Here is a 109,813-nt window from a genome sequence, read left to right on the forward strand (position 1 = left end):
GGGAAGACAGCCTAGGACTGTTGGAACAGACATAAATCAAACACCCAGGTGCCCCTCCCCTACTGTTCTGTCATTACAGTCATCCTTCCAATTCCTGCCTGTCTTCTTTGCCTCTAGGAATTTTGGCTCTGGAGTCTTGCCTGGGCCACTCATTCGCTGCCCAGAATTGGGCCTGGAACAAAGGAGGTGCTCAGTTAATGCCTTTGGTCCATGCCTCACGGAGATGTGTGAGGGCAGGGTCAATGAAATTTGTAGGTTTTCCTCAGCTGGAGGTGCTTTCTGAGCTCTGAAGCCATCTTTTCTGCTCCAATTCCAATGCTCTGTCTTAGTATAGTTAGTATAGACTCCATCCCTTTGCAGTCCCGCCACCACCCTTCTTTCCCCTCCCTCCACCTCTACCCTGGGGTTTAGAGGAATCTCAGCACTATCAAGCAAAGTCAGTGGTGCCCCTTTTCCCTGAGACCGATGGCTTTTTGGGCCCATCACTTGTGCATTCAGCCCTCGGTCTCTAAGGAGGCCCCACCGTCTCCATCTCTGAGAATTCTCACCTCTGAAGAGGATTGGTGGGAAGGAGGAGGCACTTTCCTTTGGTCACTGTTTCAGGGTCTTGGAAACCCTACTTTTTTTTTTTTTACAGATTTATTTATTTTAAGGGCGCCATGGGTGGCTCAGTCGTTAAGCGTCTGCCTTCGGCTCAGGTCATGGTCCCAGGGTCCTGGGATCGAGCCCCGCATCGGGCTCCCGGCTCCGCGGGAAGCCTGCTTCTCCCTCTCCTACTCCCCCTGCTTGTGTTCCCTCTCTCGCTGTGTCTCTGTCAAACAGATAAATAAGATCTTAAAAAAATTTATTTATTTTAGAGAGGGGTGGGCAGAAAGAGAGGGATAAGCACACTCTGCGCTAAGCGGAGAGCCCGACATGGGGCCTGATCCCACAACCCTGAGATCATGACCTGAAGTGAAATCAAGAGTCTGATGCCTAACTGGCTGAGCCACCCAGGTGTCTTCGAAACCCTACGTTTTGAGTGTCTGGAGCAGGAAGCTCTCTAGGTAGGGACTGTATCTTTTTCTTTATTTCCTCCAGCACAATGCTCAATGCATATTTAGTTAGAATATGCCATGACCATTGAATGACTCTCCCTCGTGGTGAACTTATGCCAGTTCCCTTTTAGTTTTATTTCCGGAGGGATGCGGAATGTGGGTGAGGGGTTGGGGTTGGATGGTGGTGGCAGAAGAACCTAGTAGTATATTCTGGGTGAGGTCGTTGGGGGGGTGCTTCTATCCTTGTTTAAAGGACTCCTGAGTGGGTTCTTTAGCTGGATCTGGGACTGGCCCCTAAATTACCACAGGCTGGGCTCCTCCTGGCTCTGCACACTCTCCTGCCAACTGGGACCTCCTCCATGAACAGGATCCTGGAAAGAGTGTTTACTTCTAAATTTGTATCTTGCTGCCCAGTCTCAAACAACGTCCCATTTAAGCCCTCACTCTGCCTCCTCACACAGAAAGGGACCCACTAGTCTTCCTTTGCCCATCTCCAGCTTTCCTCCTGGAATGGGGCTAAGCCACTTCCTTCCCACTTTCCCACCCTTCCCAAAGCCCCCTCAAACCCGCCTCCCCGAGGGCCCCGCCTCCCCGAGGGCCCTGCTCCACATCTTTGACACTGTTTGGCCAAGCTCCTTACCTCTCCTCGGGTTTAGCTTGCACTTTCTTCTCAGGTCTTTCTCCTTTGAGGTAGAAAAAGCGCATGGGTAAGTGATTTCTCGTGTTTCTAGAGTTGGAAATAAAACAGACAGCCAGAGAGGAAGAAGGCGGAGCTTGGGGTGCCACTGGTTGTGGAAGCCCTGTGGTGTTTGAGCAGAGGGTATTTCAGGGTGTGAGAGCTAGACTTTGTGTTGCGGGGTGCAGACCAGAGGCCTTGCGAGTTTGGGAAGGGCTGGTAGGTTTGCTGGGGTCGGAGTGATTTGGAGGCCTACACTCTGCTCTCCTCCAGACCAGAAATGTTCTCAGCTCTGCTGAGGAAAATGAGTTAGGGGAGGTTGTTCCTTGGCGCTTCTCCTACAGTGTCCTTCCCACCTCTTTGCCATGGCCTTCTTCCGGGTCTTTCCTTTCTGAACTAGTGCAGAGCTTGCTTTCTTCATCTTTGCCTTTCCCATAGGGCCTAGCACATAGTATGCTTAGACCCATTCTTTGAATTAATTAAGAAATCTTCCACCTGGCTCTGCTGCCTCCTTCATGTTTTGCCTTGTTCCTCACTGGAGATTCTGAAAGTCTCTGTATCCTGTCTTCTTAGGGAGGGCATTGGTGTGGACTTCAAAGAATAGCAGGTCCAGTTTGATGAGGCGGTCCACCATAAGGAGAGAAGATTTGTGGGTCTTCTTCCTCCAGGCTCAAGGTAGGTATCTATTTTTACAGCTGCTGAACGTATCTCCCTGCCTTTCTTATCTAATTTAAAAAAAAGCTGGGGTGGGGATTGAGTATAGGCCAGGTCAGGCTGGAGGAGGAAAGATTACCAAGTTCCCCTGGGGTGTGGCTGCCTAGTGGTCTTTAAAACACTGTACGGATGCTTGTCTGAGGTCCCAAATATATTGTGAATGAGCCAGTGCTAAATAAACCTTGAAACTTGATGGCTCTGTTCTCTCTCTCTTGGAATCTATCAATTTTATGTACACGATAGGCATATTTATTGATTGATAAAGGCTTGGAGGAGAGGCCTGAAATAGGACTGGCTTTCTAGGTCTCCAAGAGGCATTTTGCTGTTATCACAAAACATATTTGCAACTCTTTAATTTCTAAGGCCCTTGAGGTTCTTAAATTGTACTCCTCCCAGCGCCCCCCATCATGTACCCTGTAGGCAGTACCTTGACACCAGAAGCCCAGAAAACACTTACCCATGCATGACACCGGTTTTATTGATTATATGTGGCAAATGTTGATTTCTAGGTTGTCTTTCTCTTGCCCTCTAGCAGTTCTTGGGCAATTTCTCTCATTATCAATTGATAGAGATTATATGCCTCCAGAAGGCAGACTCATATTGACCTTAGTTTAAGCAAAATCATGTGGAAAGCCCAATTTCCTTCACCAAGTATATTCCAAAGTGACAAAAAATGATTTTTGGATTATGTTCTTTTGGTTTACCCTCGTCCCTTTTTTCTTTTATTATTGCAGAAATCACAAAGCAGACTGGGGGAAGGGTGGTGGAGGTTCTTCGTTGTACATCATGATGCATGAGCTGGGGTGACGCAGATGGGTCTTTTTAAAAATTTTATTTATTTATTTTTTTTAGAGAGGGAGAGAGGGGGTGTAGGGGCCGAGGGAGAGGGAGAGAGAGAGAATCTTAAGCAGGCTCCACACCCAGTGCAGAGCCTGACACGAGGCTCCATCTCACAACCCTGAGATCATGACCTGGGTTGAAATCAAGAGTTGGATGGTTAATCTACCGAGCCACCCAGGCACCCCTGTTTTTTAACATTTTATTTTATTTATTTTTTTTAAGATTTTATTTATTTATTTGAGAGAGAGAATGAGAGAGAGCATGAGAGGGAAGAGGGTCAGAGGGAGAAGCAGACTCCCTGCTGAGCAGGGAGCCCGATGTGGGACTCGATCCCGGGACTCTGGGATCATGACCTGAGCCGAAGGCTCAGTCGCTTAACCAACTGAGCCACCCAGGCGCCCCCAACATTTTAAATTATTTTTACAGATTTAAGTAATCTCTAAGGTCAATGTGGAGCTCCAACTCATGACTCTGAGATCAAGAGTCTCATGCTCTACCGACTGAGCCAGCCAGGTGCCCCCAGATGGGTCTTGATGGAGAAGTCACAGTGATCTGTATTTGGATAAGAACTCAGGACTTTGAGGCATGATACAACTTTCATATGGTTCAGAGGATCTGGTGTCTTTCCTACAGCAAAACAAAAAACAAATTAACTTTCCAAAGGAGCAGGTGGCAGTGTGGAGCAGCTACCTAAGGCTGTGGGTGCAGCCAAGCAAAGTCTGGTGAGAGAGGACAGAGAGAAAACGACAGCCAAGTACTTACATGGGAGGACAGAAGACACATTTAAAGATATGAAGGAAGATAACCAGAGACATAGTTGGCGTTTCCTAAGCTACGTTGTGTTCAGTGTATTACTGAGGGTGTATATTGGGAGGAGGTACATGGAAGAAGGAGACATGGGCTCTGACCACTCACAACTGTTAATCTAAAAGTAGAGACAGGGTATAGTGATAGATGGGACCACTGGATGGATTTCTAGATCTATGCTCACAAGGAAAGGAAGGATTTGGGGGAAAAAACAGCTGTTTAGCAAGGCTTCTTGGGACAAAATGAGTGTGGATCAGTGCTCATTGTAGACAAAGGCCATCCTACCTTACAGTTGTAGTTTGGAAAAAAGGTGGGCAGGCAGATGGATTTCCTTCTATTGTTTTTTTCCTGAGGACTTTTATTACATGTTCTGGGCTGACAGGATTTGGGATTGAGAAAAGGGGAGTAGCAAATCATAGGGGGAACGAGAGGAAATAGATTTTCACTGTTGACATCAACGTATCACATCACTTTCTAATCCCTTAATTTTACACCCTTCCTGGCTTTCCCCAGCTCTTTCTTTTTCTTTGTTTCAGATTGATTGATTGATTTGTGAGTGGGGGGAGGGGCAGACCGAGAGGGAGAGAGAGAGAATCTCAAAAAGACTCCCTGCTGAGAGTGGAGAAGTGGGGCTTGATCTCACAACTCCAAGATCATGACCTGAGTGAAACCAAGAGTCAGATGCGCAACTGACTGAACCATTCAGGTGCCCTCCCCAGCTCTCTTTCTGATTCCTGTTTGGAAAATCTAATTCTGATTTTTCCTGGTAGCCCATCTAGTTTCTGAAGATCTCTAGAAGCAGAAGCTCAGGATTTTCTGATTTGTCAAGTTGATCATCTTGTTTTGGTGTGATAGAAATGTTAAGGATTTCCAAAACTGGATTCTCACTGAAACCAAACCTGTAAGTGTGTTCAAAACATGAACGAGGAACTTTCTCAAAAGTTATCCCAGAGGGACTAAGAAAAGCCACCTTGTTCACAACCATCCCAGAATGATACTAGATCATATGGAGTCTATATGGCCTCTAGAGAAGCTCTGGCTATTGGATTGTTTACTCAAATAATGGTGCAATGAAACTAGTGTTGTGTCTGCATGTATCAGGGACTCTCCATAGATATTGAAGGAAGAAAGCACAAATATTTTGGTCTACATCTACATAGATTTTGGTCTACATTTGGGGGGTTGGACTTGGTCTATATACAGTTGGTCTGGTGTGTGTTAGTCTGCATCAGGATGGGTTTTCACTACTTGGAATTCAGCCTCTGCCAGACCGTGATGGGATTTGAGAGGTGTAGTGCTGGGGTGGTAGGGTAAGTAGGTAAGTTGGAGGAGGTGGCTGTGTTTCCTCTTGGTCTAATGACCCGACAGTTTGGGGGCTGTGATGCCTTCACGTTCAAGTCTTGGTTGCACCTAGTAGTATTTACTTGTAGAATTAGGGTTTCTAGCCTCATTGAGAGAACACGAAGCATGTTCTACCCTAAGGAGTTTCTATTTATTTAATTTAATTTTAATTTAAAAAAATTTTAAAGATTTTACTTATTTATTTGACACACAGAGAGAGAGAGCACAAGCAGGGGGAGCAGCAGAGGGAGAAGGAGAAGCAGGCTCTCCGCTGAGCGGGGAGCCCGACTTGGGGCTTGATCCTGGGATCACAACCCCAGCTGAAGGCAGATGCCCAACTGACTGAGCCACCCAGGCGCCCCTATTAATTTTTAAAAAAGATTTTATTTATCCAGTTGAGAGAGAGAGACAGAGCATGAGTGGGGGGAGGGGCAGAGGGAGAGGGAGAAGGATAAGCAGACTCTTTGCTAAGTGGGGAGCCAGATGCAGGGCTTGATTCCAGGACCCCAAGATTATGACCTGAGCCAGTCAGATGCTTAACCGACTGAGCCACTCAGGTGCCCCATTTTATTAATTTCTTAGGAGTTTTTATTTTATTTTTTAATTTTTAAAAAAGATTTTATTGTTTATTTATTTGAGAGAGAGGGGGCGAGGGGAGGGGCAGAGGGAGAGGGAGAAGCAGATTCCCCACTGATCGAGGAGCCTGGATGCAGGGCTCGAACCCAGGACCCTGAGATAATGACCTGAGTCAAACTGAGATGCTTAACTGACTGAGCCACCCAGGAGCCCCAGGAATTTTTATTTTAGAAAGGGGGACAATGGATTCGTACAAGTAACATTCAAACAGAATATAGTACAAAGTAAGATCATAGGTGGGAAAATGCTTGGTAAGTGATCAGGTCATTTGTTGTTCTCAGAAGACTCCTGGGAGATAAGTTTGGATATTTATTTTCTTTAGTATGAGCTGAATTTGGTTACTTCAGCTTTAGCATGGTGGGGGAGGGTCAGGAGAGGGAGAGAAAGAATCTCAAATAGGCTCCATGCCCAGCGTAGTGCCTGACACAGGGTTGGGGCCGATCCCAGGACCGTGAGACCACGACCCTAGCTGAAACCAAGAGTTAGAGGCCCAAGGAACTGAGCCATCCAGGCGTCCCTACTTCAGCTTTCTTTCTAGCCTTTCAGGGAAACTGTCTGAACTTTACTTATCTTTCCCCAGGGCAGAAGTAACACTGAAATGATTTCTCTCTCTTTTCCTTTTCTGCACAGACTAAGACGGAGAATTATTATTATATTTTAGTATCTAGATCTGTATTAATATCTGTAGCAAATATTTAACTGGATCTGTATAGTTGGTCAAACTGGATTTACTGGTTCAAGGTGTGGTGGAGTTTGTTTTGTGTTTTTGGTGGGGGCATGGAAGGAAGGGCAGAAAGAGGCTCTATTGGATCATGGCTCAAGCTGAAGATGTAGCTGGAACTGATGTTTTCCTGGGAAACAGTTATACAAATGCTGAGATGGGGTAAATGCCGCCTCTTCCATGCAACCTTCTCAGGCTGACCCACAGTGCACAAAAGATATTCCCTAGTCTTGCCAACACAGCCAAATGAGATCCTTACTACTCTAACTTTCCATCAACTATGAAGCCATCTGGGGTCTTGACATGTCCTCGCCTTGCTTGTTCATTTCTGATTTACAGTACAAAGTAAGATCTTAGGAATACCCTTTCTGGTTCGTAGTTTATGTATCTTTTACTTATTTTGGCAGGTGGGGAAGTATTCCTTCAGGAGAGAGAAGTATCCAGGAAATGCCCTTAATTTTAAGTTTCCAGAAGGAGTTCTCTGTTTGCCATCATTGTCTTGCACAGTATGTAAATGAGTGCCTGGTGATTTGGGGGTGACAGTGGTGGTGTTAATAATTAAGGGGGAAGAAAAATGTTGCTTTTGCTTGAATTCTTTTGCACAAAGAATCACTGTGGTGCCTGAATTTTCTGATTTGGAATTTGCCTTTGTATTCATTTACACTTAGTTGAAATCTGATCTTTAATATATTGAATCCAGTCTTTCTCACTTGGAAACTTTTTGTGGTTTCTACTTGAGGGAACCATCCGATTTCTCAGTTTAGACCCAACCCAAACTCCACAAAATCCATCTGTGTAGTGATTTACAGATAGTACAGGAAAAATGGTAGCAAATAACAGCAGATCCTTTTCTCAGGGAGCTTACAAGACGAGGGCATTTCACGGATACTTCCCTCTCCTGAAACAAGTGAAATCCTGCTCTGCACACCATTTGGTCGTTTGACTATTGTCCACTGCCCCCCTTCTGCAGGTTAGACTTACATGTAGTTATTACAGTCTGAGTTGCCTAATGCCAAAGCATTAGGTGACTTATTTTCCACATTAAGTAAAGCAGTAGAAGTAATAAACTCTGTGTTGTCTGTTCAGTTGTCGCACATCAAGGGGATGACACTGGAGCAAATCATAAATGTCACAGATAATGCAGTTGGTCTCAACCAGTTTGGGTTATTTCCATTGCACTTTCACTTTGTTGTAGTGAGAGAGATTTGGGTCTCTGTTCTGATTTTAGATCATTGACATTGCCAAACTGGGCTGTAGAGCCTGGGGTATTTCCTTGGTGGCGGCCAGTTAACTCTTTACACCTCAGGTTTCAGCTGGGGAAGAAAAGGCAAGCTGAAAGTGTCATCAGGCATGAACTCTGCTCCTTGGCTCCACCTCATCAGCTACTACTCCTGCCCTCTTCCCTAACTGGGTGTTCTCCCAGTGCAGAGTTCTAGGCCAGTGAGATATGCCCACTGGATATTCATGAGGAGAGAGCAGGGGGCAAGGAGAACAAACTGGAGAGCTCAGATATCTATCTGTAGGTGTGGCCAGAGAAGCTTCCAGAAGGAGGGTCATGTTGAACGGGTTTGGAAAGAGCGTGTTCTAGGCAGAGAGGGACAGTCTGTATGAGGGCTGATAATGCCCGCAAGATGTGCATGTGTGGGGAAAGATTTGTCTTGTTCAAGCAGGAGCCACAAAAAAGGTTAATAGTAGGAGTAAGTGGTAGAAGAACAGTGAAAAGAAAGCCTTCGAAATGCAATCTTAGAAGTTTGGATTTAATAGAAAGCAGGAAACTGCAGGTCTAGTTGGGGGAGAGAGAGAGAGGAAGAGAGAGTCTTTTTAAGACTTGAGGAAAGTGTCATTTTCCAGAAAGAGGGTAGAGGGCACTCACACTTCAGTTATCTTCTGCAATGCAGTAGTCAGGAAGAATGTGATTTAGGGCTTTATCCTGCTTCAGGGAAGGGCAGCACTGTCTGATGGCTGCTGGGTGAATCTGAGTGAGAGCTGAGAGGATCTCATTGTTTAGAGTTACCAATTTTATGGACCAGGGGCGTAGACCAGGAAGTGTGGCAGGAGGCTGTCCCTGGATATGCAGTTATTTGCAAGCTGTAGGAACCTACTAGATGGAGGTCTAGTGTGGACAAGGTGCCAAGTGTCTAAGTGACTTCATGTCAGCTGAATTGAATTGAGGGCTAGGTTGGTGATCCCCAAATATCTGAAACCAATGATTTCAGTTGGAATTCCTTAGATTTAATAAAAATTTTTATGCAATTTCCCTGAATAAAGTCAGGGTCCTTAGAAGCTGCTTTGTCAGTGCTCTTGTTTTTGGACATATTTGGGGTTTTCTTTTTTTTGAAACTAAAATAGAAAGGCAATCCGTTATCTTCTCTTCTGATCTTCTTATACTAATAGCATGTTCAGAATACCCATTATTCCTTATCTCAAGTCCATATTTCTTTTTTTTAAAGATTTTATTTATTTATTTATTTATTTGAGAGAGAGAAAGAGAGAGAGAGCATGAGAGGGGGAGGGTCAGAGGGAGAAGCAGACTCCCCGCTGAGCAGGGAGCCCGATGTGGGACTCGATCCCGGGACTCCAGGATCATGACCTGAGCCGAGGGCAGTCGCTTAACCAACTGAGCCACCCAGGCGCCCATCAAGTCCATATTTCTTAATAACCTTAAAAAATAATGAGGAGATCCAAGAATAGACAGAGAGGTCTGTATTGATGCCTCATGTCCATTGGTCTTTGTGCTTATTTCCATGGATGATTAATAAATATTAACAATGCTCTAGATGCTGTGAGTTTGGAGCTGGTCAGAGACATGGGTCACAATGGGGAACACTAATCCTCATTTTTTATATTCTACTGAGTCAGGTCTCTGGTTGTCAACAACACTCAAACCAGAATGATCAATCTGACAGAGCTCAAGTCCTTTTTCCCAGCATCATCATGAAGTTTTAGATCTGGAAGGGGATAATCATATTTTGGAGTGACTGGAGAGCTGACATTTTTCTGGTACTGGGTTTTTCTGGGTTAAGGATAAAGAGGGGATTGCCATTCTCTGGCGAACATTCCCAGTCTGCTCCTGATTGGCAGCCAAGTCTGGGGAGCAAATGGCCAAGTGAATTAGGAAACTTAAAAAGATGTTTTGTTAAACCATCCTCATTAAATTGGCACCGTCTGCCTTCCTACTCTCCTTTGTCCCAGCTGGGTCTGTCCTTTGTGACAGATGTTTCTTAACAGTGTGTGCCAGCAACATCTGGAAGCCTTGGGTGACGGCTGAGGTTTGAGAAGGCCAAAGCTGGAGGTTTTTAGGTTTTCAGGGAAATTGCAACCATCTTCCTGCTATTGCGCTACCATTTTTAGAAATATCTGCTCCCCATCCCCATTTTCCTTATGCAATGAGAACGAAGCCTTCGTTGCCTTCTCTAGCACTTCCTGACCCACTGAGGATTTTTTTTTTCTTCTTCTCAAGAATGAGGTAGTCAATAGAAAAGATTTGGGGTAGAATGATGAAAGAATAGGATGATGAAAGAATAGGATGATGAAAGAAATCTCAGGTGGGTGACATATTTGGCATCTAGAGATCTATTATCTTATATTTCTTTTTTTTTTAAATATTTTATTTATTTATTTGACATAGAGAGAGAGAGAGACAGAGTGAGCACAAGCAGGGGGAGTGGCAGGCAGAGGCGGAGGGAGAAGCAGGCTCCCCACAGAGAAGGGGGAGTCCGATGCGGGACTCGATCCCGGGACTCCGGGATCATGACCTGAGCCGAAGGCAGTGGCTTAACCAACTGAGCCACCCAGGCGCCCATATTATCTTATATTTCTACTAAAAGCCAAGCAAAAAGAGATGGGTTAAAGTTGTGGGTAGGAATTATAATTAGCTATAAAATCATATTTGGGAACTATTGGAATAGGTATGAGGATGCTTTGGAATCTTCCTTGGCATCTAAAAATATAGTCTGGAGACATTTTGGCTCTAGATTGGGTTAGGATTTTACTTTTTTTTTTTTTTAAGTAATCTCCACATTCAATGTGGGGTTTGAACTAAAGACCCTGAAGTCAAGAATCAGATGCTCTACTGAAGGAGCCAGCCAGGCACCGCCTCCCCGCCCCCCCCGCCCCCCTCCAGCCGCTTCGCAGATTGGGTTAGGATTTTACCAGGACATTGGTTAGATGGAGCTGTCAGATTTAATGATCCCTCTACTTCTAGCTCTGGCCCATCAGTATCTATTTGGGATGAAAGGGAAGACATCAGCGGAGGATGACCTGGGCTCAAAGATAAGAACTGGCTCAAATACTCCTTTAATGGCCATGCTCTAGAGTCTTGACTCTTTGTGGAGGTAGGCTGCTACGGTAGAAAGAACATGGTCTTTGAAGTAACAAAGAACCAAGTTCAAATTCCAGGTCTTATTTTTACTGGCTGTATGAGCTTAGGACAGTTGTCTTACCTTTCAGTCTGTAAAGTGGAATAATAATACTTATTTCATTGAGCTGTTAAATGAAATAACATATGCGCATTTCTTACAGCTCAACAAATTCTGGTTCTCTTCCACCCCTCCCTCCATGTGTCCCTAATTCTTGCACATGTACCTGGTCCCCCTATTTGCTAGATACCATTTTTCTCTGCCTCCAGCCTCTGCACATGTTCCCCAATGCCTCGTAGAGTTCAAGCCTAGGGCCTTGATTTATTAATTTGTGTTAGTCCCACAAAATGACAATAACAGTATGTAGTTTTTATAACTGTACTAACATGAGCCAAGGTTGTGGTTTCTTTCCAGGCATTTTTGCTTGCTGACAATTTTGGTTGTAAATCAAAGACAAAGGAGTTCTTTCTTCCCACCCACTCCTCTGATCTGAAGTTCCTGATTCGGGGCTAGATCATTCTGGGTAGGATTTTGTTCCAACCAAAAGCAATGGCACGCTGGTTTATAAAGGTCATCCAGGGAATGAGAATCCATAACCTTTACTACTGGGACATTCTTGTTTTCCTCCTAACTTTTTCATTTGAAAAATATCAAACCTATAGAAAGTTGCAGGAACAGTATAATTTACACCCATTTATCTTTCACCAGGATTGATTGTTAATATTTTGCTACATTTACATGCTCTCTCCAGTGTGTGTGTATGTGTTTATGTGTGTATGAAATATGGTCCATATTCAAAGTTTACTAATTGTCCAATTTTTTTTTTTTTTATAGTAGAATGTTTCTCCCTGATCCAGGTGCAATCCAGGGTTCTGCATTACATCTCATTGTCATATCTCTTGATTCTCCTTTCATCTGCAACAGTTCTTCAGCCTGCCATTCCTGACATTGACAGTCTTGAATGTCATAGGTCAGTTGTTTTATAGAAAGTCAACTCTCTATAGAAAATTGTTTTGTAGACTGATCATTTTTATCATTAGATTCAGGTTACACATTTTGGGCAGGAATATTATATAAGAACATTCTTTTTTTTAAAAGATTTTATTTTTTAAAGAGAGAGAGAGAGAGAGCACAAAGGGAGAGTGAGAGGGAGAAGCAGACCCCCTGCTGAGCAGAAAGCCCAACGCAGGGCTCGATCCCAGGACCCTGAGATCATGATTTGAGCAGAAGGCAGGCGCTTAACTGACTGAGCCACCCAGGCGCCCCTATATAAGAACATTCTTAAAGACAATGAATGGCATGTAGACAGGGAACAGGTCTTCCTTCCCATTGTGTTTGTAGGGTCAAGCACAAGGACTGGCATTTAGAAGATGCTTAATATTTATTGAATGAACGACTGAATGAATGACCTAAAACTTTCCCTGCTACTTAGGTGTATTATTTTTCTGCTTGAGGAGAGGAGGAAGAGCAGCCTTCTCTATCCTAGTCCCACTTTTATTATACATGTTTGAAGGCTTGAAGGTAACCTAAGACCTCTGTGATGAGCCCACAGAGCAGGGAAATGAGCAGGGGACTATGACATGAAGCAAGCTGTAGAGTCTCTACCCTGGGGGATGGGTGGTGATCATACTACTTGAGACAGGAGGATGAATTTTCTTTCCTCAGATGGAAAGAAAAACAGCACACAGAACCTAGGAGTATATGGCCTGTTTCTAGTTATTCAGGTTTCTAGCTTTTACTGTACTTCTCTCCCTTAACCCCCATTTGAATCCTAAGAATGCCATGGTGAAAATTGATTTCTGTCCCTCCTCCTTTCCCAGTGGGGACAACCCCATAATTCTCTCCTTCTCTACCCTCCATTTCCCTCCCCAACCCACACACACAAGTGTGTATTTTCTAACATTTATAAACGGTGGTTGGGCGGCCATTCTCTCCAGATTATTTATTGTTGAGAAAATCTATAACTCCTCGGACTTCTCATTTTGATGTAGAAGCTTTCATCCCTGTCGCCCGGGGGAAGTGAGGTTATGAGAGGTACTCTTTGCCTCTCAGAAATGTGTTTTCAGGCTTCCCTTTGGGGCCCTTTCTCTCTCCAGCTCTGATCATCTCAGACATTTCTGACAGTCCTTCCTGAGGCATCTGGGGCTTGGGACTGGATTCATCTATTTAATTCTGCAAGGATTCCAAGTGCCTGAGTCACATGGTTCCTGTCCCCTTTCTAAGAGTCTACCTACCCCTGTCTATGCAGACACGTATTTCACCAGGTTCCAGAAAAAGCACCCCTTATCTCCATGTCAGCTTTTCTACAGTAATGGTGGGAATAACCTAAAATAGTGAATGATACTAAAATGACTCTTGTTTGATTTTTAAGTGATTGAATCTTGCCTAGAGATAATCCATAATGTGAACAGTTTCAGTGAAAGCAATCCATCATATTATTCTCCCATGGGAGGCTGTATGGCATCTCTTCTTTGCCATCTAGGGAGAGAGGCAGATGCAAGAACACAGCTTGTTCAGCCTTCCTGTGTTGTCAGAAGCACCAGACATCTCTTGAGGTCTCTGCAAAACTTGTCTCCATGTTTTGTTTTCAAACCCTGGAGGAGGCCTGTCCTTAGTTTGAGAACCCAATGCTTAGTCCAAAGAACATGTAAATCGGTAGCCAACATGAAACTATCACTTTTCCTAGGATTTCCATCACACCCAGAGTAAAAGCCAAAATCCTCATAGTGATTCTCAGACCCTACGTGAAGGATCTGGCTTCCTCCTTTCTCTCTGACCTCATCCCCTACTGCTTCCCACTACTCACTCTGTCCTGGCCCCACAAGCTTCCTTGTTATGCCTCAAAAATAGCCAAGTACCATTTCACACCCGTTGGATTGGCTGCTATTAAAGAAACAGAAGGTAACAAGTGTTAGTGAGGATCCGAGAAATCGGGACACTTGTGCTTTGCTGGTGGGAGTGTAAAATGGTGCAGCTGTTGTGGAAAACAGCACAGTGATTTCTCAAAAAATTAAATATACAATTATCATGTGATCCAAGAATCACACTTCTGGGTATATATCCCCCAGAATTGAAAGCAGGGACTCAAAAAGATGTTTGTACGCCCATATTCACAACCCGCACAACCCGCGTGCCCATCAGTGGATGAATGGATAAACAAGATGTGGTATATACATACAATGGAATATTATTCTGCCTTAAAAAGGAAGGACATTCTGATACATGCTACAACATGGATGAACCTTGAAGACATCATGCTAAGTGAAAGAAGCTGGCACAAAAGGACAATATTTTATGATTCCACTTATGTGAGGTACCTAGAGTAGTTAAATTCATAAAGACAGAAAGTCGGATGGTGGTTGCCAGGGGTTGTGGGGAGGGAAAAATGGGGAGTTACAGTTTAATGGGTACAGAGTTTCAGTTGAGGAAGATGAATAAGTTCCAGAGCTGGATGCTGGTGACAGTTGTACAACAATGTGCATGTCAGGTTGTCTTGGACCACCCATCTTAAAATCACAACACCCACCATGAGAACATCCTAGCCTTTTCTTGCTTTACTTTTCTTTTTATTATTTTTTAAAGATTTTATTTATTTATTTGACAGAGAGAGACACAGCAAGAGAGGGAACACAAGCAGGGGGAGTGGGAGAGGGAGAAGCAGGCTTCAGGCTGAGCAGGGAGCCCGATGCAGGGCTCGATCCCAGGACCCTGGGATCATGACCTGAGCCGAAGGCAGACGCTTAACAACGGATCCACCCAGGTGCCCCTCTTGCGTTACCTTTCTCTGTAGCACTGATCACAAATCCAACACAATCTATATTCTTATTACTTGTTTACGGTCTGCTTCCTCCTGCAGGAATGTAAGCAACTTGAGTGGACGGATTTTTGTATTTTTCTTTGCCTTATAGCTGTGCTGAATAATTGGGAACCAGTATATTTGTTGAATGAATAAAGGAATGACCACAAGTACACACACTCACACACGCACGCACACATTTCTAGACAAGGCACAAACAGAAAGAGAAAATGGGAAGACTCCATTTTTCCTTTGGCTTTGTTAACAAATTCCTCCTACCCTTGGGTATGAGACTTGGCCCCAGCGTTCATGGTGGCTTTTACTCTGTTTACTTTTTTGCCCATATTCTGAACTGTTGCCACGGTGGAAGTATGGGTGTACTATGTACATCACACTTGCTATTATTTCAAGCTCTTGGCCTGAACTCAAAGCCTCTACTCTTGTTTTCCTGACTGCCCCCTTCTAGAGCTGCGGGGCTGCTTGAATGAGGACTTTGGAAACTCTTGGAGAGCTCAGCTATCCAGAAAACTTTATACTTGCTTATTTGGGAGCCACTGGTTTGATTGGCTCTGGAGTTTTCATTCTCTGGAAATTTTAAGGTGGATGAGAGAATATATATAATTTGGGATCAGGGAAGGAGCTGTGCTTGGATAGAAAGAGACTGGTATAATCTCAGGAGATGTTGCATTTGAAGTCCACGTCTCGGGGCGCCTGGGTGGCTCAGTTGGTTAAGCGACTGCCCTTCGGCTCGGGTCATGATCCCAGGGTCTTGGGATCAAGCCCCGCATCAGGCTCCCTGCTCGGCGGGAAGCCTGCTTCTCCCTCTCCCACTCCCCCTACTGTGTTCCCTCTCTTTGTCAATTAAATAAATGAGTAAAATCTTAAAAAAAAAACTAAAGTCCCCATCTCTGAAACTTTGAGCACCTGAAAATAATTATTGAATAGCCTCATTAACCTTCCTCTCCAGTCTTTACCAAACTTCTAGCAAAGCAACTGGTATCCAAACCCTCTTTGAAGCCATTCAGGCGGAGCCACAAGGCCAACTTCCTGACTGGCAGGAGGGTTAACACGCAACCACGGGAACCAATGGAACGTACTGCCTTAGAAAAATGTTGTGAAAAGGAAAGGTCCAGAGTGAGGGCAGTACCCTTCTCAGAGACAGAGGAGTGAACACAGTGACCTCTAGGATGGAGGAGAGTGGGTGGGGCTGGCTGGGAAAGCAAGACAGCCTGCAATTTAGTGGGTGGATTGTTGGATTTGACAGGAGTTCTTCCTGGCGACTTGGGATGGAACTTTTGTTCTGGAGTTTGGAATGAGCTCAGAGACCGAGAGAAACACAGGGAGGAGGAGGGAGGGAAGGAGGGGGGGAGCTGGGGGCATTATGGAATTCATACAAGCTGGCTTCATGTTCCCTGGCCTCTCTCCGCGCTTCTTTAAGTACCTCCCCTGCGCCAAGCACCTCCTTTGGGAGAGACTGTTTCCTAATTAAGCTGAGATTCACAGGCCCAGGGCCCTCATTAGGAAATGTCCTCAGGAAATGCTCTTGAAATAGATGATTGTGCATGTTCCAGTCTCCTGTTTCCACCTCTCTTTGGCCCCTTCTCTCCAAAAAAATGAAAAAATTTTAAAAAACTCCTACTTCTAGGAATCTCAAGATATAGGAGTCCATCAATGCATCTATATATTCATCTCCTCTGTCCTAAATGCCCCTTTTGGTTGCTTCGTACAATTATGAGCAGGTCCTTGTCCTGGGGATTGAGGGTTGGGGGTGTGAGTGTGGAACTCAGAAGGAGGAGGTATATGGATCCTGACCTTGCCCTCTGGAAGCTTTTAGACTGTAAAGGAATGTAAGTGCCACACCCAGGACACCACCAGACAGAGAGGGGGAATTCGTTTCAGCTGAGCACCAGGATGGGCGGGGAGGGGAGGAAGGTTGGAGATGGGGCATCAGTCAGGATGGCTTAGGAAAAGCTTCCTAGATGTGGGGGCAAGACTGTAGAATAGGGCTGAGAAGAGCTAGAGGGTCAAGACTGGACAGAAAGCAGTGAGGAGGGCATCCCTGGCAGGGCAGGGGGCTTACTCAGGCCAAAGGCTCATCCCAGGAAGGGTAAGTCAGGATGGGAGGAGCTGAGTTAGGAAGGAGGTGATGGGCCCGACGGGGCTCTGACAGCTCGGTCAGAGAGTCCGAACTGATACAAGCCACTGGAATAATTGCAGATTATTGCATGGAAAAAGGGCATTTCTGAACATGGCGTTTGAGGGTGATGTTTCTCTGTATGGTTATAAGCTGGATTGCAGGTAGAGTTTCTCAGGATTCCCAATCATGAGTTTGCTTTTTCCTCTATAAGTTTGGTTGTTCATTTGTTTGTTCTGCCTGCTTCTGTTGGAGTCATAAAATATGATTATTTAATTCCCATGTGTTTTGTTCTTTGGGTTGCTTCTCTGGTACCTTCCCACTTTGTCTGTAGGCCCGTTTTCACTCATCTCCAGTAAAAGTGGGAAGAGCCCAAGGACCACCCTGCGTAAGAGATTTGAGGGAAAAAGAAATTATCAAAAGCATCTGTGACCCTGCCATTCAGTTGGTCCTCCTCCGAGATTCTTGCTCAGGGTCCATGGATGGACTTGGGAAGAGTATATGGCATTTTTTTTTTTTTGAGGTGAGCAACCTCAGAGGAGTCTGTGATTCAACAAACGTGAAGAACCTCCGTTGTACTCTTTGTTGCGAGGTGGGTGGCTGAGGACGGTTCCCCAGAGAGAGAACTGTGGTGAAAGCATCCTCAGTGCCAACTACAGGAGCCTCCAGAGACAGTTGAGGGGGCTGAAGGAGAAAGAGGAGTTGGGAAAAGGGACATGGGTTCAGAAGGAACTAGTAGGAGGGGAGCCCCCCAATCCCTTGTTCTCCACCCTCTTTCCAGCAGGTATTTCTTCTTTGTATACTCCACATCCTGATGATTGTAGGATTCTGCATCCCCTTCAGTTTAAATCTATTGAGTGTCTGCCATTTATCAGGCTCTGTAGGAGGTCCTTTATCTCCTGTAATTCCTGTGTTGAACCTGCAGTGCTTGGAGTGGGGTCAGTCCCCTCCCTCAGTCGTGGCGTGTTTGCACCATCGCTTCCTGTCAGGTCCCTTTTCTTTTTTTAAAGATTTTATTGACTTATTTGACAGAGAGAGACAGCAAGAGAGGGAACAACAAGCAGGGGGAGTGGGAGAGGGAGAAGCAGGCTTCCCGTGGAGCAAGGAGCCCGATGCAGGGCTTGATCCCAGGACCCTGGGATCATGACCTGAGCAGAAGGCAGACGCTTAACCGACTGAGCCACCCAGGCGCCCCTGTCAGGTCCCTTTTCAATGCATTTTCTTTTTTCCTTTCATCTTTATCTCTATTCTCATTTCCCCTCCTCACGGGAGGCACTTGCTTTAGTGTATTTAACAAACGCTCCTCCAATCCATGCTTTATAGGTGTCTTTATTTATTTTTATTTATAAGAAGATTTTATTTATTTTAGAGAGAGAGCACACAGGGTGGAAGGGCAGAGGGAGAAGGAGAGAGTCTCAAGCAGACTCTGTGCTAGGTGTAGAGCCTGACGCGGGGCTCAATCCCAGAACCCCGAGATCCTGACCTGAGCCGAAACCAAGAGTCAGACGCTTAACTGACTGCGCCACCCAGGCGCCCCTATGTGTGTATTTAGATACACTCATCCATTCAACCAAATACACAGTGCCGACTGTGTCAGGCGCAGTTGCAGTTACACCCATCCATTCAACCAAATGCACAGTGCCGACTCTGTCAGGCGCAGTTGCAGTTATGGGGAATGCAACCAGGAGCAAAATAATAAAAAAGTTCTGCTTTCGTGGAGCTTACATTCTGTTGGAGTGAGACAAATCATGAACAAAGAAGTAAGTAAAACAGATAGTACCTTAAATAGTGATAACTGCTATGGAAAAAAAAAAAGCAGAGCAGGGGATTAAGGTCTGTTGTGGGTGATCAGGAGCAGACTGCAGTTTTATATGGCGTGATTAAGGAAGGCTTGCTACAAAGGTGCTGTTTCACCAAATGCAGTTAACGGAGCCACCACGTGGCTATCTGGGGTGGAAGTGGTCCATTTATAGGGGACGGCAAGGACAAAGGCCCTCAGGTAGGATCTTGCCTGGTATGTTCGGAGGCCGGAATGGTTAGAGGCCAGTGGCTAGAGAACAATGAATGGGAAGAGGGAGAAACAGAAGGCTGAGATATAGCTTGGTCAGTGCAAATACTGTAGGACTTTGTAGGCCATTGTAAATGCAGACTTTGGCTTCTACTCTGACTAAAAAAGAGACACCAGTGGAAGGTTTTAAGCAGAGGAATGACATGACATTTTTAGCAGATATATGTGTATCCTTGACAAACATACAGCATTTTGGGGCTGTTCCTAAAATGTGTATAAATGGCATTGTGCTATACCCCTCAGCCTGCTTTTGCTTTTCCTCCGTAACATTGTTTCTGAGATCTACCCATGTTGCTATCTGTAAATCTACTTTATTATTTCCGACTGCTGTTACTTCATTGTGTGCGTATAGCACATTTTACTTACAAATTCATCTAGTAACAGAATGCTGGCATAGCTTCTAACCTCTTGTGACCACAAACAGTCTCCTGATGAACGTGCTCATATGGGTCTCCTTATGGACTAAGGAGAATTTCCTTGGGGTAGGTACCTAGGAGAGGGATTGTGGGGTGGGAGGGTGTGTGTGTTCTTATTCCACTAAGACTGTGCTTCAAGATGGTGGCCTCAGTGACACTCCCACCAGCAGCATGTGATAGTTTGTGTCTTCTCATTGAATTCTCTTATCGATCCAGTAAAGGAAGTAAAGTAAAGTTCCTTAAGGACAAGGAAACTGAGGTTTAGAGAGATTGAGTAAATTACCTGAGTTTGTATAGTTAAGTGAAATAGCCAGGGCTCAAATCTGAAATTTTTGACATAATGTTCTTTGCTCTTACCACTTTGTACCCAGCACTGCCTCTTCTAGAAATAAGATGAAGCATCTGTAGACAAAGGTAGTATTATAATTATTGTATTTGAGCCTTGTATTTTTCTTTTCTTTTTTGACCTCTATTTTTTTTTTTAAGTAGGCTCCCTGCCCAAAGCGGGGCTTGAACTCACAACTCCCAGATCAAGAGTTGGAGGCTCTACCCACTGAGCCAGCCAGCACCCCAAGCCTTGCATTTTTCAATGTTTGGTCTAACACTGTCAGTCTAGCACCCCAGAGTGTTTAGCACCAGCATGTATGAGGGTGTCTAATTAGAGTCCTTAGAATTTCAAGGCAGATTGTATGGAATAAAACGGTTTTCATTTTCTCATGAGGGCTAGCTAACAGGTTTGAATTTTAGTGCATGATTTTGAGACTGGACATTTATAAAGATTAATTGCTTTTCAAAGTTTGGGGACTTTGGATCAGATGTTAACATTAAATATTAGGTAGATCATATTATGTGCATACAGTTTGCTAGGCACTGAGCTGAGTACTTCCCAAGCATCATTTCACTTACTCCTCTCAACAACCCCATGAGGTATTTACTTTTACTCCCATTTGTGGAAACTAAAGCACCAAGAGGGGAACTAATTTGTCCAGAGGTTGGTTATGATTTGAACCTGAACAGTCTGTCTGCACAGCCTTTACTCCTAACTACTAAACTGGGCTGCCTTCCTGTGAAGGAAGCTTTTAGAACCTCTTTCCTTTGAATGTAGGACAATTTCTTGTCAGTAGGGGTGGCTTACAGCAGTCACGGGAAATGAGCGGCTAGGTGGACAAGAATCTTCAGAGGGAGAGGATCTGAAGTTTGAAAATGTTTCCCAGGTGTCTTCATTAGGCCTCCTTCTGTCCCCTGAGGTGAGTGCCTCTGCCTTAGGGCATCCTGCCTAGATTATAGGTTCTGGACATGATGCCTTCGAAAAAGTAGGGATTCTCTAACTGGGTGTGGGTGGTTGGTTGCCTATAACCCAAGGCAGCCCTATATTTTTAAAACAAGTGTCCTCAAAGGCCAACAATTCTTTATCACCTATGTGTGGCTTATACCTGCCATGGATGATCTGCGGTCAAGGTTTTATCACAGTTGGTTTTCCCTCCACACTTTTCATTTTGATTGCCTTCTACAAGGAAGGTAACTACCATTTATATATTTACCTGAGCCAGGCTTATAAAGGTTGCTTGGTTACAAGGTATGTATCTCAAAGTCAAGTAGATAGGAATTCTGGATTATTTCAGGTTACTCTTCTCAGTTTGTACATTTGTTCAATGAATATTTATTGAGCACCTAATTCTCAGAAGGAGGAGACAGGAAGCTGAACTGGAATTTTTTTTTAAGATTTTATTTATTTATTTGAAAGAGAGAGCAAGCAGGGGGAGGGGGAGAGGGAAAGGGAGAGAATCTCAAGCAGATCCCTGCTGAGATCAAGGCTGAGCCGAAATCAGGAGTCGGACACTTAACCTACTGAGCCACCCAGGTGCCCCCTGGAATTTTGATCCGTTAGGATCAATGGCACATGTGGGAAGCCCAGCTGCTGTGAGAGCACATAGGAAGGGCAGCATAAGGATCAGGGGGGCCCTCCTGGGGAGGCAACTTCTGAGCTGGGACTTGAAAGATAAGGAGGGCTTAGCTAAGCGAAGGGGGCCGAGAGGGCATTAGAGACGAGGAAACAGAGTGAGTGTAGAATCTTACAGCTGGAGCAGGAACTGGGTAGGGGATGAGGCTAGAGGAATAAGCACAGGTCAGATTATGAAGGAAGGAAGCATTATAAAGGAAAGGCAGTGGGGAACCACTGACGTGTTTGAAGCCTGGGGTGAGTGGGGGACACCTCAATTACATTTATAATGTAGAAAGTTTCCATGAATTAAGAATGGACCCTCCTTATCTCTCTCGTGTGCTTGTTAGTAAATTAGAACACTGGAACTGGTGGGTAACAAATAAGGAGTCTTGATGGATTTGTAGATGGAAGGTCTGACCCAATAACCCAAGGGTTCCTTTTGATAATCTGTAGAGAAGACTTTTCAATTTTGACTTGATTTTTCTGTCTTTAAAAACCCATGACAACATTTCCTAAAATTCTCTCAAAACCAAAGCCTGAGTAGGGAGGAGAGTGGGGGTTGCATGACTTTGTTCTCTCTGTTCTCCACTACTCATTTCCGGGGCATTGCTGTGAATTGCTCATCCAAAGCCTTGCTCCCCATGAGGAGAGGACCATTTGAATAGCAGCAGGGGAGTAGGGGAAGGAGGAACCACACGCCGGGTTCGTTCATTAAGAAAATATATTTGGCATATTGAGACAATGGTTTGAGCGAGTTAAAAATAACTCCTCGTGAAAAATTAATAGGGAGTTATAAGTGAGTGTTTTAATACAAGCTCACAGAGCCGGGCAGATTCTCCAGGTGGCTGGCGGCTGACATCACAGATGGTGCAGGGTGTTTATAGAGCATGGTGTGGCCAGCGAGGAGAGTCGTCTGCAGAAGTGAGCTCACCTTTTCTCCCGGAATCCAGAGAGGGAGGAGACAGAAGGAATTGTTTTGGTTGTGAGCGACTGAGCTGGGTGACTTATTTCTTTTCTCCCTACCCATCACAGTCTCGTAACTGTGGACATAAAAATTGTAGTGAATTTTGCCTGGTTGCTTTGGGTGAAGTTTATTGAATGTCAGAAATCATGAAATGGCCTTTCTGGCTCTTCTCCCTTCTTAGTCATGGACCCTGGGTTGGCCGCTGCACCCACTTCTCCTGTGCTTCCTTACCCAACAGCCTGTTCCTCCCATTCTGGCAGGTAGTTATGAAGGACCTGCCCCTTTCTCCCTCTTCTTCTCGTCTCACAGTGCCCCTGTGGGGCTAGGTGGGTAAGGCAAAGGGTTGGACTGTACTTCCTTGGCCATCAGTACAGCTAAATGGATGATGCAGAACAAGGAGGAAGGGGGCCAAGGTGCCATCTGACTTTGGCTAGCTGATTTGGGGGCTAAGGGTGTTAAGACTGGGGGACCAATATTTGTATTTTAAACTCAGATGATATTTAAAAAATGGGTCTGTAATTGCAACGAGGCCCTCTAGGCCGTGAATTAATGTGTCATAACTCACGCCCAAGCACTGCGCAAACATCCCGCGTGTGAATTATTGCACAATAAATTCATGCCCTGTTGTGTCTTACAGCTTAATTAGTACATGAAGCTACATGAGTTAGACGAACCCAAATGGGATTATGTCATGTGGTGCGTAAAAAAGCAGAATGTTGGGAGGTATTTGGCACTTTTTCTGGGGGGAAAGCAGAGGTGATTTTTTCTGTAATGTCCTTTGGTGTCTGTTCCTGTGATATTTGGGCTGCAACAGGTGACATATGACTCCTGCGCTTTGGTTGGTTGGTTGAATATGGGCTCAGTAAATATTTATTGTTTACTGTATCTTAGGCATCACGGAGGGAGAGCACACATAAGACGAAATACGAAGCAGCAGCTTTGAAGCCTGAGCACCCGAACTCGGCAGACCCAACCCAACTCGGCTTAGCTCAGCCTCACTGAACCCAATCGGAGACTCTGTGCTCCCTGGGCTTGCTACAGCGCTCTGATCCTAGAATCCTCTTCGATTCTAGTGCCAGGCACTTTGCAGATTTGGTAAAAAGTTAGTACGTAGACATACACTGGAGCAATACGTGGCTAAGATTTCCCCTGCCAGAAGCCTGAGCACTCTGGATGTAGTGGTCCTGGGTGTGGGCAACACAGTGGGTGCAGGTGTGTATGTCCTGGCTGGCGAGGTGGCCAGTGATAAAGCAGGACCGTCCATTGTGATCTGCTTTTTGGTAGCTGCCCTGTCTTCTGTGTTGGCTGCTCTGTGCTATGCAGAGTTTAGTGCCTGGGTCCCCCAGTCTGCTTCTGTGTATCTCTACAACTATGTCACTGTAGGTGAACTCTGGGCTTTCATCACTGGCTGGAACCTCATCCTCTCCTATGTTACTGGTACGGCCAGTATGGCCCGGGCCTGGAGCTTAGCTTTTGACAACCTGATTGGGAACCAGATCTCTCGGACCTTGCATGAGAACGTCTCACTCTATGTTCCCTGTGTCCTTACAGAATATCCAGACTTCTTTGCTGTGGGCCTGGTGGTGTTGCTCACTGGATTGCTGGCTCTGAGGGCCAGTGAGTTTGTCCCAGTTACTACAGTGTTCACAGTGGTGAACCTTTTGGTTCTTGGTTTTGTCATCATCTCTGGCTTCATTAAGGGGAACCTGCACAACTGGAAGCTCACAGAAGAGGACTACGTAATGACCATGTTTAGACTCAATGACACTTCTGGCTTGGGCCCTCTGGGCTCTGGAGGATTTGTGCCTTTTGGCTTCAAGGGAATTCTCCGTGGAACAGCTACCTGTTGCTATGCATTTACTGGTTTTGACAGCATTATTGTCGCTGCTGTCGAAGCCCAGAATCTAAAGTGTTCTGTCCCCATGGGCATTGTGATTTCAGTGCTCATCTACGCTCATGATGCCTTACTACCTGCTTCGACCTGGGATCCCCCTGCCTGAGGCATTTCTCCACATTGGCTGGGACCCTGCCTGCTATGTTGTGGCTATTGGAGCCCTCTGTGCTCTTTCTACCGGCATCTTGGACTCTATGTTCCTCATTTGTTGGATGATCTATGTGCTGGCAGACGATGGCCTCCTGTTCGGTGTCCTTGCCAGGACGTACACCAGAACAGGCATCCCAGTCGTGGCCACTGTGGTCTCGGGCATTATTGCAGCTTCCGTGACATTCCTCTTTGGACTCACTGATCTTGTGGACCTCATGTTGATTGGGACCCTGCTTACTTACTCCCTGGTGGCTATTTGTGTTCTCGTTGTCAGGTATCAGCCTGAAATGAAGGATGAAGACAATGCAACAGGGGCTCACCAGGAGAGGGGACCTGTGGCGGAGAAGCTGTCCCCGTGGGGACTCTTTTGTCCGGGCAGCCCCGCCCCCACTGCACTCTCTGGCTGGGTTGTCTCTGTTTGCGCCTCACCGCTTGCTCTGCTGCTGACTCTTCTCTGCCTGGTGCTGGCCCAGTGGCCAGGTCTGCTGCTTTCTGGAGACCCAGTGTTGGTTACAGTGGTTGTGTTGCTCCTGGTGCTCATCACTGGGATCACTGGGGTCATCTGTAGACAGCCACAGAGCTCCACTCCCCTTTACTTTAAGGTCCCTGCTCTGCCTCTCCTCCCACTCCTGAGCATCTTTGTGAATGTTTACCTTATGATGCAGATGGCAGCTGGCACCTGGGCCCGATTTGGTGTCTGGATGCTGATTGGGTTGGCTATCTACTTTGGCTATGGGATCCAGCATGCGTGGAGGATTAAACCCGCTTTAGTCAGGGCACAAACTGAGGACCTTGAACTGAGTAGTGCCAGTTCGATTTGACATCATCACACCTAAATGCTGTCTAGTGTCCCTGGACTATGGTGGAGAGTTCTCTTGAGCACACAGAAAGCTAGGCCTCCCATGGAGGTTTGGTAGGGAAACACTAATAGAGCTCTGTGTTTATTGTGGAGTGAAGGGTGTGTTTTTGCTCTTTCTCATCTTTTTTTTTTTTAATTCAATTGTGTCTGCTTACTGGCTTTAAAAACTATTATTAAATGAAACTAGAAAGAATGTTTCTGTTTTCTTTGGGTAAATACCCAATAGTGGAATTACTGGATCATATGGTAATTCTATTTTTAATTTTTTGAGGAACCTCCATAGTGGCTCCATAGTGACTGCACCAACAACCACCAACATTGCATGATGGTTCCTTTTTCTCCTCATCCTCACCAATACTTGTTATTTCTTGTCTTTTTAATTTTAACCATTCTGACAGGTGTAAAGCAATAACTCACTGTAGTCTTAAATTGCATTTCCCTGATGCTGAACGATGCTGAACATCTTTTCATGTGTCTGTTTGCCATCTGTATGTCTTCTTTGGAAAAATGTCTTTTCAGGTCCTCTGCCCATTTTTAAATTGGTTTGTTTTTGGTGTTGAGTTGTGTAAATTCTTTATGTATTTTGGATATTAACCCCTTTTTGGATATATCATTTGCAAATATCTTCTCCCATTCAGTAGGTTGCCTTTTTGCTCTGTTGATGGTTTCCTTTGCCATGCAAAAGCTTTTCACTTTCACTAACTTAAAAAGATGTATGCACCCCTATGTTTATTGCAGCATTATTGACAATAGTTGGGATATGGAAGCAACCCAAGTGTCCATCGATAGATGAATGGATGAAGAAGATGTGGTATATATACATGATGGAATATTACTCAGCCATAAAAAAGAATGAAATCTTGCCGCTTGTAACAACATGGATGGACTTAGAGGATATAATGCTAAGTGATGTAAGTCAGTCAGAGAAAGGCAAATACCATATGATTTCTACTCATATGTGGAGTTTAAGAAGCAGAACAAATGAATAAACCAAAAAAAGAGACAAACAAACAAAAAAATGCCTAGACTCTTAAATACAAGGAACAAACTGGTGGTTACCAAAGGTGAGGTGGGTGGGAGGAAGGGTGAAATACATAAAGGGAATTAAGAGTACACTTATCTTGATGAGCACTGAGAAATGTATAGAATTGTTGAATCATTATATTGTACACCTGAAACAAATATAACACTGTATGTTAATTATACTTCACTAAAAAAATAAACTAGAAACAGATGAAAAAAAATAGCTGAAATATGGTCCCTGCCATTTAGGAACTTATATATATATATATTTTTAAGGAGCTTATATTCTGTTTTTTTTTTTTAAGATTTTAAGTAATCTTTACACCCAACGTGGGGCTCGAACTCACAAGATGGAATGTCACATGCTCTACCAACTGAGCCAGTCAGGCAACTCTAGGAGCTTATATTCCACTACAGTGGGTAAAGCATATAGCTGTCACACAAAGTAGAAAGTGTTGTCATAAGAAATATACAAATAAAATGTCTTGGAAATTCAGAGTGGAGGATGATCATTTGTGGCTGGCACAGTGGTGAGGGTTGAGTGGTGAAATCAGAGAAGACTTTGTTAAGGAATGACATTTGAGTTGGCTCTCTTCAGGGACAGATAGGGTTTTGCCACAAGTGGGCGGCAGGGAGAGATTGTCGGCGGAGAGAATGACACTAGGAACAGGACAGGAGAACAAAGCAGTGTTCAGAGCCCACTGCGGCTTGGCTGTATGAGGGGCAACAGGACATGCACAGGTGGATTGGAGCCAGAGCTTCCCTCTGAGCACAAAGCACTTTGGCTTTGAGCCCACCACCCTTGCTGAAAATCCCTGGGGTTGGTTCTTCTACTTGGTGATATCTGTATTCCTGGACTTTAAAGTTTCCTCTACTATTGTCGGCTTTGGTCCACCTGCTCAGAAAGTGCATAGCTGAGAGCCAGGTGTCCTGGGTTTTAGTCTTGTTTCCGCCACTAACTCGCAATGTGACCTTGAGCAAATCACTCTGCTTATTTATCTGTAATGTGAGAGGCCAGGACTGATCATTTCTCAAGTTCCGTTTCGTCAAAAAATTTAAGAATTCCCTCTGTTTTTTTGTCCTGTTATTTTCCCAACTAGGTCTCTCTACTGCACGAAATTTGAACCTGCATCCTGCCCACTTTTCACTATAACCCATTGTTGGGGCTGTAGAGGTACAATAAATAACATTGCATTTCCCCCCTCCTATGTTTGGAACCAACTGATAATCAAGACATAGATGGATGGTTAAACTGTCCGCTTTAGAGCTGCAGCCTAATTGATTTGGGAATACCGAGTCACTAAATTAGAAAGACTTATTCCTCATCACAAGTAGTGCTGAGCAGCCCCTGCCTCTTACCACAGGAAAGAGCCTGCTTTTATTAGATTTTCTCATGTATGAGCAGGTTGAATGCATGTGTCCTGTGGGCAGGTTCGTTCTGGATAAAAAAAGGAAACCAGCAAAGAACTGGAAGAGGGTGAGCTGGGCATGCTCAGTGCTGTCTCTTCAACTCACTAATCCAAGTCACGGTGGGTGGGGGGTTGGGGGGTGGGGGGGTGGAGAGAAGCCAGGACTAGTACTCTCCTCAGTGGTGCTCAAACTTCAGGCGGTGTCACCTCACCTGGAGGGCTTGTGAAAACAGCTTGCTGGTCCCCACTCCAGCATTTGGAATTCAGCTGGTCTGGGTGGGGCCCAGGAACTTCTAACAAGTTCCCAGGTGATGCTAATGCTGCTGGTCCCGGGACCACACTTTGAAAACCAAAGCTCCAGCTGAAGCCCTTCAGTGTACACTTTAAATATCTTATAATTTTATATGTCACTTATACTTCCTGACTAAAGCTGAAATAAAAAAAAATAAAATGCTACAGTTTATTTGTTTTGTTCCCTAGGTTGTAGATCATAGGTAAGGAGTGTATCTTGTTCACTTCCCCAGAGCATCCAGCTGGGGACCAGGCACAAAATTAACTTTTAATGAGTTCATGTTAAATTGAATTGAGCCTTACACAGGACTTTTGTACCAAAAGTTCTCCTTCCTTTCAGGCTAGTACTGTGCTACTCCTTTCAAGCTATCTTCTAGGAAAATCTCTTAGACCAACAGCATTTCTGTCCATCTAGAACTCTATCTGGAACTGCATCAAGATCTGTAGCTTCTAGAACTGTATCTAACAGCATCTAGAACTGTACCCAGGCACTTCTGCTTTTGCCTTTGTTTGGCTATGCCTGAGTTCTGGTGACTCTCCTAACCTGTCTGTTCCGTCACAGTGGAATCTTGCTCAGGGCAAGGGGGAGGTCCTTCTCTCCTTCCTCTAGACCCAGCAGTAAGAACAGTGTTGTTCATTCAAAGAGCAGCAGGGAAAATACAGCCCCGGGGCAGGAGAATGCCTGAAACGACCTCCCCTGGTCCGCTCCATCTATTCCCATGGGATTTGGGGGAGGGGCAGGAAGTAGCAAAATTGATAGAAGGCCCAACCCATTCTACCTGACTCCATGGAATCCCTAAGTCTAGACTGGCTCCAGCGTGGGCACAACAGGCATATTTCTTGAAGCAGAGTTCTATGCTCTGGCATAGAAGGGCCAGTGTTTTTCTATTGTATTTACGTATGGGGCCTGCCCTGGGAGGGAGGGATAGGAAGCTACTTTATTATTTGCGGAATTTCTCATATTCGCAAGAGGGAGCAGGTGACTCCGGGGGAGCCCGCTAGAGACAGGCTTACCTGAATACTTACCAGCTCCTTTAGATGCTGTTTTGAGAGACTGGTGCAAAAACCTTGGGAGAGCATCTAAGATTCTTTGGAGAGAGAGTTTACACCCCATATGGGGAGAAAAATGGACTGAAATAGGAGGAATTAGGAACTGGATAGGGAAGGAGGCATCATTCCTTTGGAAGGGAAGGTCTGAGCAGAAACTGAGAGAGAGGTGTTGGTCAAGAGACACTTTCTGGAGAAGGTTGCCTATGGAGCAATTTGGGAAATAAAAGAGGAATAGGTGAGTTGGAAAAGAAATGGGACAGTAATTCTAGGGTACACGGACCTTAAAGAGTCATGAAAGAATGAGGCTGTTGTGAGGGATGTGTTTTTTCACATTTGAAGGGAATTTATGAGCCAGGTTTGTATTGTGTATTGTGCCATGGAGTGAGATTTCTGAATCAGGAAGGGATGAGATAACGATTCTCATTGCCATCTGGAGGATAGACAGACAGAAGGATGTGGATAGACAGACTTCCTGGGAGACAGTTATAGAAACTACTACAGTCATCTAGAGCCTTGCTTCTCAAAGTATGGTCCATGGACCACCAGCATGATTGTTACCCGAGAGTTTGTTAAAAATGCAGAATCTTAGGCCCCAACCCAGACCTACTGAACCAGAATCTGCATTTTAATAAGCTCCCAGGTGATTTGTATGCTCTTTCAGGGAGGGGCCTATGCTGGGGAAATTGAATTTGGGGAAGAGGGAGAAGTGTGGGCCCTGACCCCCCCCTATTGTCTCCAGGCCTCCCACACCAGTCGCCATGCAGGGTTTGGCATGCTGCCCACTTTGGGAAAATGCCTGCCATGCCCACGCTGGAGTCTGCCTGGTCCTCAGGGGCTCCCCTGGGGCGAGCATTGCGTGGGTTGGGACTGCTGCCGATTTTGTTTCCCCTATTTCATATGATGGACTGAGAGGGACTGGGGAGGTCATATTAGTCATGCCCCGCCTCAGGGTTGTACTGTCCCTTAATCAAATGAGTGATAATTTGGTGATACTAATTGAGAAGGCTGTGGGGGTTGGAGGGATTGAAATAGGAGTTCTCAATTGTCATGGAAATTAGGATATTTTCATGATATTTTTATCTCTCAAAGATATTTTCATCTTTCAAAAGCTTTAAGGAGAGACCAGATGACTGGATAAGGGGTTATACCCTGGTAGGGACCAAACAAATACCTTTTAAGGGGTCTTTTGATGATTTTTAATGGGTTAATAACAAAATAAATGAGACCTATAATTCTAGAGACCTGGGGTAATAGGAAATGCAACAATTTTACCAGGTGGGCATTGAGAACTTTCTTAAGCTTTTGAGGATTTGTGTGCCTCACCCCCAATCAGAATGAATGATAAGGAGGGGCCAATATTGAAGGAAAACAGATTGAAATTGAACATAAGGAAGAATTTTCTGAGATTAGAGGGTGACCAGGGGAGATGGGAGGGTGCAGGCTCTCTGACCATGAACATGGCTATCTCACTTGGGTTTGGAGTGCTTCAGATGGGCTTCTGCCCCAAATCAGGGAAATACACAAAATGAACTCGCAAAATCTTTTTTATCCCAAGAATTCTCTAGTCAACTCCTTAAATGAGAGGCTGGGGTGTATGTGTGGTATATGTCAGGCGGTGAGGCATGGGGATGATGAATGACAGAAAGAAAAAACAATCTTATTACAGCAGTGAAATCTAAAAATTTTAAAACAGGGTTTGGATTTAGGAGAAAAAGTTGCATTTTAGGACTCAAATGAGAGTTTTAGGTTACCGTGTCCTTCTACTCCATGTATTTATCTTGTCTCATTGATGACATTGTAAAAACTCCTAAGGGAAAAGAACATCTCTTTCATGTATTACTTCTTTATATCTCCAATGCCTCCCCCAAATGATCAAGATAACAGTAACTCCATTTGTTGAGTCCTATGCCCTATACTTTGTTCTAAACACTTTCCATTATCACCTATTTAATACAGAAGCTCTATGAGGTGAGTATTGTTATCCTCATTTTACAAAAGTTGAATCTAAGGCTCAGAGAGGTGAAGTCATTTGTGCAAAGTGAGTAGTGAAGCTAGGATTTGTACCAAGTTTGAGCAAAACTCGTGCTGCTCACTCCTGAGCTATAGTCTGTATGGAGTAGTGGCTCAGTAAGGGATAGATGATCATTGAAACTTGGTGGCATAGAGGTAACTGAAAGACAGTGGATAATTCCAAATAGTGAATAATGAAAAAACAATTTCTATTTGTTTTATGGAATGTAGTCAGAGACACACTTAGTGACACATGCAAGCTTATACTCAGACATTCTCTCATTCACCTTCATTGTGCCCCACCCTGTAGTCAGGAGCTTGGGAAGGGGGAGAGGCTGGGTATATTATGTTCATAAAGCAACTCATTGAAAGTCATGCGTGTGTGCATACTATATAGACATAAGTGTTTGAATTCGAGTGGAAATATGCACTGAGGAGTGGGGTACGTTTATCTCGGTAGGTCTATAAACATGAACATATTTGGGTATGGTGTGTGTGTGTGTGTGTGTGTGTGTGTGTGTGTACACAAATCCTGAAGGAGTTAAACCAGCTATAAGGAACTGGCTGCCTTCCACCCCTGGCCCTGGTTGATGTGTTTGTACCAAACCCTGATATTTATTTTTCATCACCTCTCAAGGGAACCTCAATGAGTTTTCTTTCTGGGAAGTTTATGGCTAAGATGCTGGGCTGCTTTGGGGCCCCTATAAATCTGCTATAATCAGAGGAGGTTTGCAGAGAAAGAGAAACAGCAACCACAAGGCAATCCCCTCCTGTCTTTTACTTTCTAGCCTAATACACAGCCGCCCTTGTATGTACACCACCCACGTAACCACCTCCCCTCTCCTAGAACCCCCTGATGGAAGGTACTGAGAGAAGTCATTTTATTTACTTCTTTGCTTTCAAGTGGGACTCTCTATTTGAGCCATCCCAGGAAGAGGAGAATTAAAAATTATACCAATTAAGGAATCTAGAGTTGAGATTGTGAGAAACTAGTCATTTGTGAAACTAATTTCATAGAAAGCAATGAGCTTTGACAGGAGCAGGGATGGTAAGAGGAGCTGAATGTGTCTGTTTACTTCCTTAGAAAACCTGAAGCAGAGCTCCTGGAAGCAGGAGGCGGGACGACCTGCACATGGTCTGAAGGCAAACACAGCCCAGGAACTCCCCTCCTCCACTTGCCAATGCTGGTAGTTGGGAGATATTTTTAATGAGGGATTTTTATGACAAACTTTACATTTGACATTTAACAGCATCTCTTGTCCAGAAAAGGAGGAAATACAGATATTTATTGACATATGGTGTCAGAAGATCAAGAAAAATTGACTATGGAGGAAGGAGGAGGGGTTTCTTCCTTTCTCCAGGTATGCAAATTAGCTCACTTAATTTGTGTAGCATATGCTCTTCTGTGCTTTGTGCTTTTCTCAGTAATGAGATTAAGAAATCATTTTGTTGTTAATAAAGAACTCAGTGGGGGGAGAGAGGAGATGAGACATATAGATGGAGGCATCATGGGTACCCTGTCCCACTTGAACCGTATACCCCTTAAATAAGAGATGCAAGAGAAGTGGGGATAAATGGAACCTGAGCCGGGACCCAGGTCCTGGCTTCTGTCTTCCCTGGTCAAAGTCTCCAACTTCTGCAGTTTTATCTTGAATTTCACTGGTCCTTGCAGTTCACTCTCTAATGATGTACAAAGTTCAGTATCAAATAATGCCCGAAGTGAAGAAATCCTTCCCTTAGCTATGTCCTTGGAATTCCATCCCCCAATCTCTGACTACTGAAATCCTACACAGTCATCATGGTCCAGTTTAAATATTACCTCCTGCCCAAGCCTTCCTGGATAATCTGTATCAGAAGCAATTTATTTCCTTTGCCTTCCTCTACTCCTTTGTGTCAGTCTTACCATAGCTGTCTTTCTGCACACTGTTTTCAGTTGTGGCTACCTTCTGTCTTCCCTTTCTCCATCACTCAACTCTACACTTCTGGAGTGGGGAGACTGTGCCCTGTGTATTTTTATATTCTCTCCACAGGGCTTAACACAGAGCTAAAGAATTGTTAAATAACTTTCATGCCTGGTATACAGTTGTAGGGGAAGAGGCCATGGGTAGAGATATAGAAGTAGGGGCATTATGAGTATTGCTTAAGGATATTATTGTTAATAAAGGTCTGGACATGATACTTTCAGGTATAGATCATATTATTGGGAAATTTTTGTCTCACCAGTAGATTTATTCCCATATAGTTTATTTATTTATAATTCATTCTTTCCCTCATTCAAATCTAGAGCTTTTCCTAGTGGGAAATAGATATTAAGCAAGAAAACAAGTGTTCAAATAATTACGGAGTTGGATAAACACCCAAAGGAAATGAACAGGATCTTGTGATAAAGAATAACAGGGTATTTTCTTTAGATAGGGAGGTTAGGAAAGGCCTTTATGGTCACTGTAATACATTTACCCTATTATTATTATGAGTTAATTCAATTTATAACCTGAAGCGCAATAATAATAAAATCAATAACACAATGAGAATAGCAGCCTTCCCACCAGGGGGCGTTTTTGTCAACCCAACCTTAGGTTTGGTTCCTTCTTTGGTCCAACTTCCCAACCTCCCAACTGACTTGGGAAGAGGGGAAGTCAAGGCCCTCCCCTTGCCTCAGGATGGACCCTGCCCCCTCTTCTCTAGCCTAGGAGTCGGCAAGCAAAACAGGTGTTAAGAGCTTTGATCTTGTTAGAGACTTGGAGACAGATCAAGGTAGAGGCCTCTGAAATAATGCCCCAGGATGTGAGAAGCTGGGGAAGAGATGGAGACAGAAGTACACAAAGAAAGAGGCAAATTGCTGTCACAGAGACTCCCTTTTACCTCCCACCTCAGTCTCAGTGGGTTCTGGGCTCTGTCCTTCTTGGGGGAGCTGGTCAGGGCTTTTGGATTTTGGGGAGGGGCAAGATATCCCTGAGTGACTTTCGAGACCCACCCTGGTCACTCCGGGATCCGTGCTCCAAGGCTGAAGACAACCAAGGCTGTGAGGAGCATGTGGTCTACCAATCTCCCAGCAGCCTCAGCTAGTTCTTTCATTACCAGGGTCTTCCTTTTTCTACTTTCCTGCCCCCTCCTCTGGCACAAGTTGGTAGCATTAGTTTTTGGTTCTTGTAGAGGAGTGGTCACATTAAGAAACGCTTGGGAGTGGGTAAAGAGAATCTGAGACTGGTACTGGTCCTGGAACTTTTACAACCACGAATCCTTTCCTGAGCCCTGCTTCCTGTTAGAATAACACATTTTGGTTGCTAGCTCAAGAGTAATGGTTCCCCTTCTCACAGAGGCCCTGACCTCCTTGGTCATGCTGAGGGATACCTCAGACTGTTGAGAGGTCTTACTTAGGTTACCATAAGTTCCTCTGATTGAAGTTGTAGCCCTCACCTCTCTTCACCCCTTGCCCACCCCATTGGGACAAGCTTCTGTGCAAGTGGTGTCCTGCACAAGGGTAAACGCTGTACTTCTCCTTCAAGAGGAACCCCACCTCTCTGCTCCATAATCCAGAATTTTACCTAGAGGACTCACACTGCTTTGTTTTGAAGAGATGCTTGTTAGAGAAGGAAGAACTGTACTTTGTTTGAGCTGCCTAGGGCATACACAAGACACACTTCTCATCATCGGAGATGGACAGGCACTTCCGAATAGTGGTACCTACGGAGCCCTTGAAGTCAAACAGCCAAGTTCTTGTCCAGGTGGGCCACTTGCTGTGCCTGAAACGGGAGGCATATCTTCCAACATCTGCATTAGGGCTGGCACCTGAGATGAGCTCAAGTGGGTTTTAGATCTGGCCAGGGACTTCATGCTATGGGTGCAGGGAAGTGAGGTAGGATAGAATGAACACTGCTTGGAAGAGGAAATGGAAGAGCGAGGTCTGAATATACATGGAGGCAGGGGAATGGTGAAGCTGACTCCTGAACCCAGGGAGCCCAGATTTATAGCCAGGGCAGAGTTCATAATCCCCGAGCTGTGCTAATACTCTAGTTCCTAGCTGAAGGTCCTTTCTGGAGTCTCTCCCTCAGTGGGCAGCAGCATTATTGGCTCCATTCTGAGGCACACAGGATGGGGCATGTAGCTCAGGGCAGGCCAGGGCAGATTCTGGTGCCAGAGCTGACATTAATGTGGGTGAATATGGGCAGATTTTCCCAAGGAGCTTTGTTCAAAAGATGGAGGATGAGGGATGGCAGATAGAGGAAGGACGAGGGTCCAATTATCCTCTCTGGGTTCACTGGATTAGGGGATGGGAGAGAAGGAGAGACTTCAGTTAGAATCACGGTCTCTATTAACTACCTTACTTTGGTACTTATCCCTTTTTAACCATAATCCAAGTGATTGAAATAGAAAATAGATTGCTAATAACTTCCCTGATCCTCTATTCCACGTCACATGAGCTTACCTTGTCAAATCTCCCTTCAGCAGATGCTCCTGCGACCCATCACTTTCAGGGGGAGTGGCTTTAAGTCCCAAGTCCCTTCCAGAAAAGGCTCTGCAACACCAAAGCAGCATGTATATTGGGGATTTCTCCCTTAGGCCTAAACTTTCCTATAGAATAGCTGTCTGCTCCCCTCTCCATTCCTCTCCCTTCTTCCTCTTTTCCCTCCTAATCAGGCCCATTTCTTTCTATAACCACCTAGTGGAGTTGGGGATAATGTTCTATACATTTCATTTACTCTACTCTTGCTTCTTCCTTCTTTTGATTCTCACCCTGCAAACTCTCCCTCCCTCCCTACCATCCTTGTAACTCCTCTCCACCCACTGCCTGGTCGGTTCTTCCTGCCTTCTTTCTTTCTCTTTTCCACTTTTCTTTTCCTCTCAACCTTCTTCATCTGTGAAGAGATGGGAAGATATGTTTTAAGGACTGCATCTCTGAGGGGGTGGGCTTTGGGCACAGCAAGAGACATGGTGGTCAGACATCAAGAAGAACCTGATAGACACTGACTTGTGTGGCCTAAGGGGCAGTGGCCTCCTGACCCATCTTCCCGAATAGATGGGACTGAGGTGCAAGTGACAGAGACTTAAATAAAGTTGGTTAGATTAAAGGGTCAAGGCAGAGGGAACCTTTGGTCCTATAGAACACGTTCCTTTATCCATTCTTTCTTCTCAGTTTCTTAATTCAGACTTTGTTTGTTGGACTCATAATCTCCTTGAGAAGATAGAATGGGCCAAGGTTATGGCCTTGATTGCAGCTTTATCCCAGCCTCAGTGGAGGTTTCCTTCTTGGGTCCATATTGTTCCTTAGATATAGCCTCAGCCTTCTGGCTTCACTTTGTTGATAATTTGCTCACCTTTGGAAGTTGGGTGGCCACATAAACTTGGGTTTTTTTGGTGAGTGTTTCCATGTTTTGATTTGTCCATTTGCCTAATTTTGAGTAGACCAGAATCATCATAATAGTGATGATGACAATAATGACAGCAGTATTTATTGAGCACTTACGTTAAGACCCTGTACATATCATTGCACAATACATACAGATATTGAATAAATATATACAAATATTTAAACAACTCCACCTCCTGTAATTCTACAAGAATTCTGTGAAATAGGTGATATTATTTTCATTTTATAGATGAGAAATGGAAGTTTAGAGAGGTGGAGTTCTTTGCTCAAGAAATTATGCCTATGACTTGAAAGCCTTGCTTTTACCCACCCCGGTGCTATACTGTACAACTACATTTTGGAAATCTTTAGATAAAAAGACGTCTTATCCTTAATGTTACTGATTGGCCTGAAAGCAGTATCAGAAAATTTAAGATGTATTGACTCTTGGGAGTAGAAAATTGGTAGATTCTGAAGGAGACCATGGAATACATTTTTCCTCAATAATGACGGGAGGATGGCTGAGAAAAACTTTTGACCAAAGACAGGGATGCTTTTGGCCATTCTGAGAACAATATCTGGCATATGATCAGATTTGGGTGGAGTGAAGAGAATACCCTTAATCAATTTAGAAATGGAGTTACTTGTGGGGCGCCTGGGTGGCTCAGTTGGTTAAGCGGCTGCCTTCGGCTCAGGTTGTGATCCCAGAGTGCTGGGATCCAGCCCCGCATCGTGCTCCTTGCTCAGCAGGGAGCCTGCTTCTCCCTCTGCTCCTCACCTCGCTCACTCTCTCTCGCTCTCTCGCACTCTCTCAAATAAATAAATAAACTCTTTTAAAAAAATAGAGGTGGGGTTACTTGTGAGAGCCCAGGGTAATGCCAAGCTCCTCTAAACCAGCCTCAGAAAGATGGTGACTCCAAGGTTATCTGGGTTTACTGGTGGAAGAATGATTATCTGCCTTCTGGATTATTTGTGGCAGAGTTTGAATTCTAGACTGGTTTTCCAGAGTGATACTCTCCCTGCCCACTCCCTTCAGTTTTTTTCTGCTATGTACTCCCTCTACTACCCCTGAAGGGATGTGAACTTCTAATTTTTATTTGAGTTGAATGGAATTAATAAAGTAAATTTGTTATAAAATATGTAGTACTGCCTGGTGTCTCTGCCTTGACTGAGGGGGCAGTCATGGATAATCCTAATCAGCAGATCATCCCAATTTTAAATAATCAAAGTATCATTTTAGTTTGGAAATGATCTGACTTTGGAATAGGATACATCTTCTGTTCTTGGAGTTCACAAAATTTCAGATCAAATAATGGAGCTTCCCTGAGGGGTTTCAAATCCTCTTAGGGAGCTGGACACACTCTGGCTCTCCACCTGGCCTCCTTGTCCACCCTCTGAACTCAGACAGGATCTTTATTTTTGTCAATTAAATTAAAACATTTTAGTAATTTGTTTTTAACTGTGTCATCTGAAGGACAGATGGGTGCCCATGACGACCAGCCCAGGTCTGGGAATGTGAGATTCTCAGTCACTGGAATCTGCAGTCCTCTACCTGAAGAGCTGAGGAAATAGCTCTGCAGCTGGCGAAGGTGACAGAATCAAGCTGCTTTATAGACCTGAGAGAACTTAAGTGAAGGGAGGATGTGGAAAGGGGGGTAGGCTGGAATAAGCAGGCAGCTTGGGATGCTCCTTGGTACTGGCTGCTTGGCAACGGTTACTTAGCAACCCTCATTCACCTCTCTTGGCTGCCTTCTCCTTCTGGCCGCCCCCCAGCCCACCATCCTCCCACCCCCCCATCCCCCCCACCCCCCCGCCAAGCTGCTGCAAGGAGCTAGAGAGCTTGGAGTGAATGACAATTTGGAGAAACAGCCGCAACCCGAAGATCTAAGAGGCTCTAAAGAAGATGGATAAGAAAATCGATGCATAATAAAAACTGCAGGCAAAGCCACCTTGACGGAGGGCGGGTAGCTCTCTCCTCCCGCCCTCATTAGTCTCTCTGGGCTCAAGGCTTCCATTTTAGCCTAGTGTCCTCTCCTTCCTTCTTTCCATTTACCTTTTACTGGTTTAGGGAGGGTTGTTTGCCTTTGGGGTGGAAAAAGGGAGCAAGGAACCCAGAAGAGAAGAAAACAATGTATATGTGGGATGTATGTAGGGGCTGCTGGGATAAGAGAGGGAGAGGGATAAGGGAGGGATTATAAGAGAGAAACTGAATGAAAATGAGTTTAAATTGTACCATAAAGTGCTGCCCTTACTCAAAAGGAAAGCCTTAAAAATGGAAGTAGGAAGACCCCATGTGAAATGTGTGAAGTTACCCTCTCTGCAGGATATTAAAGGAAAAAATGTAAGCAATCTTTCTGGAAGGGCTGGGCTAGAATACGGCTTGCATAAATGAAATACTGTATGTATTTCATACATACAGTATTATGTATGTAACCCCACTTCTAAGCACCTACTACTGGCACATAGTAGGGATATAACAAGTGTCACCTTCGTTCTTAGAAGCGAGGGGTGGAGGACGAGACATTTTAGAGGTCCATGTTGGCCCAAGAATCTGTGGAACAATTCTGTGCCTGTGAATGATTTTGGCTCTTACTGTCTTCCCATTCTCACAGGCAGGAAGTCATTTCTGATATCAAACTTCACCCCATTCTGTTGAAATTAAAACATTCGATCAGTTAATCAACGCTTTATTCCTTGGTGTTTATTGAGCACCAGCTATATGCCAGGCACTGTGAAATGGGAACTAGGAGCACTGTGTCTGTGATACTGGGTCTGACTATTATGCACAGTGCTTTGTTCCAGCCAGCTGTGGGAGTCTGGGAGTATGGTGCTGGCCGGTGGAGGATTACGATGGGAGCAGAACACTGCCCCCCATCCTCCCCCCACTCAGGCTTATCTGCTATGATCCTCTTGTACTTCTTTGCTTTCCACTTTCTCTCAAACAGGGGTTATGCTCGTTAGCAAACCATCTCTTTCCTATCCTTCAAAACATTCCAGAAGTTCCTTCATTTCAAGGATGCCTTCCTGGATTAGAGGTGAACTGTTGACTTCCTTGGGCTCACGAGGGCTGGACTTGGACATCCGCCCCCAACCTCATCCTGTATCCCTCCCCCACTCCTTTTCTCAAACTTTGTCCTTCCCTCTCATGTTGCACACATCTTGGTCTCTAGTCTCTTATTTACACTTACTTCTGATTTCTGTGGGATATTATTATTTAATATCTCAGCCTTCTGATCTTTCCTTTTTGATTTTTTGGGTTTGTCTGTTCTTTATTTATTATAGCATTGTGACTGTATTATGAAACTTGAACGTGCAGGAGGCCGATCTATATAATTTCTTTCTGTATAACCCAGCCCAGGAGTATGTGTAGATAGATGAGGAAGAAAAGCTTGAAGATGATGCTCTTATGTCAGGTTGCCTTTTCCATCAGTTCTACATCCCACATTCCCACCTTCATGATCTTCTACCCATCACTGTTGCCTCCCCCCTCCCCAGGTTGCCCACTCGGTTTTGATAACTCCGTAACTTGGACTCTATTTATGCTCGATTCCGAACATAAAACTCTTGAAATTATTGAGGGGGAGGAGGAGCATCAGGCTATACAAGTATGAGTCTGATAGATACATACACAGGAAATTGCCAGCTGGGTACCAGATACATAGTATAAAAGAGAGCTTGGAATTGGACATTTGGCTTGCTTAGGGAAGCCTTCCCAAAGGAGGAGAATCCTGGGCAGGGCTTGAAAGAAAGGAAAGGCTAGATCTAGGTGAAAAAGAGAAAAGTATGTGCCAGGCAGAGGTCAGTGAGATGGTTTGAAGGCAGAGAGAATAGAAACAGGTTTGCTTGCTTAAAGCAGAGAGAGCATTGTGGAATCGCAGCTGGAAGCTTAGGCTCTAAAGCTTAAGCTGAGAAATGATGATTTAAAATTAGGGATGATTGTGAGCCACCCACCGGCTCCTGAGAAGAGGAAAGATCAGGATGACAGTGAAAGTTATGATCGATGAGTGTGGAATGGCTAGATGGAAGCTACAGGCTCTAAGCAAGTTTCTTCTGTTGTCCTGATTCTGACCAGAGACCTGGTCAATGACCGGGCTGGGGTGTGGGGAGAGGAGGTGGAGGTGGGGGGAAGATACAGGGAGCACATTGTTTCCCTAGAGCTTGCATCACAGACTTCTTCCCCTTGAACAAAACCCTCTGTTTCCAGCTCCCGCTGACTCATCCCTCCCTCTCCCCTTCTCCCCATGAGAGGAGCTCTCCTGGCCCCAGTGGAGGCCTGCTGTGGCTGCCTGAGGTGGCAGTGATGGGAGAGGAGGCTTCTGCCTCTGTTGGGTCAGGACTCCTGGGTTGTACCCTTTTGTTCTTCTTTATTTGTCTGGTTTTTGATCCTTACTTGAATCTAAAGAAAAATTGAGGGGCGCCTGGGTGGCTCAGTCAGTTAAGTGTCTGACTCTTGATTTCGGCTCAGGGTCCTGGGATCAAGCTTTGCGTCAGGCTCCACGCTCAGCACGGAGTCTGCTTGTCCCTCTCCCTCTGCTCCTCTCCACCGCTCACACACACACACACTCTCTCTCTCTCTCTCAAATAAATAAATAAGTAAATCTTAAAAAAAATAAAGAGAAATGGAAAGAATGTTTTAGTCACTTCCTCTCCTTCTGGGTTGGATGACCCTTGATTTATTTCAATTGAACAGTGAAGTGCTAGACTTCCCTGAGCCTTCTGTGGTCACTTCATTGTTCAGGTCACTGTCCTAAGATTTTTCACAATATCTGTGAGATGCTGGGAGAGGTGGTGGTTGAGGCTGATGAGGAGAAGGGAAGGGAAACTGAGGCCCTGTGACCTAATACCCTAGAAGGCTTAAGCATTTTCAGAGAAGATTAATAGATGATGTCGGGCCTAGGAAATGGGAGGATGGAGAAAATCAATTCTCCAGACGTGGAATTCTGGGACTAATTTTCTACCTTAGGGAATCCTGGGTAAAAATTGAGTGGGAAGCTTCCTACAGAATAGGGGTTGGGATATAACAAATGTGATGATAAAAAGTAGGCTAAGTGCTGAGGATTTTAAGAATAAAGATGGAGAGGGTGCCTGGGTGGCTCAGATGGTTAAGCGTCTGCCTTCGGCTCAGGTCATGATCCCGGAGTCCTGGGATCGAGTCCCGCATCGGGCTCCCTGCTCCTTGGGAGCGTGCTTCTCCCTCTGCCTCTCTCTCTCTCTCTCCCTCTCTCTGTCTCTCATAAATAAATAAATGAAATCTTAAAAAAAAAAAAGAATAAAGGTGGAGAGAAAACCAGCAGTGATTGAGTAGGTTAGTGCTTCTCTTGGTTCCTGAGACCTGCACACTCTGAAATTGGAAGGTCAAAGGAGACTATTCCATCCAACCTGCCTTCTTACCAGAACCAAACTGAAATAAATGAAAGAAATGAATATTTATTGAGCATTTATTTATAGGTGCTAGACACTGATCTACTCTTTCCATATGTTTTCTCACCAAGTTAAATCCTCATAAAACCCTGCACAGTAGGCTCAGAATTTAAGGTCTCTAATAACTGGTGGAGCTGGGAGGCAGACTCACTTCTTCTGACTTGAGAACCATTGCTTTATCCATGACTCTACACTGCATTTCCGTCTTGGAAGTTCACTTCTTCAGTTGGCCTGTGTGGTGTCTCCATTCATATTACATGCACAATCATGTGTGTAAGGCACTGTGTTAAATGCCTTGGGGTGACAAAAAGAAAGGCAGGGTCCCTACCTCAGGTGCTTGAAGTCATTTGGGGAGGTTACATGTGTATCTTATAAAATATATATAGGTAATGTATAATATTTATAGTGTATATTTAAGTATAGCACTGGCAAACTATACGTCAAGGCAGTAAGACAATGCCTAGTGAGTGATACAGACAATTAAGTGCTACTAGAATTCTGAAGAAGGAGGGGAAATCGTGATGGGATGGCTAGGGAAGGCTTCATGGAAGTGGTAGGATTTTAAGGAAAAAATTAAGACTAGACAGGACATTCTACATGAATCTCATGGTACAAAGTCATGAGATCAGGAAAGTAAAAGATATGTTCTGGGGATACCAAATAGAGCTTTCTCTGAGCTTCTTAAGGTCAAGGATGATATATATTCACATTTGCTTTCTCAACACACCAAAGATAAAGTAGCTAGATGTTAAAAGCGTATTTGTTGAAGGAATGAATGACCCATTTATCTAGCACAGAACATTCATGTGAGGATCTTTTAAGGGATATGAATTGAACTATGGGTTGTAGTAGAGGGGATGAAATGACACACAAAGTGGTTTAAGTGAGATTCTTCTTTTTTTCTTTTTTAAAGTAGGCTCCATGCCCAGCATGGAGCCCAGTGCAGGGCCTGAATCCATGACCCTGAGATTAAGACCTGAGCTAAGATCAAGAGTCGGATGCTTAACTGACCGAGCCACCCAGGTGCCCCTAAATGAGATTATTCTGGAGGCAGTGGGAAGATAACTTGGAGAAGAGACAGAGGCAGGGAGACCAGTTAGGATGCTAATGAAGTCTAGATGAGAGAGGCTACAAGACTAAACTAGGACAATGGCGTGGGAATAGACATGAAAGGATGGAGGTCCCAGCATTGTGAAAGCATGATGAACAGACCTGGTCACTGAGGGACTTTGATGGGCTAGTGGTGGGGAGGGTGAGTAAGATGAGAGAAGAGGGAAAAAGAAAGAGGAGTCAAAGATGAAGCTGGAGTTTCTCAGCTTTGGTGATTAGAATAGTGGTGACTCTAACAGAAAAAGAGGAAGTTAAAAGAAGAGGCTGGTTGTGGAGGGAATATGAATTATATTTTAGGTTAAATTGCTGGTAGACCCCCCTAGGAAAATTCATCATACATTGGAAGTGGAAGACCACGGAGAATGTGGTCATGTCTGGAAGGACAGATTCAGAACCCACTCACATAAAAATAATCACTAAAGCTGTGAAAATGGATGAGACAATTGAGAAAAAAAGTATCTCGGGGGAAAACTAGAAAGTTGGAGGTATCTTCAGAAGGCAAGAGTTCATTATAGGGGCCACCTCTAATGTCTTCCAGTGTTGTGGCCAGTTTTTTACTGGTCTTGTTCTTGAGAGGTGAGGTTAAATAACTCTCTAGATACATAAAAGACCCTATGCTCAGCCCTCTGTGAGCGTTTTCTTCTCCACTGAATTCTGGATCTTGACCAGGACAGTAATAGGCTGGACTTTCATGGAATTTAGCTCATCTGGCTGAAACAGGCAGAGTCTATCCTAAATAAATGTGTCTGTCTTCTCAATTTTCAACTCCCTAGAGAAGAAGTAAATACTTGGGCAGTTCTGTTCAGGCTAGCTTAAAGTGCTCATGCTTCGATGCAAACCTGTTTTGCACCCATTTGTGAAAGACTAAGAATCTCAGTCTGGGAAGTGGGTGGGTGGGGTGGACAGTGATTTGCTCCTGAGCCCCAGACGCTTCAACTGACTTTTTCACAATTCCCCACCCTTTTTATTTTTCATCCAGAGATCTCAAAGCCCTAAACAAGCCTTGATCCTCCCTGACCCCCTGAGTCATCTTCTGCTTCCGTTTTCCCAGATGGGGGGGTGGCAGTGGGATACCATGTTTGGGGATGGGTACTTGGTGGGTGGGGGACAGTGGTGGGGATCTAGGTGCCCCTTCCCAATCATAGGGTGGGGCTAAGGGCAGGCATCAAGGTGGTTCTATGCAGTTTGGTTTCAGCTTGTCCTTTTGAGGTTGTTTTATGACTGAAGAGACTCGGATAAAGAGTCCGAGCTGGAGAAATTGAAGAACAAACAAAGCCGTAAAAGACGCCGATAAAATTCCTCTCAGCTCAGAATAGTCTTTGGATCCTCTCTCAAGAATCTCAGGGTAATCTGGGAAGGCTAATTAAGTCTCACAGCCCCCAGTGGGGACTGGTTAGGAGAAGAGAGACCAAGGTTAGGAGAAGAGAGCACTGAGAGATTTCCCTTATATCCCTCTTCTCTCAAGGGACCCTGATGTTCAAGCATCCAGTTTGGAGGTTGAATTAAGACTGAGAGGGAAAAAGGGGAATGGATAATGGGAAATACTGATATTTTGTAAGAACTCTTTTTATTATAGAATGCTTGAGAATCTGGGGGCAGGATGGGTGATGAGGAGTCCGAATAGGAAGACATTAAGAATGGAGGCTCGGGGACATGAAAATAGGGGATACTATGCTTAGGGGTGGTATGAAGAATGGGTCTAGATAGGGGTGAAGGCGAATGGCCTCGGAGGATAGGATGGCAGTCTGAAGGTGAGCAGGTCTGCACTGGGGGCTTATGAAGCTAAAGTATCTGTATTTGGGGACCAGTAGAACAGGAGATCTGGATAGGGCAAGTGTGGGAATAGGGAGAAGGGATCAGAGGGGTGGTAAGTTTGGCTGGTAGGGGTTAGGGGAAGCATCTATTGAGAGCAGGAGCAGCATCTGTGATTGTAGGGAAGGAACTTCAGCTCAGGTGAGTGGTTAGAAAGCTAGAGGTCAGCCTTTTTTCCCCAAACCAGTGATTTTTCTGTTCTTTGTTTCAAATGAATTGGTGTATTGGCCACAAAGAAATCTTAAGAGCTGATATGACTTAGAGGTGGGAAGGAAGGCAGTGCTGGGGGAGCGTGTGTGAGGGGGAGCTAGAGAGACTGCCGGTTTCCATGGTGATGGCCAAAATCTTCATTTCTATTCTCCTGTTTTCTGCAGCAGGTCAGGAAAAGCCATAAGGGAGAACTGCTACCTTTTTGCCTCCTCAAAAGAATCAAGATCTGGGGTGGGCTGGGGAAGTTGGTGGGGGTAGGGGCCTTTGGTAGGAGTAGAGTAGTTCCAAGATTAACTGAATTATCTCCTTTGATATCTCATTACATTTAAGAAATCTGTGGATGGAAAGAAGCTGCAGAATCCAGAGACCCTTCTTACCAGCGGGGTGGTCTGGGGTTTTTCAGGGAGTCCTTCAAGCAGTGCCACCCTTATCTGAGTATAGCCAGCTGGGCCTCTCCTCTGAAACCAGAGACTAAGTTTGGGTCTCCACAGTCCAATGATCCTTCCTGAAATTGCCCTTGCAGCAGTAGGAACCTATTTCTGAGTCTCTCCAGCTCTTTAAGGAGCCTCAACACAGTCTGGCTGCTGTTGGGCATTGGGCATTGAATCACAGGGGAAGAGGTTGATGACGGTGGGGTGGTGGGAAAGGCCAGTGAAGAAGCTGTCGCTTCTATGGCTCAGGTGTCACATGTGCCAGGCCTGGATATTGTAAACTCCTGGCCCTACCATTCTGTTTACCCACCCTGTGAGGGCTGGGAGAACTTGAGTGACTTACCAAAAGACACCTAGCATATTGAGGATTCGAACTTACTTCCTGTCCCAGAGTACCCTGACTTTTGTTCCAGTCATGTCCCTTTGTAGTCAGCTCCCAGTTGAAGTGGGTGCCCAGGTCCCCAGCATAATGAGATCATGTCTTAGGCACAGTAGCTTCTGTGTGCTCCCCAAATTCCTTCCACCTGCCTGACTTGTCTAGTGACTTCAGAGTGAGGCAGCTGCCAACGCTGCCTTCTCCACTCTCAGAGATTTGCTACAGGATGTTTGCTGAAAAAATATGTCTCCTCCTTGTCTGTCCTGTGCTCCGTTCTTCTTTGTCATCATATCCTTAGCACCTAACTTACAGGGTCCCTGAGAAGGTGCCTCCTCCAATTGTAGGCACCAACTGAGAGGCGATGAGGGAATGGCTCTTGTGCAGAAATTTCCCCCCACCTTCTTATTTCCCTGTGACCCTGTCTGCATTCTGGTTCCACTGGTATCCTGGTGGTCCTTAGTTCTCTTACTCCTGTGCTCCCCTCCCCCACAATGTCTGTTTCTCCTCCACTGGTAGCTCCTGCACCTTTTCCTGTGTCCCTTTAGCTCTTGTCCCCTTCTCCTATTTTCCTCTCAACCTCTTCTCATTTCCCTACAACGTCCTCAGCCCTGCTTCCACTCCTTATACCTCCCTCCCCTTCCTTCATCTAACATTTATTAAGTACCTATTATGTGCTAGGTCCTCTAGTTGGTTCTGAGGGCACATAGGCTCTGAGCAATTTGAGGAAGCACAAAGTACTCCAGCAATTTTGATGTAATGTGACAAGCGAAGCCCCTTGGCCTTCTTCCAGAGTCCTCTTGCGGCTGTGACAAGTTGGATTGACTCACAACCCTTAGTAGTACATTCCAATGTTTCACAATTCCTACAGATGGTAAGTTCTTCTCAGTGCCTAGCCTTAGTTCCTCCTGCAGGGAAGATCATCCCCTGGGCTTCCATTTACTCACCTATACTTTTTAATCAAAGTGGGCATCATAATACTAATGCCTACTTTCCCCATCCCCATATGGGATATTTGTGAAGATTGGTTGAAATAATGGGTGTAAAAATCCTCTAAAAACTTAGTGAATGTTAGATAGTGATTCCCTCTTGACTTCTCAGTGGAAATAGAGGGTAGCCTTTTCTCCTACAAATAGTACAGCTCACAAGATAATTTTAAATAATTATGAGTTGCATCTACCTTTAGCCTCCTTTCTCTTTACTCGTTATTTGTAGATGGTGATTCTTTGACCTCTGTTGCCAATAAGATGCATGTCCCTTGAAAAAAACTTCCTTGAAGAAAACAAATGCTTTTCAATGTCGTAATAGGGACTGAGGGCAGACTTCAGAAAGGAGCCCTTAAACACCTACGTACGAGGGCCTAAGCAGCAGGCAAAATCCTCCCCGATCACAATGCAATTCCTTTGCGTTATCATTGGAGACAGGGGAATTGCTATGATGACTGGGGAGGAGCCCGAGGATTACATGGGAGAGTGCTATGACGCTTGATCCCAGATGATGGATTTCCAAAGAGAAATTAAGAGTCTGACTAGGCTGCCCTGAGTCAGAAAATATCATCAAGCTCTGCTCCTATTAATGACTTAAGAGCAGCTGCTGGATTCACCTCATTACCTGCAGAGGGTGGAAGCAGAGAGCAGGGGCAGAGGCTGCTCAGAGGCAGAGACCTTGCTTGGATCTCAGGGTGGGAAGCCAGCCTCTTCTCAGCTCCCTGGAGCCCTTGCTCACTGGGCTCGCCCATATTGGATAGGTTGCAGTGGGGTATCACTCTGATCCTTCCACACTGGATGGGTCAGCGGATCAGGCTTCGGGGCAACTACCTGACTTCTCCAAGATTTCCTTTCTCTGTCTGCCTCCAGACTGACCCAAAGAAATGTTTTTGGTTTTCCAAACTCTCTGCTCAGTCCCCATCCCCACTGGAATCCTGTCAGGGATTTTTTTCCAGTTGTCTGGCTTGAGGCTCATCCTTTCTTTTCAGGCCAGCTTCCTTCCTGGTGGAAGGAAGGTGCGCCTGGTGGAAACGTGGGCACGTTGCGCTGGTGTTCTGTTGTGTAGCGTGCGCCTGGTGGAAACGTGCGCCTGGTGGAAATGTGGGCACGTTGCGCTGGTGTTCTGTTGTGTAGCCTCTTCTCTAGCCCAAGTGGCCTTTTTGTTTTCTTCCACTTTCGTTGGGCTTGTGTCTTCCATGCCTCTGACTCGAGGCAGAGCAGTTTCTTTGCTTCTCTGGCTTCTTAAGGAGCCACCACTATTTTCTTCGTGGGAATGTTTCCAACTTTGATGGTTGGTAGGTTCTTTTCAGTTTGTTGTTTCATTCTCTACCAGTTCAGCTCATCCCTTTTCTCCCCAGTTTTGCAGAAAGAGCTGCGTGTTCTCCAGGACTCTGAGCCTGGGCATTTTTGGAGCTTGCCTTTCCTCATCGTTAGCCTGCTTCTTTCATCTGCTGGCTGCTGAGCAAGGAGAGCGCACATGGCAGCTTCTAGTGACTCAAGCTGAGCAGCTTTAGCTCAGAGGCACAACAGAAACCCATTTGTAATGTGGTGGTTCTTCTGTCAAATCCTTAAGAACAGAAGCAACCTATCTTATGGTAAAGTAGTAAAATGGAGGTGGGGGGTGGGGCTGAGAGGTGGTTCCAGATTTTGTTTTGACTTCAGGAGGCTCATTTTTCAGCTGTCTCCTCTGCCTAGAGTAGGCTTGGATCTTAGTTCTAGTTAGATAGTAGCACCAACTTTTTATGGCCTCTGCCTCCACTATGATTTTTTATTGTATAATATACATAACAAAATTGAGCATTTTTTAATTTTTAAAAAATTATTTATTTATTTTAGAGAGAAAGAGCAGGGGGAGGGGCAGAGCGAGAGATTGAGACAATCTTAAGCAGACTCCACGCTGAGCGTAGAGCCCGTCATGGGGCATGATCCCACAACCCTGAGATCATGATCTGAGATGAAACCAAGAACTGGGCGCTTAACTGACTGTGTCATCCAGGCACCCCAAAATTGAGCATTTTAACCATTGTTAGGTGTGCAGTTCAGTGGTACTAAGTACATTCACATTGTTGTGCAATCGTCATCACCATCCATCTCCAGAACATTTTCATCTTCCTAAATTGAAATTCCATGCCCATTAAATAGTAACTCCTCATTCCCCCATTGCCCCCAGCTCCTGGCATGCCTCCACTACGATTTTACTCAATTTCTTAAAGCACCATTCTGACCACAGAGGCTCTATTTCTTCTATTAAATCTCAGCTTCTCTGGCTGAATTTCTAGACCCTTCTCTACCGGCTCCTACAGACTCACTCCAATGAGCTCCTATCGTTTCTTGGCCCAGAATCCTGCTCTGAGAGGCAAATTTAGGCCCATAACCTTGTGTGAGTAGCCTTCTTTCCCACCCGATCCTTTGCACGTGTTGCCCCTGACTCTTCCTTTCAGTCCCATTGGCCCCTACCTTCATATTCTGTTCATAATTCTCCTGTTTTAAGACATCCTCCCTCATCTCCTAAGACGTCCCAGCCTCTATTAGATGACTCCCCTTCCTAATCTCTGTAGTATTCTGCCTGGTTGCTCTTACCCTGTTCTTGCCTTTTCATCTCTGTGTCTTGCTTCCCTTTCAGACTGGAGGCCACCTCAAGGCAGCAGGTGAAATCCACTCCGGGTTCATGTCCTCTGTTCTAGGTCCTTGACACTCACAGTGTGGTCTGGGCTCTAGCAGCGTTAGCGTCACTCAGGAGCTTGTTAGAAATGCAGAACTTCAGCCTCCACCCCAGACCTACTGAGCCAGAATCTGCATTTTAACAGGATCCCCAGATTTTTGGCATATGTACATTAGGTGAGAGAAGCACGTAGGAGGGGGGATGAATAATTTATATTGCAGGTGAGTTTGAGTAAAAGCTACCTAAGTAATACTTCTAGACTAGATTCAAACTGTGTGAATGTTTTCGAGGAGGAGGAAGGAGGATATTTTGTGTATTTTGAATTTATGAGTCCCTATCAGAATTGCCTAGAAAGCTGAGAGGGAACAGGAGTCAGTGTTCTCAAGGGGAAGGCACGGGAACCCCCCTAGGTGTCTGTCTCACAGTTAGGCACAACAGGGGCAAAGTTCCCTATGATTCACTTTGAGGTTGACCGGTGGTGTTCCTCCAGAATTAAGCACTCGTCCCCAGCAGACATTTGTCACTGAAGTCCTGAGGGGAGCAGAGTTTCAGGCCTCAAAATAATCTTCCTCGTTTCTGTCTCCATGGCTGGCTGATTCATATTTGGTAGGAGGTTTGACCATAGCCGGGAATGGCTGAGGAGCTGGTGTAATTCTCTCCTTCCTCACCCCACGGAGAGGGAGCGAGGAGAGGCACGAAGAGTGGAGACAGGGTGTGGGAGTCAAACCTGTTCTTCACATAGCAGTCGCCTCGCCTCACTCTTTGCTCTCACTCCAAGAAGTTGAGTCCACAGCTGGGAAAACGAGGAGCCAGTCTCTGAGTCTGCTTGGCTCGCATCCAGCTTCCCTCTTTTTTTGTTCCCTCTCCCTGTGGGAATTAAAGGGAACAGGTAACATCTCCCCCTGCCCCCCCACTTCCAGAGGTAGGAGAACTGCAATGCACAGAAGCATAGGCCGGAGGTGGGAGTTTGAAATGCTTTAGGCTAGTGCCTTGCTGTCCTTGGTTATCTCCAGAAGAGGATGCCAGGATCCACTCACTGGCATCCCTGCTTGCTTTTTAGGGCTTGAAGGGATTATAAAAGAACTGGAAGGCAAAGTAGCTTAGGGTAAATTGGGAAGAGGCGGTATGTGGAGTGGGCAAATAATGTAGTGAGAGGTTTTCCCCCAGAGTCATGGGCAAGATTACTGTGAATCTTTCCCACATTTTTCTGGGTCTCTGGATTGTACTGTCCTGGTGGAGAAATGTATTTCTTGGTCTTCTCCTAAAGGTGATTTCTATTTTTTTTTTTAAGATTTTATTTATTTATTTGAGAGAGAGAGAGAGAATACACAAGAGGGGGCTACGGTCAGAGGGAGAAGCAGACTCCCTGCTGAACAGGGAGCCCAATGCGGGACTCCATCCCAGGACTCCAGGATCATGACCTGAGCTGAAGGGCAGCCGCCCAGCCAACTGAGCCACCCGGGCACCCCTAGAGGTGATTTCTAGAGCAGAGGCCTTTGGATTACAGCCTGAGCAGAGAACTCCTGTGTATCTCTTGTCATCTCTCCAAAAGTATTTCCCCTCAGAAGCAGTGCCCTTTGAATTTTACCACCCCCTATAATCTAGTCCTCGAGTGTCATTGCATGGCTGAGAGTGGCAGGGTGAGGCATTGGGGCCTGGTGGTCAGGACCAGGAGAGGAGTGCAGCCCGGGTCTTTCAGAATACAGTTAGTTTCCGGCCTTTCAGTCATTCAGAGCGAATAATAATCCCACCTCACTTCTCTCTTCCCTGGGGGGCAGTGTGGGATTGGTCATTTCATCTCTCACCCGATCTGGAACCTTAGAATCACTGCTCTAGCATTCAGTGCAATATTTCAGTGTCCTAAACTTGTCCCTTTTCTCCATCAGGCTGACGGCTGCCTTGAAGGGAGTCCCACATTTCTCCTTCCAAAAGTATCTAAGGTGTCGACTTGTTTTCACACAGTTCCATTATGAGAGAGGTTATTAGACATTAAATTAAAAAAAAGCCCTCAACTTCTAGGTCAGGTCGTGTTGGCTTAATTGAGCAGAACTTCTGACGAGGCTGTAGCTTTGAGTCTGTCTTTTGTCTCCGGCTTTTTTCTGGAGCAGACTCAGTGTTTTGAGTACTCAGAGATGGGGGGGGATATGGAGAAATCATGAAGTTTTAGCCAGGAGAAGCTATCTCAGGAATCTGTAATGAGTGTGTGTGTGTGTGTGTGTATGTGTGTTGTTATTTCTTTTCCAACAGGCTGCGTAATTTTATGACCAATTATTCCATTTGTAACGACGCCGAGATAGCAGAGATCCCATCTTATGCTCCACGGCACACGCCAGGCACTCATGGGAGCTAGAAGACACCATCCCTTATGCAATCAGATGGCCACAGTGCTGGGACCAAGACTCAGTTCTAGCAGGAGAGATAGACGGGGGTGCTAAGGGAAACTTTGTGACTGGAAGGGTGTGAAGTACCGGGGCATAGAGAGGACTATAGTTTTAAAAGAAAAGAGATTTATTGGGGACAGATAAAAGACCTATGTTCTAGCCTGAGAGTTTTGTGATCCAACAAAGCTCTGATGGTGTTATTTATACAAACGAAACGGGTGGTAGAGATAATGTTCTCTCAAGCCACAAGGAACCAGCCTTTTCTCACAAAAGATTTGAGGGTTCAGTTGGAAAGGACTGGTTTTAGGAGGCTTGGAAAAGACTTGGACCAGACTGGGGTGGGGGTGGGGGGCGGAGGATGCTCCTCTTGGGGCTCGTGGTTCTCTTTTCCCTTCCACCCAACTTTCGAGTCAGGACAGGGCTGATAATCTCCTTGAAAGATCTGATAATTGGCCCATCAGGCCTTAAGGCATGCAGGTTAAGGATTGACATCTAGTTGCTCCTACCGATTGGTCTGGGACACTTACTTGCTCCCACCTCCATAGTGTTTTCCAGGATCTTTCCCATCTGCTTGCCTTCTTACAATTTTTCTGTTTTTTTCTTGCCCATTAATTGTTAAGGGTTGAATATTTGAAGCCAGCAGGCCTAGGTCTGAATCCTGGCTCTACCACTTAGTATTGTATTACTTAGACTCCTTGATCTTATTTCCCCATCTGTAAAATGGGGGTAATAAGACCTATTTCCTAGACTAGTTGTCAGGGTTAAATAAGAGAATGTTTGTTAAGTGAGGGCCTGACACTAAGTAAGTGCTCAGTAAAAGGCAGTGAGCAGTTGTCTGTAGAATTCCCTCTCTGTGCTCCTTGGCCACTTTTTGGGAGAGTAGAGATGCAGAGAAAGAGTGATGCCCATGTAGCTGGGTAGATGAGGATGACTGCAAAACAGTCGGAAGGACAACAAGAGGGACAGACACTATGGAGACAGGGACAGTTAGAGTTCGAGGAACAGAGCATACACACCAGGCAGAGGCAGAGAGAACAGGAAAGATACACAGGTGGACACAGAGGAACAGCGAGAGGTAAAAGAAAGAAGAGGAAGGATAAAGCTGGCCAGACAGAACTGTCAGAGGCCAGAGACGAACGGTTCATTTGCAGAAGCCGGCGTAAGATCCCTGGGCCAAGAACATTCCTGCTTTCTTCTTGCCCCTTGCTATTGTGGGACTCGAATTCTAAGTCCCTGGTCCCCCTGCTGTGCCTCCCCTCAATCTGGTCATCACAGATCTGGCTCTACCCCAGAGCTGGAGCAGCCCTGCCCCCCACTCGTCTGCACACCTCAGCCCCCGTGGTCATGGCTACCCAAGTCCATAGGGATTTTTCATTTTGAACACAACTGTTTGGAGTGCAAGAGCATCACGGTGTCAGGCGCTCAGTGCAATAACCAGGTGTAGTTTTACAGTCACTCCCCCCCGACTGTAACAGCACTTTCATATATCTCTGGCTGCGACAGGCAATTTTCTTTCAAAGATTGTTTTTTCTGGAGCCTGTGATTTCTATTCTCGCCTCCAACCTCTGGGATATTAAAACGGGGTCAGTGGCTCTTGGCAGGCTGACCGATTTGTGGTCATTTCCCAGCTCCTCTGTTCATCCTCCCTTGTTGCCACGTCTCCAATCTTGGCATCCCCCTGCCTCTGCACCCTAATTGGGCTAGAAGGAAGTGGCTTCTGTGGCCCTCCCTATGGAGAAGTTTGGTGGTGTGTCTAAGCTGAAGAGTGGAGGCTGAGTGGGGTACAGGTGAAGACCCAGGAGAGGATTCACCTTCTAAGCCTCACCCCTCTTCTCCGTGGTCCCCACGCCCCCCATGCTGTTCTGGGATGGAGCTGTCAGTTGCTTTCCACAAAAATATTGTAGCTTATTTTCCAGAGGGAACATTTTGAAGAAACTGGTGAATTGAACTAAGATTTAACATTAAGGAATTTTTCTCCACTAGAGACTGGGGGTGCGGTGGGAAAGCGAGTATAATCTCTTTTCCTGGAAAATTCAGAGAATAGGAGGAATTCCCATACAGATTAAGGGCTGGGTTAGGGGAGATCTGGCATATGGGGAAGGGAGAGGGCAACCTTTGGATCCCTGTTTCCCTAAAGAGAGACTCTATGACTCTGCTCTTAGAGCTGCCAAAGGCAGCCTCTTCCATTGTTTGCTTGGTATGGTAGCTGCTGGCTAGCAAAATCGCTTCCCTATTTCACCCAGGTAGGGGTTCTTTTCTTAGAAGAAAGATCTAAACCTGCTTTTGGGGTTGCCCATTTTAGGATTTCTCTGTTCCCTTCCTTGGCCCGTGGTCCGATGCAAAAATCCTTCTTGAAGTCTAACTCCTGTTCCTCTTGCTTTGCCAACAGATCAGATCCCCTTGAAAAACAACATGACACCACACACTCCCCCTCCTCACTCATACCATCCCTTGTTTTTATTAAATAAAAGTAAGTGGAGCTATAAGATGTGACTGGCCTGGATCCTGGCTTCATAAAACAAAACTAACACCCTCTTTATCAAGGGGCTGAGGCATCCAGAGAAGATTTCTTAGGCCATTTTGCTGTCACGTAAATGGGAATCAATATTCAATAAGCCCTTGATGCACTACACTAGCGGTTCACTTAATACCAGCTTCCAGTACCGTAAGTGGCTTTGATATAGGGAGGGCCTGTTTGTAAAATAACACTGCAGCCCTCACCTTCTGGATATTGGATCTGGCTTCCCTTAGGAGAGAAGATTCAAGACTCTGAGCAAGCACAAGAGTCATCTTGCCGGGCCCGCTGCCTCAGGACAGACTCTCCCATAACCTAGCTTGAAAAAGAAAACAGATTCTATGCTTTTAAAGCAAACCATTTCTAAGATCCTAGAGGTTAATAGGCCCACCTTCCTATTAGGAAAATTTTTACTGTGCCTGGTCTGATTGCCTCCCCATTTCCAATAAATTAGTCACATTGGAAACCAATTGAAGGACAGAATTGATTCCACGATTAACAGATGAGAGTAGACTCTTCAGGGCTCTCAGAGCCTGCAGGAGTTAGTAATAATAACCTCATTTCCCTCAGCCCCTGTGTTTGCTGCAGGGGAAGATTGCTGGCCGCCTGGCCCCCTGGTGGATGCATGGTGGGTCTGGGTTTCCCCGTGTCTCGTGATGGACCACTTAAATGTGGTCAATTATTTCAATTATTTAGTTTCCATTCTAGGACATCTTCGCAGGGAGTTTGTGACTTTAGACTTGTTTTCCCACCCAGCTCCAAGCAAGCATGCATTAAGGAAAAGCAATCTCATGTCTGCCTAAATAACACAGATAAATCTTTTGTACAAAAATTTTGCATCATACATTTCAGAACCAAATGGATTTTCGAAAATTTATCAAACATTTTTGGATTGTCTGTGTTCTTCATTCCCATAGAGTATGTAGGATTCACAGTCTGCGGTGGAAGTGGAAGTTTACAGAGAGATTTATCCTGTATTACGGTCTCGGTTATTTCTTATCCCACTTAGGGGGTTTGACAGTTTGGAGGGAGCTGGGGATAGAAGACTTTTCCATTTGTTATTGTTTGGAGATATACTGGCAGAGGTCGGACCTCCTCTCTGTAGTGATCCTGTAGTTGTCCTTACAGAGGGAAGTCCTGGCTTAAGTTTCCTAGAGCCCTTTTAGACCAGACCTTTAGAAATTCCCATCCTATTGCAGATAGCTTTAGTTGATCTAAAGCAAGAGGCTGGTATTTGGCCTCTGCTTGGGCACAAATAGCAGGAGTGAGCTGTCCCGCAGCATTTGCTTGTATGAAGTTGTTTTTATGGGGTAAGCACTCCAAAGATGTTGAGTAATGGGTGCATGTTTTGAAGGAGAGATGGTAATACACTCTTGCAGGTTTCTTGTCTTCCGAATTCCTCACTTGGTGTGCCTAGTATCCTTGGGAAGAGCCCAGTAAAGAGTAGCCAGGAGTGATGAGTTTAGAAGGGGCTCGGGGATTTGATAACCAGTTTCTGGGGTACCTAAATGAAGGAGAAGGTACTTCCTTTTCCAAATAAGAGGAAAAGAGATCATTTAGAGCTGGAGGTGCTGAGATTAAACTTAGCAAAAGACTTCCTGATAGAAAGCACAGCATGACCAGCTCATTAGGTTTTGAGGCCATTCTGGCCTTCCTCCCAGGCGTTCTTTTCTGCTGTCCTGCCTGGGGTGTGAGGGCCAAGTGTCATTATGGTATCTCTCACCAATCAGTTTCCAGGGTTGACTGGATGGGAGTCCCAACTTTCTTCTCCCTTTCATGTCCATCCCTGTTGCAGCTGCATACTTAAAAATTGGAGAAGTGCTTGTCTTTGGTTAGAAGTGCTTTCTTTGGTTAGACAGAAGTCTTCTCTGCTAAGCCTCCAAACAAGCTCTCTTGCTTTAGAAAGGTGGGCATGGAAGATGAGATCAGACCAAGAACATGGACCGAGGACAAAGATGCCAGAGGATGGACCTCCTAGAAGATAGCGAGCCTAAAGTTGCTTTCCTAGGGAAAGAGGTCATGGGCGAGACTTAAAGCTTTCACCACTCGCTGAGATGGTTGGGCTTCTCCCAGCAAAGGGGTATGTGGCCACATGTTACCTTGAAGAGTCCTACCATGCCATATGCTAGCCTTTTCCTTTGCAGTCTGCTTTCTGCTGGTAATGGAGCAGTTATCAGGGAGCAATATCATCTCAACATAGGCTGTTACTGATGACCAAGCCCCTCTTCCCCTCTGGTTAAACTCCTAATCATTCGGTACCTCTGGCGGTTCATTCTTGCCACAACTTGTGTTCTGGCATCAGTGCTCCCCCACGCAACAGCTGATGACATCTCTTGGCCTCCCCCATCCATTCAGCAACGCCTCTCCCCCCAACCCGCCTCCTCTGCCTGTTGTCCCAGCCTGTAACCCTGATCTCATTTCCTCCTACCTCTCACACCATTCTAAGACCTCTTGCCTCAACCTGTGCCTGTACTCCTTTCTTTGGAGCCCCTCTCATTCCTTTGGAGAGTCTGTTCCTCTCTGATCTAGAGTCTCCCCTGCATTTGTACCTTCCCCAAGACTTTCAGGAACCAGAGGACTCTCGAGAGAGGAGGGTGGCTCCTAACCCTGAGGTTGCCTCCAGTTCCTCAGTGGGGTGGATTTCATGCCTGGGTTGTGTGTTGTTTGTCTGTCTCAGACTTTGCAGCCCCCGAGGCAATGGCTCTGTCTTTGCAGGCTCAGGGAAGCTTTGGCAGCCAACAAATAATAAATAATACCCTGGTAACACCACCTGCAACTTGCTAATGAGTGTCTTTCCCCTGCCTCCCTCACCTCCTGGAGGTTGGGGGTGGGGACCCCCGATTTCTGGGCAAATGGATGCCTTCTCCTATTTACAGTCTGGGAAAATTGAGGTTGGAGGGTGGGGATGTGTTCTTTTCTGGGGCAGAAGAATAAGGAAATGACCTTGAGGAGTATACTCAATAAAAAGAGTATACTTCTAGTATTTCTTCTGATTGCAGAGTTTTGGAGAAATGGAAACCTTCAGGAGCAAGACAGCAGGTCTGGGGGTCTTTGGATTTCTTGGGGGCTTCTGGGCTTTGGTCCCAGAGGCAAGCTGGGGAGCTATCATCTGACCCCCATCTCTTCCCTCAAGGCATGTTTTCCTAAGTAATTTTTTCTTTAAGTTTGATACTCAGGGAGCCATCTTCCTCCAAGTCCATAGGCCACTAAGTGACTCTACTATCTTTGTTCAGTTTGGGACTATTAAAGTTAGCACACCAAAGGCAGTTTTCTTGAAGGCACCTATACCTGAAATTCTAGCAGTTGCCACTAGGCAAATCAGTGGTGATTTGTCTTTGGGTCATGTAAAGAGACCAAGACAGGTATGCAGTCTTGTCCATTTATGCATTTCCATATTGTCACCAAAAATGCCATTATTTTAAAGTATCTTTTCGGATGTAGGTTTGGCTCTATACAAGCCACATATGCCACCAGGCAAAAGCCCTTTCAATCTTTGTTGTGGTAGTTGTAGTAGCAAAAGGAAGTGAATAGATTACATGATTTTCTGAGATTGTCTAATGACCCAGCCAAAGGTCCATGGAATTAGTTTGTGGTCCATTTTTCTAAAGGCAGGCTTTGTGGTCTATATCAGAAAGAACCATTCAAAATAATTTTGGCTTCACTCCAGTGTAGTGATCTCTGTGGAACTGGGTAGGTAGGTTAGGATGTTTTTATTTACTTGATCCACACAGCTCTTTGGCGTGGTGTTACAGAGGCTGTAAAGTGGGGCAAGAGAGCAGGATCGCCAGTTAATAGAAATCACATTCTGATGTACATACTATGGGTTTGTGTTCAGCTTTTGTGCACAGGCCACTTCTGTAGAAAAACTGATGTTGCCTCTTTTGACATCCAGGAAAATGAAGAGCAGCCCTTCCCTGCTTGGCCATCCAGGGCCACTCCTAAGACTTGAGTTTCCCAGAACCATCCTCCTCAGACTCTCTCTTGATTCAGGCAGTGTTTCTTCAGCTATTTCCCACCTCCTTTACTCTTAAAGGAGTTTCCCTCATTGCTGTCTCTCTCTCTTCCAAAATTGCCCTTGCCCGTGCGTACTCCCCCATGCCTCCCACCAGTTCTTGGGGGAGTAAACAGTCCTGTCTGGTATTGGGGGAGACGAGCTCTGTGTTGGATTAATTCTACATGACCCTGCTTGTAGACTGCTGGGGGAGGAGCTAGCCTCCTTTTCATTCCCCTGGAGTCGGCACCCAGACCTGGGCCAAGGAGGCTCATTTTCCCACGTGTAGGAAGCTGATGGGCCCCCCTCCTCTGCAACATTTGGCTCCCTAGGTTCTCTGAGTCACCCCCTGACCCTGACCGTCTGTAGCAAGGGCTCAGACCCATCGAGCCAACCTCATCCAAGAGGGCTTAATGAGCACCTGGCAGCTAAGTGCTTTGAGATCGTTCAGATGAAAAGGGCTGTCAGTGGTTCGGGGGTTATTATTGTCAGGGTGGTGGCGGCGGCAATTACTCTAGATGATCAGGGCATCCAGCTTCCTTTGTCCCTCATGGGAGCACCAGGCTCTCTGAGGAATGGCAAATTGCCTTGCTTTATCTGCCTTGGATTCAGATGGGGTATGAGCAAAGATCCTTTAACGATCTGCCATCTTCCCTCTGGCTGGATAGGTAACACTGAGAAAGCTCAGAAAACTCTGAAATGCTCATTCTCTAGGAGGTGAAGTGGTTCTGGGTTGTGTAGAGCAACAGAAACCGGACTCCTTTCCAGCTTCTGCATCTCCAGAGGGACCAGTGGAGCATTCGGGACTTGGGGATGGAGGATGACCACTTCATTTGACTTTCTGTCTCCAGGACTGAAAGGAGAGGGGAGTGGTTGGTGCTTGGGAGCCTGAGAAAACCAATTCAATGGATAGGCATGAGAAGGAAAAAAAAAATGGGTTCTGACTAAAGCTGCTCAGGAGTTATGTTAAATTTATAGAAAAAGAGAGGAAACATGTCAAACCAGGGAAGTCGTGGAGGCCTTCCACCTTCTCTGAAGGGTTTTATTTTTATTTTTTATTATTTTTTTAAAGATTTTATTTATTTATTTGACAGAGAGACACAGCGAGAGAGGGAATACAAGCAGGGGGAGTGGGAGAGGGAGAAGCAGGCTTCCCGCTGAGCAGGGAGCCCGATGCGGGGCTTGATCCCAGGACCCTGGGATCATGACCTGAGCCGAAGGCAGAGGCTTAACGACTGAGCCACCCAGGCGCCCTCTCTGAAGGGTTTTAAATGAAGAGAATTTTTATCTCTGACTTGGATGGTTGATGTGGAGGAGCATTCCAGACACAGAAAGATACCGGGGATAACCCTAAGGAGTATGTCCTCCCAAGCAAATAAATCCACAGGCCACAACCATGCCCCGCTTTTCTGCCTGAGAGGACTGGTTGTCCCTCCTAATAGTGAAAGATGGCAGAGGATTTTTAGGGGTCACTCAAATGGGAATTTTGCTCCATTGCTCCTGCAGCCACCTGGATGGGCGGGTGGGTGGGAATGTCACTGGCCCAGGGAACCAGGGCCTCTGCTGCTTCCCATCTTACCTGCATCCTCTGCATCTTTACTCTGGGAACGAACACCTTTCCTTTACCATTTCCACAAAGCCAATCATTTTCCTTGGAAAGGAAGAAGAGGCACAGATTTTCCTTGAGAAGTTAGTTTGCCCATCTTCCCAGGAAGTTAGTTTTACCTCCTAGAGAATCTTCTTAGACATGAGTGGTGCCCTTTTCCGTTTAAAAGCCTGAAAGGAGGGGCGCCTGGGTGGCTCAGTCCTTGGGCGTCTGCCTTCGGCTCAGGTCATGATCCCAGGGTCCTGGGATCGAGCCCCACATTAGGCTCCCTGCTCAGTGAGGAGTCTGCTTCTCCCTCTCCCTCTGCCACTCCCTCTGCTTGTGCTCTCTTGCTCAAGTTAGTAAATAAAATCTTAAAAAAAAAATAAAAGCCTGAAATGAAGATGTTACACACTCTAGCATTTAAAAAAAATCTCACTTAACCACAGATTGTCCTCTTTTACCTTGCTGTTAAAGCCACAAATTACGAATAGTGCCATTTTCTTCACTCACACCCCTCCCCGTCACAGGTGCTTGGGGTTTGGCTTACATCTCTGCATTGTTTGCTGCCAAAAGTGACAATTGTTCGAATAATATGTTTTACCCACTCTGAATTAAGTGATATTCATTGCAATGATTAAGGATTCTAGAAAGGTCTTTTTAAAAAAAGTCACATGGCTTTGAAAAAAGGATATAAATAAGAACGTTGTGATCAATATGGAGAAGAGAAAGGTCGGGAACAGAGGGGGAAGATAGAGGAAGTAGGGAGGAGAGAGAATGCTGACTGGGGGATTTAAAGTGTTGAAGCTCAAGCAAAGGAGAATGCTAGCCTGTTACTGAGGCCAGAGCAGAAGCAACTGGACTTTCAGCCTGAGGTCTTAGGACAAGACTAGAGGAAGCACTGCTTTGCTGGGAAGTTGATGGGATTCCCTCTGAGAGACCATAGAATCTACTGCAGCTAGGAGCCCTGTGCAAAGGAACAGTGAAGGGGGGCAGGGAGCAGAAAGAGAGCTCACTGCAGTGATCCCTCGTTACCCTCCTCCCGAGCTGTTTGCTGCCCTCCCTTATCAGTCAGGATTGTCCAGTCCCGCTGTCTGAAACAGATTTGATGACTCAACCATGACCAATTAGGCGTTAACACATCTATCTCTGGGGCTATCTAGCTATCTTTATGGAGAACAGGATCTTAAATCTCTGCTCATTGGGACAGCCAGAGGCTTTGCCTAAATGGTGGAAAGAGCCATAGACATTTTTCATAATTATAATGACTTTTTACAGGGAAAGCCGTAACTCCTGCTCCATAACTTTAGTGTGGAGCGGAGGCCATTGCAGACTCTGTGATGCGGTGAATGGAGCCATCTGATGGCTGTCTTCTTCAGGCAGTCTGTGCTTTCCTACCGTGAACAACTTCCAGGAGCAAAATTCACAAAGGAGGATAAGGTGATTTCTATTCCAAGTACCTGTCTACTGAGAGCAGATAGACTACAGTCTCTAGAGGCTTTAGAGGTAGTTAGTGACAGAAGGTCAGGAAATGAATGAGTCCTACAAAGCTTGGCCAAGGTCCAAATAGCTGTGTGTGGGGAAGGGCATCGCGGGGGGGCGGTGTGTGTGGAATGGCCATTAGTTCTGGAAGGCTTCTTGGGGGAGGCAAACATGCAGAGGAGGAGGTCATTCTTGGAGGAAATGGCCCTTGTGCAGAGGTGGGTAAGATGGAGGTGTAGAACAACTTTAGGAGCATAGATCCCATTATGGATCATCAAGAGTCTTGTCATCTTAGTCTTCCAGTCCATTAATTACCTCATATTCAATCTCTCCCAGTAATCCTCTATGCTTTCATAAGAATTTCATGACACCCCACGAATCAGGCCTGAGATCATCCTGTCTCACCACCCCTCTCCTTGGCCCACCATCTCTAATGAATGCTTTTTGGTCTTTTTACTCTTCCCCTGTAAGACATATGTGAGAATATGAACATTCTTTCCTATTGTACTTCAGTAGTTTGATTTCCCCCAGATTACTAGACAATCTTTTCCTCATCCTTCTAACAGTCTGTGCTTTCCTCATTACACCTCAGAAGCTCTTCTGGGCCAACGGGAGGGCAGCTTGTCAAAATGTGAATAACTGGCCATCCCTCCTCATTTCCCAAGCCAAGTACCCCAGGGTCTTACCTTGTCTGATGCCTTTCTTTGGCTAATTGTATAGCATTAATGGTTTTCAGCTTCCTTCTGGTCATCCTTACTGATGTGTTTCAGTCTGGGTGTCCCTGAAGACAGAACCTGTGTTTGCACTTTTTGCTCCTTTCCACACCCCTCAGAGTACAACTGAGGCCTTGAATTCATAATAATCCAAGGTGCTAGAGGTAAGTAGTTACCTAGATAATTTGTCCTGTGTAGACTATGTTTTTCTGAAATGTGTTTGGAGAACTAGAATATCCATGTGATTGCTTCTGCAAGCCTTGCCTTTGGTCAAGTAGACATAATGTTATGGGTATATCTTTTGTCATAGGGATTGACTTTTGATATCCTCCTAAAGGATTCTTTCTTTGGTCATAACGCTAGAAAGATAAGCTAGTATGCTTCCTGGATTCAGTGAACAAATTGCCTTATTTGTGATCACTACTAATCTGGACAAGGGAGGCAAAAATGAGTAAGACAAAGTTTCTACCTTTTAGGTGTTTTGAGGTTGGTGGGAAGATAGACAAGTAAACCAGCGTTTATAATACAGCATGATCAAAGCTGTGATGGAGGTGCACATGAGGTATGGGGATGAAGGGTAGACATCTAACTCAGACGCAAGGGGTGTCATTTACTGGTCCAGGAGGCAGAAGGGGGTGAGTAGTTGTGGTAACATAAGACTAAGGCTAGACACTAGAAAGTCTTTCTCAATTAGATTACCAGTCTTAATCTATGCATTCATGCACTGAACAGTTGTATACATAAGTACTAACTAGGTGCTAGTCATGTGCTAGGTCATATTTGAAGATGAACAAGCCAGCAGGGAGCTTGCAGTCTAGGGTGGTGGACAGAAAAATAGACATTTAAAATCCAATATGATAAGGCCTGAGGTAGAAGCTGACACTTTCTCAATTAAAGCCAATGGCAGTGTTACACTGCATAGAATGCTTCTTAGAAGGGAAAAAAGAGGGCAATTTCAATGACTTACCCTCTTGCTCCCTTCTAGTCTGTGAATAGGTTGATTCAAATTCCACTGTGCAGTTTATTTATCATCTGGAATCCCAGCAGTTGAAGGATCCGGAATATATCAAACTTCCTAGGTCTCTGCCTGGACACCCTTCCTAGTTCAGGAAGCAATTAGTCTGAGAGAGACAGAAGTGAGAGTGTAGGAGCGGAATATATATCCTTTTAAAATAATTTAGTAACAACCCTAGGTAAGTGACCAATAATTTATAGAGTCTATTCTTTTTATAGAGATATTTCCTTGCTGTTCAACCAGAGAACTTGCCGGGTTTAGAGGATTAATCTTTGACGTAGTAAATATGCTCAAGTTGTAATTCAGTCTCAGGGATAAAGGGAACTTAGACTTGTCTTATATAAGGGAAAAATATTAAATGGATTTGTGGAGGAACTGCCATGGCAGTCCTTACTGTCTCTTGTACCTTAGCATCGAGTGTTTTCCAACTTCAAGGGACCGCCCTCGAGGTCCTCTGATCCAATGGCCTTATTTTACAGATGAGAAGATTAAGGCCTGGGGTACCTGAGATGGTAACAGATCTAGGACTGGAACGCATGTCTTTTGACTCACACCTCAAGACTTCCCATACTGCACCATGCTAGTACCTGTCACATTCGGACTCTGGCTTTACTTACAAGACTCCCCCTGTTGGCCTCCTTCCACTCAGTTCTTTTCTGTTCCTATTCCAGGCCTCCAGGTCCATGCTACACCTTTTCTGTCCTCTGAAATGTCCCTTGCACACATCCCCTCCTCAGGCTGGGATGCCTTCCTTCCGCCGCTTTCTTCTCCCTTCCGCCCCTTTCTTCCCCAGCCCAGCTGCATACTCCCTCTTCCAGGAAGCCTTCTGTCTTTCGGTGCTTCTTGGCTCATCCTCTTTTCAGCCCAGTTGTTAGTTTGTACTTGCTACTTTGTTGTTTAGTAAGCATTTTGGAGGAAGTTTATAGATACTCATCTTCGGTCAACAAACTCAGATTAGGAGCTTCCTAATGGCAAGGCCTAGAACACATAGCAGGGGGATTGGACAGTCTGAGAAAGTTAAATCACTTCTGTATTTGGGAAGAGGAAAGAAGATGAGACTGATCTCAAGGTGGGTGGGTATGCTAGAGACAGGAAGGTAGTTGGAATGATGTCTTAAGGTTATTTCCAGTCCTGGGATTCTGTAACCTTGTACACCAACTTGGATATGCTAGAGCCCTAGCCTGATGCTGTTACCAATTCTGTGGCCTGTGTTAGATAATAAGACATCCTGAACAACTAGTAGGTGGCAGATTGGTGTGTCCACCGCATGTTATGAAGAAAAAAAAAAAGCTGGGTGAAAGGAACGTCCATGTGGAATGCATTGTTAGGTGGAGCACCTGGCTGCCCAGTGGATGACCTCAGTTGCTGCCTAGAGGTCTCTACCTCAGGGAAGGGAGGCCCTGAGAGCCATTTTGACCCAAGTTCAAATTCTCTAGAACAAACAAGCTGATCTCTTGCTCCAAGGCCCAGTCAAAGAGGCTCCAGTGTGTTTATTGACTCTTGCAATGCCCTGCCCTGGAGAACAAACAAACAGCTCAACCTGACTCATTCCCTCCACAACTGTACTCAGTTCTATCGCTGGGCTTTGCCAGGAAAAATCCCTCAGACCCTGTGGAAATAAGAGAGCCAGTACTTATGGGTCTCTGGTCATATATTCCTACTTTTCTTTCCCATAGAAAATTAACCCCCCTGGAGGTACAGAAGACTATCAGGAACTTCAAATCCACTTGGCTTGGGCTCTCTCCATTGCTTGAGGCAAATCAGCTTGCTTCATGGATTCATTCATTAAACAAATATTTGTTGAATGCCTACTATGTATGAGGCTCTCTGTTCTCATGATGGAGGCTTGCTGGCTCTTGCTGTGGAGAACGCTGGTGCTTTTACCTCTGACTAAATGATTCAAAAGTCCCCTTTCCTAGCATTTTGTTGTAATAGTAGTGGTAGTTAGTAGTAGTGACACCTTTTCTCTTCTTTTCCACCATTGGAGGAACTTGGTTTCTGAACCCTAACCGTCTCCTTTCATTAAGCCTTTGGTGGAGTCGTTTCTACCTCTTGCGATATTCCCTCTTGCTTTTCATCAAAACTTACTTCATGTTTTCCTCCACGGAAAAGGAGACCATCTTATGTTCACATCTCTGCTCAGCTCATCGCCTCTCTTTTTTAGAAGAGATCCAACTCAGAGCCTCCCCATTGTTTCCTAAACTATGTAAGCCTCAGAATGTGCATGTCCCATGTGATGTTAATAGGGGTTTCTTAAAAATGACCACACGATCATCTCAGTTTGGGAAACATGGGACTAGACAAGCTGAAATCTTAAACTGCAGGACTTCTCAGAAACTTTAACATATTAATATTCATTTTAAATCTCCAAGAGGGCTAATGATATCATTAGACCACAGAACCCCTTTTAAAGAAAAACCTCTAATCAGTTTTGGGGACATTAGCATTTCCTGAAATTCAGTTTGGGAAATGCTTAAGTTGTGGAAGGAATATTGGACTAGGAGACAAGAACCTGGAATTGCTTCCCTCTCTGCCACTCACTTTTCTAGGTGACTCCGGGCAAGTCACTTCACTTCTCTGGACTTCCATTCCTTTACTTGGAAAATGAGGGGTCTGAATTAAATTCTCCCCCAATCTTCTTCTAGCTCTGACATTATAGAATTTTTTTCTTTTTTATCCCATTTCTTTCTTTTTTTAAAATAAAGATTTATTTATTTATTTGAGAGAGAGAGTGAGTGTGAGAGTGCGCGAGTGGGGGGAGGGGCAGAGGGAGAAGGGGGGAATCTCAACAGACTCCCCATTGAGCGCAGAGCCAGACACAGGTTCCATCCCATGACCCTGAGATCATGACCTGAGCTGTAATCAAGAGTTGGTTCCTTAACTGACTGAGCCACCCAGGCACCCCCTGTTTCTTTCTTAATGTTTGTTCCTACTGTCAGTCTGAGAACCCCTAGATGGATGTAATATCTGTTTTTCTCTGTATATCTTCCTGAAACACCCAAGTGTATCTTCCTGAAACACCCAAGACAGGGCCCGTCTAAAGACAGAGTGGAGATAGAATGAAAATACCCAACTGTGTCAGCATTGTGCAAAGGCATCCATAGGTAGGCTCAGTATTCTAAGAATCAGAAACTTAAAATCTAAGATAGATATCTTGGCATACTCATGAAAGACATACAAATAATAGAATAAAACATAGAATAAAGCCAATAAGTAACTGAAGACAGTTGGAATAAGTGCATTTTAGACATTACAGGAAAGGAAAGCTATTTGTGGAAAGAAAACATGGTTGTTCCATGTGCTGCTGAATGTCTTAAGGCAAAGATCTGAGAAGCTCCTTGGAAGAGAGAAGCACTGATATTCAAGAGAGGAAAGAGAGGATATTCTCTGCTGGTGGGGTGGGTAAGGAAAGGGGGAGTATCCCTGGGTGTATGGGGCACCCTCCTTGGCTGAAAATTCAGAGAATGGAGGAAGGCTCATCTGTGAAGTATGATGCAGCAGACCAGACCAGATACTAGATGTCAAGGAGGGGAAATAGGAGATTTATCTGGAGCACCTGGGAAAGTAGGTCAACATATTTCACTCCCAGTGATCTGTGGTGAAGTTGAAATCCCCGGATTCTTGAACAAGATACACACATACGTGGTTGGCCCTGGAGACAGATTCCCTAGTGGGTGGCCCAACCTTTTGCCTTCTCTTGCATTGGGTGTGATGGGCTAGAGCCCTAGATTAAGTTCATGCCTCCAGGCACTGTCATTTAGAGAAGATAAGAGCAATGAGCAGAGACGCTTATCTTTATAGCTGTTCTTATTTGATTTATATTCTGTTTGTTTGTGCGTGTGTGCATGTGTTGTCTGTACACATCTGTCTGTGTGTATGAATGTGTGTTTATGTGAATGTATACTTCCACATGTATGTGGAAATGTGATCATGTTTTATATGTGTATATAGGTTTGCAAAGTGCATGTATGTCTAGGACTGTGTCTATTGTAAAAGGGTGAGGCTTAATTGTACGTGTGTGTTTAAAATGGTGTGTACAAGACATGTGCATATGGATGGTGGTCTATTTTATATACATGAGGACTATGTTCACATATCTATTGTATGTGTCAATGTTTATATGTATTAACAGGTCTATATGTTGGGCTGTATCTGAGTTACTTACTTTTATATTTCTTTGCCTTTAAGGGTGAGTTTGTTCATTAATTCACTAAATATTTATGGAGAGCCTACTGTGTATGGGGTACATGTCTGTGTATGTGTATGGGGGGTGTCTACATTTTTATACATGTATGGAAAGTACACATTGGCTTACGTGTCTGTCAACACGTTTATGAAATGTGTGTGTGTATCTTGATTTTCTCATCTGTCTAATTTTGAGATGTTGCTTGGCATTTTATCGTAAGCTTTTCCAAGTGTTTTTGGAAAAAGCAGAGATAACTAGATTTAGTAGAAGCATCTAATGTGGGTGTGCCCACGTGGAATAAAATCATGCTCTGCTCTTTATCCATCTGTGATCTCCTCCTTTGTGGCATCTCACCCAAGGCACCCCTTGTGCCTATAGAGCTTGGAAAACAACCTGAAACACACCTTTACTACGATGAATAAATAGCTTGTCTCCCTTCCTGGGCCGTCCAACCAAGAAGAAGGGGTAGGAGATAGCCAACAATGGATCTCAAGCTCTAGCTGTTTGAGATGATTTTTCTTTTCTTTTGCCTCTTCCTGCCTTCATCTTTTCTATGCTGCAACCTGTTCTAATCCCTCGAAAGAGAGGCACAGGGTTTTCTTTTCCCCAGAGAAACCAGAGAGAGAGAGCAAAAGAGATTTTGCTCCGAGGGAATCTGCTCCCATTTTATGGGGTTTGTCAATAATGTTCCTTCATTAAGATAGCATCTCAGCAGAATGAAAGAGGCCTCTGCCCTTCATGAAAAGGGTTGTTTTCTCTTGGGGGGTGTGTGAGGGGGGCATTAAATAAACCTGTTTTTTAAAAAAGTACCTCTGCAGCAAGGAAATGTGTTATTATTGTAATTGTCTAATGCTAATTATACTTATTACTATAATAACCATTTTGTTGTAACAAATGATGTAATCCTCTTTATTTGTGTCGCTGCCAGAGGCGAGTGGTGTGTCTCTAGCAAGAGGGTACTGGGGTGTGTTCTTGGTGGGGAGGTACAATCAGTCCAGTGGCAGGGAGGGAGTTTGTGCTGCTGAATGGCTTTGCTGCTCTAGGGGTGGGGGACGCAAGGCAGAAGACAGGCAGGTTGTTTTACTCCCCAACAGTGCTTCTCTCTGGATCTTCTCCTTTTAGGCCCTTTCCTGTAAATATTTAACCATTCAGTCAGACCTTCATTTATTCATTCAACAAACATTTATTTAGTACCTGCTATGTTCCACATGTTAGCGTCAGCTGTAGTGATGTACAGCAAATAAGATGGGATCTTTACTGCTGAGAAGCCCACAGTCCAGTGGTGGAGACTGATATACAAACATTATTTTGAATGCACCAGGATAGATGAGACACAGAGAGGTCTATTTAATGTGCTATGAGAAGATGCATGGAAGTCATGATTTAGTCTATGTATGCAAGCCTGAAAAGCTGGGTTCTTTGGTGGAACACTAGAAATTTGCAGCACTGAGAAGGGGAGCTGGTCATGCCATGCAGAGGGAACTATCAATGGCATGAAGGCATGATAAAGCTTGTTTGTTTTGTGATATTAATACCAATCGCAGTAATAGCTAATATCACGTCATATCATATTGTTCTAGGCACTTGGATGTGTTGATTCACTTACTCTTCACATTATGAGGTTTCATTAGCAATTATTTTTCATTAGCAATCAAAGTACTGTCGTGAGGATTAAATTGAATTAGTAGATGGAGGGGCGCCTGGGTGGCTCAGTCGGTTAAGTGGCTGCCTTCGGCTCAGGTCATGATCCCAGGGTCCTGGGATAGAGTCCCGCATCGGGCTCCTTGCTCCCTTTCTCTCTACCCCTCCGCCCTGCTTGTGCTCTCTCTCTCTCCCAAATAAATAAATAAAATCTTAAAAAAATTGAATTAGTAGATGGAAAGCACTCAGAACAGTGCTAGATGTGGAGTTGTATTAGCCATTTTTTTACTGTTTCATTAACAGATGCAAAATCTGAGGCTCAGGTTGAATAACTTGTCCCATTTCACATATACAGTGAGCAAGAAGGCTTGGATTTGAAGCCCGGTTCTGAACAGACCCCCAGTTTTTTATCCACTCTTATAATTAAGGTGTAGGGTGCATACTAGGGTTGGGTAATAATTTGTAATGAGACTGCCAAATAGTTTGGGGCTGAAGTGTGAATGGCCTTGTGTACCATTAGAGGTTCCTAAACAGAGATCAGGTCTGTGTTTTAGAAAGATCATTCCAGAAACTGGGACTCTGTGGACAAGTGACATCTAAGACGGCTAGTTCTCACTCTTGATGTGTTCAGCTCAACAGCTGGTACGGCCAACGTGAGCTGCATAAGTGCCTTGGCTGACTGTCTGTGAGACAGGGAAGGAAGATGGGTTGGGGGAGGTTAACAAGATCTGGGGAGAGGGCCAAGCCAAGTTTCTAAGGCCCCATAAATGGGTTGTTTAAATGGGTCATAGTAATGTAATGTCATAGGCCTTCACTTCCCTCGGTGTTAGTAGACACTTCAGGCCTTCTCTATTTTGGGGCTGAGGCCTTGTCTGTCTTGTTTACCACTCTATTTCCAGTACCCAGCAGAGGGCCTGGCAGTAGGATATGTTAGTAAATCCATTGTATGAATAACCATTCACTCTTCCTGGGGCTCTAGGTACCCCAAGCTTGGCCTAATACTCCCACAATTGACATTGTTCATTAGCAATCAAAAAGGTTGTCTCTCTTGTTATCAGGGCCATTCTTTATATCCCACCACACATACAACTTATAATCCCCTTCTCTCTCCCCACCTGTTAACTTATGTTCAGCCAGTTCCCTTTAGCAGGATTTGAGGAATGCATCAAAGGGAATAGTGGTGGGGTGCCTGCGTGGCTCAGTCAGTTAGGCAATCGACTCTTGATTTCAACTCAGGTCATGTTCTTAGGATCATGTGATCGAGCCATGCATAGGAGCCTGCTTAAGATTCTCTCTCCTGGGCGCCTGGGTGGCTCAGTTGGTTAAGCAACTGCCTTCGGCTCAGGTCATGATCCTGGAGTCCCGGTATCGAGTCCTGCATCGGGCTCCCTGCTCAGCGGGGAGTCTGCTTCTCCCTCTGACCCTCTTCCCTCTCATGCTCTCTGGCTCTCATTCTCTCTCTCTCAAATAAATAAATAAAATCTTTAAAAAAAAAAAGATTCTCTCTCCCTCTGCCCCTCCCCCGCACTGTGCTCGCCTGTGCATGTGTGTCTGTGTGCTCTCTCTCTCTCTACAAAAAAAAAAAAAATTTAAACAGAAACAAACAAAAAAAGGGACTAGTGATAATGGTTAACATTTATTGCATGCTTGCTAGGTGCCAGATACAATCCTAAGCACTTGACATGTGTTAACTAAGGTCTCACAACACCTGTATGAGGAGATACTATCATGATCCCAACTTTACAGATAAAGAAACTGCGCTATGAAGAAGTCAAATAGCTTGTCCAAGGTCACATGGCTTTCAAGTAGCAGTGCCTCGTAAAGTTTAATAAGAGGATCTTGTTAAAATGTACATTCTGATTTGGTGAAGTTGTGGTGGGGTAAAAAATTCTGCCCCTTTTTAAAATGATTTATTTGAGGGGGGGGACGAGAGGTGGGGGGGCGGGGGGGGAGAGAGAATCTCAAGCAGACTCCCTGCTAAATGTGGAGCCCAATATGGGGCTGGATCCCATGACCCTGAGATCATGACCTAGCCAAAATCAAGGGTCACACACTCAACCCACTGAGCCACAAGGCACCCCTAAAATTCTGCACTTTTATGTTTTTTAAAGATTTATTTAATTTTTTTTAGAGAGAGAGAGTGAGTGTTGGGAAGGAGCAGAGGGAGAGGGAGAGAGAGAATCTTAAGCAGAATCCCTGCTGCTCACAGAGCCCAATGTGGGGCTGGATCTCATGACCCTGAGATCATGACCTGAGCTGAAACCAAGAGTTGGATGCTTAACTGACTGCACCACCCAGGGGCCCCCAAATTCTGCACTTTGAATAAGCTCCCAGGTGGTGCTCATGCTGTTGGCCCATGTACCACATGTTAAGTAATAAGGCTCTACACCTTGTTTACTACCTCTCCAGATCAACCATTCTCTGACTCATGTTGTCACGAATTGTCAGAGTTATTTCTTGAACAGACAGACATTTGCTGAAAACAATTCTATGAACCACAGGAGTTACCTTCCTTCTGGGAGAAGAGAGGGGAGCTGGCAGTTGGATATTGTATTGACACATCATTGTGCTCCTTGTGCGAAGAGCTGAGTATGAGTGATGGGCTAGACTTCCTGCATGTGGGCCCTGCCTACAGCAAGCTCCAAGTGCACCCTGGTTCATGGCCACCAGTGGAGGCAACTCTGCCCCCATTCCATTGAGGTCACTAGTTGAATTAGACCTAGGTATTCTGGGTGAAAGTGTCCTAGCCTTGGGGCTTCTGCTGTAGTCTATCGAATGTGCCTCTGGAAGTCCCCAAGCTCAGATGTCTGGAATTCTTTGTTAGCTCCTTCCAAATGCACAAGTTAATAAGAGAAGGCAGGAAGCTATAGGAGAACAAAGCTTCATGAAAAGAGTAGATCAATACATTTATTAACAAGTATTTATTGAAGCTCTGATATTAAAAATGCAGTGATTTTATCCTAACCCCCAGGCCTCCGATTAGCTGCAGGAATAGTGTTGTTGACTCTCATCTAATATATTTTCCTAATCAAGGCTGCCTTCTACTCTGTTTCCCAACCAGATGTAATCCCTAAGACAATTCTAAAGGCAGAGATACATTTTTGGAAGATTAAAAAAAAATGCTGCATTAAGAAGTCCAAAGAAATTATTTACTTTTTCTACTGACTTGGTGAGGGCTGTGTCCAGCTCTGCTGCCTTAGTCAGGTCCCTGGGAATTGACTGTATCCAGAGGCGGGAAGCTGAACCTCTAAGATCCCTTCTGATTCTCTGATTTCATTCCAATCAGGCCTGGAGACCTCTGGTGCTCAAGTGAAGCGGTTGAGACCCTCACGGGCAATTACAGCTCCCAGACAGCTTGGGTTTACTCTTGGAAAATCTTAAGCAGTTCAACTCTTGGAGAGATGGAACTCCTAGTGGAGGAAGCAGAGACCTGAATGTTGTGGGATTTCTCTCAAGCTTTCCATTTCTTCCTATCCTCACGGCTGTCCTTATAGTCCAGAACAGCACCAGCCTTCTTCACTTTTCGTTTGAATAAAAATTTCAAACTAGGTTATTAATTCATTCAACAAACACTTAAAAGTGCCTATTATGAATAACACATTGGGCTAGCTCCCCAATGGAATAAAAAAAAAAAAAGACTGAGTGACAGATAATCATTGTCTTCAAAAATAACCTGATAGAATAAAAATTGTGAACTGGAGTGTGTACCATGAGAGAGGCACAGGCAAAATTCTGTGGGGTCCAAAAAAGAGACAGCAAATGAAATAATGTGTGTGAAAGGCATTTTTTAAACTGTGAATTTTCCATACATGTATGTTTTTAACTTCCTAAAACAAGGAAAACAGAACAAGATTGGGAATCAGGAGGCCTGGCCCCAGATCAGAGGTTTGCAAACTATGACTCAAGGCCTGTTTTTGGATAACCCTCAAGCTCAGAATGTTTTTTTGTCTGTTTCTTACATTTTTGGAGGGTTATATTTAAAACAACACACAAAAGCCACACCAAAGAAGAATGTGCAATGGAGACCACAGGCAGCTTGCAAAGCCTCAAGTATTTACTGTTTGGTCCTTTACAGAAAAAACTTGCCAACTCCCTTCAACTAGACCAAATTTTACCTTTACTGTATGAACTATGCACAAACCTGCTAAGGAGTTGGAGTTCATCATGTAAGTAATGGGGGAACTATTCATTAAGTGAAAAAGATGGCTGGATTTGGTGGCAGTAGGAGGGTGAATTGGAATAGGAGAGCATTTAAAATCCTAATCTAGGGACGCCTGGCTGGCTCAGTCAGTGGAGCATGTGACTCTTGATGTTGGGGTTGTGAGTTCAAGCCCCACGTTGTGTGTAGAGAATACTTAAAAAATAAAAATCTTAAAATGAAATAAAATCCCAGTCTAGCATCTAGAAACCAGTGGGGGATGCAGATTTGGGAGTCATCAGCTACATCCAGGGATTGAAAATTGAGTGGATGAAATCACCTGAGCAGAAGACCCAGGATGGAAACTTGGGACTGCTTACTTGGGGGGGGGGGGTGGAAGAATGAGAGTGGAGTGAAGGAGCCTGAGGAAGTGATCCAAGCAGTAAGAGGAGAACAAGAGATGAAGAGTATCATAGATGGAGTGGGCTGTCAACAGTGTTGAATGCCAAGAGAGGTAAAGGGGAGCGAAGAATGAAAAGAAGCCATTGCACAGGCCCCTGGCGAACCTGTGAAGATAGTTTCAGGAGAGAGGTAGAGTTGGGGGTGGGGGTAGTGCCTTTCAGGATGTTGGTGGTGGAAGGAAGGATGGAGATCAGCTAGCAGGAAGAGGAGGAACAGCAGCTGAAGGCGGGAAGAGCCATTTTGTCTACCATGCAGGAGTATGTGAGGATCAAATTAAATGTCTACCATACTCACATGGCTATGTGAGGATCAAATTAAATAATGCATGGAAAAGTGCTTTGAAAACTGAAAAATACTCACAAATAAAAGCATTGTGTTATTATAAACTGAAGTACCTTCCAGTGCTAAATTCTATGAAACGATTTCTCAAAGTTTATAGCTTAGAGCCAGAGCCTTTCTATTCCCTGTTATCAAGTCTAAACTTTCCATTCTTCAAGACCCTTCCAGCAGCTAACTCTGATCATTATCTCCCTAGTGTTTGACTTCCCAGTACGGAATTATTCGTACCAACTAGCAAATCTATTGCTCATCTTCCCTGCAAACCTTATTTTCCTTCACTTCTGAGCCTGCACCAAGGCCATTTGCCTTGCTTTAAGTTTTAAGAATTGCTTGCTAGGCGCCTGGGTGGCTCAGTTGGTTAGGCGACTGCCTTCGGCTCAGGTCATGATCCTGGAGTCCTGGGATCGAGTCCCACATCGGGCTCCCTGCTCAGCAGGGAGTCTGCTTCTCCCTCTGACCCTCCCCCCTCTCATGCTCTCTCTCTATCTCATTTTATCTCTCAAATAAATTTAAAAAATCTTTTAAAAAATTAAAAAAAGAATTGCTTGCTTTAGGGGTTGACAGATTTAGCAAATAAAAATGCAGGATGCTAATTAAATTTGAATTCCAGATAACAAATAATGGTTGGCTATTTATTTATTTATTTAATGAGCGAGAGGGAGGACAGAGAGAGAGGGAGAGAGAGAAACAACAGATGAATGTTAGTCCATGTCTCATGTGATACCTGGGAATGGGCATCCTGTATTTTATTTGGCAATGCTGCTTCTTCTACTCTCTTGGTTTATCCATATGTGTCTCTTTCTTTAGAACTCACCTCAAGGCTCATGATGATTAGCATGATAATTTAATCCAAAGAATATAGCCTTTTGTAGACAAACATATTTGGATTCAAACTCTATCCCTCTACTCACATGTTGTGTGAACTTGATTAAATGTCTTCATTTCTCTGACTCTGTAAATTATCTTGCAAAGCTTTTGTTAGGATTACAGTAAACAGTGTTTCGTTGGTTTGCCTAGGACTTACGTATTTATTAAACCTCCCCAATCCCACAGGTGACTTCTGTGCTCTGTATGCCCTCTCTGCTTAGATACTCTACTTGCACCTCCTTCACTGGTACAGCTGCTTAGGTTTTCAGCCTGGGTCAGAGTCTTGTTTTTCCCATCACCCAGGGGATGATCTGGATCATTCCTTATAGCACCTGTGGTAGGGATCTACCCACAGGGAGGCTCGGGATAGGGACAGACTGTTGGGCTTCCACGTGTCTTTTTTCTCTGGATCCCTTGGAAGGAGCTCAGGGTCAAGTGCTTAGGGAGCTCAAGGGTGCATCGTCCAGCCCACGTTCTCTTGCTACTGCCATGCTAGCTCTGCACAGGTTTCCTGAGTGGGTTGCTGATAAAGAAGGGCGTGATGAGTCCTTTGGGGTGAGGGATGGGAAATAGGGGGAGGCAGAGTAATTGTTATTATTAATGTTCTTCTCTGTGACTCAGATCAATTATAAATACTGAGATCCCTAAGAATTGTAGTGATGGGATACAGGTAGAAAGGTGAAAGCCTTCCATGGATTTTCTCTTTAACTCCCAAACTCTCAGCCAGAGGACATAACTTCTTTTGCCCAGTTGGCCTTCCCTGCCTACACTCAATACCCCCAGGTGCAGGTGGGAGGTAGAATCTAGTGGCCCTCCTTCCTCTTGCCTGAAGCTCACTCACAACCATCCCTATTGTAATGCCCACCCACTCCCTCTCACCCTAGCTGCTGGGGGTATGGGTAAACAGCCAGGTTAGCTAGATCTCCCAGCTCTGATTTTTATCTCAAGCCTGGAACCCCCTTTTCCCCAAAAATATACCCCCCCAAAATCCTACACTTAACAAAACTCAGTATTGAAAGGTGTTTTCTCCGCCTTCCTTTCTCTGGTTCCCTGGAGCTTATTTCACTGGAAGGGAACGCAGGTTGATGTATTTTTAAATGGCTTTGATTTTATCACCTTGCTTAATGATTTGGCACGTTATTTATTAGATGGGGAGCTTCCCAGAGGGGCCTGGCCCATTAACGTATAAATAATGTGGCAAATAGTTCAATAGAGCCATAAAAAAAGTGATTTAGAAATAAATTGACCTCTGTTTGTTACATGTAAACGAAGGCCTGGGGTCATAATGTATTTCGTGACCTTAAGCTGGGTTGGTGGGGTTGGGATGAGGAGGGATGAGTAGGGGGCTAGTGCACACACCCGGGAGATTTTTTTGTCACAGCTCTTTTTTCTCTACCATGTTGACGGTGTGGCGGATGTGATGTGGGCTGCCTCAGTTGCATCTGTAGCAAAGTGAAGAGAGACCTATGGTCTGGGGCAGCAACGCGGTTGGTAGGGATAGGGGGGCTTGTGGTTTGAGGTGGGGGCTTCCTTCTGGACAAAAATCCCTGTTTGTACTTGCATTGAGAAGTTAACATTTAACCCAGGTATGTGGGAAGAGAAGTTGATGGTTTGAAAAGCAGGACCTGTCTTGGTGCATTTGGGTCACTGTAGTAAGCACATTTGATGGGGATCTGTCTGGTTCATCTCTCCCTAGTACAATGTGCAGCACATAGTAGGTAGTCAGTAAATGTTTATTAAACACATATCCACAAATCTCCAGTGATTGCTGTAGGGAAAGAACAGCACAGATAATTTCTGAACTAGAGATGGGAAATAATGGGTACAATAGATAACATTTATTGAGAGCGTGGTATGCATTAGGCATTTTATTAATCACTTCACATATATAACCTAATTAAATCTTTTTTATGTTTTAAATTGTGAAATGACATATATTCATAAGACTGTATAAAGAATGTATGTGCATTTTAATGAATACTGTGGCACATAGAAATGCCCATGTAACCACCATTTATTTAAAAAAAAGAACTTTGCCAACACCCCAGAAGCCCCCTTTGTGTTGTCCCCCCCCTTTTTTTAAAGATTTTATTTATTTGACAGAGAGAGACACAGCGAGAGAGAAACAGAAGCAGGGGGAGTGGGAGAGGGAGAAGCAGGCTTCCCGCTGAGCAGGGAGCCCCATGCGGGGCTTGATCCCAGGACCCTGGGATCATGACCTGAGCCGAAGGCAGACGCTTAACGACTGAGCCACCTAGGCGCCCCTGTGTCTCTTTTTGATCACAATCTTGTCCCTTTCCCAAAGATAACTATCCTGTATTTTGTAATTAATTAATTAATTGTAATATTAATTTTCTGGCTTTTCATCATGGTTTTAGTACCAGTGTATGTATCTTTTATATCACTTTGCTTTTTTTTTTGAATCTTATATATACTCAAACTGTGTATTCTTTGTGTCTTACATTTTTTACTCAGCGTATTATTTGTGAGAGTCATCCATGTTGCTTGTCATGGCAATTTTTTCATTTTCATTGCTGTACATATTTTATAGTATGAATATACCCTAACTTATCCATTGTACCGTTGATGGACATCTGCATCCTTTCCAGTTTGTATCAGTTGAAAACAATGCTACTCTGAACATTCTTAAACATGTATCCTAGTGCTTATGTACCCATGTTTTATAGGTTCTATACCTAGTACTGGAATTTCTGGATTATAGGGTATGTGAACATTCAAGTCTACTTGGTAATACCAAATTGTTTTCCAAAGTAGTTGTATCAATTTTCACTCTAACCAGAGTATCTGAGAGTTCCCGTTGTTCTAGCATTCTTGCCAAACTCTTAGTAGCCTTAGAATTTTCCAGTTTAATCTTTACAATATCCTATCAAATGGGAATTATTATAATTCCCATTTTATAGATGATTAAACTGAGTATCAGGGTGTTTAAGCAGCTTGCTCAAAGTTGTATAACTGGATGGCAGAGCCAGTATTTGAATTTGAACTTGACTCCATAACCCAGCTTTTAATCTCTATATTTACACTTTGTCTTGATAATGAATACTTGATATATTTTGGATAAATTACATAGCAAAAATTTTCTGCACACCTAACTTTGTTAAACAATTGAACATTTTTTTGTTATGTATTGAATAGGGACTGTCCCTCTTTATGCTTATTACCAACTTGTGCGGCGGGAAAGGTAGCTTGTTTCATACTTGGGGTAGGGGGAAGCATTAAGGTTAAATATTTAATCTTTAATGTTAAATATTTGTCAGAGAGTATCTGACATGGACTTGGCTGTAGGATGTCCAGAAGAAGCGTCCAGAGATGACCCCAACCATCCCTCTCTATGGGGTGGTGAACTATCATATGTAAACAACTCTTGGGCGAGGGACTCCACCCAGGAGCCAGAAAGTCCTTTTTTCATGCTACTTCAACTCCTGCTGCTGTTTCAACTCATTCCCTCTAGTTCATTCTTCCAAAGAGAACCTTAATATATGATCAAAGGCCCCCTTTCTGGTTTCAGGGTATCATGTTGGCTGGGCAGAGTTTCCAATAGAGTCAGGGCTTTAGGGTGTCTTTCATCCCAAGAGCTCAAAGCCTCCCACGGACATTAACCCATTAATCACCAAGCTGTTCTGTGAAGTTGAGAACTAGTCAGTGGCAGCCTCCCCCGCTTCCCAGGTAGAGAAACTGAGTCCATGACTTGTCCAGAACTGCCCAGGGAGTCAGGGTGGAGCCAGGAAAGGAACCTAGGTGTCCAGGGAGACCATCTCCTCTATTGTCAGTGAATCGGGGCTCCAGTTTTCTGCACATTCAGTAGGGAAAAGGACTCACTGGTGAATGGTGAAAGTTGAGGCCAGTGTTACGGGACATCAGAATCCTGGGATCACTGAGGAAGACAGCCTCGCCCACAGAGACATGCGTTCCTCAAGACCAGGGCCAGGGTGGTTTACTTTCGTATCATTGTTATACCTGGTAGACTATGCCCAGTACATAGAAGGCCCTTAATAACTATTTGCTGAGTGAGTGTATGAATGAGCAAGTGGCAGGATGCCTGAATTTGTCTTATTATCTGGGCCTCCTCCCCGCTCCTGATTTTTCCTTCTAACAAGAACATCTTTGGGAAGGGTCAGGGGCATGAGGAATTGAACCTTCAGCCCAATGTCTCTGGGTGATGTGAGCCTAGGTAGAACAGTGGGTGGGGAGAGAAGCCTTAGGTCCACAGGCTGAGAATGGAAGAGAGAAGGGGTGGTGGGATTTCCTGAGACTCACTCCTACTTTGCCTAAGAAGATCTACAAATGAAACAAATTTTAAGCTTATTTCAAGAATTCGTGTGTTCCTGCCCCTCACCTGCCGGCATAGTCATCTGGGACAGATACCTTTGCCAATTACAGCCTTTGTCCCTTTCACAGCAAACGGTAGAGCTCTGGACCTCATGACCAGATAAAAACATGAATTTTTTTTTCTACAGGTCCTCATCATTTTGGTGATGCTCTCAATGGATTCCTGTTTAGGGGAAGCAGTGAACATATGTCACTTTAAAATATGTTGCTTTCGGGGTACCTGGGTGGCTCAGTTGTTAAGCGTCTGCCTATGGCTCAGGTCATGATCCCAGGGTCCTGGGATGGAGCCCCGCATCGGGCTTCCTGCTCAGCAGGAAGCCTGCTTCTCCCTCTCCCACTCCCCCTGCTTGTGTTCCCTCTCTCACTGTGTCTCTCTCTGTCAAATAAAGAAATAAAATCTTTAAAAGAAAAATAAGTGTTGCTCTCAGTGTGCTCAGAGATCACAAAATCATAGACTCTTTTAGGACTAGAGGAAATCCCTGACGTCATGGCTTATGCATCCCTGTGTTTTAGTAGAAGATGCCTAACTCAGTTATGGGGTGGACTGGAGGAGCGTTATCTTGTTTAGAATGTTCGTGTGTGTGAGACTCCTTATGTATATCTCTACACATGACAGCGTGTGTATATGCAAATCGATTTACCTGTTATTTGTAGGAATCTCTGTGAATGAATGTGTCATGAGTGAGGAGGTCCACATTTCTATAGGCTGCTTTGCTCCCTTTGTGAGCGCCAAATGTAGCTTTTCTCTGTCTCTGGGCCCTCCTTTCCCTCACCCCCCACTAGTGCCTGTTGGCAGCTCCCGAGGAATCTTGAGGCTGGAGTTAAGGATATTTGCTCCCAATTCTTTTCCTGACGTGTCTTTATTTCAGCCACCCAGCTGATCCCATCCCTGTCCCTAGAAGGGCTCCCCGCTGCTTGCATTTATCTCCCTGTTTTATGATGTCATTTAATTAGCTCGCACACGGTGGTTTTATGGGAAAAACACGGCCTTGTTTGCCTTATAACTGGATTTCACAGCTCTGTGGGGACAGGTCAGGAAATCTCATGCCCATGGTGTGTGTTCAGGAATACTGGGTCTTTAGGAACCTAGGAATTTGGGGAATGGTCTGGCTTGGAGCTCTATCTTCCAAAAACCGGGAAAGACTCACCTCTTCCTTCTCTAGTTCTCCATCCCATGGCATGTGAATCACCTTTGCTGGGGGAAGTGGGAAGACTGTGGGAACCATTAGGGGTGAGGGGATACCAATTCTCTTGCTGTCCTGAATCTCTGTTGCTCATGTGACTATCATACTACTTTTGGCCCACAGATAGAGTGGCCACTCATAGGGTAGTTCTAAGCCTCCTGAACACTGACTCTCAGGGAATGAGATGCAGATATTATAGGGCACAAGCTAAAATAGGGCCTGTGAGCTCGAGGTCCTCAATGAGAAAAATGGAGAGAATCTTATTCCTTTAACAGAGACTTGTGCCCCTAGTGGGACAATTGAGGCGTTGATCAAGCAGGGTTCATCCAGATGCTAATTAGGGAATTGGGGCTACTGTTTATACAAATTTACATTGGGAATGCAATGTGCTGTTTTGGTTTGTGGTTGCTTTTTTTTTTCAAAGATTTTATTTATTTATTTGAGAGTGGGGTGGGGAGCATGGAGCCAGACGTAGGGCTACATCCCACAACCCTGAGATCATGACCCAAGCCGAAATCAAGAGTTGGGACACCCAACTGACTGAGCCACCCAAACACCTCTATGGTTGTTGTTTTGTTAGCTGGTTTGGTCAGGAAGACCTGGGAAAATATAAGAATGAACTATTCGGAGCCATTCTAGAAAGAGGAGTACCATCTGATTTTCCTATATCTCCAATGAAGGAGACCCTGCCCTCTGCTGCCATGTATGACAATGTTTTGTGGAAGCAGCTTTCCTTCTTCTCTTGCCCACCTCACCAAAGTACCTATACATGTGCCCTTATAAATGTCCACGAGCGATTTCTTGGTCAATATGCTCTTCTTTTCTTAGTTTTAGACAGCACATTTCTCTGGCTTAGTGTTGGTGAATAACCAAGTATGTGTATGTGAAATCTGCATGGGGGCAAGAGATGGGGGGCTGGAGGACCCACAAGCAAATTTTGCTTCTTCTGTTCTCCTTCTGCTCTCCTCCACTGCTCTGCCCTGCAGGAATGAGATCCTCAACCTTAGGGCCCTCACTTCTGCCCTCTGTCCGTTCTTCACTCTCCCCTTACTCTGGCTCCCATCTTTCATGTCTCTCTCCTTGGTCTGTCCCTGCATATGGCATGCCTTTGGGCAACTCCTTCTGAAACCCATCAGTTTGTTTTCTCCAGAACCAGTGGTAGAAAGATGCATAAGAAAAGTAGCCTGGAAACAGGTGAGCAGAAGGGAAGCTGCAGTAAGCTGTCAGTCTGGGGTCAGGAAGGGTGTTAGCAGAGAGTAGTGATTGAGGGAAGAGCACCCTAAATTGTAACTATAAGTAGAAATAAAGATCACTCTCCTTCTGGAATAGTCTGGATCTAGTTATGCCTCGATGCCAAAGATTAGACCAGATGATTCCCAAACTCTCAGAGGAAGGAAGGACTCAGTCTCTCTGTTTCCAGAATCTACCTTGTCAGGATATTCTTCAGAAAATTGAACTTAAATCCTTCCTGATGCTGTTTGCAACACCTTATGAGTTGGGTGATGACTACAGTTCATCCTGAGTGTCCCCTCCTCCCTGGGAGCTTGTGACAGCACATCTCACTGAAAAACCATTAGGTTCTGAAAGTGTTGGGACTGGCCCTGGCACGCCTTTGCCCTTCTGTGCTGTCCTATCTCCAGATGACTTCAGAGAAGGTGAGGGTAGTGTTCATTGGATGCTCCCACCTCCCCCTCCTCTTTCCTCTCAATCACCAATATATTTTCTCTGACAGTTTGCACAGATAGTTAAGATACCGTGTAATTACTGTTGCATTTGAAAGCCCAACATGATTTATATCTGACAAGCTCAGTCATCTTTGGGATGACTTGGGGTGTGTGTGTGTATGTGTGTGTGTGTGTGTGTGTACATATGTTGGTTATGTCTTTTTGTGGGATCAGAGTAGGTATGGGGCCCTCTGCCTCTCTGCCCCACTCAGTTACCTTCCTTTACTGAGTCAAGAAACTGGAGTATATAGAACACTGGAGGGAAATCAGCATCCCTGTTCTCAGGAGACCCTTGGTGGAATGGGACTGATGTGATACCCAGGACAACAGCACACACACAAACATAGGGGATGAGGCCAGTAATGGAGGATGGAGAGACATTACTGGAAGCAAAATAGGTGACATATTGACAGAGGACTTCTTTCTGGAGGAACTGTGGGGAGGTGTTTGGAGGAGGTGGATTAGCACTGAAGAGAAAGGAAAGGGGGGTGCCTTTGATGAGAGAAAAAAAAGACTTTTAAGGTAGAAGGAGAGAACTTTGCAGGGAAGGAGGCAGCTTTGCCTAGCTAGAAGGACATGTGTGAATGAAGGAGTCACAGGGAAGGGGAGGGTGGGGAGGAGGGGCGTACCAGTGTTTGGAGGGGGGTGGGTCACTGGTGATGTTGCATTAAACTACTGTCGGGAGGCATTTGGGTAGTGCCTTTGAAAGCCCAGATCTGAGGTGGGGCTCTGAGGTGGGTTTCCCTGCAGTGGGGGACTGGGCTTAAAGAGAGCAGGGGTTACAGCAACCAGGGAGGGCAACCAACAGGAGTGGGGCTGGAAGACTGGAGATCAGGGCCTTCCAGAGTATTGCTTCTGAGCTTTGTGATGAGGGGGAAAGGTAACTGTTTCATTTCCACTTCCCTTGGAATTTCAGTGGCAGAGCTTAAAGTTGTACAAGAGAAAGGACTGTATGATTTCCTAAAGCAAAATGTACCATTGCATTGTTTCTGTGCCCTAAAATATGTTTGGGCCATGAGGAGGGTGCCTGGATTGAAGGTAGAAAGATGCAGAGGGATAGGGCTCATCTTCAGCCCCTGGGGTAGAGTGGGAGTGGGGGTGGTTGGTGTTCTTAAGTTTTGCTCTCGGCGTCTCTGGCTCAGGCTTCTGTCAGTACAGACCTGCATCCCGGCCCCGCCCCAACTGCTGATTATACCCCTTGGGATGCATCATTGCTAGGAAAGCAGATGTGCCAGATGTGACATGTTTGAAAGAAAAAAAAAATCCCTTACCTCTGAGCCTTGGGGAGAGCTGCTAATCACCATCTTGCTGCTGCTCATGGGGAGGGCAGGGCTGAGGTGGGGTTGGTGCCAGCTTCATACTCTCCTAGACCCTCTGCAGGAGGATCTCTAAGCACCTACAGAGCCAGATGTGGGAGAAGGAGACTTGGGAGAGGAGGAAGAGAAACTAAGGCCTATATTAAATGGAAAAGATTTTGGTTGCACAGTAGTGGGTGGGCTGCCAGCAAGTTTATTGTTCTGGGGTTGAGCAATTTATGTAAGGAGGAGGAGGAGGAGGAGGTGGTGGTGGTGGTGGTGGTGGTGGTGGTGGTGTGTGTGTGTTTCTAGGAATTCAACCCAATGGTATCACTTCAGTTTATCTAGCATCTTCTCTGGGAGGACCCCCCCCATGACTTCCTGAGAGGCTTCCTTCCTGCTAAATACCCTCCTACTGCTCTGCAGTCTTTCTTAGTTTTATTTTCTTCCCGTCCTTAGATACTGAGCTCAGAACTTGCAGTGTGTCTTGTCCTTTGCCTGAGGGGAGCCTCCTGAGCCTTGCTGACAGATGTCTCAGTCTGGGAAGCCCCAGCATGCTTTGCTTAGTGCCTCTCCGCCAAGACGGCGCCTGAGGTACCCAGATGTCAGGGCCCCAGTGCTTCAGCTATTCCCCTGGCCATTTTCTGATGCTGATGGGATAGAGGAACAATTCCTTTGATAAGACTAGGAGGGGCTTAGGAAAAGAAATACAACAAAGACTCTTGGGTATACTAGAAAGTTCTAAGTCTGAGGTCAAGGTAAAGTCACATAGTACTGCACAAGGCCTAGGGAATGGACATAATGGTTCTATGGTATCTACAATCCTTAGGAATGTAGTTGACTCCAAAAAAATCTCTGCTCAGATTCCTAGGAGGTGATTTTTGATTACATCTTTCCTTAAGTGTTGACATTTCCTATTTTCTAAACTAGATTATAACTCTTCTAATCTGACCCCAAAGAAAGTGGACCCACCACCAAGACATCTAGGCTAACCCTAAGACCTTAATGCATGTAAATTATTAGAGTTCTGTCATCTCTACCAACTAAAAGTCCACTGACTAAACCAAATCCCAAAGTAGCTCTATCCCTAACCCTATCCTTAATCCTGATCCTGAAATTAAGCCTCATTCAAATCCCAATTCTAACTCTACTCCCCGCCACTACCACCATCTGCCCCCTTCATTGCACAGGATGATTTGAGGGGAGGAGGGGCTGGGGAGAAGAGGGAAGATGAGGAATGCCTCTGGGGAGAAGGAGGAGGAGGAGATCCAGCCAGAGCGACCTGGAGGAGCCAGTGTGGTATCTGGGAGCCTGGGGCATGATCCCAGTTCTTGCCAAGCTGTGAGTCACGACATCATTCTCCATGGCATTTTGTTGGGGGTGTGTCTGGGCTGGCAGCTGGTAAACAGGCTTGCTTAGAATGAGGTGCTTCCCCGCTGCCCCCTCCCTAATTTTGGGACAAGAGAGAAGTCTTCTGTCCTGAGGGTCCTTCTTCCCTTTTTTCTTTTAGATTTCACAAGACTCAAGCAAAGCAAGAGGAAAAACTTGGCACTTTGTCATTACTTGCCAGGAGATTATGGAGAGACTAAATTACTGAGAATGCAGAGTCTAGAAGCTCCCGAATGTGAGGTGGCCCAGTCCAGCTCCCTGAGCGTCATCCCCCTCAGGGACTCGGAGTTGCTCCATTTTGCCCCGTGCCCTCTCGTGGCAGGGCCCACGCTCTAGCCCACCTCCCTCCCACCATAGTTACTGCCCAAATTCAGATAGGCATCCACTGTGGCTGGATAGAGATCTTTATGGAGGTAATCCTGTGCCCATGGATGAAATAACAATGGAAACACGTAGAATTTTTTCCTGAACCTGGTACCTCTCCCCGGCTAACTTTAGTCATGATGTATCAGTTTTCTGTCTACCTGACCCTTGCTCTTGGGAAGGGAGAGAAGAAGCAGGACACTAATGACTGTTTTCTGATGTTGAGGGATGATTAGGATTATTATTGTTTAGTCCTTGGGGAAGCCAGACAACCATCAGCCTGACTCTAAACACATGTAGTTGAAGACAGTTGCTGTCCTCAGGGCTCATGGAAGCTCTACTCCTCCCCCACCCTGATCCTTAGCCCACATCTGCCAATCCTACTGTTAACCACTGCAGATAGGACTTGGGGGAGGGAGGGTGCCTGGTTCCTTGGTGTATTCCCTCTAGGACTCATTTTCATGCCTGGAGCAGAATTTACACTCCCCTCCCATCACAGATTTAGCTCCTGTCCCAGGCTCCTCCATGGGGTGTGGAGCCCAAAAGTCCTCTAAAACCAACTAGGAAGTGATGGTGGCAGGACTTAGTGTATGGTATGTAATGAAAGACGTCTAAAGCTCCATTCTTTGAATGACATGCAAAACTCACTTCAACCAAGCCTAACTCTCAGGTGCAACCCACTTGGAAAAACCAGTGTTCCAGTTTGCTGAGGATTTCAAAAATGCAGTATGATTTAGAAAAAAATCAAAATATGTGAGTCCAAAGGGGCTACGGGTCAGAGTTCCTGCCAGTTGCCTCCTTTTTCTTTCTCACAATGCTGAAATATGATAGTGATAATAATAACTAACATTTAAATGGTATTGTACAGTTCCAGAGTGTTTTCATTTATAATCGTGCAATAACCTTGTATGCTTGGAATTCTGACTCTCATTTTACAGACAAGGAAACAGAGTACTTACCTGATTTCCTTAAGGCTGTGGAATTGGTAAGCAATAGAGATGGCATTTGATCAAAGTCTAGTGACTGTTGCAAGGAGGGCTGAAGATCCTGGTGTCCAACTATCACTAAAAGATTTAAGGAACACTTTCTGAAGAATATCCAGGGTGGGGAATACAAAGTTTCTAATGAAATCACAAAAGCGTTCTTAACTTATAGGTTCAGGAGAAGATGGTCTTGGTGTGGGGCCCCCAAAAAATGAGGTATAAGAAACTAAATCTAACCCCAATGTCAAGACAATATTAAGAAAACTGGGAAAGACGTGCCATCCTATGCAAGCTGATAATGTGTTATTGATGAAATTTTGGGTGTTCTAATGAGTATGATTTAGAAGGCACCTCTAGAGACTACTCTGCCCAGGTCCCCACCTCTGGTCCATACAGTCAACATGTGGTTGGATGCCTGCCAATTTTATCTTAGCCTAATCTAAATCTCTTTTGCTACTGTCCCACTAGTTCTGTTAGCGGGAGTGGGGGTAGGAGATATCGTTGTCTATCTGTCTATCTCTATCAAGATTTGGAAAACTGTCTACGAGCTTCCAGTGTAATATCCACTTATGGGTTTATAAATATTTCATACTTTTCAGGCTTCTTCAGCCTAAATAACACCAACTCTCTGGGCCTTTTCTTCTCACATACAGCTTTTGACTAATACAGGTTGTTCCAGATCTTTTTGGGAGGGCGAGTCTCCAAGAATATGAAGCGTTATTATTTCCTTCTGCCCTGATTTGGGCTGTCCTTGCCTTTGCTTCATTGTTGTAAATGCTTCCTAACAGGACTTCCCTCCTTCAGTTCTCTCCTTCATAACCATCCTAACCTCTGTTGAGAGATTTCTTTCCCTAAATCATGATCCTAATCATGCCACTTTTCTGCTCTGTTCCACAGCTACCCCATTGAGTGCTTACCATGTGTCAGGCACTATACTATGTGCTCTATGCGCATCATCTAATTTAATCACATCAACCCTGTGTAGTAGGGACTTTTGTTTTCTCTGTTCAAAGATGAGGAAACAGAGGCACAGAGTAGTTACAGAACTTGTCCAATGTCTCATGACTGGAAAGAGGCAGAGCTTAGGTTTAAACCCAGACCTTTGCAACCCAGAGTGCATACTCTCCCAATATTGTCTGTATATTTTTCAATGTATCCGTCATGTGTCCTGGTGGCAGGACCTGTGATACCTGTCATATCAAGCACTGGAACACCACCCTGTTTAGTAATGTTCAATAAATGTTGGTTGATGATTATGATGATGTGGAAAAAAAGCAGTTCTTGGTGAACAAGAGAGAATGGTGAAGGGGAGAATTTTAATTGTGATTATCCAATTTGCTAAGGAGAATTTGGACTTCTCGATCCATGTGGACTTCGCTAACTCCATTTCAAGAGCCCCAACCGTGCACAGAACCCTCAATTCAGTGGAGGAATTTTCAAGGGACAAGACTTGGTTTCTGTCCTTGGGGAGTTCCCAGGCTAATGGAGCTCCCAGACACAGGCATTTTTACTGAACTTGCATGACTGTTGCAGGCTTAGATACCATCCAACAAGAGTTTGGAGGCTCTGTTTTGCATGATGGCAGAAGGCTATGGAAAAAGAGACTATAGATATTCTTTGGTGTCTCCAGCTGTCCATCAAGATGCATATAGCCTGGCCGCGGTACAGGCACGGAGAATTTGGCTGGGTCATGCAGGTTGCCTCCACTATGTGGTCTCTAGTCTGCCACTCAGCAAGGTAACAGGGTGCCAGAGATGATTTACCCTGGAACAAGGTAAAGAGGCCGAGGGGACAGGAAGAAGCTCCTCACAGCCACAGGGCAGCAGAACTGAAACTACAACCAAGGTCTCAAATGAATCCACCTGAATGTGTTGGCTTCATGGGGGCAGGGGGGCTGGAGAGGTGGTACTGCTTCCATGTCAGAATGACTCCAAACCCTGTGTGCCCCCCCACCCCCAAGCCCTCACCACCTGCACTTTGCTTAAGCACCTGCCCTGAAGCAAGAGCTGAGATCTTAGGTTTTGGGGAAAGTGAGGTGCAGCGTCACCTGACAAATGGGTAGGTCCCCCCTCCCCCAGTTTACGAGCCCAGGGTGGCTCCCTTTTAATACCCTCCCTCTCTTTATGGACCTGCCGCAATCTTTGATGTCTTCTTCTGGTGAAGTGGCGCTGGGGGAGAGACAAGCCAACCTCAGCCAAAGAGGCCCTGCCCACAGTAGTGCTCGGGCCAGGCAAGGGGCCAGGGTGGGAGTCAGGGATTTAGCTCGAGGGGCAGTTGATCAGAAAACTGATACTGAGTGTCCTTTTAGATCCGTGTCTCTTTGGAAAACATCAATGTCATATTCAGTCTCTTTCATGGTATTAGAAAGAACATGCTTGGGCTTTGGAGTGAGGCACACATGGTTCAAACCCTAGATCCTCCACGTCTGAGCTTTTTGACCTTGGGCAACTTACTTAACCCTTTGAGCTTCAGTTTCCAAATCTGAATTGCGTAATAGACAATTCATCTCACAGGTTGTCATGAGAACGGACTAAAGTGTGTACAGAAAGTGCCCAGTAGTTTCCCATATCCAAACTTGCTCCTCTAATTAAAAGATAAGCTCTTTGAGTGCAAGGATCTCACTGGCTTACTCCCCTCCACATCCCTCCCCCTTCCCCAGCACCACAGGCCTCTCTGCCCCTCCTCTGCTTGGGTGGAGAGGCATTTTCACTCAAGCATCCCCCCTTTCCTCACAAATGCGTGAATCCCAGGATCTGCACCAATCTTCTCTGTCATCTGCAGGCCCCCATCTTGGAAGGCACTTACCTGGAGAATCCTGTAAACAACCTCCTCTTCATACTTGGCAGTTTTTCCTCTTCTCTGCCATGCTCCCTCTCTCCTTCATTAAAATGATTTTATTTGCTTTGCTCCTATTCTTATCCATCTATAATTTTTATTTTATAGCCACTCCATAATGGTCTGGGGCCATCCCCACTGAATCACCAACTGGTCTTACTTTAGGATTTAATTTGGTTTTATTAAAATTACCAAAATTCTCCCTGGGCAGGTGTAGACCTGGCCAGGGCAAAGCTCTCTAGGCCTCTCTGAGGCCCCTCCCCACTGGTAGATTTCCAGGCTCTTCAGTTTTTCGTTCAGCCACAGCAGGTGAATGTTCCTGGTGCAAGCAGTGTGTGTATGTGCACTGTTCATGTGTCTTTGCCTTATAAAGTCTCAGAAAATGGGTTTCCCACTCCCACTCCCTTTACTTACCCACTTCTGTGCTTTTTTAGAGGAAGAAAATGCTCATCTACCTTCCTTTTGCCTAAGATCATAAAAGGATCCCAGGGTATCTGAAGTAAATGCAGCTGAGATCAGTGAATGCATCTCAGGTGTCAGGGATATAGGGAGGAAGCATGTGCATGCATGTGTGCGTGTGTGTGCATGCTGTGTGTGCATGCGTGCGCCTGTCTAAAGGTAGCTTGGAGTGTAGATGTTTCCATTTAGCTGTGAGAACGTAGATTTATACTGCCAAGGGAAAGAGCTATAATGTATTTTGAGTGGCTAAAAAGCTGCCTACAAGTAGCCGCCATGCCTGCACTTGGGGGTATAGACACATTCTGTCAGAATGTAATTTTTGGTGTGAAATCAGTGACAGTAATAGGTTTTAGCTGCTTTATAGGTTTACTTTTTCTTTTCAGGGAAATGGGCTAGAAAAAGCTTGGGAAAAATAGGATTTCCACTTAGATTTAGATTTCTTCATTAGATGCAGAAATTTTAGCGTTAGGTGTTGGACCCAGAAGCAGTAGAAGAGGAAATAGGATTCAAAGAAAATGAAAATAGCAAGAAGACACCTCCTCAATTAGAGCTGTCCCATTTACCCTGGTGGATGATCACTGACTGTCCTCCAAGGCCGCTAATGCACGTGGACCCCTTTGGGAGGTAGAACTCAGGATGAAATCCCTCCCATCCCAGTTCCATGGACAATTTTGTTTTGTTCCCTTGTCTGAAGGGAGACAGGTTCAGTTAAATCAGAGCATGTGCCTTCCTCTGCCTCCCCCTTCCCCGCCCCCTCCACAGTCCTAGGATCCACTCTGTCTGTATATCCGCATCCCAAATACCTCCTAAGGAGCCGGGGAAGACCTCTACAATGGGACACATGAACAGTGCACTTCTTTACTAGACAATCTCATAAAAGTAGGTCAGAGGGCTGTTGGGCTCGGAGCTCTGTTTTGGTGTCTCAACTTCTGCTCCCTCCCCACAGTTTTGCCTGGCTGGCATCAATCAACATTGAATCCGCCTGTTGCTTTTAAGGGAAGATGGCATAGAGCTGGAGTGAAGAAGAGTTAGCTTCGCACTGGGAATAATTCAGGGACTCCAGCTCTCCCTTAAGGATCTAATTTTGAATCTAGAGGGTTGAATTAGAAATAAGGCCATTTGAGGCAGCCTAACCCTAGGCATTTGAAAATTGACATTTTCTCACCATCCTTCTTTTCCTTTTAAAAAACAATGTAACTTGCAAGAATATGATTATCCTAAAACATTTTATTTTTTAATTAAAGAGGGTTCATTATGCTACCCGTCTCATCTCGTCCCAGAGGAGGGAAACCCTGTGTTCAGCAAGTTTGCTAAGAAATAATTATAGGTTCAGATCTTCCCCAGGCCCCGAAATTCAATTAAATTTTTTTTGTTTTAAGTTGCTTGCAGTCACATGGTAAGTATGTGTGCATGCGCATGTTTGTGTGTGCACGCCCGCCCTAGTTTTCCTTGTAACTGCTCTGGGAATGGGTTCTTGCACATGAGGCTCCTAAAGGCCAAGCATCCCGCCACTTCCAGCCCGTCTTCTTTAGCCGTATCTGTGTGAGCAGATGTTAACATGATGAAAAATCCTTCTGTGAAAGGAACCTTACTTTGTTTTTTGTTGGTTTGTCATAGGCTAGAATTGCCCTGATTGTCTACCAGTCCCCAATTCCTGGGATACTTCTCTGGCATATACTGAATTAGGTCAGTGTACGTAAGTGGCTTTAACCCTCATTGTGGATCAGAATCACCTGGGGGGGGGACTTTTGACAGTGGAAATGCCTACTTCAGGATGTGTAGATTCAGTTGGTGTGGAATGGGGCTTAGGCATCAGTGTTTTTTAAAAGCTTCTCAGGTGCGAATGTGCAGCCAGGGATAGGCACCCCCTGGAGAGGTGACAGCTGCGTCCAGGCGGCATCGATGGTGTGGGGATTTGGTCATTAGTAAAGAAGCCAAACAGGGTCATGACGCCCAAATTTGACTGCCTACACTTCTCGGCTCATTGTATGGTTATTTCAAATTGTGTAAGCGTAGGGGCAGAGTGCTTATCCGTCACTTCTCTCCAAACTCTGAGTTATAGTTAAACTTTAGTGGGAACAGGCATCCATGCTGCCCCCACTTCCCTCATCTCAAGAGAGGGGGCAGTTCTGTTGTAGGACTGTCCCTGTTTACATAATGAGAAAGATTATTTAGGGAGGATAGTGTAACGATGACAGACCCTGCATGAGCATTCCAGGAGGTGGGTCAGTATTTATGGGTATTTATGGGTTCATTTAGGCCATGAGTGACCTTTCCCCCAGTTTAAAGAAAGTAGCTAAAAACCCCAGGCTTCAGGGCACAAGCCCTCCTGGCAGCCAGGAATATGAGAAGAGGGAGGGCAGGACGAGGTGAGGCCAGATTCACACCAGATAATAAACCAAAATAGACACGTCTAATAGAAATCCAATAAATGAATTAATAAAATAAATAACATAAATGTACCTATGAATGCCCATATATCTCAGCATATAAACATATACAGGTTATATATATTAGCGGCTTACCTAATGTTTATGTGCATGTGTGTAGATTTAAATAGAGTGGTATATAAATATATTTATGTAACCACACTAGCTCTGTGGGGCATGGAGGTAATTATGCAGATTTTTCAGGCACAGTTTTTGGCAACTGTAGCTATTTTCATATTTTGACTGAAAATTTCCCTGATATCCTGATGCTTCCAAGTATTTAATGTATAAATTATGTCGATATTTTTTGTTTTGTATATAGATGTTTGTTGTCTATGTTTGTTTTTTTCAGAGGGAGAATACTGAGTCTGTGTAGATAGCCAGAGTGAGCAATTCAGACTCAAATAATCTGCTTTGGGGTTTAGCTAATCTGTGCTTACAAATTATGTGACTCCAGTTCTAAAATTTTTACTTATTTGGTGCTACATAGAGGTGGCCCTTAAAAATTTGAACCAGTTGAATGCACTTCATTTTGATTTTTTTTTTTTTAAAGAGAGAGAGTGAGAGAGCGGGAAGGGGTAGAGGGAGAGGGAGAGAGAGAATCTTAAGCAGGCTCCACTCCCAGCATGGAGCCCGACGCGGGGCTCGATCTCATGACCCTGAGATCATGACGTAGGCTGAAATCAAGAGTTGGGTGCTTAACTGAGCCACTCAGACACCCCCCTAAACCCTCACTCTTTATCCTCCTCTCTCACACATAAGCCCATGCACACACAGGTGCACACACACATGCATATATGTGTGCTCACTCTTTTGTCAAACTGACCCTAATTTCTTTCTAGCTAGATTGACAGTAGTCTGGTGGCCCCCAGAGGGGAGGAAGCAAACCTAAGCAGTCTCCAGAGACAAGAATATACTAGCACACATTATCCACATAGTAGATACATGCTAACATATGCAGAGATGTGCTTTTGTTCCAAAAGGGCTTGCTTAAGAAATTATTTATAAACAACTACAAAATCCTTATCTGATTTCTATGACATTTCTGCTTATCTCCCAATTTGATTCTGTCTCTGAAGCTGGGACAGATATTGGAACTCTGTCTCCCCAAACTGCCTCCAAGAGCTGGGGCTCAGAGTCACACAGTGGAGAGTGGGAGGGAAGCCATCCACTATCATCTTCCTGTCTCCTGTGGCTAGACTGGGCTGAGCCAACTACAGAGTCTCCCCAGACTCTGCTTTACAGGTCCATTTATGATGATTTTTTATGAAAAAGAATATAGATGAGTTTTAATAAGATTCCTCCCTCTTTCTGGGTTGGCTCAGCAACAACTTAACTTTAAATATGCATCTCATTTCCCTAACTGCTTCTTTTAACTTGTTGACAAAACCAAAATGTAGCATGTAAAGAGGCGAGAACAGCGTGGCCCTGAAAAAGGACAACCCTGTTTAAACTCAAGACTGGCTACTCACGGATAAAGAAACATAAAAAGAGAGTTTTCTGAATTGTTTAGCCTCAGTCATCCCACTTCATTAAATACATCCAACGTGAAATGAACTTTTGTTGTTTTATTTGAACTCAAATCTCCACTTTGGCCTGGGTACGTAGGAAGAGGGAGTAGGATTGCTCTGTTAGTTTCACGGATGCTATTCCATTTCTTTTATACTCCTGGTGTTGCCATGCATCTTGGGTGGATATATCAGCTTCCCAGTTTTCACCTGGGATATATGTGGTCATGTACCACATCGGGTTGTGTCAGCAGAATGAAGTGAAGCAAGGAGTCCTGGACCAGCTACTTGTTCACTCATTCAGCGAAGATTTATTGAACTCCTGTTATGTGCCGGGCGCTGTGCACAGTTGGGTAACAGAGAACAAGATCCTGTCTACAAGGTGGAAGAAGTGGATACGTTGACAAATAGGTATAATACAATGTGTAAGGCATAGTGCAAGAAACTATGCATGAGATATTATGAAAGCACAAACCTACTCTTTGGGGTGGGGTGGGTGAGGGTGGACTCTCAGGGGGAGCAGATGATGACAGCCGGGACTATTTTACTCATCTCTGAATCTCCTAGTCCTTACTCTGATGCCATGCTTGTTGAATGGATTGATCAAGAATTGGATTAAGTCTCTTTCTGCAGTGGCTAAAGCACTATAACAGGAGTCAGTAGGTCTGGGTTCTGGTCCAGATTCTGCAATTGCAGTCTGTGACTTGGTCCTGTCACTATTTGTCAAGAGGAGATTAGGGGAAGATCCTGGATGAATTTCAGACCTCCACTTCCCTGGTTAAATAAAATATACTGTCCCTCTTTCCAGTGTATGTATAATACATAAGAAATAAAACCAAGATTTTCATTCTATGATCCATTCATGAAATAGTTGTTAGCTCCCTATAACCTTGATCCTTTCCCAATTTTCTGTGACTCTTTTTAAAGATATTTTTAAATCGTTTGGAAGAGCATTTATAACTAACTCTAGACTGTTTTTTGCAAAAGTTAGGGAAGGTTGACTAGTACTGAGGAGGCTGGAACCTGGAACAAGTGAAATATTATAGAACCCGTTTGACTTCATTTGGCCAGTGCTGGAAAACAGCTTAAAACCACCCTGTGCTTAGAGCAGAGTAGCAGCAAGCAGGGGTCCAGGGGCTGCATCGTGTCCTTCTTCATAGAACACTGCTTCTTTGCTTGAGTCCAGCACAGGAGAGCGGTGGCTAAAGTGTCCTGACCTGGTTGCAACAGGAAGACTCACATCCCTGCTCTTCATGTTGCCTCTTCCTTTCCCTTACTCTAGGCCAAAGGAAGGAGATAGAAACTAAATGTTCTAGCTCTAATCAAATAACTGAGTGTAAAGCTGAAGGGCCTAATCCTTCTCATAGAATCCTTACTCTTTTCCCCTAGAATACTTAGACTCTCATTTACCTCAGCTTTCTCTTCCGCAAAATAGGCTTAGTAATTCCTGCCCTACTTACTGTTCAGTGTGCCTTTTCTTTTATGGTACTTATCACAATTTGTAATTTATATTTGATTAATATCTGCCTTTCTAATTTGACAGCAATATTCATGAAGACAGGGACTGTGTGTGTTTTCTCCTTTCATTTAATTCCCAACATCTAGCACAGTGCTTCCACATATTAGGCATTCAGTAAATACCTTTGAAAATGTGAATGAATGGTATTTTGGGGACCAAGTAAGATGAATTTGAAATGCTTTCAAAAAACTGTACAGGTGAAACCTGCAGAAAGTATTGTTTCTAGTTAACTAGGTTGTATGTTCCTTGAGTTTAGGAACTAAGTCTTACACTTTTTATTTCCCACTCAGCCTAGCAGAGCACTTTTCATACAGTAGGTACTCTGTAAGTAATTATGCTTAGCACTATATTATTTAAAAAAACATTATAATACTTACAATAAACTATCTGAAAGTGAGTTTAAGACAAACAGTTCCATTTACAATAGTATCAGATATAATAAGATACTTAGGAATAAATTTAACAAAATAAGTACAAAAATTATACTCTTAAAACTATAAAACACTGTTGGAACTAACTAAAGACCCAAATGAATGTAAAAACATCCCATGTTCTTGGAAGTACTTCCCAGATAAATCTACAGATTCAACACAATAATTATCAGAATCCCATCTGGCTTCTTTGCATAAATTTACAAACATTCCAGAATTCATATAGAAATTCAAGGGATCAAAAGAGCCAAAACAATCTTGAAAAAGAACAAGTTTGGAGGACTCACATTTCCTGCTTTTAAAACTTACTACAAAGCTACAGTAATCAAGAGAAAATGGTACTTACATAAAGTTAGACCTATAGACCAATGAACTAGAATGAGAGCTCAAGAATAAACCCTTACATTTATAGCCAATTGATTTTTTAAAAAAAGATTTTATTTATTTATTTGACAGAGAGAGACAGAGCGAGAGAGGGAACACAAACAGGGGGAGTGGGAGAGGGAGAAGCAGGCTTCCCACTGAGCAGGGAGCCCGATGTGGGGCTCCATCCCAGGACCCTGGGATCATGACCTGAGCCAAAGGCAGATGCTTAACGACTGAGCCACCCAGGTGCCCCTACAGCCAATTGATTTTTTTTTAAGATTTTATTTATTTATTTGACAGAGAGAGACAGAGAGATCACAAGTAGGCAGGCAGGCAGAGGGAGAGGGAGAAGCAGGCTTCCTGCTGAGCAGGGAGCCTGATGCAGGGCTCCATCTTAGGACCCTGGGATCATGACCTGAGCCAAAGGCAGATGCTTAACCAACTGAGCTACCCAGGTGCCCCCAGCCAATTGATTTTTGACATGAGTGCCAAGACAACTCAATGGAAGAAGAATAACTTTGTAAGTGGTGCTGTGATAACTGGAGAGCCACATGCAAAAAAAAAAAAAAAAAAAGAATTTGGACACCTACCTCACACTATATACAAAAATTAACTCAAAATGGATCAAGGGCCTAAATATAAGAGCTAACACTATGAAACTTTTAGAAGAAGAAAACATAAATGTAAGTCCTCATGACCTTGGGCTGGGTAATGGTTTCTTAGATAAAGACACAATAAGAAAAGAAAAATAGGTGGTAGATTGGACTTCATCAAAATTTAAAACTGTTTTCTTCAAATGACACTATCAAGGGGCTTCTGGGTGGCTAAGTCAGTTGAGGGTCTGCCTTCGGCTCAGGTCATGATCTCAGGGTCCTGGGATCGAGCCGCACATCGGGGTCCTTGCTCTGCAGGGAGTTTGTTCTCCTTCTCCCACTCCCCCTGCTTGTGTTCTCTCTCTCTCTTTCTCTGTCAAATAAATAAATAAATAAATAAATAAATAAATAAATAAATAAATAAAATCTTTAAAAAAAAGGACACTATCAAATGAAAAGAAAACCCACAGAGTGGGAGAAAATATCTGCAAGTCATATATCTGATAAGAGACTTGTATGTAGAATATATCAAGAATTCTTATAAATCAATAATAAAAAGACAAATGGCCCAATTATAAATGAGCAAAGCATATGAATAGGCATTTCTCCAAATGCCAATAAGCACATAAAAATATGCTCAACATCATTAGCTCTCGAGGAAAGGTAAATCAAAACCACTAGGATAGCTATAATAATAATAAAAACAAGATAATAATAACTGTTGGTGAGGATTGGACAAATTGTAACCCTCATACATTGCTGGTGGGATTATAAAATGATACATCTGTTTTGAAAAACAGTCTGACAGTTTCTCAAGCGGTGAAACCTGCAGTTACTATAAGATCTCAGCAGTTCCACTCCTAAGTATACATCCAAGAGAAATGGAAACATACATTCATATAAAAACTTGTATATGAATGTTCATAGTAGTGTTATTCATAAAAGCTAAAAAGTGGAAACAACCCAAAAGTCCATCAACTGGAGAAATAAAAAGTAGAATATTCATATAATGGAATATTATTTGGCAATAAAAAATGAATGAAGTCTTGACACATGCTACAACATAGATGAACCTCAAAAATATTATGCTAACAGAAAGAAGACAGTCACAAAAGACCACATATCACATGGTTCCATTTATATGAAGTATTCAAAGTAGGTAAATCTACAAAGTGAAACAGTAGACTAGTGGTTGCAAAGAGCTAGGAGTCTTGGGAGTAGTGAGGGGAAAGGGGAATATAGGCTCCCTCTTTGGGGTGATGAAAATATTCTAGAATTGATTTGTGATGTGGTTGTACAACACTGTGACTATGTCACAAATCATTGAATTGTACACTTTAAATCGGTGAATCATATAGTGTGTGGGTTATATCTCAATAAAGCTTTTATTAAAAAAATAAAATTATAATATAGTGCCTACCCTTAGGGAAACTACAAGTTATTGAAAAAAATTTTTTTGATTCTCCGTCTTAAAGGTTTATGTATTTTCTATGTGTGACTGTAACTTAGTACTTTGGAGTTTAGGGTGAAGTTGCAGGAAGATGTTAGAGGAGAAAAAAGGTCAGAGAACAAGGGCAAAAAGAAACTCAAGGAGCTAAGTCTTTTGGGAAAAGGCCTAGGGAGCCTGTTTACTTTCCTACCCAATCTATTTAGATAAGAACAGCATCTTCAAGACTCCAAACATGAATATTTTTTATTGAGATTTCTGGTTTTGGTTGTGGTGTTTGGTCCAGCCACCTTCTTTGGGACAAAAGCCACTAAAAAATATGAAATATTGACCTCCTGCCTTTCTCTAGTCTCCCACATCTGTCTGAAGATCTGGATAATTGGAGGGTGTGGAAAGAGAGCCATGGAGGACTCTGGAGAGTGGAAAGGTGAGGAGCTGGTGAATGACTCAAGAAGATTGGAGTCTAGAATAAAACACTCCAAAAACCTCCCTAAGTATATAATGGGAAGGAACTTGGGGAAGTCTTGATGACCAAATTGACTCCTAGTACACTGTAGTTTTGATTCTAGTCTTTGTTTCCTTCCCTTTATTTTTTATAGATTTTATTTCTTTATTTGACAGAGAGAGACACAGTGAGAGAGGGAACACAAGCAGAGGGAGTGGGAGAGGGAGAAGCAGGCTTCCTGCTGAGCAGGAAGCCCGATGAGGGGCTCCATCCCAGGACCCTGGGATCATGACCTGAGCTGAAGGCAGATGCTTATGACTGAGCCACCCAGGCGCCCCTGTTTCCTTCCTTTCTCCAGAATCCAAATTTCAGTGACCAGAGTAGCTGTCATACCCATTTGTTTCAAACAACCCCTTTGAACAGAGCCTGTCCTGACAGAGAGGGGTATGGGTAGGTGTTGGAGGCGGAGAGATCTAGCAGAAAAAAAAAAAAAAAAAGCTCTGGTCTTCAGGAAACTCTCAGTCTAATGGGGAAAATAATACCAGCTCTTGGATTTAAGAAATAAAGAATCAACAAATAGGAAGACTTTCCTTATTTGAAAAAAAAAAAATCTTCCTAGATGAGAAAATGTTGAGATAGATTTTAAAGGAAGTTCAGAATGTGGATTAGAGAAGCATTCCCTCTCTTGATGTTAGGCCCCAACCACAGGAATAGCTCTGCCCAGAGCTGGTTAACCAAGGCCCTTTGCCTGCATATCCTGAGTGATTTGACGTGAGTGGCTGAAGTCCAGTTAAGGGGTGACTGAGCGGGCAAGGTAGGGGATACTTATGAAGTAGAGTTTTGGTTTAGGGCTTGACTAGAGAATTCAGTGCATTTGCAATTGCCTTTAAGGGGAGTAAAGAGCAAGGAGCCCTTGTGGACATGTAGGTTACCTACACCAAAACAGACTTGTGTTCTGCTCTCTGGCCAGCCCTATTCTCTGCTCTTCTTATCCCAACTTGCCTAATTGATACCTTGGCCGATGGTGTCATTAACAATGCTTGAATAATAGCCTGACCGGCTGATTTCAAAATGGGAGAGGTGATTAATATGTTGGAAATCCAGCTGGCGGGGGGTACAAGGAAGGGGATGTCCCCAGAAATAAAAAAATGGAGGAGGGGTCTGTTTGTGTCCCCATGGCCCATCTGCTGACTTCAACCAAAGGGAAGAACTTGGGAATAGGTGTCTGATTTCCGGCTCCTTTTTGGTTTGCTGATCCCTCTCTATTTCTCCTCCCATACCTCCCCCAACAGCACACGTTCTGACACCTACAAGCTCGTTACATGATGATGACCTATATTTTTATCTTTTTTATGAGCATCAAACACACATCGTCTTGCAAGCACATGTGTTTTTTTTCCCCCTATTGACGTGTGAGTGCCTTTGATGGTAATTTATTGTAGGGTTGAGCAGCCAGGTCTTAATTGTACCCTAAAATTGCTTACCATTTTGATGCCTCCAAACCATCCCAAAATGTACCTTTTTTTCTACAGAAGGGTGTGGGGCAACCTCCTTTTTACTGTCTTCTGTGGTAGAACGTGGAACTCAGAGAGAACATGAGGGAGAGATTCCCCAGCTGGGTTTCAGGGACGCCTTAGTCCCTAGCTTCTAATTGCAGTGGGGCTGTACGAAAGTTTTGCTCTACTCAGCAAAACTGAACTCAGTTTTTCCTTCATGGTTTAGGGTCAGCATGGCTTCACTGATTGTTCAGAATGGCCAATGAGCTGTTTCTACTCCAGCATTCAGACTTTTCAGGAAATTTCCATTGTGGCCACTTGCATCTGTGAATCCAGATGGGATTAGAAATGAGAAAATCGTGCCTTAATCTAGAGACTCTGGGCTATGGCAGGCAGCTAACCCAAAGCATAGCAGTCCTTCTGAAGTCATTTTATAATAACCTCTACTTCCACGTCTAACCAGTCCCCCTCCTGGCTTAGGTAGAATTCAGCATCCCCGTAAGGGATGTTCAGGGAGAACAGAGGAAAGGGAGGATGAGGAGTGAAGTCCTAAGAATATAAGTTTAGCCCAAGCAGAACTTAGTTCTTAAGTATAACTTGAATTTGGGTCCAAAAGTCTTCTTTTCCCTGGCCTCACTTTGTCCCTCAGTACAATAGAGAGCATCATACCCTAGGACACTCAGATTCATTACAAGAGGACGAGTCAGTGTCCAGAACAACCAGGAATGTAACCTACATCTCATGAAAGTGTAAGAGGAAAATGGAGACTAAAATTCCTACCTCTCTTTCTGGAGAGGCCAGGAGTAGCACTCAGTGTTGACCCGGGCTGTTGTGCTGGAAACTGGTCTACCTATAGACTGAGTCCTTGTTAGCTCTTGTTACAGACTGTCCATTCCAGCTGAGTTCATTTGTTCTATGTCTCCCACACATGACACTCACCACATGTGCTTGCTGGGACTTGCCTCCAAACATTTATACAGACCAGTTCCTTCCTCCCCCAACCTTAGGTACTGTTTCTCTGTCCTCTCTGTTCAGCCCTGTCCTTTTCCTCTTTGTATAACTGGTCCTAAAGTCTCTTCCACCAGAGAAGTGCCTTATTCACCTTAGCTGGCTCCTAGGACTCCACTATTCTATAGTTCCTCAACATTGTATTATTTGCAGTTAGTATCTGTCTTAATGTCTGTCTATCTCCATGAAAGGACTTTTTTGGCCGTCTGAATAAGTCTCCTGACCAAAACCAAAACTGTTACCATCACCTTCTTAGGTGGATAAAAGTCTCTCTTCTATTAAAGGCCTTTCCAATTTGACAGTCTTCCTTGAGCTCCCATTTTTATGTCTGGTGGAAGTGTATAGATGCAGATGAATTTAGTAAAGACAGTAGCTTCCCTGGTGGAGTCCATGTGAGATGTCATTTTCTGTATGATAATTCAAAGAATGTTTGTTCTCAGACTTCGGAAATCGAGTCAGTTATCTGGAAATCTCAAAGAAATATGGGCCATCATAATTCCCTGATTCTCTATTATACACTGAATAAATTCCAAACTCTGTTGTTTGGTCTTCAGAGCCCTCTGTAGTGACACTACTTACATTTACATCTACACCCCTTCATATAACCTCGACTACGCCTCATGGGTCCATTTGAGGTTTTTGAACTTGTGCTATGTTCTTCTGCCCTCCAACCTCTGCACTTACTGTTCTTTCTATCTAGAATGCTGTTCCTTTCCTTATCAACCTATCAAGGTTTTATCCTTCATTTAAAGCCCAGCTTAAAATCTTATTTTCCAAGAATATTTCCTAGGTCTCTCTAGTGACAATTAGTTCAGTCTTTCCCCCAACTATGGTGTCACATTATTTGAATCTCTATGGTATCACTGTTTTGTGCTGGAGTAATTTATATATGTATTTGTCTCTTTTACTAGATTATAAGCTTTTAGAAGGTGGAGATTACATATATTTTAACTTTATATCCCTTTCTGGACTTAGCATAATGCTTTGGCACACTAGGTGCTCAAGAAATATGAATTCATTGAATGAAAGGGCTGTGTTGTTACGTTTATTTTGCTCTTATAGTTTTTCCCTAACCACGTCACAATTTTGCACTGTCCAAATTAGTCTTTGGGTGTTCTCAACCTTTGTCTATGGTAAGAGCAGAGCATCTAAAATAATGTTAGACTGCAGGTAGAACTGACAGGTTTAAGAAAGTCCTGAAAACAGATTCATCCTTGGAAGGTTTCTGGGCTGTTTGGAGATCAGCTTTCCTGCCTGGCAAAGGCCTTTTGAAGGGATGCCTGTGCAGAGCCACTAGGGGAGAAATCAGGATCAAGGGAGAGGGAGCTGAATATTGGAAAAAATTGATTTCTTGGAACCGGATCAGTTTCAGGATTTTGTATGTCGACAAAAAGGGCTGTGTCTTTGCTTAGAGGTATTCATTTCACTCTTGACACCAAACTTGTTTCTTTATGCTACGATAATGTTGCTGACAGCCCTTTTCCTGTCAGGTGCCTGAGGAAGGGCTGACAGCTCTGTTCCCATTCGCTTGTTGGTAGGAGGTGAAGAATGAGCTACTTTTTGACTGCTTATGTTCCATATACTTAAGAGAAGACAAAACTAAAACCTCCCCTTACCAGGTCCTCCCATCAACCCCCACCCCATCAGTTCTCCTGACTTCCAACAAGGCCTTTCTGTTCTAAGATGAGCTGTTACCCTCACCACTGATGGCCCATGTGGGTCACTTCTTCAAGCCCACTCCTCTGTGCTCAGTTCTGTAGATTCCCTCTTGCCAAATTCTGGCTTATTGTCTGCTCTTCCTCCTCCAGAAAGTATTCTGATTACCTTCCAGAAATGCACTTAACCTTTCCTCATCCTCTGCAGCATAGATGACTAGACACCAGCCCGGATCTTTTAGTGCTGTTTCTATTTATTCTCTGTGTTTCTTCTGTATCTTGTTCCTGTCATACAGGGAACCTCCTCACACTAATAATACTTTTCTTTTAGACTCTGTACCGACCCCATGGCCTCCAGTTTCTACAGTTAGAGAAGTCATTGACTGGCTTTCTCTGCCTTGGAAAGTTAACCAACATTAACAGGTGACAATAAAGAGAGATTTAGAACCTGCTGACTTTCGTGACACCTTCCTTTCACAAATACTGGCTGAGCATGTACTAGACACTGCTCACATTACCATGCTTCTCTCCTGTATATAGCTTATACTCCATGCTTTTTCTGAACGGGAGTTTGGGAAATTTATGTAATCAAATGTTCCCAAACAATACTGAAAATTTGGAAGTCTCTGATGGAGTACAGAATTAGGATTTCTCTTCTTTGTTAGCCATTCTCTCCATTCTTGATATTGCTTTCATTATCGGTCCATCTCTCAGAACTTGATATAGAAAAGTTGTTTTGTGTCTCATTCTGTGATGTGTAGTTAGTCCATCTCAACCATGATTTTAGCATTTATTGAAGAACTCCAAGGGTTGGAGTGGGGAGACTAGATATTCAAAAGAAGGAGAAGAAGAAGAGGAAGAAAAAGAAGAAGGAGGAGGAGGAGGAGGAGGAGGAGAAGGAGAAGAAGAAGAAGAAGAAGAAGAAGAAGAAGAAGAAGAAGAAGAAGAAGAAGAAGAAAAGAAAAAAAGAAAAAAGAAAGAAAATTGAACCATGATCTTCACCCTTAAGGAACTTATAGTAGAACAAATGGGACAGAAAACATCATTTCTCCTTCTGTCATATAAAAATGCACACACATGCTGGTTTATGCAATTAAATATTGTTGAAACTAAATAGTGAGGTGAAACTGGGGCAAAAAAGTCATTTCAATTAATTGGAATTAATAAAGAAGACTCTTTGGAAGAAAGAGTTTTGAGCTGGGTTTTGATGGGAGACTGAGAAGTAGAGGCCATGAAGACTACATTCTTGGGGTTCAGAGACAATGTTCAGTCACAGGCTTGGATGTGGGAATGAGTCGGGGTGTGGAGCTTGGTGAATGAGTTATCTTGGTTGAAGGACAGGTCTAAGTAGAAAAAGTCAGAAGACATGGGTCTGGTGAGAGATTAGGGTAGAATTGGTGGAGGACCTAGATAACCAATACAGCTGGAAGTAGAGGAATAAATAAAATAACTTTAGGAACGCTAAAATTTTTATTCTTCCCCTAACTTTTGAGAAAAAGTGATTGAGGTTTTGGGGACTCTGATTACTATCTGACTAGGTGTTCTGCTAACATGTGGTAAAGAATAAAGACCAGTTATAATAATATCCCTAAGGTCTAGGTTTTTTTGTTTGTTTTTTTAAAATATTGCTTAAATATCAGCTGTAATTATTTACCCAAATGGACTCTGCACTTCATTTTGCTTGGTTCTCTTCTGGAATCCTAGAATGACCCTGCAGAAGTTACCCAGAAGTTACTTACCCAGTCACATTGCTTCTTGCATCCTTCAGTCTACCCATTTTTCCTGTAAAACAAGATTTAGTGGTAAAGCAAAGAAACCTTCACACCTGGTATCTGCCCATTGACCTTTTTACCTTTCTGGACTGATCATGCTGGAAGGGAGGAAATACATACTGAGAAACTGCCTCTGGATCTTCCCAGCCTGTTAGAGGGAAGTCTTCCTAATCTGGGTTATGCTAACTAACTACATGGAAGGAGAGTCCTGGCTCTAACTTCCCAGACTTAAAATATTTCTACCTTGGACTTCTGCTGGGATCTCCTCTGAAGAAGAAGGAAAGGGTGACCACTTTTCATATAATGCTTAAATATGAACGAGGGTGGAAAGATAATAAATAAATTTAGGTTTAAAATTTTGGTTTAGGGGCACCTGGGTGGCACAGTCAGTTAAGTGCCCAACTCTTGGTTTTGGCTTGGGTTGTGAGATTAAGCCCTCTGTTGGGCTCGATGCTCAGCCTGGTATCTGCTTGGGATTTTCTTTCCCTGTCCCTCTGCCCTTTCTGCTCATACACACACACACACACACACACACACACACACACACACACACACACACTATCTCTCTCTCTCTCTCAAAATAAATAAATAAATCTTAAAAAAAATAAAACTTTGGGGCGCCTGGGTGGCTCAGTCGTTAAGCGTCTGCCTTCAGCTCAGGTCATGATCCCAGGGTCCAGGGATCAAGTTCCACATCGGGCTCCCTGCTCTGCGGGAAGCCTGCTTCTCCCTCTCCCACTCCCCCTGCTTGTGTTCCTGCTCTCGCTCGCTCTCTCTCTGTCAAATAAATAAATAAAATCTTAAAAAAAAAATAAAACTTTGGTTTAAAAGACAAAAATGTCAAGAGAGGAATTAAATTTCATAGAGAAAGAAAGAATAGAATTACCAAAGAAAGAACTTCTCAACGGAGTGGGTTATTGATATGCCTGAAGGAAATTGAATAGTTTCTTTATATGAGAAGCTAGAAGAATTGGGTCAAACATCAACCGTCTGCATGATTTTGGAGCCAATGGAATGGATGAAAATATCTCCAATGTTCTGTCTTCAGGTCTAAGCCTCAGTGATTTCTGAAAAGGATATGGGGAGAGGAAGCTAGAGTGATTTGCATCCATCTTTTCAGGTCTCTCTTCCCTATAACTGCATGTCCCTCTGGTTCCTCAAAATTTTTTTTGCCCTTCTGCTTCAGAGATGGAAGACTTTGAGGAACTGAGGATGAAATTTATTCAACCTAGATGTGCAAATGGAATTTTGTGACCACTTTTGATATGATTTTCATATCTAGATGAATAGCCAAGGTGAATTTTCATACTAACATTGGATCAACTCTTCATTCCTGATTTGCCGACTCCATACTTCCACTCCCTTGGATTTGGCAGAGACATTGTGTGAGAAAGAATCAGGGATAGACACACATGGCAGGTTTGCGTGTGTGTGTGTGTGTGTGTGTGTGTGTGTGTGTGTGTATGAGTGACATACACAGGTAGGTAACATAATGTGAATTTATTTCACTTTTTTTAACACTAATTACGTTTTGAACTTATATATTTCTTTATGAATCTGTTTAATTGTGGCCTCTACCACTAGACAGTAAGCTACACACAAGGCTTACATCTATTTTGTGCATCACTGTATACTCCCCACTTAGCTAGCATAGGACTTGGCACATGTAGGAAATCAACAAGTGAATAAATTATGTGTGCTTCTGCTCTCATCCACTGACTTGGATAATGAGAAGTGCCTACTTCTCAGGGGCTAGGAGGATTCCACACTATGACAAGTGGAAGAATCAGAGGTGAACCACAGAGACTGATCAGATCTCTGCAGATGAAGCAGGCAGCCCTAGGGTAGGTCTCTTGTTGACTTCCTCTGCCCATCTCTGGCTGCATCTTATCATAATACCTGGGGCACAGGCCACAGAGTGATCCAGGCTGGGGATGGGAGGAGGTATGTCCTGGCTATCAGAATAGACATCTTATCCCAGCTGCAGTTGTTCCAGATGTGTCAGGGTTCCCAGCCCACTGACCTGCAGGGCACAGTGGGGGGTTGGTGGCATGAGTCAGAGAGGAATGTGGGGCTGGTTGTTTGGGAGTTTCACTTTGTAAGGAGAAGCCGGTTCTCCATGCCTGCCAGTTCTCTAATGGTTTCTCCAGGAACACAGCCTAGAAACAATTAGTTGAAGAAGACAGACTGAGCACCCACACTCTTTTGAATCCCCCAGGATGTTGGCAGCAGAAGAATTTAAATGGATTTTAATGGGCAAAGGACAACTCATAGACCAGCAGAGTATCATAGAGTGTTTCACTTGAAATGAAATTTGAGAGAGAATCTTATTCATGCTTCTGCCTTCATTCCAGATAAAAGTCTCTCCCCTTGAAGATTTTCTGGCCTATAACATGGAGGCGACACCAGGGCAGTGGAAGCTCAGCATAAATTCTCCAAGATTCCATTTCCTCATTCCCCTGGAAGGAATGAGTGGACACACCAGAGAGACCCTCACCTCTACCTCCTTCAATTCTCTGCTTCTTCATACAGCACACAGTGGTGGAACATGTCAGCTGGTGCAAAGAGGCCCTCATTCTTGGGTCTTACTGGAAAGGGGACCTATGAATCTTGTAAATGTGATGACATCGGCAATGACAGACTCTTCAGCCGCCTAGTAGTCTGTAATTGAAGCCAGGAATTCAGCACACGCTCTGACACACCCAGCCTTCACTGTGGGTTCCCAGAAGAGGGTTCTTGCATAGCCACTAGGCTGGGAGGACCCTCACTTAACCAACCCTCTCTGACAAGCACCAAGGTCTCAGAGCCGAATCCTAAATTACCAAACCAAGGGATAATTTTATCCCTCTTTCTGCTTCCATTACCACTTGTGCCTAAAATATTCTTGCAAGTTATTCCCAATTGCTAAACTCCCTAATAAGCAAAATCCAAGTCCCATGGCAGTACCATAGGAGTTCTTTCATTTTGGCTTAACTGAAATCTTTTTTGTGAGAATCAGAGCCTAAATTGATCAAGCCAGAGAGCTTCTACACCTCTTTGAAGCCCCAGGCAAATAGGTTGGGGATTTTTTCTGCTGTTCTCCACCTCTCTCCATAATGAGATGCTTTGTTTCCATGAATCGGCCCTGATCCAGACTTCTAGACTCTGTGACAGGACATTTCATCCCTCCCTCTGCCTCCAGGCAGGACTGAACTTAACCCATCCTACACTGAAGGGTGTCTCCTCTAGACCTTGTTTCAAGATTTTCTGAATCTTTAGCATCTTTTGGTTAAATGTGCACAACTGTTTGCCCCATTGTCCTGTTAATTTCCAATGGCAATTCTAGCCCATTACTTCCCTTTGTGGAAAGGAAGATTCATGTCTCTCCTATCTTTCCAGCTAACAGTGTCTTAGTGCTTTTATAATGTCTCTTGAAAGAATTGGTCTCATATTTTTCTTATGCCAGAAAAGGAAAGTATTACTTGAAATTTGCCCAATTATCTGAGCATTGTTGACCTTCCATTTTTTTGTCATTATTGTTATTATACCCCACCCCCAACATATCTCAACATTGCTTTGGACTGAGACTTCGAATCAGTTTTCTCCACCTGGGATGCTTTCCCTCTCTCATCAGTCCTGACCTTCCATTACTTCCTAACCCTGCCCCATTCTATCTCTCTAGACTACACTTTCTAACTGTGCATTCCCTCTATATTCCGAATGCTTCTGATTCCCCCAGCAGCAATACAAAGAACATCAATCAACTGACCTCAAGATCTGCCCTCACCTCCTTGAGGTGCATACAAGAAACTGGCAGCATAGTGTAGAAGGATGTGTTAATAAATAGCATGGAAGTCAAGAACCCCAGGAGGCTAGTGTGGATCTGTAACCTTGGAAAATTCATAACCTCTCTGGCCTTTCAGTTTAATTATTTGGACAAAGAATTATTTAATTAAGCCATCTCTAAGAATTCTTTAAACTTGAAATATGTTATGAATTTGTGTTTTCTTCTCTTTCTTGGTCTCCTCCAATATCATGGACAGAACTCTTCAAGCAGGGAAATCACAGAATAAGAGAAGAAGAATGAATTAAAAGACATCATTGGAACTTACAGAAGAAGGGCCATTTGAAGACACAGGGAGAAGAGAGCCATCTACAAGCTAAGGAGGGAGGCCTCTGAAGAAACCAAACTTGCTAATGCCTTGATCTTGGACTTCTAGCCTCCAGAACTGTGATAAATATACTCTTGCTTAAGCCAAAAATAAAAAATAAAAGACATAATTGATAAAAAATTTTTTATTATTAAAGATTTTATTTATTCCAGAGAGAGAGAGAGAGTGAGCAAGCAAGCAAACAGGGGGAGGAGCAGATGGAGAGGGACAAGTAGACTCCAGTCCTGAGTGCAGAGCCTGACTCGGGGCTCAATCCCAGGACCCTGGGAACATGACCTGAGCTGAAACTGAGTTGAATGGTCAACAGACTGAGCCATTTTAATGTGTAGGTTGTGCTGGTGGTAACAATTATGAATTTTTAGTGAGGATAGGGGAGGGCTCCCATGCCTCCTTATCCCTTATCTTTTGCGATCTTACAAAAATTGCTGTGATGTCTTTCAGATGATAGTGAAGTGGCTATGGCCTAAACCTTACATCCTCTGCACAGTGGCCTGGTATCCTAGACATATGCTCGTTCTACTGTGGGAAGTCTGGCCTGCCCTCACGAGAATCACTGAAGAAAGACACTACATTAAGTTCTTATTCATTTCTTTCTTAAAAATTCCCAAGTCCTTTGTGAGTAAAAAAAGAAGACTATTTCTATTTGGAACTAAAAATTTCATTTTCTAAATGGAACTCCAGTTTCTTCTATGCTGTATTGGTTGTTATGCTTCCTAACAATCCCTGTAAAATAAAAGGCCATAAAACTCAGTAATTTATAAGGTTATTTGGCCGTGTGTGTGTGTGTGTGTGTGTGTGTGTGTGTGTGTGTATGAACAATTCATGTGATTACCACTTTGGACTGAAAAAGACTTAGAGAAATGTCATACTGACACTTTGGCCACTTACCCAAAGCAGGGACAGTGTCACATTATTTTAAACAACTGGACCACTTAGATTTTTAATAAAGGGGAGTTCCTGAAGAGCTGGAGAAGAGAAAGATGGGAAAGACTAATATTTATTGAATACCTGCTCCATGCTAGGTACTGTGGCTCTTTATATACTATATTTGCTGAAAAAATATAAGGTGAAGTTTTATCTTCTCCAAATAATTTCACGGAAAAGAGGAAGTCGCTTTGTATTTGAATTCTTACAAAGTCTCATATTATAGAATATGTTCTCAATTACTTGATTTTGAAAAATTACAATCCTTTTGGAGAAGACATATTAGCTGGCAAAAACAACAAACAAATAAAAAACTTCAAAACAAAACAAAAATACTAGTTTGGATTGCTGATAGAGGTAATTTGATGGAATCTGTTTTTAAAAAAAACCCAAAACCACTTTGGTTTCTGGGAACATGACAAGCTAGGTTATTTGAATCAGCTTTCCTGCTGAAAACAATGAAAAATGCTGGATAAAATATTTAAAACATCTTAAATAAAACTTGAAACATCTTAAAAGCATCAAAGAGCTGACAAGATAGTAAGGAAATACCAGGCCAAATTTAATGGAAATTGAAAACTCAAAGTGGTAGGTGGAACAAATAGGCCACTTTGGAACAGAAGGTATTTGCTGATTAAGACAAACTTGAACTCTGGTTTTGATGGATGGTCTCAGAAGTTAAAA

General features: G+C 44.3%; 1 long non-coding RNA gene and 1 pseudogene across 1 annotated transcript; both read left to right on the forward strand.

Moving 5' to 3' along the window:
• The first annotated feature begins 1,677 nt into the window (after positions 1 to 1,677).
• On the forward strand, positions 1,678 to 108,294 carry LOC148163759 (uncharacterized). Its single transcript, XR_015768775.1, has 4 exons — positions 1,678 to 1,744; positions 2,287 to 2,388; positions 7,180 to 7,278; positions 106,409 to 108,294. It is a non-coding gene; the product is annotated as an uncharacterized LOC148163759 (long non-coding RNA).
• On the forward strand, positions 21,799 to 25,315 carry LOC114225727 (cationic amino acid transporter 3 pseudogene; annotated as a pseudogene).
• Positions 108,295 to 109,813: the final 1,519 nt, after the last annotated feature.

This window comes from Eumetopias jubatus, unplaced genomic scaffold (assembly GCF_037043125.1).
Source record: "Eumetopias jubatus isolate StellerSeaLion01/CBP00866 unplaced genomic scaffold, mEumJub1_p1.0 scaffold_8, whole genome shotgun sequence".
In the NCBI taxonomy this organism is placed as follows: Eukaryota; Metazoa; Chordata; class Mammalia; order Carnivora; family Otariidae; genus Eumetopias; species Eumetopias jubatus.